This window comes from Phascolarctos cinereus, unplaced genomic scaffold (assembly GCF_003287225.1).
Source record: "Phascolarctos cinereus isolate Bilbo 61053 unplaced genomic scaffold, phaCin_HiC Scaffold_4;HRSCAF=312, whole genome shotgun sequence".
NCBI lineage: Eukaryota > Metazoa > Chordata > Mammalia > Diprotodontia > Phascolarctidae > Phascolarctos > Phascolarctos cinereus.
This window is the reverse complement of record NW_027555847.1, coordinates 456,770,072-456,914,250: the sequence shown is the minus strand read 5'-3', so window position 1 is coordinate 456,914,250 and position 144,179 is coordinate 456,770,072.

Below are 144,179 nucleotides of genomic sequence, written 5' to 3'. Positions count from 1 at the left end.
GAAGACTTCTCTTTTTGAGTTCAAACCTGGCTTCAAGACACTTACTTTGTGACCCCTGTGTTAAGTCACTTAACTGTTTGCCTTACTTTCCTCATCTGTAAAATGAATGGGAGAAGGAAAAGGCAAAGCAATCCAGTATCTTTGCAAGAAAACAACAAATGAGGTCATAAAGAATCAGATAAGACTGAACAACAATAACAAAAAAGTCTGTTGCTGCATTGTAATGGTAAAAATGATAAAAAGAGAATTGTTACTCTCCTCAGAAAGTGAATGTCCTGGAGGCATTATCCTCTGTGATCTCTGCAGATGGCAACCAAAGATGGTCCTGAAGAGCAGGATGCTGCTGGTAGGAAGGTAGGGAGAGAACTACAGGGTCCACCTTCAGGGAGCTGTACAGAGCTACAGGAAGAGTGACATGAAGAACTTCAGGAGAAAACACTAAGATCTCAACCTGGTGACTGAGAGTTTGGAAAAGAAAAAGTTTACTCACTAAAGAATATCTTGATTTCTTACAAGCTATGTTGTGAATCCTATATTTTTTAACCTTTCCATAAAATATTCCTTTGTTAATTTTGTGAAGTACATGCTTATAGGGGGAATTGGAATCAGTTCATGGGTGGTGTCTGGTGGTGATTTTTCCAGGTTTTCTGGGTGGGCACTATGAGTCAGAGAGATGAACCATTCCCTAAAATGAGCCTGGGACCTCTGTGTTGAGTCTCTGACATAAGAGTTATGAAATGACTGCATACTGCTTTACAATAAGAGGAAGTGCATCTGGTTATGCAAGGCAGATACAGAGGCATAATATTCTAGATCACAGATTTATGATTTTTTGTAAGGGGAATAAGGAACATGCTATGGAGCCACTGTCAGACATAGTATGTTGGTCTTGGAAAAATATTGGTCTGAGCTCTGAGGAAGAGACTATTGCATCAGGCCATTAGTCTAGGGGGATTCTGATGTCCTAATCTAAAGGCTTATAAATACTATAATTATTATAATTAATCAAATAATTTTATATACTTAAAAACTATGAAAGAACTGTGATTCTATTTGTATGGATGTTCATTCTACGAGTGTATACCTTAACCCTTCTTTCAATTAGTCAACAAGCATTTATTAAGCACTGACTATATGCTAGGCACTGTACTAAGAGCTGAGGATAGAAAGGCAAAAAACAGTCTTTGCTCTCAAGGAGCTCAGAGTCTAATGCAGAGACAACATGAAAACAATTATATAATCTCTCTTCTCCCCTCCCCTGTCTCCCCTCCTCTCCCCTCCCCTGTCTCCCCTCCTTTCTCCTCTCTTGCCCTTCCCTCTCTTGTTCTCTCCTCTCCTTTCTCTTTTTCTCTCCATATATGCACACATATATGTATATATATGTATATATATATATATATATATACATACATGTGTATATATAGATACACAAAATACATATACATATCTGATAAATTGGAGATAATTAACAAGGGAAAGGCAACCAGCACACAGGAGAATCAAAAAATGTTCTTGTAGAAGGTGGGGTTGTAGCTGGGACTTGAAGGAAGCCAGGAGAAGTTAGGAAATAGAGGGGAGGAGGAAAGAGAATATGAAAACGGTATGAAAGTTAGCCAGTGAAATTTCAAGGAATTGGAAGATCGCATAAAAGGAATAGCAAGGAATGGCAAAGAGGACAGAGCGACAGGATTACCAACCATGAGGGGTAAGCAGAGTGTAAGAAGATTTGACAGATGGAAGGAGTCCAGGAAATGAATGAATTTGAATGACAGAGGGTTTTGTAATTGATTCTGGGGGTGACAGATGGTCTTATGAATGGCTGTGGCCAAAAGATTCCATATTTGATGGCCTATCTGATTGGTCTTCCAATGACAGACATGGTATCCATCACTAGGCCTGTATTTGAAGCTTTTCAAACTTTGTAGAATCAGACAGACTTTCTGTTCCACTGATATAAAATTTGAGAACCCAGGGTCACCTATGAGGATGTATGAGAAAGGAACTCTTCTGGAGGGTGTATTAGGTATGTCAGCTCAAACTAGAAAGATATTTTGTCATTTCTCCTAGACAACATATAGTCTACATGAGAATTCTGTCTTCTAATATGGAAGTTTGTAGATATACAATTCAGTTACAGTCATTAAGGCAATGAGTTGTACTGGTCAGAGTTCTAGATTTGGCCTCAAAGGACCTGATTTTCAATCTTGGCTGTGCTGCTTATGACATGTATGACCCTGACTAAGTCGCTTAACATCTCTGGGCTTCATCTTTTTCATCTGTAAAATGAGGGGGCTGGATTAGATGCACTCCAATCAACTAACCAATCAAACAAGAAGTATTTATTAAATACTTATGTGCCAAGCATGGTTGTTAGGTGCTGAGTTATGACAAAAACAATAGTGAGAGTCTACTCTCAAGGAGCTTACATTCTAATTCCAAAGGTCATTCTGTATCCAAATTATGTTCTAGCAAGGGGACTGACTGATGAGGTCTAGTTCTCTGGCCATGTGTAGGTGGCTCTTCCCACTGTCACCCAACATGGAGGTTTTGTGAGCCTGTTTCTGGATGTATGTGATGGTGTGTAAAAGAAAGTCTTTGATCTCAATGCAGAGCATGCCCAGGTATTCTGTGACTGTTTCCTGACTGATTACCAGGTGGAGAAGGGTGACCTAGTAAGCTGTTAAAAGGTCATCAGACCCACCAGAGGATCAGGAGCCCAGTTTAGGAATGAGATACCCCTGAGCAATGACTTGCTTGACTCAGTCAAGTAGTGGATGAACCTGATAACAAAGATATTGCATCCTGTAAGCAATGGAAAGACTCTTTTATAGCCTATACTTAACTCAGAAATGAACTTGCTGGGGGTTATACATGTCATATGTAGCACAGCCAAGATTCCTAGATGGTAGAAAAGGATTAGTAGAACCAGCAGTATCTTCCCTGACTCCCAGTGAGAGTGGGGGAAATGTTTTTTTGACCATCACTTTTCATTTGAGCCCAATCTCCTTAAGGGCTGGGTGGTATAGGGGAGAGTGTGCCAAGTTCAATGGAGATGTGTTTATACTTTTATTCTTGCTTTCTCTTCTCAGAAAATATCCCTTAGCAAAAGCTGATTGGAGGTAGTTGGTTATATGATATCAAAGAGATAACCAGTTAAATAATACAGGGGAGATACTAAGTGATAGTAGCAAATTATTTTATGGAACTAATTACTGGGGGAATATAAAGGATGAAGTCTTGAGTTGATAGCATTAGAACCCCAACCCTTCAGTGGTATGATTCTCTGGAGCTATAGCTGTGTTCTGAAAAACTACCCTGATAGTGTGTTTGTTGGTTGGGAGAGTAAGTCTAGAGTCTTCCTACACTATAATTTATCATTTTAACATATAAAGATTTGGGGCTTAATTTTTTTAAATTATCATGAATAAAGCAGTTTCATAGGATCTAGATATAGAACTAGAAAGGAGCTCAGAGGCCATCTAGTCTAAGCTCTCATTTTTTTTCATCAGTAAACATTTATTAAGTGCCTACTGTGTACCAGGCATTATGCTAAGTACTGGGGAGAGAAAGGCAAAAAACAATCCCTCTCTTTCTCTCTCTCTCAAGAAGAACCATTACTTTTTTTTCAGTTGGCAAATAATTCAATAGTTTTTTATTTTTTCCCCCAGTGACATGTCAAGAAGATTTTTAGCATTCATTTTTACAAGATTTTGAGTTCCAAATTTTTCTCCCTCCTGCTCTCCCCTCCCCTCTTCTGAAAATGGTAGGCAGGTTGATATAGTCTATACATGTGCTATCATGCAAAAATATTACCATATTAGTCACAGCTATGAAAGAAGAAACAAATCAAAAGAAAAAAAACCAAGAAAGAATAAAGTAAGTGAAAACAATATGCTTTGATTTGTACTCAGAGTCCATTAGTTCTTTATATGAATGTGGATAGCATTTTCCTTCATGACTCATTTGTACTTGTCTTAGACCATTGTGTTATTGAGAAGAGCTGAGTCATTTATAGTTGATCATCACATAATGTTACTGATACTATGTACAATGTTTTCCTGGTTCTGCCTCACTTCACTTTGCATCAGTTCATGTAAGTCTTTCCAGGTTTTTCTGAAGTCCACCTGCTCATCATTTCTTATAGCACAATAGTATTCCATTACATTCATATACCACAGCTTGTTCAGCCATTCCCCAATTGATGGGCATCCCCTCAATTTCCAATATTTTTCTGCCACAAAAAGGGGTGTTATAAATATTTTTGCACATGTAAGTCCTTTCCCTTTTTTATGATCTCTCTGCAATACAGACCTAGCAGTGGTATTGGTGAATCAAAGAATATGCATGGTTTGGTTGCCCTTTGGGCATAGTTCGAAATTGCTCTCCAAAATGGTTGGACCAGTTTACAGCTCCACCAACAGTGCATCAGTGTCCCAATTTTCCCACATCTTCACTAGCATTTATCTTTTTCTGTCATATTAGCCAATCTGATAGATGTGAGGTGGTACTTCAGAGTTGTTTTAATTTGTGTTTCTTTAATTAAAAGTGAGTTAGAGCACTTCTTCATAGGCCTAGAGATAGATTTGATTTCTTCATTTGAAAACTGCATGTTCATATCCTTCGACCATTTATCAATTGGGGAATGGCTTATATTCTTGTAAATTTGATTCAGTTCTCCATATATTTGAGAAATGAGGCCTTTATCAGAGACATTTTCTGTGAAGATTATTTCCCATCTTTCTGCTTTCCTTCTAATTGTGGTTGCTTTGGTTTTGTTTGTTCAAAAGCTTTTTAATTTAATATAATCAAATTATCTATTTTATATTTTGTAATGCTCTCTATCTCTTATTTGGTCATGAATTCTTCCTCTCCCCATAGATTTGTTAGGTAGAGTATTCCTTGCTCTCCTAATTTGCTTATGGTGTCACCCTTTATATCCAAAAATCATGCCAAAGGTCTGTCATATCTAACTTTTATAAAGTTCTATTTATTTCCCTAGTTTCTTTCTTGTTTGTTTTTTTGGATGGATTCATCAAGTTCTGAGAGGGAACAGTTGAGGTCCACCATTAGTGTAGTTTTGTTGTCTATTTCTTCTTGTAACTCATTTAACTTCTCCTTTAAGAATTTGGATGCTATACAACTTGGTGCATATATGTTTAGTATTGATATTGCTTCATTGTCTATGGTCCCTTTTAGCAAGATGCAGTATCCTTCCTTATCTCTTTCAATTAGGACTATTTTGTTTTTACTTTGAGATCAGGATTGCTACCCCTGCTTTATTTTTTTAACTTTAGCTGAAGCATAATAGATTATGCTCCAGTTCCTTACCTTTACTCTATGTGTCTCTCTCTTATGCCTCTCATTTTAAAGGAAGGAAACTGGAAACCAGAGACGTCATGTCTTACCCAAAACAGGTAGTAAGTCAGGATATGAACTGAACTCTGCTGCCTCCAAACCCAACAATCTTTCCATTGTACCCCACTTCACTGTTTTCATGGCCAGCAAAACAGAGAAGAGACACTTATTTAAAATATAGCACAGTACTCACTATGCTTTTCTCTTTGCTTGGCTTACCATCAAGATATGGATTAACTTAAAAGTCCACGTTGGAGGAAAATATTATCTATGCCAACAACAACTATAAACAGAACAGTTACAATCTATAAATCATTCCCTTCATTGGTTCTTCATTTACCTTTTTACTTAATTTTACTTAAAGAAAGACTATCTGGACTAGAACATATCTCTGGACAATGTGGGGCTGTGGAAAGTGTAGTTGTTAGTTTTACTACCCCAGCCTTGTGACTTTAGAGGTAGCTGCTTATAGAATATAAAGATTCCCTTTCTATCCTAGTTTTCCTTGAAGGCTTTTGTTATTGTCCTGGTCTTTGGATAACCCCCGGGTGACTTATTCCAATGATCTAAATCCATCTTCTGTGCTATTTCCTGACTGGCTGTAAAACAGTAAAGGTGGTTGTGTTAAGATTTTAATTCCTAAACTGAGTTGGAAATAATACATTGAACTCTCCTCCTCTCTCAGTCAAAGTTCAAATAAAACACTTCAAATAAAACATTGCCAAATCTCCCTTAACAAAAATTAAGCTTTCAACTTATTAATTTTATTTCATCTAGTGAAACTCTCATTTCTTCTTAACTACCCCCTCCCCCAAAGAAACCCACTCATTCATCTAGCTTGCCCAAGCAGAAATGCCTTCTTCCCCTATTATTGCCTCTTAACGTGATTCTTGGCTATTTCAAGTTGAAATCCTAGTTTGCCCATGGAGAATGGGAGTAACAAATGAGTGTTGTTTTCCAAAATTCTGCTTTTCTGACATGAGAAAAGAGAAATAGTACATGAATTTTCTACTCCTTGGCTAGGTATAGGGAGACACCTCATCCCCTGACAGCTTTTTCTTTGTGGGTAAGATGAATTGTCGAGATTGCAGAATCCTAGCCCTAGGACTGGGGAGGAGCTCACAGGGCATCTAGGGCCTCTGCAGGAAACAAGCCAAGAGAAGGTGAAGTGGCTTATCAGAGACCCCAGCAAAATAGCAAGTGGTCAAGCTGGTTCAACTCTCTTTTCTTTGTCAGATTGCCTCTCATACAGGGAGGTAATTGTTTACCAAACTGGCCATTACATATTTTAGAGGTGAGTTATATCAATGGAACCTATGGATGCTGGTCCAGCAGTTTAGTGAGGCATGGAATAAGCCTAAAATAAATTGGGGTTGAGGACTTTGGGGAACTAATCAGAAGAAATTATGCTTATTATATTTATAACACATTGGACATTTGATACATATATTATTTCATATTTTATATTTCTATATGAATTCTACCCTTACAATATATTTCGTCTCCCATGGCTACCATCCTAATTTTAGGACAGCTTTAGTATAAAAAGTTTCTGCAAATGTAGCAAGAAAGCCTTCTTGAAAGGTGTCAGCCCTGTTGTTTGAATACAGACTGAACCGTGCTATTTTCACTTTCTTTCATTCTTTTTTATTTGAGTATTTTTGTACATAATGACTAATATGGAAAAAGTTACACGATTACACTGTACAATCTAAAAAAGTATATATGTGTACATGTGTACACTTGTACACATGCATGTATGTACTTCCTCTTATTTGCTAAATTAAAAAACATTGAGCTATTTTTAGTGTCAGTTATTCTTTTTTTGATAAACTATTCTGTTTATGCTCCATGATGAAGGATATGTTACTTGCTTGTATAACATCAATAGATACTAAAATTTTTTAATCTATTACACCAAGTTCAGGACGTACAGGACACTTATTAATTGTTTTACTATCTTATTTTGCAAGTATAGAAAAGTGGTACTAAAATAGGAGGAAAAACCTTACTGTAATAGCCCCCTAATTGTCATTCCTATCTCTCTTTTCTCCCTTCATCAGACAGTTTTCCTTACAGCTTAACTGATATTCCTAAAGCATGGTTTTGACAATGTCTCTATGCTGTTCAGAAAGCTTCAGAGGTTCTTAATCATTTTAAGCATAAAACACAAACTCTTCTTCATGACATTTGGAATCTTTCATAATCTGTCTTCAACCTATCTTTCCAGTCATATTTCTCAATACTTCCCTTAATAGTCTGTATTCTAGCCAAAGCAGCCTACTTGCCATTCCCTATACACAGCACTCCATGTCATAATTTTATGCTTGTACACAGGCTGTCCCCTCATGGTTGGAAGGCTTGCTATGCTCACTTTTACCCCTTGAGATTCCTAATTCCATTCAAAGCTTAGCTCAAGTGGCAACCCGTAAATGAGGCATTTTCCTGATCCTTCCAATCATGGCATTGGGGTATTTTGTTTCGTATTTTTTATTTTCTTCTTTGTGCACATGCTGTTTCCCTCCAGTAGAATAGAAGCTCCTTGAGGGCAGAGCTTCATCACTGCTCCTTTGGAATCATAGAGGGCTATTGCATTGATCAGAGTTCTTAGAGTTCTTGAAGTTTGTTTTTATGCTGTTGTTATTGTATAAATTGTACTTCTGGTTCTGTTCACCACTCTGTATCAGTTTGTACAAATCTTTCCACGTCTCTTTGAAATAATTTGTTTACTCATTTTCTTATAATATTCCATTACATACATATATTACAATGTGTTCAGCTATTCCTGAATTAATAGGCATTACTTTAGTTTCCTGTGTTTTTGCCACCATAAAAAGAGATGCTTAGATATATGACTATTAATCAGCTCAACATAACTTTAATACACTTCCGCAAGTTATTGCAGCAGTCTGCTTGTCCTCTACATATTCTGTGTGTAAGAGCATTAGTCCTCAGTCTTTCTATCTGGGAGCTTTATGCTTAACGCTTGTAAAGTTCTGTGCTGTTTACTGCTCAGGGCTCAATTTCTGGGCATTTTTGAGTAAGCTCTTTTTTTGTTGTTGCTTCATAGTGACACCATCATTTATTCTTTTTATTTCACCCCTTTCCCCTGTCCAGGACTCATTCTTTTCTCCCAGCCCCCACTTTAATAGTATTTTATTATTTCCAATTACATGTAAAGATAGTTTTGAACATTTACTTTTAGAAGATTTTGAATTCCAAATTTTTTCTCCCTCCCTCCTTCCTTCCCTCCTCCCCAAGATGGCAAACAATCTGCTATAGGCTATATATGTGCAATCATGTTAAATATATTTCCACATAGTCATGTTGTGAAAGAATAATCAGAACAAAAGGGAAAAACCATGAGAAAGAAAAAACAAATAAAATAACAACAAAAAAGATAAAATAGCATATGGCTATCTGCATTCAGACTCCATAGTTCTTTCTTTGGATGTGGATAGCATTTTCCATCATGTGTCTTTTGGAAGTATCTTAGATCATTGTTTTGCTGAGAAGAGCTAAATCTATCAAAGTTGGTCATTGCATAATGTTGCTGTTAATGTGTACAATATTCGCCTGGTTTTGCTCACTTCTTGAGTAAGTATTTATTTTATGGTGGGCCCTTTTCCTCTCCAAATAATACTAGATAGCTCATCTGTAATTGATTTCTAGTTAGCATATAACTTATAGAAAAAAAAGACTCCCTTAGCTGTGTTCTGTGAGAGGGTCTAAGACAGAAATTTAATTATCAAACATTTCACACTTCTTCCTACCTTTCCTATTCTCTTTCCCATGATTAGATACCATTTAACTCCTCCCATATTTCCCAGTATCTGTCACACAATCTTATGTCCCTTTTAAAATCTAATTAAACTAAATGAGCATGAACTAGTTCATAAGTTGTTTCATCATTCAACCAACCATTTGTTTAACCTAAGAAAGGTCACTTAACCTTTCTGTGTCTCAACTTCTTTATCTGTAAAAGGGGAGTTTGGACTTGATGGACTTCTAAGATACTTTTTAGTACTAAATCATTTAGCCTATCATTCTATTAAGCATTTAATACGCATCCAGTACTATTCAGGTTAATATCCATCCAGTTTGCTCTGGAGGTGCAAAGACAAAATGAAACTGTTTCTACTTTCAAGGAGCTGACATTCTAAGAGGAGAGACAGCAGGACATAACATTATACAGTATTTATAATATGATATGATATGATGACACATCATGACAGGACATAACACAACACAACACAACATAACATAACATAACATAACATAACATAACATAACATAACATAACATAACATAACATAACATAACAACATAACATGATGTAGTTGGGGAAATCAGGAAAGGCTTCTTGAAAGAAGACATGGAGGACTCCAAGAAGCAAAGGTAAGGAGGGAGTCAATATCTGGTGTGGAAAATAGTACAAGTGACATGGGTCAGAAACTGAGTATCTTTTATGCAGTGGCCCAGTATGAGCGGACAGCACACTGTGTGGAAGGGAGTAATTCCCACATGTGAAAATCAGATGATGATCTTGAGGTGCAGAGTGGCTTTTATTCTGCAATCTGCCTGCCTAGGCCTCTCTTGGCATCATGACCCACGGATGGAATGGCAGTTGGAAAAGACATCCCTCTAGCCAGGGACTTTCATTTGCTGTGGTTGGACTTCCTTTGGTAGTTCTGAGTCAGGCACCAAAGCCTTTGATGTGGTGAGGATTTTGGAGGCTTGAGCTTTTGCAAGCCGAAAGTGATTCCAGGTGGCCACTTGGAGAGGTGAGAGACTCCAGGTGCAGGCAATCCTGTCTCTGATTGGCCCTGCCCAGTACCATGCCTATATAAGGAGTTGGCCTGGATGTCTCCTTTCATTTTGCATTTGCAGCGTGGCCATGGAGAACTTTCAGCTTCCTCAGCCCAGGTAGCCTTTCTCTGTTGTCCATCACGCCAAGGCCCTGTGGCAGCTCATCCTCTGGAGAGCTCTGACCGGCCTCTTGAGGATGGTGTTGAGAGTGTGTCTTGAACTCCTGACCGAGATCCTGTGTTGCCTAGAGGAGGGTTGCTTCATGTATGGCCTGGAGTGTCTACATGAAGGTGCTGGCTTCTTGCCCAGCTGCATTCATCCCAAGGTTGTGAAAAGATGTTAATATCAGATGACTTTATATTTGATTCCCAGAGAAACAGGGAGCCATGGAGTTTATTAAGTAGATGAGTGATGTGATTAGAGTCCACTTTAGGAGAACAGTTTGGAGTGGTGGGAGGTTTCAGGAAGGCAGAATAAATAGGAGGCTATTGCAGTAAACAGGTTGGGAGGTGAGGAGGGCCTGATTAGACTTGTGACTGTAGGAGTGGGTGAGAGAAAATGGATGGGAGAGAGATTCTAGAAACAATATTTGTCATTGGAATGGATATGTGATAAATGTATATACACTGTGATTAAATTGACCATTTGCTAGGAAAGTACCAACTGGCCGTTGGAATGAATTCACCTTTTACATATGGTATTTCCTTTAAAAAAACTGAAACTGGTTAAGTAAGTCAAGATAGCCACTCTATTCTTTGTGTGTAGATATGTTCTTAACATCCCTTGGACTAACAAACAGCACAACACTTTGATGAAACATTTCAAATACAATAGGTTCAAATCACTTTCATAGAAGTTTACAATGATTTTGTTTATTACTATAGATGCTAAGAAAGGATGTGGACATTGGCTGAGTTTTATTCAAGTAGGACCATAAAGGCAAATGGTTGTCATTTGCCTACTGGCTCCAACTTTGCCTCAAGCTATACTAGGTTCTGACAGTTTAGTGGGGCTACCTACCAGAATTTCTCAGCTTGGCCAATAGCTACTTCTTTCTCCCTTCAAGTCTCAGCACAAAGGATTATGAGAAGTTTTAATAGAAAAAAATAAATGAAAAGTAACAATAACAGAAATATTACATCATCATCTTCCCTTTGCTTCCCAGAGCCAGTGCCTCCCAAAGAAAGATACCATCTTTAAGTTAGAGTTTCTTTTTTAATCTGTCATCATGAAGATGATATCACAGCAAAATATAGTCATAAAACTTTAAGAAAAAAAAACTAAGACAGGAAGCACCTACTATGTGCCAAGCTCTCTGCTAGCACTGGCGATACATAGAAAGGCACAAAAAGTCACTTCTCTCAAGGAGCTCATAGTTTCATGGGAAAGAAGATTCACAAAGAACTAAGTACAAACAAGATACATACAGTATAAATTTGAGATCATCTCCTATATGAAGACATTAGCATTGAGAGGGCTGGTTTCTTGCAGAAGATGGGACTTCAGAGAAGACTTGCTGGGAGGAAGCCAGAAAAAGCAGGAGGTAGAGATGAGGAGGGAGGGACAGGATACTGTGAAGCAATGTGACTTTAGTTATCTTAGAAGTAGGAAATTCAAAAGGCAGTAGGTCTCCTTCCCCAGTGTCTGTCTGACTGTCTGTTTTGAGTTTTGGCTGACATTCTGTGTCTCTGCTTTATCCTGTGGGTATTTTTAGCTATTGGCCCCTCTCTTTGACCCAGTTGGTGTCCTGATCCCCTCTATGAATTCACATTATTTAGCACTGACTATATGTCTTTCACATATATAGAAAGTCTTTGTTCAACTAAGGGTTATAACAAATATTCATGAGGATGTAGAGGTAGAAAAATAGAGAGACATCTGACAGCTGGATATAAAAAGACGTTATGATGCAGATCATTATGAAATTGTTAATTTACTTTTGCAAATCAGCTTTTTGCCAAGCATATCATAAAAGCTTATCAGGGATAACTCCACTCTCCAATCCCATGAATTTCTCTTTTCTGACTTGTGATTTTTGTTTTAGGAGCGGCAACCTATCTTTGTGCTCCCTCTACTGGTGGATGCCTTTTGTGCACCTTCCTTTTCAAACAACCGTCTTCAGAGAAGACGGTAAGAGGTCTCAGTTTAATGTAGTGTAAAAAGAAGTATTTAAAAAGGGTTCTTTTCAGCTCCCACACCTTCTACCATAAGCCATATTTATATAATTCTTGGTTTTCTAGGCCAATCTTCCCAATAACAGCATCTCTTATCATCTCACACCTCACACAGCATTCTGTGAAGAGGTATATATTACAACAACTGTAAAAGCTTTAAAGTTTATAGAGCAGTTTTTCTCATAACAATTCTGTGATGCAGGTTCTGAAAGCTCTATTATCCCTATTTTACAGTGGGGAAATTGTTGCTCACTGAGGTTGAGAAAATTGTCCAGGAAATGTTTTACACGATTGCACATATATAAACTATATAAAATTGCTTACCATTTTAGGGAAGGGGGAGGGAGAAAATTTGGAACTCAAAAAAATGAATGTTAAAAATTGTATTTACAAAAATTGTCTTTACATGTAATTGGAAAAAACCAAATACTATTTTTAAAAAGAAAAGAAAATTGTCTGCAGTTGTGCAGTTAACAAGTGTCAGAGTTAGTATGTGAACCCAGATCACCTGACTCTTAACACCAGAGTTCTCCATTTAGGTTGGCTCCACATGGCTTCAATAGAATGGGGGTGGTTGGAATATAGCTTTTAGCTGGTACGGTTTGTCTAGAAATGTAAGAGGTACTAGCATTTCTGGGTTCCTGTTAAATGACATGACTGAGAGATAAGTTGTATGTGGCCGATGTGTTGGAATACTATTTTACAATGTGATATGGCCACACATCAAGAGATGTGTATAATTTGAAATTATCACAGATATATTTCTACTTGTGGAAAGTATTTTAATAGCATTGTATAGCTTGGCAATTTTTTTAAACCAATAAATTGAAATTAAGAGACAGAAGTCACTAAATAGAAAAAAAAGAAAAACAAAACCTTCATGTATTTCAAATTGTATGCTAACTTCTTGAGGAGATTAATACTTATGTAGTCTAAAGAGTTATTACTGTAGTTGCTGATTTTAGAACTAGATCTGTCTTTTCATTGGCATAGGGAAGCTTGTTAAGAAAATTGCCTTTACTGATACAGAACTGTACCTATTCTGCAACACAGAACCTTAGAATTGAATGAGTCATTGAGGCTGTGACATGCTCAGCATCATACATCCAGTTCTTGTCAGGGGCAGGATTTGAACTCAGTTCTTCCTGACTCCAAGAACAGCTCTTTATGCACTACAAGATGTTGCCTAAAAGCAGATAAGTAAAAATAATGCAGCATAAAAATGACAGGAATATTGTAAAAATTCTTAGAAGTCCAAAGAAAATCATTCAAATTTCTGTGAAAATTCAACTTTTGGTTTTGTGAAAGTAAAGTCTTATAGACTAAAAGAATAATAAAATCTCAGAACTTGGTCCTTTCACGAGGAACCTCATATAATGCATAAGCCTCCTCTCCAGTATCTCTGACAATTGGTCATCTAGACTCTGTCTAAGGATTTTCGATGATTAGGGACACACTTACTACCCCCATGAGAAACCTTATTCTATTTTTTCAATCATTTAAATTAACTACAAGATTTCCTTGTATTGAAGTGGACTCTGCTGCCCCTAAATTCCACCCACTGACCACTGTTTTCTTCTGCAGAATCAAGAATAAGTCTATTCTCTTTTCCGTATAACAATCTTTCCCATATGTGAAGACAGCTGGTATGTTTCCTCTGTCTTCTCTTCTTCATGCTAAATACTTTCTGTTCTTCCAATAAATCTTTGTATGACCTTGTTTTGCCTCTTTTGATCTTCCTGGCTACTCTCCTCTAGTCATGATCCAGTTTGTTAGTGTCTCTTTTAGCTTGTATTCAGAGCTGAATTATTGTCATTTTCATTATTTTTGTTACCATTCAGAACTTTGATTACTTTATTCTCAGCCTCTTCTGAGTATGATTGCATTTCTATAAATCAGCCTTACATTAGCCTTTTTTTGGGTGGACAGTCACGTTATGCTGTTGACTCATTTTGAACCTGTGGCCCACTAAAACTTTCAGGTCTTAGGGAACAATCCCCTCATTCTATACTCATGCAGTGCAATTTTTACATGCCAAGTTTAGCACTTTATGTTTATTCTTAATAAACTTAATCATGCTCTATTTGGCTTCTACAGATTCTATATCATTAATGAGTACTATAGAGAGTTCCAAGTTCAATCTTTGCTCTTTAATTTCATTGAAAATTGTAAGTTTTAACAAGTTAAGGCTTTTTATGTTGACATTTTAAGTAACCAATCATGCAATTTGATGTGAAAGAAAGACATTTCCTTGGAACTTCCAGTTTACAAACTATCCCTTTGTTGTTTTTCTGGCCTTTTGACATTCAACTTTCTGGGTGTCAGTCATATAGTAATATTTCATCTCTAATACCTTTGGCAAAATCAGTGGTGTGCTGCAGAGAATTGACGACAGCAGAAGCCTGCTCAGGAAGCCAAAGGCAACATATCTTGACTGTATTCAGAGCAGGTTGTATTCTGAAACACAAACCAGGGAAGATGAGGTGGTTTCTATGTAAGAAAATGACACTAAGAGCAAGGCTCAATTCATATTTTGTGTCTGTATCTGTGTGTGTGTGTGTGTGTGTGTGTTGTGTGTGTGTGTTTGTTGGAAAGTGGAACTTGAATTTCAACCAGATATTGTTTCTTATATGTATTATAAAATGACAACAGTATTATCCTCTTAGAAGTATAAGTATTATTTTGTTAGAAGTATTATCCTGCAAGAAGTGTATATGTATATGCATACATACATACATACATACATGTATACATATACATATACATAAATATATATAAAGTTTTTTTTTTCCTAGATAATTTCTGGGTCCACTGGGAGAGGTGGATAACCTGGCCTTTCTTCTCTGAATATAAAATGTTATTCACTAAATCAGTTCAGAGTACAAAATAATATAAATTTCTTATTCTCTCTGTCTACTAATAGCCCTGGCAAACTAGATAGAAATGGGGTCATTTTCACTGTTAATGTTTCTAGGCACATAGTGTCACTACTTAAATGTCAAGATCTTTGTTATGTTCTTCAAGGAGATGCTTACAATTGATATTTATTGATTGACTGGAAGTATGAAAACTTTTGACCAAACACTTGTGGAAACATGATGCCAAGAGCCTACTTTCAGGCCATGGGGTGAAAAGATTGCTCTCCAAAGTAAGAGACTCCCTGGTCTCAAGCTCATTCCTCACCCTACCCTCTCAATGGGCCCTTAGACTTTAAAAGAGGCTCCCACCTAGAAAGAACTTTTTAAAACCATTTCTTTGGGGCATTTAGGTAATTCCAATCCTCAACTGGGATCTAACATAAAACCTGAAGGCTGAAAACAAGGCCCTGTTTTGTATAGATTCATAGGGTTTGAGAGTTAGAAGCAAGTTTGGAGATGAACCAACTAGGGGTGGGGAGCTTGTGGCCTCGAGGCCACATGTGGCCCTCTAGGTCCTCAAGTGCAGCCTTTAGATTGAATCCAAACTTCATAGAACAAATACCCTTATTAAAAGGATGTATTTCTTTAAACTTGGACTCAGTCAAAATGCTGTACCCAAGGACCTAGAAGGTGTCATGTGGCCTTGAGGCTGCAGGCTCTCCACCCCTGAATCTGATGCCCTTCATTTTATAGATGAGAGAACTAAGGCCCAGGAGGTTAAATGAGAAAGGGCAGAATTAGGATCAGTGGATGGAAGTTATGAAGAGACAAACTGAGGTTTGATATAAAGACAAAATTCAAAGATAGAAGTAGAAGAGATTGCTTCAAGAGGTAGTGGGATCTTAGATAGAGTCTGTTTGACCACTTTCTAGGTAGACTGTAGAAGGGATTGTTGTTTGGGTATTAACTGGATGACTCCTGAGGTCCCATCAGACATCTAGAGGGTATAGTGGATAGAGTGCTGTGCATAGAGTCAGGAAGACTCATCTTTAAAAATTTTATTTTAGACTTTAATACTAAAACTTCAATATATAATAAGAAAAGAAAAAGAAACATATTACAAACTTAAATATTAAAACTTAAATATAAAATAAGAAAAGAAAAAAAGTCATGTGCACAGCAGAATGTAAAAGAGGATTCAAAATATATAGCAATAAATTTCCATTTCAAGAAAGCCGATATATTAAATACTGTGCATTTTGTTAAAAGTTGTCCATCTTTTCTTTGCTTCCTTGTAGGTTTTCTTTTGTTCTCTGCTTTTTACTTTGTTCTTTTTTCCCCCTTCTCTCCCTTCCCTGAAGGCTGCAATTAAGCATGGACATATTTATATATAGATGTTGCTATATACATACACATATATGTACATATACATACATGCATACATATATACATATATAAATATATACTTTTTCTAAGAGGTTCTACTCCTAATCTTTTTCATGTTTGTGCATATCTCTTATTTCCTATCCCTCCTGACTCTTCTACTTCTACCCACTTAACCTAACCCTCCCCACCAGGCCCCAATGATCTCTCCCTTATCCTCCCATTCCCATTAATCTAAACACCCTTCTATATCTCCCTATAACCTATTCTGTCACCCTCCCCTCTAAAGATTTCTCCCTTTTCCTCTCTCCCTTCCCTATCCCTTTAGTGTTATTTCTTTCTAAATTCAGAAGACTTTTATACTTTAGGTATATTATGTATTGTTCCCTCTTGAACCCATTTCTAATGAGGGTAGGTTTCCAGAACTACCAGCTCTCTTCCTCCATCTAATTCCTCTGCATTGGTTCTTCCTCTCACACCTCATTTGTATAAAATAATCACTTTATTTTTAGCTGTTCCTAAATTATTTTACTTTTTGAAGTCATATCATGCTCAGGTCTACCCAAATCTTCCTACCCACTTACTAATAACAATCTTAGATGTATGTTTTCCACTTTGCATACATAAAAAGTAAATTGTCGTTATTGGGTCCCTTGTAATTAGTCTTTGGTATGTACCTTATATTTCTCTTGGCTCTTGTATGTCAAATCTTCTATTAAGTTCAAGGCTGTTGTTGGTTTACAAAGTCCTGAAAGTTTGACAATTCATTGTGTCTTTTTTTTTTCCATTCAGAATTACGCTTAACTTTGCTGGGTATGAGATTTTTGGTTGAAACTCCGGTTCTTTTGTTCTTTGATATATAGTGTTCCAAGACCTGCAGTCTTTTAGTTTTGCTGTTGTTAGGTCTTGTGTGATTCTAATTTGGCACCACCATACGTAAATTGTTTTTTTTCTTGTTGCTTATAATATTTTATCCTTGAGCTGGGGCTTTCAGAATTTGACTATAATCTTTTCCTTATAGAATCACTTTCAGGTGGTGGTCAGTGGATTTTTTCTATTTCTACCTTCCCTTCTTGTTCTAATGTTTCAGGACTATTTTCTTTAATCATTTCTTGTATTATTGTATCAAGATTCTTTCTTTGATCATAGCTTTCAGATAGTCTGATTATTCTTATGTCTTTTCTTCTTGATCTGTTCTTCAGATCAGTTGTTTTTCTTATAAGGTGCTTCACATTCCCTTCTATTTTTTCATTCTTTATATTTTGTTTTATTATTTCTTGATCTCTTGCAACTTCACTGCCTTTCCCTTGCCCATTGCTGATTTTTAAGGAGTCATTTTCTTCCTTAAGATTCTGGATCTATTTTTTTAGTTGGTTGACTTTCTTTTCATAATCTTCTTGTTTTTCTTGGATTCTTCTTCTTCTTCTTCTTTCTCAATCTCTCTCATTTGATTTTTAAAGAAGTCTTTTTAAAGTTCTTTTATTAATTCTTTTTGGACAGGTGACCATTTGACATTACTCTTTGGGATAGAAGAGGGTTTCTTTACTTCACTATCCTACTGTGAAGATGAAGCCCAGTCTTCTCTATTCCCATAGTAACTCTCCATAATTGGATTCTTTCTCCTTTGTTTGTCCCTTTTCTTTTCTTTTCTTTTTTTTTTTTTTTGATAATAGCTTAATTTTTGCAATTGCCTCTAGTCCTGAGGTATGTGGAATGATGCCTCTGGCCTCAGATACTCCTTTAGTTCTTTCTGACCTCAAACCGAAACCAAGACCTCTAGCCTCCTTTAAGTGCCCACAAATGGTGGGGTCCCCACCTCATTGCTTCGGCACTCACTGAGCATGTGCCGGTTTGTTCTCTCCCTCCCCCCCATGCTCCTCCCATAGGATCTCAACAGCACATCTGGGTCTGATGTTCCACGTCAGCAGATATACCTTCGATCTTCCCCAGCTCAGAGTCCAATTCCCCTCACTCTCTCAGGGGTAACAGTTCCTATGGCTGAGGCTGAGGCAGCCTCCCTACGCAGCTAAGCCCAAGGCTTACTGCTTGTTGTTTAAGCAACACAGGGATCAGAGCTCATCCTGAGATTTTTCTTCAGATCTCCAATTGTCCCAGGAAGATCCCTCTTCTGCCCCTTCTCTTATTTATTTTTAAGAGCTCTGTTTGCCCTGAGGTGCTGTTTTATCTCTTTTGTGGAAGAAAATCTTGAGAACTTAGAATTTTCTGACCTACTCTGCCATCTTCCCAGAATCCTCACAGGAAGACTCATTTTCCTGTATTCAAATCTGGCCTCAGACATTTACTAACTGTGTGACTCTGGGCAAGCCACTTAACCTTGTTTGCCTCAGTTTTTTCATTTGTAAAATGGCAAATCACTCCAGTATCTTTGCCAAGAAAATCCCAAATAGGATCATGAAGGGTCAGACAGACTGAAACAATACAACAACAATTTAATTATTAGATTAATATAATTCTTAATGGAATTTTATCTGCTTATAGCAGGTTCCCCACTCCTAGTATAGAGAATATCACCATTTGGGTAATTTTGATGGTAATTTTTTTCCCTTTTTGATAAGTAAACCTGTAGTCAAATAGAAATTTTGGGAGAAAATTCATATAATCCACTTGGTGCACACGCATTATGAAAATGCTTAATTCAAAAGGTAGAAGCAGGGATATGCTGGTAAATATTTGACAACCTGCTCTCTGAAAAAAGATGTACCTCAGTATATACTTTTAATTTTAATCTGCATTAATATTTTTTTCTACCACCTTACATCAAACAACAAAATAATAAATTTTGTGATTTTCAAGGTATAAGTGCTAACTCCAAAAAAATTTAACAATTGATTCTCATGAACACTTGCAAGTTGGTTCCAGCGTGCCCTTGCTTAGATAAATTTATAATCACATTTTTGTGGGTACTCCTTATATGGCATAGATCTACTCTCTCATTCCACATGATTTTTGTATGTGTCTCTCTATAAATTCTTCATAGACAATTTACCTAACACATTAGAGCTCTTTATTATCACTCAGGCTGCCCATGTATTGTCTCTCATCCTTAATACATGATACAGCAACCTACTTTTTCAGTCATAAGTATCATTTTTGCTCTACTTTTCAAGTGAAAATTGGATAATATGTTTCAGTCTGCTTATCCACTATTCATCTGTTCACACCACCCTTTGGGTCATTTACAATTTAGATTCTTTGAGAAATCACTGGTGTGATATTTGCATGGATGTATATTACAGACCATCTAGACAGAGAAAATTGATAATGGATTTGAGGAACAACTTACAACCCTAGCACAACTCTGGAGTCAGAGGACTTGAGTTCAAATTCCACTTCTGACTGTGTGACATTTGTGTGATCTTGGGCAAATAGGAATCTATGAATTTCAGTTTTCTCATCTATAAAATGAGGAGATTATACTAATTAGCCTCTGATAAAATTTAGGTTTAATGCTTTGGGCATAGAAGACAAACAAATTTTCGGCAATTTATTTGGTAAGTGAATAATATTTGGTTCTGTGGTGAGTGACAGAACTAGAGAACTTTGTTGGTGAAGAAAGTTCAGAAAAATGAGGTAATGAAAACTGATGCTTTACAAAACTTTTTCAAGGAGTGGTGTCTGGAAAAAACCGCAGAGTAAGCTAGCGGCTCCAATAAATTCTAAGGACACCAAAACTGCTCTGCTCAAAGTATTAGCAAAAGATTTAAAAGGTATTGAACTGATGATTGCTGGATAGGACCATAGCAATAGAGTTGGTTAGGAAGAACTACTCAACTCCTATTTTACTTCTGATTTCTTTCAGACTGGAACAAAAAGAAAAAATTAAACAGGAAACAAAAACCCAATATAAAGAGATGGTAGAAGAGTTCTTTGCTGCATTCAATTAGTTTAGAACTTTGTCCTAATGAATTTGAAAAAACCTGGATGCGATTGCTGATCCACAATTTTTGATCTTTAAAAGAATAAATGATTTTAGGCTAATAAGAGATATACAATGGAAATGGAAATGTAGAAATGCTGTCTCTCTTTTTCTGAAAGGAGAAGTTTATGGATACATTAAACTATATATTGGTGAGCTTGTCCCTGATTCTTTATTTATTGTCCCTGATTTTTTATAAATTTTTAGAATAAAATGATAAAAGGATAATTTATGAGCATTTAGTAAGGGAAAAGGTGATCATTAATAGCTACTACTGATTCATTAAGAGCAAGTCATGCCAGGCTGATGTACTTCCCTACTTTCACCAGGTTATATGACTGATAGATCAGGGGAAGAGGAATACTTTTTATATAGTATACCAGGATTTTATTAAATCCCACAAAGCATCATGATATCATTTTGGATAATGTAGAGAGATGTGAATTGGATAGTTAAATTAATTCATAATTGATATAGATCCAAAATGTGTTGGTTAATGAATCTATATAAATCTGGATAGAGATCTCTAGTGAAATGTTATAAGGTTGTGTCTGGGAAGTAGTATATTCAACATTTTTATCAATTGAGTAATGAAAATGCTTGTACTTATACAATTTTCAGGTGGCATGAATATTAGGTGGCAGGGAGCGTGAGATAACATATTGGATGGCAGATTCATGATCCAAAAATTTTCAAAAGACTAGGATGATGAGCTGAGCCTAACAAGATGAAATTTAACGGTAATATTTAGCTTAAAAATCACCTGTACAATGACAGGATAGGGAAGACAAGATAGAAGACAGACAGCTCATATGAAAAAGACTTAAAGGTTTTAGTGGATTATAAACTTAATATGACTCAGTAGTATTATAGGGAAGTCCCGCAAAGCTAATGCAACCTTAGATTTTATTAGGAGAAGTAAGGGTCCAGAGCAGGGAGGATTATAGTGGTGTATTGTTATATGACATTTGGACTAGTTTGTCTAGTGTAGGGACTACATTTTAGGATGTACAAGTTGAGGTGAATCCAGAGGAGGATGAGAAGATTCATGAAAGAAATATTAAATTATACCAGATAAAGACTAGTTGAAGGAATTAGGGTTGTATAGCTTGGAGAGAAAATGTACATTTTTTATTCCTTGGGTGGATGAGGTTTGGGGGATATAAAAGCTATCTTCTAATAATTGAAAAGTTGCTATGTGGAAGGATTGACAATTATTCTGCTTGAACCTGGAAGCCTAAACTAGGGCTAATAGTTAGAGTTACAATGGGGCAGATTTTGACCCTATACAGAATGTCTTGAAAGTCTTAGTGTAGTTTTAAGCTTTAATAACTTCAAGAGAATAAATGTTACAAACTTACAAAAAAGCATTTGAAAATTTAATTATTTAAATTTCTTTCATATTTATTTATTTTTGTGGACTTTGAATGGTAAATTTTTAATTTTAATTTTAAATAGATAGGGTATTTTTTTAATTATGCATATCATGTGCTATAGTTTCTGGATATTTCAGTTTCAGACCTGTGAATGAATACGGAAGATATTCTTCCTTAGCCCCCTCTGTCACCTGATCTATCTCCATTAGACTTTTTCTTGCTGGGTCACATGAAAACGTGTATGCCTCCCCATCTCATTCTTAGGATGATTTTAAGGCTAAGATTACAAATGTAGTTAAGACATTCAGTAGCATCTAATGAAAGTTTTTATAAAGTTTGAAAATTGACTAGAAGATAAATATCACAAGATGGTAATGTTGAATTTTAATAAGAACCATCAATATTTTTAAATTTTTAAAAATAATTATTAACCTTTCAGATTTCTGGAAGTTTATAGCATTTATACTTCTGAAATTATTAAAAACTGAATTTGCAATGAGACTTTTGGGATACCCTGTATAAATGATTATGCCATGTTATCCAAACCCAACAGGAACTCTACCACTTCTCTAACCTCCCAGTCTTCCTAACTTTGCTACTTTATAATACTGATTAATTATATCTTTTTTCAGCCTGATATAAAACACGGACACAAGCAGAACCACTGATGTCTTTAACAAACTTATTAGACTTTCTTGGTGAGGATGAATAGAGGGTACTTTCTTTTATGAACAGTCACTACCAGATTTATTTGGCAGCCTGTAGAAGTAACAGTAAAAACAAAGATGAAAATAGAGCAATACCATTCAAAGAAGAACACTGGCCTCGAATATCTATAACTATGTCCAAAGTTTAGGCAACATGCAAGAGGAATTAGAGTTTCCAATATGAGGAGGCAAATTTTAATCAACTAACATTTATTAAGCACTTATTATGTGTCAGGCACTGTGCTAAGTGCTGGTAATACAATTACAAGTAGGAAGAAAGATAGTATCTGCTATTAAGAAGCATGTATTCTAATAAAGGGGAAGACAACATTAAAAAAATGAAAAGAAAGGGGGTGAACAAAGGTACCCTTGAGAAAGCTATAATAGAGGAAATCCAGAATGCAACCATGAGAGGAATGAGCCTTGGCTGGTCTGTGTGCCCTCCTTAAATGGAGGTTCTGAGAAAAGCCATCCAATCAGAGGAAGAGGCAACAGGGGCAGAGGGTACTTTAGATGAGTGAATTCTAGGGCTGGAGTGAGGCTTGAGAATGAAGAATTAAGTCTGGTGAGGCTTCAGGATGGTAGAAGTCCTAAGAGCAGCCTGGAGAGAGAAATGAGACGTGAATGACCTAAGTACTCACCTTTTATGAAGGTTCTTGTTGAGAACATTTGAATGGACATTGAAAGGAGAAACAGAATTGATTTTTGTCATTGAAGCATGCTGAAACGTCTCTTCTAAAGGGAGAAAGAATGGTCTGGACCTGCATAGACTTCTGTTTTTTTTCCCCCTCTTTTTGAAGGCAATGAAATATCACATAGTGTGGGATGTTGGCAAGTCCCATGAAAAAGGAGAGAGAGAAGAGAATACATCAAAAAGGACAGAGGTGACAGTACTTCCTCCAGTCATGTGGAACAGCAGCATTTGTGTTATCATTGCCAGTTCTCCCTCCTCAACCCCCTATCTTCATGGAGAAAAAAAAGAGCTAAAAGCTTGCAAGCAGCAAGGTATAACACTTTTTCCTTTTAAAATCTTGAGCATTGTTTCAGATTTGTTGTGGCGAATTTGGAGAAAGTGGCTTGCAGTCAGTTTTCATCCCCTTCTCCTGCCTTACTTCAGCTAGGCATGATGGGTACCTGTTTCTAAACATGTACTTTTATTCTGTTAATGATTGTCTTTAACTGATCTGATCTTATAAACACTTGTGGTTGATACTGTCCTTGGCATTTTTTTGAATCCTTTTTTTTTTTAAAGCACAAAGGTATAGGTAGCTCTGGGAGCCATACAAGATGTTGTTACCTTTCTTAGTGCAAGGCCAGGATCCCAACACTCTTTCCCCTACTCCCTAGACTATCTATCATTAGAATTTCTTCTCTCTAACTGGAGACATAAGCACATGACATCCATATATTTCATAACTATACTTCTAGGGGAAGAATTACTATGAACTTGATATTTTCAATCTTTCCAGTGATACCACGAGCCTAACCTGTTCTGAACACCTAGTATTATGATACTACTGAACACATGGACAGATAGAGGAAATAGATAAGAAGTCTGGGAAAAAGAGCACGTCTTCCACAAAGGCAAAATATGGCAATGATGGTGTTTTTCAGTTATAAAGTTCTTTGTTAGAGATCTATTAGTGCAAAAATGTTTATAGCAAGTCTTTTTTTGATGGCTAAGAATTGGAAATTGAAGGGATGCCCATCAATTGAGGATTGCTAAATGATTTATGGTGTATGATTGTGATGGAATATTATTACTCTGTAAGAAATGACAAGCAGGATAATTTCATAAAAACTTGGAAAGGCTTATATGAACTGGTGCAAAGTGAAGTGAACGGAACCAGGAGAATGTTGTGTGCAGTATCAGCATATACTATACAATGAAGAACTGTGAATGACTTAGCTATTCTCAGTAATACAATGATCCAAGACAATCCCAAAGGACTAATGATGAAGCCCACCTCCAGAGAAAGAACTGGTAACTGTTTGAATACAGACTGAAGCATGCTATTTTCATTTTCTTTCTTTCATTCTTTTCCTTTTATTTGAGTCTTCTTATACATAATGACTAATATGGAAACGTTTTACATGATTGCACATGTGTAATCTACATTTGATTGCTTATGTCACAGGGAAGGAGGAGGGCAGGGAAAGAGGGAAGGATAGAATTTGGAACTCAAAATTTTAAAAAAATGTTGAAAATTGTTTTACCATGTAATTATTTGGAAAATAAAATATGTTAAAGATAAAAAGAAGAAAAAAAAGATTAGCTAATAACTGTGATTTGTCAGTGACAATTTCGTCCATAAAAAGGTGAAAGAAGTATTGGTAAATTGTCTTGGAAAATTGATTATCATTAGCAGGGAGAACCTGGTTTCTGAAATGGAAATGATAGGAACTCTGGAGGCAAGTTTTTATTTTCTCCTAGAGTTTTTGATAAAGAAGAAGAGATTTAGGCGTAGCATGACATATAATCTGGTTTTTGGAAAAACAGATTTTAAAGGGTTCAGAGTAAAGATAGTATCCCATGGAATAAAATTCTATAGGATACATACAGTAGTCCTGTAGGGACTACTGGTAGAGATGCTAAAGATTGAAATTATTAAGCCAGCAAAAGAAAAATTCACTAAAGATGAAAAATGAACTTTGTTTGAAGAGAGGGATATGGTTGCACTGGGAACTTGGTACCCACTCAGATATAAAAAAAAAATTACAGATGAGAACAAGGTCAGGATGAATATAAGAGAATGGGACTGTTCTAGAAAGTTATTCTGAAGAGTACTAAAACTCATCATGAACTGAAGCTTGCTAGAAAAGCAAAGGACAAACAGGATTTTTAAAAATCCATATTGGGAGAAAAGGAGAGATCAGAGAAGGGACAGTACCTTGTAGGTGGACGAGATGTCAATGACTAACAATAGAGAAAAGGCAGAGTTTTTCAATTTCTTTTTTTTGCTTCTATTTTATTTGCTAAGAAGGATGAAAATTAAACTGGTAAGGGCAAAGTGTCTGAGAGGGAGTTACCCACGGTGAATAAGGAGATAGTAAGAGATCATCTGATTGCTATTGATGAATTCAAGGCATCTGGACCAGATTAACTGATACTGAAAGAGCATGCAGATGTGACTGCTAAGTTGCTGTCAGGAAGAGTTAAAAGACAATGGAAAACAAGGGAGGCAAGACAGAGTTAAAGAAGAGCAAATGTCCCAATTTACAAAAAAACAAAGGAAACAGAATCTAGGGGTTGTAGGCCAATGAGCTTGACTTTAGTTTCTGGGAAAAATTCCAGAGTGGATCATTAAAGATTGGTTTATATTTAGAAAGGGTTGGTGTATATTTAGATAGGGAAGCAGTGATTGTAAAGATCAGTATGACTTCATCAAGAACAAGTCATGCTTGACTAGGTCTCAATGCCTTTTTTTTTTAAAAACAAGGTTACTTTCCTGATAGAGGAGGGGAATCCTATAGGTACAATTTGCACACCTTTTAACAAAGCTTTTGATAAAATACCTTGTACTGTTTATGTGGAGGTTTAGACAATAATACAATTAGATTCAGAACCATTAAGACTGGCCTCAAAGAGGAGTTTGCCTATGGTTCATGGCAGGTGGTCTGTAGTGGAGTACTCCAGGGCTCTTTGCTTGTCCTGGCCTGTTTAACATTTTTATCAATAAGATAGCTTATGTAGTGGATGACAGGATGTAAAAAAGAACTCAACAGGCTGGAACATCGGAATAATCTAATAGGTTCTTCATTCGAGATAAATGGAAAGTCATGTTTGAATACAGAAAAGCTGCTTCACAAATAATGATGGAGGATGCATAGCAGTTGTTCTGAAAAAGATATGAAAATGTTAGTGGTCTTCTGGTTCAATATGAATCATCAGTGTGGTATGGCAATGAAAAATGCTGAGATGACCTTGGCCTTCATTAAAAGAGGCATAGCTTCTAGGATGCTCTGGCCTCAGCAGACCTCTTCTAGAATATTCGGTTCAACTGTGAGAATCACAATTTTAAAAAGAAATTTTTAAGTGCTAGAAAGGTGAAGAACCTTGAACCCATGTCATTTAAAGTACGGTTGAAGGAATTGGGTATGTTTATTCTGGAGAAGAAAAAACTCAAGCAGGACATGACAGCTGTATTCACTGTTTGAAGGGGCTGTCATGAGGAAGAGAGATTAGGTTTATTCCATTGGGCTTCAGAGAGAAGAACAGGAGCAATGGGTGAAGTTGGAAAGATGCAAATTTAGGCTTGATATTAAGAAAAAAGCCCCAAACTTCCTATAATTTGAGCTGTCCACAGTAGAATGGATTGTCTCAGCAGAAGGTAGATTTCCAGTCCTCAGAGTTCTTCAGAGTCTGGATGGCCAGTTCTCAGTTGTTACAGTGGGGTTTGCTTTTATATGGGTTGGAATCAATGGTCCACTGAGATACCTTCCAACTTTCAAGTTCTGTGATCATGTTATTCTTTTAACTCTTTGTTCATGCCATCCTCCATTCTTACCTTGCTCCTACCCCATTAACTCTTGCCTGTTGAAATTTTCTTATTTTCAAGCCTCTTCTCAGGTGCTGCCACTATGACCTGATAGCCTTACGTCTTCTTCCAGCTGGTAGTGATCTTAGTCTCCAAGGATCTCTCCTAATACATTCTTTGAACCTCTTTTATACTGTAATCACATCCTAATTTATATTATACTTAGTTATGGCCCTAGTTTATCTCTATATAGAAGGCCAGAGACTGCCATTTCATCTTTGTCACCTGTGGCACTTAATACCTAGACTAGTAGATACTAAATACATGTTTATTGACTTTGGATGAAATAAATATGGAGGCTTTAAAGAATCAGTTAAACAGTTTCTGGTCCTAGTGTAAGGATGATTCCAAGGATAGGAAGATTAATTAATGAACATTTTCACTCTCTCTCTTCCTATCAAGGCTAACTGTGTGCAGGGTCATGGTGTAAGAGAATTACAGATTAATATTTAATCACCAGGTGGTGCTGATATTCAATCACTGGGCAGTTCCATAGTCTACCTGCCAGGTGGTAATGACTGTGTCTCAAGCTCAGCAACAGCTGCTTTCTTATGAAAATCTCCTGAGCCATTAGTTCTCTTGGGAGTATGTGTATCAGGAAGAGGGAGGATTGTACCAGAGCCAGTTTGAACTGGCTCAAAGAGGTGGTTGTTAAATTTTCAGTGTGAACACTATCCCTCAGAAATCGACGCTACAAATCAGGGCTTGATTTATTGTTTTGTTGGTTGTCTAGACTGAAAATGATAGAGAAAGTGTTGATAGTGTAGATTAAACTTAAAAGTGTGTCATGCATACACTTTTTCCCACTGGAGGGCCAATTGTTAAACACTTCTCAGCACACTTCTGTTTAGTGGGATCCTGGCAGTCAGTGGTCAAGAAACCTACGACAGGCAGATAGCACTCCACAACTTAATTCCCTCAGATCTGGTATTTTGGCCTACTCAGCAGCTTTCTTTAAGAACTTTCAAGTTTAGAGTAAATAAATATTGTTCAGCTAAGAAGCAGATGGTGTAGTACAAATGTATCTGTGCCAAGTGTAGTACACCATCATGTACCATTTCTTGAGCCTCTATAATAAAATAGATTTACTCTGTACCAGCTGCAATTTCTGGGAGGTCTTTCTTCAAAAGTTAAAGTAGAATAGCACTTGTACAGGTTCCATCATTTCATAGCTGGATGACTTGAAGCTCATTAACAAAAGATTGGCCAAGAGGAAATACCTTTTTTTTTTTTTAAAGAAATGGCAACTCTTGAAGAACATCTTCTTTATGAGATATGTTGAAGGGTTATTATCCACATCAGCAAAGTGAATATTCCTATAAATGAAAGCATATGGAAGGAGAAATGACCCAGAACAAAACTTCTTGAGTCTTACTTTTCTCATATGCCAAATGCAGATAAATAACACTTCTTGTGCCTTTATCACAGGGTGGTGGAAGTGCTCAAATGAGACAAAGGCCAGGAAAATATTTTGATTGCTTTAAAGTTCAATGCAAATTCAAAGGATTTCCGCACATATAAAACACTTGAACAAATAAATCAGATCTCCCAAAGGTGTGAGTGAGGGCAACAGTTTCCAGACCTGGAAAAACAAAAGGAAAAATACAAAAGGTTTCAGTCTCTGTGCCAGGCACAAATATCTTAGCTGTCAGTTTAGAGGCAGCTAAGGGGCACGGTGAAGAGAGCATTGGACCTGAAGTCAGGAAGATCTGAGTTCAAATGCAGGCTCAGATACTTACTAACTGTATAACTTTGGCCATGTCACTTACCTTCTACTTACCTCAGTTTCTTCAGCTGTAAAATAGAGATAATAATAGCACTTATCTCTTAGTGTTGTGAGGATTACATGATATAATACTTGTGAAGTGCTTTACAAACCTTAAAGTATAATATAAATGTGAGCTATTATTGGTTATCTGAGAATCCTTTGGAAGCCAAGGTTCCAGGAAACAAACAAACTTCAAGATGAGGCACATTTGGATAGCAATATGGTGGTGTTAGGAGGAGAGTAGAGAGTAGAAAACTTTTCTGGTGAATTAGAATCATGGACTGTATCTCCATTCAATAGAGAAAACTGTAGCAGACAACCCATTTGCTCAATTTTCGAAACTTTCCTAGTAGAGAATTCCCAGGAAGTTGAATCAGCTTCTTTTGTTTAGGGAAATGGTCCCTGAGCCTCATATGCTTTTATTTCTATAAAACTAGGAGCCAATTTTTCCTCCCAGGATACCTTTTCAGGCAAACCAAAAGCAAAGAATGTTTTTCAGTTTGCAGGTGGAAAAGATGAATTATTCAGAATTCCAGAATTAAACAATAAGTTAGTGGGAGGGGAAGGAATAGACTTCATTTCCTGAGCCTTGGTCCAATACCTCATGTGCCAAAATGGAGCTGATCTCCTGTGCTGTGGAAAGTGTCTCAACTCTCTAGTCCTTACTTTTTTTTTTCTTAGTAAGCATATTTAACACAAACCCTATGACCATAAGAGAAATTTATGATTTAAAATCTAATTACTAACTAAAATTTATGTCCCTGTGTAGCCTTACATTCACTAAAAACAAACTCTCAGAAAACTAAAGATTTGTTTTTTGTGGGAGGATATGTTATTTATTCTTATTATATAAACAGAGTGTTCATCTACAGACTATTTGAGGTGGGAAGAACTAGGATATTTATCATAGAGAATACAAGACTGAAGTGGGGTGGGAATGAGAACTATTTTCAAATATTTGTTTGGTTGTTATAATTAGGGATTAGGAAAACAGATTCAGAGCTAGAGGGGAATTTAGAGGCCATCTAGTTTATCTCTTTCATTTTGCAGATGAGGAAACTTGATGCCCAAAGAAGTTAAGTGACTTGCTCAAGGTCACGTGGTGAATAGTAGATAGGAGACTCCAGTTGGGTCCAGAAGGACACATAAGTGTGGAAGAAAGGCATAGTTCAGATCAACACAAGAAAAAAGCTTCCTGTGAATTAAAGCTATCTTTAAAAGGCTGCTTTTTAGCGTAGTGAGCTCCATGTCACTGAAGCTTAGGGTAGATGTCCTCTTGACAAGAATTATACAGAAGGGTTCATGATTCAGGTAAGGGCTAGGTGACCTATGAGGACCCTTACAAACTCTGTAATTCCATGCTTCTGGGACTTCTGAAATTCACTGGCCATTGCCTAAACTTCCTACACAGTTTCTGTGGCTTAACTCCTGCCTTTTAGGGATTAGGCCAGGGCTGGGTGACAAAGCAAGATGTGAGGGATTAGATTTTGGTTTGTTTTGGATGGTACAGAAGGGCTGATAGCATCAAAGCAAAGAGCCATCTGGATGTTAGTATAATCTTATCCCAGACTGAAAACCTTTGGGATATTTTCCTACTCCTGACATTGCACAGACCCTGACTTTTGAGCTAATAAAGTCTGATGTAAGTACAGCATATGGTGCAATAGTTGGCCTAGACTGTTAGGCTTTAGTTTAATAGAATCATAGTGTTAGAACTGGAAGGGCTCTTTGAGGTAAAGCAATCTCATCTCCTAATTTTTACATATGAGGAAACTGAGACCAAGAGAGGTTAAATGACTCACTGAAGATCATCCAGAAAGTTTGTAATAGATCTGGTATGAGAATACAAGTCTTGGACCAATATTCAGGCCAATGTGCCTTATAACACACCATGCTCCTCCTCTGGAATTTAATGCATATCTTGCACTGACATTTTTAAGAGAATCCTTTTATGTGAAGATAAAAAGTAGATATTGAATGTTAATGCTATTTTATAGCTTAGGTTGGAGACACTTATTCCTTTGATATACTGAAGCATCTATGATTTCATCAGTAATACACCCATGGAAGTCACACCACTTTGTAGGTGCTCATGGCTAAAAAAATATTTATTGCCTGTTGGTGGGATGCACATAACAACAACGATTGGCATTTATACATTTTATGTGACTCTTTATATCTCTCTACCCCAGTAATAAAAGTATTATTATCACCCCCATTTTACAGAAGAGGAAAGTGAGTCCCAGAGAGGTGCTTACTTGAATGTGGTCTCATGGCTTGTAAGCATCAAAGAAAACATTTGAACACAGAACTTCCTTATTTCAAGTTCAGTTCTGTGTTTACTATACTGATGCTGCTTCTACAGATTTGTAGAAAGTATTTGAAATCTACACTCATTGATAACCTATAACAAATTTGAACAGTGAGGTCTTCCGATACCAAGAGGCACAATCTCTATTTTATAACCATATGTATTAGGGGATAGAGGAGAGGTAGCTGGAAAACCAGTGCTTTCATGCAATACAAATTAGAAATTCAATTTTAATTTTAGCTGGAATACAACTTTTATTTAATTATCAAAACACACAAACTTAGAGATAGAATAATTTTAGGTTTTCTTTAAGAACTGTCAAATGCATTTTTAAAAAAAATCTTGTTAAGACACACACAGAAACACACACACAAGTATTTCCTTCATGACTGTGACTTGATATTAGATGCCAAATTATTTTTGGTGCCAGATTTTAACCCAAGGAAATTTTCTCCTGAGTCAAATTCCAAGGCAAGCAGTGAAACCACTGGTAGAGCACAAGTAGCATTTGGGAGTCCTGTTTTTATTAAAATGATAAATATCTTTAGTTTGAGTGCAAATGCAAAAAGTACACATATACACATAACCACAAATCCCCTATCTGTCCTTGCAATGCTTTAGTCTTGTTTGGGCTCACACTTTTGGACCTCCTAGTCCTTATACTATGAATATTTATTTGCATCAAAGTTATACCTTTGCTATTTTTTTTAAGACAGTAAAATGCTAGAAGAAGGAATTCACATTTGCACTCATTCAATCAGAATATTATCATGGTCGTGAAGGGAGAGGGGTGATTTATTGCTTCAATCAGCGATTTAAATTTTCTAATAGACTTTATGTACTTTTATGGCAGATCTTTATTGAACAAAATTTTGCTTTTCCTTCCTTTATTAGTAATTAACCCCTGGTATTCTAAATGATGAGGGCAACTAGGTGGCATGTGGACAAATCATTGGGCCAGAAGTCAGGAAGGCCTGACTTCAAATCCAGCCTCAGACACTAGGTGTTACTCTGGGCAAGTTACTTAACCCTGTTTTCTCAGTTTCCTCAACTGTAAAATAAGCTGGAGAAAGAAAGGCTTGCCACTCCAGTATCTTTGCCAAGAAAACCTCAAATGGGGTCACAAAGAGTTGGACATAACTGAATAACAACAATTCTAAATGATACTGAATGCTATATGTACTGGGCTTGCACCCTGGATAGGTGGAAGGCAGGGAGCTAGGAGATGAAAGTTCTTGCATAAGGAAGTCAGCAGACTCAAGCTGCTTTGGTCAGTGTTTTTCTCCTGGGGCTTCAGAAGAGGGAGTCATAGGGACAATGAGAGGTGGGAGTTCTTGAAGAAAAAAAGAACCTTGCTAACCCCCAACTCCTTAATGAAAGAGGGTACTGTGCCTGGTTTCTAAATTGTGATAAATTCAGCAGGAAAATAAGAACTATCCAGAAACCATCTTTCCAAACAATGAACATAAGGAATAAATATCAATGAGACCAAAGCTAAAATGGGAAGGAAAGCAGATTAATGTGATGAAATGCTCAAAAGAGACATTAAGAAAACAGTTTTTGTTTACAGAAAGATCCTGACAATAACAAAACAGAATGAGAAGTTGGAAATATAACCATACACCGTAGGCAAAAGGGCAGTGATTTGGTGAGAAATTTTCCATAGCCCAGAGAACTGGTTGGGCTCAGCAGTAAAACTGATCCCCTTGGCTTTGCTAATTAAATAATCCAGGAAGAGGGAGTGCTTTAATCACTCCATCTGCCCAGGCTCATTCATTTAGATGGACCCCAACAAAGAAATTTTAAAGCTGTCAGCTGAAGGGAAATTGGTTTGTGACAGAATGTTTCCTCAAGCCAATTCATTGGACTCTTTTATATCTGTCACAAGCATTCATAATTTGGTCATGTGCCTGGGTGCCCATGGCACTGGCCCATTTAGAGGGATGTTTATGGAAGATATTTGAATGACATTAGCAAATGGAAGCCTAAAAGCATTTTCCTCTGTTTAACAAGCAACATCAGGCCACTGTTAAAATAACGAACACCAATAATAAAGTTTAATTCCTTTAAATTTCTCCTTTCCTTCCCCCAAAGTGTAGACATGCACAAGATGTGTGTACATGGCAGAAAATGAACTTTTTAGATAGATTAATGAACAATTAATTGGATTTCTATGTAGTTATCTTGATTTAATTCTTTATAGAATAAAAAGATTGTGCATTCAGACATAGAGCAGACCACAAGGTCATCTTGTCTAACCCCATCATTTGACGGATGAGGAAAATGAGGCTCTGAGGGGTTAAATGACTTGGCTGACATCACATGTGTCAGAGCCAGGATTCAAACTCATTTCCTCTGACTTCAAATCCAATGATTTTTTTTTCACAGCAAAACTTCGTATGATCACAAGTTCAAAGAATCTCATATTAAATCAACTCTAAAATTAGATTTAATTATCTTTGCCATCTTTTTTTCATCATTCATTCATTCAATCCAATTTAAATTTATCATTTGTTCATTCATGCATTCAATCAATCAGTATTTATGCAGTGCCTGCTTTGTTCCAGGAACTGTGTTATCAATTGTTGTAATAGCCAAAATGCGTGAATTGATTGAACCATAACTAATTTACAGAAATACCTATGTCAAACCCAAATGAAATTCTACATATCTTAGGAGAGTATGAATCTTCAATAAATATTAGATAATACAAATGATAAGAAGTATGGCTTATTGGATTGAATAATAATTATAATTACATAATAAAATTATAAATTCTTATAATTTTTAGATTATAAACCCCTTGAAGTCATGGTCTGTGCTTTATCTATATTTGCATCATAGCACCTAATATAATACCTTGCAAACAGAAGTCTCATAGATTTAGAGCTGGGAGGGACCTCAGAGATCTAGTCCAATCTCATCATTTGACAGGTCAAGAAACTAAGGCATAGAAAGATTAAATGATTTACCCAAGATTATACAGCTAATAAGTGGCAGTGGTAGTCTTCTAACCCACATTATCTTACTCCAAATCTAGCACTCCTTCTATTGTTCCACAAGATTGGGACTACTACTAATAACAGTAATAACAATAATATGTTAGTCAAAATGAAATATTGAAAAGCTTAAGTTTCTCCAGGTCAGTATTCCAGTACTGGTGCTGCTCATTATTTGTTGAGCAGAATGTGGCATCACTGTACTTCGCACAGTGCTATGCACAGAGTAGGCATTAAGTACAGGCTAAGGAATTAGAAATTTAAATTTAATTTTGGGGGAGTCACAATTCCATGATTACAAAATCAAATTACAGTTGAGGGTAAAACATTTTTTCTCCTTTATCAAAATATGGGATGTAAGATCAATTCATAGGAAACCTTTGGGTGACTTTGGAGTAAATCCTAATACTTCTGGGTCTCCACAGCTATCTTCATGCTTTCCCAGACACGCTTCCATTGTTTCTGTATATATATGTGTGTGTGTGTGTGTGTGTGTGTGTGTGTGTGTGTGTGTGTGCGTGTGCGCGCGCGCACAGAACTTAGTAGGCATGATAGCCTGAAACACCCTAGAGGAGGAGCATTCCTGTTGGGTCTTACTTTTTCCCTTAGGAAAAAGGCAATAGGAATGTTCCATCAGGGTGTTCTAGTATACCAACCTATGCTCTATGCATGCTTATGAATATCTATATCTATATCTACATCTACATCTACATCTACATCTACATCATCTATATCTATATCTATATCTATATCTATATCTATATCTATATCTATATCTATATCTATATCTATATCTATATCTATATCTATATCTATATCTATATCTATATCTATCTATATCTATCTATCTATCTATCTATCTATCTATCTATCTATCTATCTATCTGTCTATCTATCTATCTATACACACACAGGAAAAAGCACATGTTTGGGTATTTAAAATGCTTTCTGTGGAACAGATGGTGTTTTGGGTGCTTTAACAGATCTTGGAAGTAGCTGAAAAGAAGCCAAAAGCTCTTGAGGAGTGTTGGAAATGATCCGTCTGCACCTGGATTGTAACAAACTGATCAACAAATGCTAAAATCCAGTAAAAATCCCCCACCATTCCTTACTCCAACCTGGGGGGGGACAATATTGTAGAATGAAGCAAGATGCACAAAACATTTAACATTTTATTCCTCTTGGAAACATAATATTAAAGAGAGATCTCATTTTAAACCAATAAGAAAATAAAAACCAAGGATTTGTTTTTATTCCATAAAAGCAATAGTTTAAAAAATTGATACACATGTGGTGCCATCCACAAAAACAGAGACATCTTACCTTTGGGAAGACCTTTCTCTCCCCCCCCCCCACCCCTTTATCTTATCTTACCTGGAAGTTCAGAGGCCACTGGAAGGCTTGATCCCACTGCTGATGGGCATGGAAGCTTTCTATTCCATTTCCAACCTGAGTGGGTTTGCCCTTCCTTAACCAGACTAATGGCCTTCTATTCTTGGAGAATCACCATATTGCCTGACTTAGTGTAGACACACTCAGTTGGGAGCTCAGAATTATCAAGCTCTAGTGACGTATTGGCCCCAGACTCCCCAGTAGCAGGGGAATCACAGGAGTATGCTACCATGCCTGGCCTGGGAAGAACTTATAAGCAGTCATGATCTCCAAACTTAGAAACAAAGGGGAAAAAAAAAACTTGATTTCCACTCTGGGCCCATTTTTTCCATTAGAAGCTATCTAAAGTTGTATGGATGTTGCTGTAATCATCAGGTGCTCCTGAAAATGTCTTTAAATCCATTTTCAGGATCTCTTAAGAATGGTGATAAAAGGAACTTGTTTAATGGAAAACAAAGATCATAATTTCCCATGTAAGGGAAGCATAGAAACAAAGAATTTCATAGTTAGAAGAGACCTCAGTAACCATGTAACCCAACCCATACCTGAAAAGTAATTTATATGTGCCCTTACCCTAACTGTACACATACAGATTATTCAGAAATGACTTAATAAGTAACTAGTTGATTCCATGACTTTAAGTTATTCTTTTTTTGTATATGGTTTTGACTCTTTCTTTAAAAAAATATTGGTGATAGATATGCTTTTGAATGGTCCATAAACCTTTTCTTCTCCTAATTTATTGTCCTAAATGATGTTTCCAACCTATTTTTTATCATTTTTCCCTATACTATTTTTTTTGCATTAAAATTATAAATAAACAAAAGATACGTGATTTCATTTTGGTGGTGAACTTCTAGGAAAATATTTCTTTTCATTGGCACAGATAACAGTGCAGTGTAAGCCTGTTTTAAGAAATCATTGAAGATTATTTGAAAAGTAAACCAAAAGAAATAACCCTATTCTAGAACCTTCTGATCAGAAACCTTAGGCAAGTTTAAAATAGGGAAATATTTGCTTGCTAAAGGCATTAAATACTATAATGGAGGTCAAGGGCAGAGTCCAATTTGAAGAGGGTTACCTGTGGATGGTGAGGTCTTCCAAATGCTCTGGTTTACAGATGATATAGCTATCCTTAGATAGCTTTCCTATACCCAGGAAAGACCAAATGGATAAAGAGTGTTTATTTCTCACATTTTAATATACATTTATGTGGACGACCTATAAAGCTTTTCTGTTAATTTGTGTATCTGGGTCAGATAGATGAACAAGTTGGGCCCAGAGTTGAATATGTGGAAGAAAGCAGTCAGAATTACCTTTGGAAAATTTTAAACTTCTTTAATGAACTCAGGTCTCATTAAAGTAAAAGTCTTTTTATACCAAAATTTTACTGGTATTTTTATTTGGCAGTAATGTGATAATTAAAAAGTTTGAGAGACATAGTTTCTGGGTAATTTAATCAGTTTACTGGTAAGGTCAGCAGGTTATTAACAAAAGGATGGTCATTTGGCTGCCTTTCTTAGACCAAAGACCTCTAATGGTAGTGGGATCACAGTTTATATGCCCTTTGAAGAGGAGGTATTCCTGAGGGATGTCTAATCATCACTGATTTGTTAATCAAATGGGAGGTGGGCTGTCTTGGGGTATATGACTTAGGTCACTCAAATCTTGGTCAGAAAGACATCACTTTCCATATCACCTCTCTTGATAATAGGGAGACAACATTTTCCTAGGACCAGTCTGAGCAAACACAAAGAACAGGAATTAGCCTAAACTTAGAATTTCTTTTACCGTCTGATTAGATCTTGGCCTGGGTAAATCTCTAAGAGAGATTTCCCACCCTGGTTGGTTTTTGGATAAGGAAGTAGAAAAGGGGAAAAACCTTAGTCCTAATATTTAATAATTAGTTATTAAATACTAATTTTAATTTAAATTTAATACTTAAATATTAGTTATTAAATATGAGAGAAATATTCATTTCTCACAGTAAGACAATATTCTCCCAAGAATTAAAAATCAATATTACAGAGAGGGTAATGAAGAGGAGAATATTAGGTGTGACTAGGTGGCAATATATAAACAACAAGGAAGTCTGAAGAAGAATTCAAGTAAAATATGTCAGCAGGAAATTGTATGATACTGAGAAATAAGTGCTGGTCTTATGATCAGTCAGTTAATAAAAATTTATTAAGAGTGGTAGGCACCATGCTAAGTGCTGGGATACAAACAAAAGGTAAAGATAGAAACTGCCCTCAAGAAGTTCACAATCTAATAAGGGAATATGATACATTAAAAGAAACTGAAAAGGAAGGAGAGAGGAAAGAGAGATAGGACACTCAACATGAAGGCATGATGTAACCCTGCAGCTGGGTGAGAAATTATGAGGTGGCTACCCTAGACTCCCTCCTTAAAAGGAGGACATGGGAAGAACTTTCCAATATTCACTTTCCATCCTCTCCAATCAGAAGGAGGGAAGGACCCCAGGGCATGGAGTGCTGAGGAGGTGTGAGTTTTAGTATTGTGATTTTGTAGGGAGATGAGTTTCTAGAGACAGTGTTGAAGACCAGGACAACAGCAAGGTAAGAAATGATGAGAATGAGAGATGGTGAGAATGAAGGGATAAGAAGTGGCCAGTGATAGCATCCACTGATATCCTCCTGATGTTAGGAGAAATTGAAGAAGACTTCTAGTATGTTTGGTGTACTCCCTGTGGTTAATTTATTGGAGGATACAGATAAGAGTTTCACTGGATAGACAGAAACAGATGACTTGGCATTTGCAGCACTGGAAGAATATCCAAATTGTTGAGATAATAGATACATTTGAATATTGTAGGGAGGTAGAGAGCATCCATACTGGGGCATCTAATGTAGTAATAGTAATGTAGTAATGTAGTAGTTTATTAACTGAGTGACCTTATGACTAACTGGAGAGCATGACATCTAAGAATCTGATAATGGGAACAGTTAGCATGGAGAAGATTAAATTCTAGGGCTACATCAAATAATCTTCAAGCATTTTGAAGAGTTGTCATATATATGAAAGCAGAGCATATATATATATATATGTGTGTGTGTATGTGTGGTGTGTGTGTGTGCGTGTATATGTTCTGAAGCAGAACATATGTGTGTGTGTATATATATATATATATATATATATATATATATATATATATATATAATATATATAATATTCTGCTTGGTTCTAGAGAGCAGAACTAGGAGAAATGGACTTGGAGCAATGGGTAGAAGTTGCAAAGAAGCTAATTTAGATTTGCTGTGAGGAAAATTTTCCTGCCTATTAGAGATGTCCCAAGGTCAACTTGGCTCCTTTGGGAGGTAGCGGACTTTCTGTCACTGGATGTCTTCAGGCAAAGACTGAATAACTACTTGACGGATATGTTGTAGTGGGGATTCTTTGTTCAGCCATGGGTTGGATGTGATTTTCTGTAAGTACGTAGGGTTGCTAAGATTCTATAGTGATCCGTTAGTCAGCTCCTGGTCATCTTCTCCAAAGACCTGAAGACCTGGGTGCAAGAACATCATCTGGTGGGTAAGCTTTGACTTTGTGGGAGCATTTGGATTCAGCCCATGCCAAGGAACTTGTGAAGGAGATTTTACCCTGGAGGATAATGCAGGAATTACAATGAGTTTTGTTACAGTTGATTTGGAGTCAAATGACAATTTCTGGAGCCTGTCAATTAGGATAAAATGATAATGAATCTATTGGGAAGAAATATTGTAAAAACCTTCTTTTAAAATTGTGTTTTGATTAAAAGGTAGGTAAGACATAGCTTAGGCACCCTACTAAACCTTAGCTCCACTTTGGGGCGGTAATGATCCTAACTCATGTACTGACAAGTATATTTGCATTGTAGTTAATGTACTGTGGACTAATGCTGTCCACTCATAAAGTAGCATACATATATTCAGTATATATGCTACTGAAGAAATTCATATGCTCAGCTGAGTCTGAAATATTTGAATAAGAGGAAACATTAAACCAAAAGCTATTGTTGACTAAATGTAATAGATACTAAGCACAGTGACATTAGGTTGCTTCAAATTAAGATGTTTCTTTTGGATATGGATTTTTTTAGGTGCTGGAATGGTGAAGGGATAAAGATTAATTAAAAAAAAGAAAGCTCGATCTTATTTAGACTAAGGCTACCCAGAGAGTAGATGAACACATCAGGCCTGAGAATGGCAGGTTTCTGTCCAAGGAACTAATGTTTTGGGTCTGTAGTAGCACTTATTGTGTCATTACTGGAAAAGGGGCGTGGAACTTCCCAATAAGCTCATGTCACTTCATACTCCACAAACACCTTACAATCCCTCAAATCCCTGGCTAACTTATATCAATAGACTCTATCACATCTCCAGCTAAAGTCCTCTAAATTAGTTACAGAAACAATGGCTGGCTTGATTTTCCCACAAAACCAAGTGGGTTGCTCTCTGACCTTTTGCAGTCTTAAAAGGGACACACTCTGTTCCAGGGGAAAGAATTCACAGGGGATTGAATTACATGGAACATTGAGACTTTGGAAATCTAGAAAGAACATTTGCGTCGCCCCATCTGAAAAAAAAAATAATGTTGGATATCCCAAGGGCATGATGGAGATATTTATTGAAAGATAGCTGAAAGTTGACAACCAAGATTTGATTCTAGTAGTCAAAATAAGAGTGTAAGGCCAGATAAGAAAACTTGTGGTTTTGTTGGGACTGATGACAACTGATGCACTAGTTGTTTAGACTACACCCTTCGGAAGAATGTTCTAAAAGAAAGGCATCAACCCATGTCCCTGGCCTGTGGCAAGGGGGAAAGGAGTATGTATGTGTGTGTGTGAGTTTTCAGGATCATAATTAAGTAACAAGACCTCTCCCTCTCCCTCTGCCTCTCCTTCTCCTTTTCCATGGATGAGCATGTGTGTATTGCTTTAGGAGGTGTAAGTATTAAGACTGGGAGTCGTCAGTGGGAAGAACGCTGTCTTATGGAGAAAATAGGTCATTTTTGGCCTCCTTGGATTTATTTTCAGAGTAACTCATACCTTTAGTTTCTACTTCAGGGGGGTGGACTTTCTCATAAGAGGCTACCAGCTGCAAAAATTTAGGCTTTATTCTGTCCTTTGCCTTCCTAACTGCAGGTGTATTTTGCACAGAGCATTTAAGAATTAGTTTTGTTCATGGAGCTCATACTTCGTAATTTCCAGAGCAAACACTGAAGCGCAAAATTCTTTTCAGAGAATAATAACATGGACAATAACAACCATCACTCTTGTATTTATTGTTACCTGGTCTGGACTTGTGATGAAATTGGTAAAGGGAACTCCTCATGAGGAAACTCTTGATACCAATGCAGACAGGCAGCTAGACTGCAATTTATAGACTTGGAGAATTGCCTGAGGTCTTGAGAAACTGATTTGGGTCACATAGCCAGTACTCATCAGAGGCAGGGACCTAGGTCTTCCTGACCCAAGGCATGAGGCTAGCTCTCTATTCACCAGCCAGATTCTGTCTCCATCATTCTTGTAGATTTATTTAAAACAATAACAAACTAGCTAGTCAACAATGCACAGAGAACAAAAGAATCTATTTTCAAGGGTAAGGAACAGAACAGATCAAAAGGTTCAACTATAGTCTCTTGATTTTTATGTTTAATTGATGTTTATTTTTTAACATTGCTGTCATTTATTTTTTTAAATTTTTATTAATTTCTTTTGACTTATCAACAATCACTTCCATATGCTTTTGAGTTTAAAATTTTTCTCCCCCTTCCTCCTCATCACCCTCCCCAAGACGGTGTACAATCTGATATAGGATATATATATATATATATATATATATATGTATATATATATATACATATATATATATATATAATATATATATATATAATATATATATATAATATATATATATATATATATATATATGTATACACATACATACATATAATATATATATGTATACACATACATACATATATATATATATGTATACACATACATACATATATATATACACATACATACATATACATATATAATACAACTTCTTATTAAACATATTTTCAGATTAGTGATGTTGCAAATAAAAATTAGAACCAATAGGAGGAACCACCAAAAAGAGGAAACAAAACTCAACAGAAGAGAAAAAAACACCAAATAGTATGCTCACATCTGCATTCAAATTCCATAGTTCTTTCTTTGAATGTGGATGGCATTTACCATCATGAGGCCTTTAGAGATGTCTTAGATCCTTATATTGCTGGAAAGAGTTAAATTTATCAATATTATTCATTGAGCAATGTGGCTATTATTGTGTACAACGTTCTCCTGGTTCTGCTCACTTCACTCAGCATACAAGTCTTTCCAGGTCTTTCTGAAGTCAGCCTGTTCATCATTTCTTATAGCACAATAGTATTCCATTACATTCATATACCACAACTTTCTCAGCCATTCCCCAATTGATGGGCATCCTCTCAATTTCCAATTCTTTGCCACCACAAAAAGAGCTGCTATGAATATTTTTGTACTTGTGGGTCCTTTTCCCATTTGTATGATCTCTTTGGGATATAGCCCTAGAAGTGCTATTGCTTGGTCAAAGGGTATGTGCATTTTTATAGTCCTTTGGGCATAGTTCCAAATTGCTCTCCAAAATGGTTGGATCATTTCACAACTCCACCAACAATGCATTAGTGTTCCAATTTTCCCACATCTTCTCCAACATTTATCATTTTCCTGTTTTGTCATGTCGGCCAATCGGATAGGTGTGTTGTGGTACCTCAACATTGCTGTCATTTCCCATGCTGTCATTATCCGTTTCCCCACCAACAGAACCCTTCCCCATTGCAAAGAAGTGTAGTGAAGCAATTTAAACTGATACATTGGTCATGTATAAAAATGTGTATGCCTCGGTCTATACCTGTTGTCCACTGAGAACACTGAGAACTCTCCAGTGAGAACAAGGAAATAGATTTTACTATACGGCATCTTAAGTCAAGATGGGTTATTGCCATGATCAGAGTTTTGTTGTCTTTCGGGAAGGAATGAAAAAAGGAAGGAAAGAATGAGGAAGAGGGAAGAAAGGAAACATTTATTAAACACTTACTGTGTACCTGACACTGTACTAAGCCCTAGGGATTAAAACACAAGCAAAAGAAATAAACAACCTTGTCCTGAAGGAGCTTACATTCTAATAAGTGAAGAAAACACATAATGGAGAGCGAAAATTAGCAAGGGGCAGAGATGAAGGTCTCTTGTCGTCTGGGTGGTGGATGGCAAAGAGGCTCCAGGCACTGAGAGAAGTTTCAGAATGAGACAACAGTAACAAAGGCATTGTTTTGAAGTTTAGAAGCCCTTAGGGCTGGGAGGGGAGTGTTGCTTTCCTTCGATTTTAGCCTTCTAAATAATTTGCTAAAGGAAACAACTATGAGAGGTTTTTTTTCCAGTTATTTTATGGAAGCATTCTCCATGTACAAAATTGAGGTCTTGGGCTGAGATGCTACTTAGAATTCACTTTGAGTGCAACTGACTAAATAAAAAGTCAGACAAGAGGAATAAAGCTACATATATACCCATATGTCCCTACTTTTGTCAACCATGTTTCCCAGGCAGTATGTATAATCTTATTTAGTAAATAAGATGATCTTGTTTCTATAATGGCATATACCTTAAAATTTTAAAGATTATGTTAAATGTTTTTTGTCGTTCAGTAGTTTCAGTCATGTCTGATCCTTTGTGACTCCATTTAGGTTTTTCTTGGCAAAAATACTGTAGTGGTTTGCTGTTTCTTTTTCCAGCTCATTTTACAAATGAGGAACTGAGGCAAATAGGGTTAAATGACTTGCCCAGGGTCACACAGCTAGTAAATGTTAATTGTTAAATGATGATAATTTGAGTTAACAGTTTCCTGATTAAGAAGTAACTTTAGCTCTGGAACCATTGTTTGATCATTCTAAATTTTGCCAGTCTAGTGGCAATATTTCTTAGCACGGCATTTAATTATGTCTAGCTGTGTCACTAGTTGTGTGACCTTAGGCAAGTCACTTAACCTTTATGTCTCAGTTTCCTCATCTATAAAATGAAGGGTTTGGATTTGCTGAACTTGGAGGTTCCTTCCTGCTCTGAATCTGTCATTATCTTCTGGGCTAGGGTAAAATTCAGAGATGATGTAAAGTATCTATCTATCATCCACCTATGTATCTCTATCTATCTATCTATCTATCTATCTATCTATCTATCTATCTATCTATCTATCTATCTATCTATCTATCTATCTATCTATCTGGCTATCTATCTATATGGCTATCTATCTGTTTACCTATCTATCCATCCATCTTCTTTCTTTCTTTCTTTCTTTCTTTCTTCTTTCTTTCTTTCTTTCTTTCTTTCTTTCTTTCTTTCTTTCTTTCTTTCTCTCTCTCTCTCTTTCTCTCTCTCTCTCTCTCTCTCTCTCTCTCTTCTTTCTTTCTCTCTCTCTCTCTCTCTTTCTCTCTCTCTCTCTCTTCTTCTTTCTTTCTTTCTTTCTTTCTTTCTCTTTCTTTCTTTCTTTCTTCTCTCTTTCTTTCTTCTTCTCTCTCTCTTCTCTCTTCTCCTCTCTCTCTCTCTCTCTCTCTCTCTCTCTCTCTCTCTCTCTCTCACTTCAAAGGCAGTGCAATATAGTAGAAAGTGTCCTGGACTTTGGAGGCAGCTAGGTGGCACAGTGGATAGGGTGTTGGGCCAGGAGTCAGGAAGACCTGAGTTAAAATTTTACCTCAGATACTTATTAGCTATGTGACCCTGAGCAAGTCACTTCACCTTGTTTGCATCAGTTTCCTCATCTGTAAAATGAGCTGGAAAAGGAAATGACAAACTACTCCAGTATCTTTGCCAACCCCCCAAAACTCCACCCCCCAAAAACAAGCCAACAAACAAACAAACAAAAAAAAACCAAATGGGGGTCATGAGGAGTTGGACACACAACTGAAATGACTAAACAACAACAAAAAGCTGGAATGTCAGCCAGGAGAGGTTGTGATTCTGAAATTCACTATTTGTGTGAGTAAGAATGTCTTTTAATCTCTCTGAGCCTCAGTTTCCTCATTCCGTAAAATTGGGATAATAATACCTGTAGTACTTCCTCAATAAGGATGTTGTGAAGATCAAATGAAATTAGATAATATAAAGTGCTATTTAAATGTCAAGTCAGCTATTTTAATACACAGTTCTTAGGGAGGGGGAAGGGAGGGCATGTGGCTTCTCAATCCAAAACTGGCTGTAGGGAGATTTGTTTAACCTTATTCTCTGTTCCACCACTTAAGGGTGACTGCTAAAGCCTTTGAGAATACAAACGAAGACATTCTCCTTAAATGTGTGTGAAAATCTTATACAACTTGTTTTGTAGAAAATAATATTTATGTAAGTAGTATGTCTGATGTCAGAAGGTACCAAGTTGTGGATTTCTATCACTGGGGGAAAACATACTATACAAATTTCTTTCATATAAGTTATGCTTGTCTTGGCAAAATGAAATGGAGGCTAAATACATTTCTAGTTTATTTGGGTAGTGGAAAGAGATGATTTGGACTCCAAAGTGCACTTTTTTGGCCTGAGTTATTCAATTTGCTTGACTACATTGACCAATGTCACCAGCTAATTTCAAGCTCTCCCTTTTGCCCTATGTTGTGCAAACAGAATCAGTTTTCTCTGTTTTCAAAACTATCTTATTAATGGAAGAGATTTTTGACTCAGGTGAAACAATTATTATTTTTTAAATTTATCTTAGAAACTCAATGGGTTATTTTGACTGATGGAAGCCCAAAGTTAAGATAATTAGGAGACAAAGAGCAGTGGATAAAACCTTGAAATCCTGCTATGGAAAAATTTAGAAACTTGTTTAAAACTTGTAATGTCAGTTTTAGTTTTAGTTTTCAACTCTTTTCCAAGATGAGTTTTGAAGGAAGCCAAAGGAAGCCCCTGTTACCTAGACATTACTTTTTCCTTGGATGTTGCATTTGACTTTAGTCAGAATTATGTATATATACATATATATCTATATATATCTATATATCTATATCTATATCTATATCTATATCTATATCTATATCTATATCTATATCTATATCTATATCTATATCTATATCTATATCTATATCTATATCTATATCTATATCTATATCTATATATATCTTAGGACTCCTGTTCTTTCCAAGGCTGGGATTAAGGCTATGAGATGTGACTCTTTATCTCCACCACTGGAGAGTTAGACCCAGTATGATCATGTGTATTCTTTGCCCTGACAAATAAAATACATTCTCAAGTTCCATTTTATTTGCACCTTTCAGCTAGGAGACCAAATTGCTTGTTTAACTTTGGCTTTTGGAGTTCTCTACATTTTGGTTTTGCCAAATGTCAAAATAGAGCCATGTCTCTGTTTCATGGATAAACTTGACTAAACCATATTAGATACAATTGGCAAACAATTCAGGTTTCAGAAACAAGACACACTTTTGGCCCCCGTTGAAAAAAGTATATGGAGTGACCTTGCATCATTGTACTGGCAAATGCTGCCAAGCCAACAGGCAGGGTGAGGGTGGGCCCGGCTTTTTAGCAAACCTGCATTAGCATTAGGCCTTCTCTTCTGTACTATTTCCGAAAGGCTGCCCTGGTCTGGAAAACATTATAGGAAAGACAATTCTAAGAAAAAGAGCAAAAGCAGAATAATTTCAAGTCAGCACTGTGTCTGAGACCTGATCTTTGTAAGTTCATTATAAAACTTCAAAGCCAAAACTGAATAAATGGAAAAATGTGGTTCTTATTGTTTGTAAAACAAAAACAAAATTTTATTAGCATAGAAACTCTTTATCTACATATACATAATCATATGGAAGAATGATTACCTTCTTAGCATTATTGACAAAAAGTCGAAAGAGCAGGAGAGTTGGGCAGTGCATTGTAACTAGGGAACTAAGCTCCAGATGAGTTATGGCAACAGATGATTTCCAGCAGGCTTCAATTAATGGGCTGAAATCATTTGCACTGAGATGAAAAACTGCTTGATTTGTCCTGAGCAAACTTGTCTTTTTTGGTTTGTCAGCTAGTCTTTCTCCGTAGAGTATGCTCTAAGAGAGTAGAAACCAGTTCTTGACATTCCAAAGTTGAAAATGCATGTTGGGTGGTCGGACAATAATTGTCTCCATTTTCTTTACATTCTGGGAACATACTACTTACTTGTCATCCCAGAAGGAGAAAAGCAAGCCACTAAATTTGAGATCTGGAATAGCCCTTAGAAGTCAAGTCCAATCTCCTCAGTGCTAGATTCCTTTATATAAACCCATAGTAGAGGGTAATACAACTTCTGCTTATCTGCTTCCAGTGAGGGAGGGGTCATGACCTCATAACACAGCTCATTCCATTGCTGGTTACAGATTTTTTCCAAGTTCTTTCCCTTACCAAGCAATATTCCATCTCAGCACTGGAATGATACCATCCCATCCAACCAATGCTTGTTGGTCCCAGCAATATTAAACTATTTGCTCATTTTGAATTTGTTCACCACTAAAAAATTTCAAATCATAACCCAGGTCCTCAAAATGACTAATTTTAATAAAATTCATTATGTTCTCTCATCTGGAAGAGGAATTAGAGATCATTTTGTCTGCATGTATCTCAATGGAATATTCTAGAAAGTAAGGGGAAGAAAAGTCTAATGATTTACCCAAGATCGCACAACTAATTAAAGGAATCTCCAGTCTGCTGGTCTCATATTCTTTTCTCTGCATCCCATTACTGCCAAACAGGGTTTACCTTGCCATATTCATGGTATCAGATTTTTGCCCCTAAGTGAGAAACCTTGTAAAATTCAGCCCTTTTAAATTTCATCTTTTTAAAATTATAGATTGATATTATACCTTAAGATTATTTTAACTGTTAACTTTTTCATTAAGAGGACATATTTAAAATCCTTCTACCTTTATGAAATCCCAAAGTTCAAGAAATACAAATTCTCCATCTCAATCAAGTTACTAAAAAACATTCTATTTATTTATTTTTAATTTTGAACATTCACTTCTGCAAGATTTTTGAGTTTCAGATTTTCTCCCCATCTCCTCCCTTCCTCCCCCCCAAGATGGCATGCATTCTGAATACCCCTTCCCCTAATCTTCCCCCCCCCCCCCCGCTTATTCCCTACCTTTTCTATTTTCCTGTAGGGCAGGACTGATAAACATTCTAAAGAGGAAAAGAACAAAACTCATGTGTGGCCCTCTACTAGTGACACTGCTTTAAGATGACACTGAGTAGGCTGTTAGTCTTCTGATACTCTTCCATACACCATGATTTTTCACATATTGTCAGCAGTGACTCTGAGATTACAACTGTATTTTTTTCAGTATCCTTGGATACTACTCCTCTGGGCCTGGAGAAATAAACTCATCTAAAGTGTGTAGGTGGTTTCTATCTCTTTGTCTATCTTTCAATATTATTCCAGTGTGAAGACTGTATACATCTTGTTAAAGCAAGCTGAAGCAATGATGATAAATAATAAGCAATTGTGCACAAATATCTAGTACTTGGTGATTTACAAAGTGCTTTTCAGAAGACTTCCCCCAGCTCAATGTGTGGATGAGAACAATTTGTTCCAATGGCCATGAAGGTGGCTGAAGCAGGTATTGTAGAGTGCTTAGAGACTAGTGAGACATCAAACATAACAAAGTCACCAACTGCATCCCTAGCTACCACCAGACATCTTGGTTTTTGTCTTGCCACTGGATTTCAATGACTCTGGAAGTGAGAGAGTAAGTCTTATGACTTTGTGCAACTCTGCCTTGCTTAAATTCAATTAACACAGGAGTCAAGGTATCACTCGTGATGTCATTGGTCCTCTTTCAAATGAAGAACAAAACAATTATCTGTCCCATATATGTAAGGTCCTTTGAATAGGTTTGCTTTTATTCATTGTATTTGCATCCCCTATACCTAACAAAGTGCCTGGCAAATACTGGATACTTAATTAAATGATTAATTGATTACGTCAAGGAGTACAGCAAAATCGCTTTATGAAAATGAGAGCACAGAAGCCAGCTCCAATCATTCTATGTAGTTTCCACAAGGCAGATAGCTTACATTGTGAACACATAGTTGTTTTCAGAGTTAGGAAGAATTAGATATGAGTCTCTGGTTCAGCCTCTGACACATATAGCTGTATGACCCCAAGCAAGTCATTTGGCTTGGCCATGTACTCAAAGATTTTAAAAAGCTAAATAGTTGTAGTTTTTAAAGCTAGAGAGAGTTTCCTGGCTAGAAATTTTCCAGGCTATTGAAATCGCAGGTCTAGTTAAATAGACGCAGAAAAACACACACACACACACACACACACACACACACACACACACACACACATGAAATGTGTAAACAATGAAATCAATTTTCCCATTATCTAGAGCTAGCATCCTATTTTTTCCCTTATATTAATTGAGGGCTAAAAATGAACAAAGGGACATCATAAAGGGGTGAAGGGATCTAAGGGGCTAATGATTTAAGGAGGAAAAAAAATTAGGAGAAAAGGAGAAGAGATTGAATTAGTTCATGGACTAAAATCCATTTTTTTTGAATGGGAGGAGAAGAAAAAATCCATTCCCAAAGGCCAATTGCTTTGTTGGGGAGAAGGGATGCAGGTGATAAGAAGTTGGAGAATCATTTCCACCAAGTCTGACTTGGAGAGGGGAGGAGAGGTGAAAGAAATCTCTTTGATCCCATGACCTACCTGGGGCTAGAGGGAGTGTGGCTGGTCAGATGTAGGGAATAGGGTAAGAATTAGAAGGAAGGGATCTGAAGGTGAAGTAGGAGATGGGTCTCGTCTAAGTCATTGGAAAAATAGGGACTATATAAAAGATTGTCATATGCTTAGAAGGATTGGTGACTCAGCAGAACCTTCCTTTGAGTAACAGCTGTTTTTCTCAGGAATGCTTCATACGCTAGGAAAAGAGTGTGTAGGTCTACAGGGTCACTCAACATCCTAGGAGAAGGGAAGAACTAGGTATAACATACAAAAGTAACATATACTATCCTTAGCAAAGACAAGCAAAGGGAAGAAGAGCATAGAGAACTCTACTATGTCTTATAATTTGGGAGATAGTGTATCTCCCCATATATAGATTTAGAAAAATGTCCTTAAAAAAATAAACCAAAATATCCAAACAAGGTAGAAAAGAGAAAAATAAACTTTATTTGAGATTAAACTAACATATAAATATGACAGAGCAAAGAACAAAGCTTTCGTCTCCAAGAATCTCTAACATACATGAGTTACACAGAAATTGTGATGAAAGAATTTATATGCATATATTCCATCAACGGAACACTATTTCAGTTAGACTAGCATGGAAAAGAAATAAGGAAGCTAGGGACTATAGCTATCACTTCATTTGAGAAGGGAATTCCCGGGGAAGAAACTATACCAGTACACATCAACACATTGTCTGCAACTTATTCTTAGAGAGTTCCTTAGAATACTGAGAGGGTAAGTAACTAGCTTAAGGTCACATAACTAAAGTGTGTCAGTGGAAGTATTTGAACTGAGGCTGTTTAGGTTAGGAGGCCAGATTTTTGTTCACTATACCACACTGCCTTTCTTGGAAAAAAAGGTGCCATGAATCAATGTTACTTAAATAAAGACAACATGCATATCCATAAAAAAGAGGATTCTGAACTATATTGTAATCTGGGAATGGAGAGTATAGAATAAAATGATGTAAATAAACAAATTAATAAGTCTGAGCAAATGATCATTTATATAAACTCAAGAAATTTAGTATAGGATAATAAAATAAGAAGGAACACAAGATGTGCAGGATTAGACTAATGTAAACAAAACAAATAGTAAGGACTAGTACCGACTTAAAAGAGAAAGGAAAATGAATACAAAATAAGTAAGTGGAGGAAAACACAAATCTAATATCTATAACATTAAATATTAATGGATTAAACTTTCCAATCAAATGAAAGAAATAGCAGCCTGGATTAAAAAAAAAAACAAACACAACAATTTGCTTCTTGTGAGAAAAACATTTAAAAATACATATGGAATGAAAATTAAGATTTGGATCAATATTTTCTAGGTGTCACAGGCAATACTCAAGAAGAGGAGTCACAATTATGATTTAAGATAAGACAGTAAAGTAAATATTCACAGTATAAAGAAGAAAAAAATCACAAATTCATCAGCACTGTATATTCATACTTGTGTCATTCTTTCTGTCTTTTCTTTTCAGTATTGTTCATGATTAGTCGGAATTTTATTTTTTAGAATCTTCTATTGCATGTGAGTTACATTCTTTTTTAAATTATCAGATTATAGATTCATACCTATTTTTTCTTCTGAACCTTTGGAAATCTTAACTAAATTTGAGGTCAGGTACCTGAGTGTATTCAATTTTCTTTTTTTCCTATTCTAATGAATCCCAAGACAACTCAGTTACTTTTTCACAAAGTTCATTTTACTTTTGTCTTTCCTGACAAAATGCTATCTCAAATTACTCCTACTTCCCACCTCCTTTGCTAGTCACATGCTACTGAATAGAACTACAGAAAACCATATAATTGAGCTGACTAGGCATACTAAAAATTTGTTATCTAAACTCACTTTGGCTCTCACTTCAACAGATCATCCTTTTATATTTTCCTGATAGCTTCTCTATGCCACTCGACATAGCTTTTCTATATAATACAATAATATGATGACATTTATTAAGTGAATAATATGTGCCAGGCACTGGGCTAAGTGCTTGGGTTACAAATAAGAATAAGAGCTTGCACCCATCCTCAAGGAGCTTGCAATCAAATGGGAGAAGATGTCACATAAAAGAATGTTGGCAAGTGGGGTGGGGGTGAAACATAGGGTAGCTGCTACAGGGGTATCTTGGTTCATGGAGTTTAAACCTGACAGATCTGCAGATGCAAAGTGGAGTGAGTTCAAAGTCCAATTTCTGGCCTCTACAAAGGAAAGCTTTGGGAGGAATTTGGTACACTGACCTCCAATCAGAGTGACAGTTGGCCGAGGTAGGCTGAACCTGCACGTCTAAAGTCTTCCAAACTTCCCTTTCCTTACCCTCCTAGCTGAGATCATTCTCTATGAGTTCCCTCTTTTCCCTTTTCATCTCATATCTCTCTGACATAATACCTATTTTCTCATTTAATTCAGTCTCTGATAAAAAGGTAACTACTTTCCTTGCTAAGGCCAATCCCTTTATGTGCACCCTTGATCCTCTCCCATCTCATCTTCTCCAACAGATTGGCCTCATGATTACCCCAACTTTCTAATCTTCATTATGTCCCTATCTTCTGTTTCTATTACTACTTCCTACAAACAGGCCATGTCTCCCCATTCTAATAAAAACCTTTCACTATCTCCGCTCATTAGCTCCTAGCTATTGTCCTATGGCTTTAGTTCTCTTCACAGCTAAACTCCTTGAAAAAAGCTGTCTCTATACACAATGCTTCTACCTTCTGTCCTCCCACGCTTTGAAATCCTGCTTCCAACTTGTTTATCCCTGATCTCTTAAATGCCAAATCTGATGACATCTTCTTAAGTACTGTCTCTTATTTCTTCTCTTCTTAGTTTTCTTTGCTGAATCTTTATACATGTTATGCCCACTAACTGTAGGTATCTCTCAAAGTTCTGTCCTGAACCTTCTTCGCTTTTCTCTCTACACTCATTCAACTGGGGGACTCATCAGTTCCTGTGTTTTCACTTATCCCTTCCATGCTAATGATTATCAGATCTATCTATGAGCCAAAGTCTCTCCCTTGAGTTCTGTCTACTTGACATTTTGAGTTTAATATTCCATAGTCATCTCAAACTTAACATGTATAAAACAGAGCTTATCTTTTACACAAATCTACCTCTTTGTGAAATTATTACTTTTGAGGGAACCAGTATAAAACAAATCACTTAGATTTGCAGCCCTGGTGTCTTCTTTGATTCCTCACTCTCTCATCCCAATCAGTTGCCAATTATTTTAGGTTTTACCTCCACAATAACTCCTACATATGTTACTCATGTGTGTTTCTTAGCTTTCACAGGACCACCCTAGTTTTGGTTCTCTTCACCTTCCATTTGGACTATTGTAATAACCTCTTAATTGTTATCTCTCTCTTAATGCTCTCCCCATTCCAACACACCTTCCAGACTATTGCCAAAGTAATTTTCCTAACCTTCAGATCTGACCATGACACCCCATCTCCAGTCAATATGCTCCACTGGCACTTATTATCCCCATTTGGCATTTAAAGCTCCTTGTACCTTGGCCCCTCTCTATTTCCAGATTTCTTCCATATTGTTTACCTCCATGTACTTTATGTTCCAATCATATTGTTCTGTGTGCCATTCCTTATACATTATGCTTCATTGCCCATCCATGTCTTTTCACTGGCTATCATCTGTGCCTGGAATGTTCTTTTTATTTATCTCCTCCCCTAATATTCTTGGTTTCTTTCAAGAGTCATTTCAGACACAACCTTCTGCAGGAGGCCTTTCTCAGTCTCTCTAGTTGCTAGTGTCTTCCCATCTACTGTCTACTCTGTGTGTATCTTCTACCTGAGAATCTATAATTTGTAATTTATTTCTCCTGATTCACTTTCTTTTCTTCCCATTTGAATTATTGCTTTTTTTTAATGTTTTAACTATTGTTTTTTGTTGTATCTGAACTTACATTTTTTTTTCTGACCTTTTTTTTGTCCTCAAATGTTAATTTAAAACCCTCTCTATTAGGTCAGTGAGTCTTCTGCCAAATGCGTTCTTCCCAGACTTTGTGAGATGTACTCCATTCTTCATCAGGGATCAGTTGTTCTAGTATCTCAGGCTACTATCCAGGAAATCACAGTCTTTGCTTTGACTATCTATTTAGCCAGATGTTCACTTCTCAAGTCCTCCTCCTTTTTCCAATGTCCTAATCTTTAACTGGAAGAAGAAATGAAAACACCATCTGTGTCCCTATATTGTTCAAATTTCTATCCAGAAAATCAGCATCTTTAGAGATGAATTCCAGACTCCTACTTGGCTATCAGTCATTTCAATATTAATTAGTAGGAATGGATAGTAGTCAATGTATCTGATAATTATTTACTTATTCTCTGTCACATCTTGAGATAATGTATGATTATTGCTTTGTAAAAATTAAAGTACTATACCAGTATTCCTTATTGTGCTGATTGGTGGTTGCCTTAGTTGGCTCTTACATTTAGGCTCAGGATGCAGCCTTCACTCTTCTTTTCTCCAACTGACATGCCATCCAGTCCAAAAACTAAGCTATGGAAAAATTATTCAATTCATGTCTAAAACTGCTACCTTGGAATTCATTAAATAGGTTGGTGGTTGCCTCAGTTAACAACTACATCTGGTCCTGCTTCACTTTACTCCTCAGAATTCTCACCAATAATCATGCCAGACCACATCTAGTTTTCCCTTTATGGACCAAAATCACATCAACTGTGATGTTGTTCCTGGAAAGAGTATATCAATACCTTGTGGTCCCATCTACTATCCCTGTAATTTCCTAAACCAAATATCCTACCCTAACTTCACTGTTCATATTTATATATGTATGTGTATGTGTATATAGTTGTTATAGTTATATTTATATATGTATATATATGTATGTGTGTATATATACACATATATGCATACTACCAATCTACTTATATATGCATATACACATACATACATACATATGTATGCATGTGTGTGTGTATGTATGTGTGGGTAGTGTCCCTCTATCAGAATATCAGTCCTTTTGAGAGCAGGAACTGGTTTTGCTTTTCTTTTTGTAACCCCAGCACTTAGTATGGTATGTTATAAATGCTTAACAAATGCTTTTTCATTCGTTCATTTTCTGATGCAACTCAGAAATATTCCTGGGACAAGTTACTATCTTGCTGTTATTTTTTTTACATTTAATGTTCTACAGACACAGATGGATAAAATGATTGCTTTTTGTAACTGAATTGAAATCTATTATAAACACTTTAGTAGCAGATAGTTTTATAGGAATGGTGCTAGTAGGTAGGTAGTACAGTCTATAGAGTGCTAGATTTGAGCCTGGAATACCTGATTTCCAATCCTACTTTAGAAACTTAGTAACTACTAGAAAGGATATGTCAACCTACTGCTCTGCAGCTCCACTCAAAAAATCTTAGTAACTCTCCACACCAAAATACCACTCCTTGACTAGCATTTCCCTTTACATACTATCTTGTCCTATAAGAATAAAAGCACAGACTATCTTACCTTTTGCATGTGTATTTCTGGTATTTAACAAAATAAAATGTAACACATGGTAAGTACATAATAGATGCTTTTTCATTTCTTCATTAATAAGTACAGAAAATATCGGCTTACAAACTCTTGTCCTCTTTAAAGTGGAGAGATTTGGCAAATAAGTGAAATGTCATTTTAAAATATGGACTTGTTTAGAAAATCAATTTAAAAAATCTTTATGTACTTTTTCTTTTAAATTTTTATTAACTAGAAAGTTGTCAACAAATATGAGCCATTCCACACACAAAGGCCACAAAGGTGGGGGTTGTACAAGAAATCACAAATTCACCAGGTGCTACTTATTCCTTTTATTAAACATTAAGTTTTACTATGCTTTTAAAAATTATTTTCCTGCTTATCTCAGTTGCCCTCTGAAGTTCTCTCTCAGCTTCACTGGATATTTTAAAGTGTTTTATTGATGTTATGTTCTTTTTTCGTTCCTCCTTTCTTTTCCATCATCTTTCTTTACCTCATACTTTGTCTCCCAGAATTCCACCCCTAATAAAAAGGCTGCCCTCACCTTGTAACAAAAAGTAGAGTTAAGCAAAAAAAAAAAGTTGTACTGTAATGGTCTTGTCTGAAAATGAATGTTGGAGTCTGTATCTACAGTATGTTATCTGTACAACCAGAAGTGGAAGGCAGCCTTCATCATTAATCTTCTGACATTGTGCTTGGTGATTTCCTTGATCCAAGATTTTAAGTCTCTCAAATTTGTTTGCTTTTACAATGTCGTGGCAATTATATAAATAGACCTCCTGGTTATGTTTATTTCACTTGGCATCAGTTCATGCAAGTTTTCCCACATTTCTCTCTATCTGACCCATTTGCTATTTTTTTTTCAGTACAATAATATTCCATCATATCCATATATCATAATTTGTTCAGCCATTCCTCAGTTGATGGCTATATTCTTTGTTTCCCCTTCTTTGATACCATAAAAAGTACTACTATAAATAATTTTTACGCTAAGATACTTTCCCTCTTTAATCTATCTGTAGTATTTTTGAGTTAAATGGTACACACAGTTCAGTGACTTTTAATTAGAATTCCAAATTCCTTCCTGCCTTCCTTCCTTCCCCTCATTTTATTTTCAGTTCTAAGTTCTCTCCCTCCTTCCACCTTCTCCCCTTCCCATGAAGAAGGCAAGAAATACAATATACATTATATGTGTGAAGTCATGTAAAACATACTTCTTCATTTACCATGTTAAAAAAAAAGCAAAAAAAAAAAGAGAAAGGAAATAAAAATCCACTTCAATCTGTACCTGAGACCATCGGTTCACTATCAGGATGTGGATAACATTTGACATAATAAGCCCTTGGGAGTTATGTTGGATCTCTGTATTGATCAAAGTTATTGTCTTTCACAGTTGATTGTTGTTACAAAATTGATGTTACCATGTAGGTTGTTATCCCAGTTCTGATCACTTCATTTTGTGTTAGTTGATGTCAATCTTTACAGGTTTTTCTGAAGCCATCTTTTTCATTGTTATTTATAGTAAAATAATATTCCATCACATTCAAAAGCCATAACTTATTCAGCTATTTCCCAATAGATGGGAATCCCCTTGGGTTTAGACTCTTTGCCACCACATAAAAGGCTGCTATAAATATATATATATATATATATATTTTACATAGGAGTCCTTTTTATTTTTCTTCTATCTGCTTGGGGTGTAGACCTAAATATAGATATTGCTGAGTCAAATGATATAAACAGTTTTATAGTGCTTTGGGCATAGTTCCAAATTGTTCTACAGAAGGATTGGACCAATTCACAGCTCTACCAATAGTGAATTGGTGTACTTCTTCACACATGCCTTTCAGCATTTGCTATTTTCCTATTCTTTCATCTTAGCCAATCTGATGATTTTTAATTTACATTTCTGTCATTACTAATGATTTAGAGCATTTTATCATATGACTATTTATAACTTCGATTTCTTTCTCTGAAAACTGCCTGTTCATATACTTTGACTAATACAATTGGGGTAATGGATCCTTATTATCATTTTTTTTAGTGAGGCAATTGGGGTTAAGTGACTTGCCCAGAGTCACACAGCTAGGAAGTATTATGTGTCTGAGGTCAGATCTGAACTCAGGTCCTCCTAACTTCAGGGCTGGTGCTCTATCCATAGTGCCACCTAACTGCCCTGATCCTTATTTTTTTTAAAAACTTGAGTCACTTCTCTACATATTTGAGAAATGATACTATTATCAGGGAAAATTGCTGCAAAATCTCCCCCTCCCCCAGTTTTCTGATTTTCTTCTAATTTTGGCTGAATTAGTTTTATTTTTGCAAAACCTTTAAAATTTTATGTAATCAAAAATGTCCATTTTACCTCCTGTGAATCTCTCTATTTCTTGCTTGGTCATGAACTCTTTCCTTATATATAGATCTGACAGGTAGTTTCTTCCATGATATCCTAAATCATGTACCCAGTTTGAGTTCATCTTATAAATGGTACGACATATTGGTCTGTGCCTAGGTTCTGCCAGACTGCTTTCTAGTTTTCATAGTAGTTTATGTCAAAGAGGGAGTACTTGCCCCAAAATCTTGGATCTTTGCATTTATTAAATGCTAGGCCATGGTGCTCCTTTGCTTCTATATGTTGTATACTTAATCTGTCCTGTTGATCAATCACTCTCTAATCTAAACCAAATTGTGCTGATTATACCTGCTTTGTAAAACAGTTTGAGATGTGGTATGCTAGGCCACATTCCTTCACTGTTTTTTTTTAAATTTTCTTGATAGTTTTGACCTTTTGTTCCTCTAGATGTTATTTACATTTGTTATTATTTTTTCTCATTCTATAAAGTAATTTTTAGTAGATTGGTATGGAACTGAATAAGTAAATTAATTTATATAGTATTTCTATTTTTACAGTTTTGGCTCAGCCTATCCATGAGCAATTAATATTTAAATTATTTAAATCTGTCTTTATCTGTGTGTAGAGTGTTTTATAATTGTGTTCATGTAATTCTTGTCTTGGCAAATAAACTGCCAAGGAATTTATATGGTTGGCAGTTATTTATGGCTTGTTCAATTTCTTTTTCTAAGATAGGGTTAGCTAATATGCTAATCTTGGAAATCTACATTTTTGTAAATATTCTTCCATTTCATTTAGATTTGAATTTTGTTGGCATATAGTTGGGCAAAATTGTTCTGAATAAATACTTTAACTTCATTTTCATTGGTTGTACATTCATCCTTTTCATTTTTGATACTGGTAATTTTTCCCTTCTTTTTGAAAAAAATCCAACTATACAATCATATATCTATTTTAGTTTTTCATAAAACCACCTCCTAGTTTTATTTATTAGTTCAGTAGTTTTTTTTAACTTTCAATTTTTTATTCTCTCTTTTGATATTCAGGATTTCTAATTTGGTATTTAACTGAGGATTTTAAATTTGTTCTTTCTCTACTTTTTTTTAGTTACATGCTCAATATATTGATCTGCTTTTTCTCTCTTTTACTGACACGAGCATTTAAATAAAGACTCATTATTCAACCAAAACTGTGGGAAAAAAAGGAAAGAAGACTAGAAGCTTATATCAACATCTCTCAACATATACCGCAGTAAGCTCCAAGTGGATATATGGCCTATATATAAAAAGGTTATATCATGAACAAATTAGAAGAGAAGTAAAAGAGAAAGAAAAGAGTTTATGAAATCAAAATTACTCATCTTAACTGCTATGATGCTCTCTGTTCATTGTTTAGTCAAGAAGTTTTCTCACACCTATAGTTTTGAAACTCTCTCTCTCTTTGGTTGAATGGTGAGTGAGTCTTTATCCCTGTAGTTCTGCCCTTGAGTTTACTATACTTTTGAAATTTATTCAGTTGTTTCTGGATCTTATATATCTAACCTGTTCCATTCATCAATTTTTCTGGTTTTTTTGATGATTAGTTTTGTATTATAGTTTGAGATCTGTTATTGCTACCTTTGATTTTTTGAATTTTCCTAAAGCATAATAAATTTTATTCCAGCTCATCATTTAAGATCTGTATGAATTTTTATATTTCAAGGGTTCTTCTTGTAATCCATATGTGCTTGCATTATGCTTTCTAAGCCTTCTGACCTGCATTTTATGGGTGAGTTTATCCCATTCTTATTTATAATTATAATGTTTTTATTATACATCTCTTATACTTTTTTCTCTTTCTCCTTCCAAACTCCTTCTTAACAAAAGGGAAGGTAATGGAGAAAGACATGTAATCTAATAATCAATAATCTGTAATTTTAGTGATCTGTTCCACACATCTCTCCCCCTTCTCTTCACTAACACTCCAATATCTCTTTATTATCCTTTCTTCTCCACTCTTTAATTTTCTCATCAAAATTAACCTGTTGGAGCTGAAGTTGGTTTTGCTCATAACTATTCTCTGCTTGAATCTACTCTCTTTTTTTGTCTGCCCTCCCCTTTTCCTTCCTACTACTCCCTTCTCTCTTTCTCTCCTAGGTTCAGGTAAGGGTGAAATTATGATGTGCCTATTCCCTTGACCCCTTCCTTCACAACTGTGTACTTATATAACTCATTTATAGTAAATAGCAAGTTATTACCAATTCTTCCTCATTTTTCTCTAGTGTAGTATATTTTTCATTCATTTTTGTTTCATTCATTTTTGTTTTCTTTCTTAAAACCAATACAGAAAACCACATCCATATCCTATTTTTGTCTTTTTTTTTTAATTCCCTCAGTCTCATAGGATCATAGAACTGAAACTAGAAGGGACTTTAGAGGCCATCTAATCTGACAGGCTTATTTTGAAAATGAGAGAAATAAGACTCAGAAATGACAAGTCATGTAAATGACTTGTCTGAGGTCATATAGGTAGTAAGTAGCAGAAGTGGCATTTGAACTCAGGTTCTCCAAACTCCACAGCCAGGGTTCATTATGCAGTATCATGGTACCTTTATGACCTTTGAAGGTTTTAGGATTCTTAAGGGACATTTGTCTCTTCTATTCGAATGTATAGTATTTAAATAATTATTTGTTGTTGTTCAGTTGTTGTCATGTCCAGTTCTTTGTGACCCCATGGACCATAGCACCATAGGTCTTTCTACATTCTACTATTTCTCAAAGTCTGTCCAAGTTCAAGTTTGTTGTTTCCGTGGCACTATCTATCGCATCCTCTGCTATTTTTCTTTTGCCTTCAATCTTTTCCAACATCATGGTCTTTTCTAATGAGTCTTGTCTTCTCCTTATGTGGCCAAATTATTTAAGCTTCAGCTTTAGTATTTGACATTCTACTGAACAGCATGAATTAATTTCTTTAAGTGTTGACTGATTTGATCCTCTTGCTGCCCAAAAGACTCTCAAAAGTCTTCTCCAGCACCACAATTCAAAAGCATCGATTTTGCTCAATTGCTTGTTACTTTTCTAAATTTTCTTCTTTTGGCATTTCAAATTTCCTTTTCAACTCTTTTTTTTCATCCCAAGTGCTTAAAATTACCTTTTAAAGGTCCAATTTTTCCATCTGTAAGAATTTATACAGTTTTTCAGAAAATGTGTTTTTCGTTTGTTTGTTTTTTTGTTCCTGAACTCTTTCTGGTTCCTTGTAGCATTTTTCTTTGACCTAGAAGTTCTGAATTTTGTTTGTGAGTCTCCTGGCAGTTTTCATTTTGGGTTTTCTTTTCATAAAAGTAGATACAGGGTAACCTTAGATGGGAAGGCCCTATCAGTGAGAGGGGACAGGGAAATATCTTTTAAAAGATGACATTTGAGAAGAGTCTTGAAAGAAACCAGGAATTCTGAGAAGGGGTAGTGGGAAGGGAAAACCTTCCAGGTGTAAGAAATTGTAATGTTCTCCTAGGCTTTGTTTGGAGCCTGCTTCTCTTTCCCTTCTCCTCACTTTCACTTGGCAATCTTATCAATTCACATGGATTTAATTATTATCTCTATGTAGATAACTCCTAGTTCTACAGAGTCTTTCTCCTTGGATCATTAAATGTTACTGGACATTTCTAATTCAATGTTCTGTTGACCTCTCAAACTGACCATGTTCAAAACCAAACTCATCAGTCCCCCCTACCCCCACCCCTCAAAACCCATTCCTCTTCCAAACTTCCCTATTTCTGTCACAGATACTACTGTCTTTCTAATACTCTACTAGGTTCACAAACTTGGTGTTATTTTCAACTCCTCACTTTTATTCATTCCACATATCTAAATTTGTTTCAAATCTTGTTATTTCTGTGTCCACAGAAACTTTCATATATGTCTTATTTTCTCCACTTATATGGCCAATACCCTAGTTCTGGTCCTAATTATCACTTGCTTGTATTATTATAATAGCCTCCTAATTTATCTACTTACCTTAAGTCTCTATCACTCTCATCTATCCTTCACACAGCTGCCAGAATGATCTTCCTAAAGCATATGTCTGAACCATGCCACTTGCTCTTCTACTCAATAAATTCAATTGATTGGCCATTACCTATAGGATGTCTTCTATCTGGCATAGCTCTTTACAATCTAGGCCCTTTCTATCTTTTCCATTTTTTTCTTAGACATTACTCTCCTCATGCTCTGTGGTTCATCTATATTCTTCTACTTGGTGTTGCTCAAATATGATTCTCCATCTCCCATCTCTATGTCTTTTCATTGGTTGTCATCCATGGCTGAGATGCTTTCCTTTCTCTCTCACCTCTACTTTTTAGAATCTTTGGCTTCCTTTTAGTCGAAATTCAAGTACCCCAGCTACTAGTGCCTTCCCTTCCAATGTTATTTCGTATCTACTTTCTATGTGTCCTTTCTTTCTTTTTCTTTTTTGGGTGAGGCAACAGGGTGAAGTGACTTGCCCGGGGTCACACAGCTAGTAAGGGTCAAGTGTTTGAGGTCATATTGGAACACAGGTTTTCCTGAATCCAGGGCCGGTGCTCTATCCACTGTGCCTTCTAGCTGCCCCTTTCTATGTATCCTAATGTAAACTCCTTGAGGGCAGGTATTGTTATTCCTATTTCTTTGTATCACCAGTTCTCATCCCAGCTTTTGACACTTGCTGTTGTTGCTGTTTAATTGTTCAGTCATGTTCAACTCTTTGTAACCTAATGGACCATAGTATACCAGGTGCTTCCATCCTTTACTATCTCTCAAAGTCTGTACAAGTTCACGTTCATTGTTTCCATGACACTATCTATGCATCTTTTCCTCTACCATCCCCTTTTTCTTTAGCCTTCAATCTTTCTCAACATCAGGATCTTTTCCACTGAGTCCCACCTTCTCATTATGTGGCCAAAGTATTTAAGTATTTTACCTTCCAGTGAATAGGCTGAATTAATTTCTTTTAGTATTGATTAATTTGACCTCCTTGCTCTCCAAGAGACTCCCAAAAGTCTTCTCTAGAACCTCAATTTGAAAGCATCGATTCTATGGTGCTCAAATTTCCTTATAGTTCAACTCTTACAGCCTTACATTTCTACTGGAAAAAAAATAACTTTGACCATTTGGACCTTTATTGGAAAGATGATGTCTCTGCTTTTTAGTATGCTGTCTAAATTTACCATAGCTTTCCTTCTAAGGAACAAGCATCTTTTAACTTCATGGCTGCAGTTGCTATCTGCAGTAATCTTTGAGCCCAAGAATATAAAATTTGATACCATTTCCATTTCCTCTCACTGTATGCCGGGAAATGATACGACCACTTGCCAAGATCTTAGCTGTTTGATGTTAATCTTCAAGCCAGCCTTTACAACTCTCCTCTTTCACTTTCTTCAATAGGCTTCTTAATTTCTCTTCACTTTTTGCTGTCAAAGTGGGATTATCTGTATATTTGAGATAGCTGATATTTCTCCCAGCAACCTTAATTCCAGCTTTTGATTCATCCAGCCTGGCATTTTGTATTATGTACTCTGCATATAATTTAAATAAATAAGGTGACAATATACCGCCTTGTTATACTCCTTTCCCAATTGTAAACCGACTAGTTGTTCCACGTTCAGTTCTAACTGTTGCCTCTTGGCCTGCATACAGGTTGCTCAGGAGGCAAATAAGATGACCTGGTACTCTCATCTCTTTGAGGACTTGCTGCATTTTTCTGTGACTCACACAGTCAAAGGCTTTAGTGTAGCCAATGAAGTAGAAGTAGATGTTTTTCTTTAATACCTTTGCTTTCTCCATAATCCAGTGAATGTTGACAATATAATATCTAGTTCCTCTGCTTCTTGGAAAACCAGCCTATTTTTCTGGTAATTCTTGGTTCATACATTGCTGAAGCCTAGCTTGCAGAATCCTAAACATCACCTTGCTGGCATGTGAAATGAGCACAATTGTTCTGTAATTAGAACATTCCTTGGTATTGCCCTTCTTTAGGATTGGGATGTAAACTTATTTTTTTTTCCAACCCAATGGACACTTCTGTGTTTTCCAAATTTGCAGGCATATTGAGTGTAGCACTTTAACAGCATCATCTTTTAGGGTTTTAAATGACTCAACTAGAATTCTATCATCTCCACTAGGCTTAACATCAGTAATGGTTCCTAAGGCCCACCTGACCTTATTTTCTAGGATGTCTGGCTCTAGATTGGTAACCACAATATAGTGATTATCAATGACGTTAAAATCTCTCTTGTATATTTTGTGTGTATATTCTTGCCACCTCTCCTTAATCTCTTCTGCTTCTGATAAATCCCTATCTTTTCTGTCTTTTGTCATGCTTGTTTTTACATGAAATGTTTTTGATATCTCTAATTTTCGTGAAAAGATATCTTTTCTATTCTCTCGTTTTCTTCTATTTCTTTGCATTGCTCATTTAAGAAAACCTTATCTGTTCTTGCTATTTTCAGGAATTCCACATTCAGTTGGATATATCTTTCTCTTTCTCCTTTCCCTTTTACTTTCCTTCTTTCCTTAGGTATTTGTTAAGCCTCATCAGACAGCTATTTTGCTTTCTTACTCTTCTTTTTCTTTGGAATTTTTTTTTTTAGTTGTTGCTGCCTCCTGTACAGTTCTGCGAACTTCTGTGTATAATTCTTCAGGCACTCTATATAGCAGGCCTAATCTCTTAACTCTATTCATCACCTCCACTTTATATTCACAAGAGATGTTACTTAGGTCATACCTATATGGTTTGGTGGTTTTCCCTACTTTCTTCAATTTAAGTCTGAATTTTGCAATAAGAAGTTCATGATCTGAGCCCCAGGCAGCCCCAGGCCTTGTTTTAACTGACTTTATGGACTCTATAGAGCATCTCCACCCTCCACCCTATCCCATCCCCCATGTATTCCATTCTCTCCTTTTACCCTGTCCCTCCTTAAAAGTGTTTGCCTCTGATTACCCCTCTACCAATCTGCCTTTCCTTCTATCACCCCTTTTGTCTTACCCCTACTTGTCTGTAAGGTAAGATAGGTTTCCATACCCAATTGAGTGTGTATGATATTCCCTTTTTAAGCTGATTCTGATGAAAGTACAGTTCACTCATTCCCTTTCCCCTCTTCCCCTTCACTGTAAAAGCTTTTTCTTGCCTCTTTTACGTCAGGTAATTTACCCCATTCTGCCTTGACCTTTCTCTTTCTCCAAGTACATTCCTCTCTCACCCTATAATTTTATTTTTTAGATATCACTCCTTCATATTGAACTCACACCTGTGCCCTCTCTCCCTCTCTTTCTCTCTCTCTCTCCATACATATATATATACATATATATGTATATATATGTATATATATACATACATATATATGTATATATACATACATATATACATATATATGTTTATATATGTGTGTGTGTATATATATATATGTATATATATATATATGTATATATATACATACATACATACATATATTCCCTCCAACCACCCTAATAATGAGAAAGGTCTCATGACTTACAAATAGAATCTTTCCATGTTGGAATGTAAACAGTTCAACTTTAATAAGCTGCCTATGATTTCTCTTTCCTGTTTAGCTTTCCATGCTTCTCTTGAGTCTTATATTTGAAAATCAAATTTTCTATTTAGCTCTGGCTTCTCAAGAACGCATAAAATTCTTCTACAGCATTGAAAATCAATTTTCCCCCCCTCATTGATTGCACTCAGTTTTGCTAGGTAGGTGATTCTTGGTTTTAGTCCTAGCTCCTTTGGCCTTCAGAATATCATATTCCAAGTCCTCTGATCCCTTAATGTAGAAGCTGCTAAATCTTGTATTATCCTGATTGTGTTTCCACAGTACTTGAATTGTTTCTTTCTGGCTGCTTGCAATGTTTTCTCCTTGACCTGGGAACTCTGGAATTTGGCTATAATGTTCCTGGGAGTTTTCCTTTTGGGATCTCTTTCTGGAGGTGATCAGTAGATTTTTCCAATTTCTATTTTGCCCTCTGGTTCTAGAACATCAGGGCAGTTTTCCTTGCTAACTTCTTGAAAGATGAGGTCTAGGCCCCTTTTCTGATCGTGGCTTTCAGATAGTCCAATAATTTTAAAATTATCTCTCCTGGATCTATTTTCCAGGTCAGTTGTATTTCCAATGAGATTTTTCACATTATCTTCTATTTTTTCCATTCTTTTGATTTTGTTTTATAATTTCTTGATTTCTCATAGAGTCATTAGCTTCCATTTGCTTCATTCTAATTTTAAGGAATTATTTTCTTCAGTGAGCATTTGGCCCCATTTTCCATTTGGCCAATTCTGCTTTTTAAGGCATTCTCTTCCTCATTGGCTTTTTGGACCTTTTTTTGCCATTTGTTCTAGTATATTTTTTAAGCTGTCATTTTCTTCAGTATTTTTTTGGGTCTCCTTTACCAAGCTGTTGTTCCATGATTTTCTTGTATCACTCTCATTTCTCTTCCCAATTTTTCCTCTGCCTCTCTTACTTGATTTTCAAAATCCTTTTTCAGCTCTTCCATAGCCTCAGACCAATTCAAATTTTTCTTGGAGGATTTGCATGTAGGAGCTTTGACTTTGTTGTTTCCTTCTGATTGTATGTTTTGATCTTCCTTGTCACCAAAGTAAATTTCTATAGTCATAGTTTTTTTCCATTGTTTGCTCATTTTCCCTAGCCTATTACTTGACTTTTTAACTTTTTATTAAGGTAGGGCTCTGCTTCCAGTGTGGAGGATGACCTGTTTCAATCTTCAGGGTTTTTGTGCAGCTGTTTACAGAGATACTTCTAGGGACCTGTAAGTTTTCAGTTCTTCCAAGGTGGTATGATCTAAGGAGAGGTGTTTACTCCTCTCCTGGCCTGTGCTCTGGTCTGTAAGTGACTACAAGCACTCTTTTCTGCCCTGGAACTGTGAGGAGGGTTCCCTCTCTACTGCTTCCAAAATCTCTGCTATGTTAGTGCTCCTTACTCCAGGACTTTGACCTAGATCCAAGTATGGGCAAAGCAACAGAGTCCTACCTCAGTGATAGCAAAGAGATCCCTGCAATCTCCTTCTGACCAGTTGTTCAATACCCTTACCATCTGTGGACTGAGAGCTCCAGAAGCTGCCACTGCCACTGCTGTCACTGATTGTGTCAATCCACAGACCTGCTCCTTGTTTGCTGGAGCTGGGCCTATGCTAGTGTGGCCTGTGCTGGACTGCGCTCCTCTCTCAGACTGGTGCAATAGACCTTTCCTGTCAATGTTTCAGATTGTTTTGGGCTGTAAGTTTGTTTCACTCTGTCTTTTTTCTGGGTTCTGCTGCTCTAGAATTTGTTTAGAGTCATTTTAAAAGGTATTTGGAGAGGTCTGGCTAGAGCTTAAATGAGTTCCTGCCTTTACTCTGCCTTCTTGACTCTGTCCTAGCATTTGGTGATTTTTGAGGTTATGCCCCAGTACTATTTTCCCCATTCTTTTATTGACTATTAGGGCTGCTCCATTTCTTTTAAGGGATTCTTGCCCACAGTAGTATATTTAGTGACCATCTGAATTTAACATACCCATTCCCATTCATTTAAGTTCACTGACACCCAAGATGTCCATGTTTAATCTTTCTGTCTCCTATTGGACCATATTCAGTTTACCTTGGTTCATAGACCCTACATTCCAGGTTCCTATACAGTATTGATTTTTGCAGCACTGGACTTTCTTTTCATCACCAGATGTATCCACAGCTGAGCTTCCTTTTGATTTTTTCCCCACTGCTTCATTAATATTGGAGCTACTCATAGTTGTCCTCCACTCTTCCCCAGTAGTGTGTTGGACACCTTCTAAGCTGAGGGGCTCATCTTCCAGTGTCATATCTTTTTATCATTTTAGTACTGTCCATGGGGTTTTCTTTGCAATGATACCGGAATGATTGGCCATTTCCTTCTCCAATGACTTTTTATCAGAATTTTATACTATGATCTGTCTGTGTAGGGGAATCCTGCATGGTGTAATTCATAGTTTCATTGAGCTGTGCAAGCCCCTTCACCACAATAAGGCAGTGATTGGGAGCAAATATGATGGAATGACACATAATAAATGCTTTGTAAACGGTGGGTAATTAGTTGAATCAGGGTAATCTTTATGATCAAAGTTTAGCTACCCAGGGACATGTTGGGAATTGAAATGAAATTATTATGGATGAGGTTTGGAGCTATTTAGGAGGGAAAAAATGATAGATTTAACATATGGGATTCCCTCTCTGTTGAGTTGTGACTTCCTACATCTATCATCTGCTAAGTTGCTTTCTCTGTTGGACTGCCATCTACTGGTTCTCTGTTCACTTGCTTTGCTTATGTACTGGTTCCTGGCTGAACTGCAGTTGTGAGGGGGCCTTTTCTCCACAGGGAGGTGGTGACAGCTGTCCCGGGAAAAGACCACATAGCAATAGGACTATTTTACCTCATTTGTGGGCCAGACTTTCAACTCTAATCATGCCCCTGGTAAGTTAGCTGAAGCAGTAGTATCTGACAATTACATGTAAGTTATAAAATATGCAAAGTATATGTTTTATCTCCTTTGAGTTTACTCCATCCCTACAAAGTGAGTACAATCAATATACTCGTCTCCATTTTATATATGAGAAAATGGAGGTTCACAGAGGTGAGGAGCTGATTTATTCCCACTCACAGAGCTAGTAAGTGTTAAAAGTGGAATTTGAACCCAAATTCTACTAACTCAACATCCAGCATGCCCTTGAACCAGAGTGGGTTCATCCAGATTAAATTGAAACTTCACTTATTAAGACTTCAGGGATCATGTTGGAACTGGCTTTGGCTACATTTGTTCACTTTTTCCTTTAAGATGTTCCCGAATCACTCCTCTCTTCCTCCCTGCCTGATCTCATTCACTCTCCACCTCTTTTTTTTGTCTCTGTTTATGTCTGTGTCTCCTTTCTCTCCCCTTTCCCCCGTCCTCTTCTCTATGTCTCCTTTCTCTCTGTCTTTCTTCTTCTCATCTCTTCTCTCTCTGGCTTTGTGTCTGTCTTTATTTTTCTCTCTCTGTCTCTTTCTGACATTCTTTTCTCCTAGTATGGATGAACCAGATCCATGTCAGTAAAACCTGCTGTACCAAGATTTCTCACTTCCATGTATACTTCTTTTATGTTTCCTCCCCTGTATCTCTCATTATAAAAGTGCTAATCAAGGTGACCTTAAAAGAAAAAAAATCTTCAGTTTTTAAAAAATTGCCCATAGCTGGAAAGACAGTGCTAAATACACAGCACATGTTCAAAACATTTTGACTCATTGACTGAAAACAAATGAAGGGCAAAAGGAGAGAGCATTGAGAATGCGTTTTTCTTCCCACATGTCCTCTATTTTTAAATTTGAGGACCTAGGTACCAAGATAATAGACTGTATGGGAAGAAATATCTTTTCATTGGTTTCACAAAAAGTCAGAGACATTATCATTCCACTGCATGAGTCTGTAAGATTCTGTTTGTTAGAAAAGAATATTTTTGCTCTACATATTTTTTTTTTTTTGTTACTGAGGAACACAATTTGCCTTGGTTTTCACATGGACTTGATGTGACATAGTTATATCACTAGATTGGGATTTCTAGATTGTGTTTCTGGCTCTGCGTATAAGTAAATCATGTAGACTCTGTAGACTTTTGTTTATATACACATACACACACAATGTGCTTATTCCTTATAATTTATCACTAGATTTTTGTGGTAATACAGTGCTGACTATGCTTAACCTAGTTTTACTACCCACCTGTGGGTAGATTGGAATGTTGTAAACCTGCTGTGTAGAAAAAAGCCCTTTACAATTTTAGGCAATGTGGAATAGCTTTTTCTTCAGTCATGTGTGATTATGTGACCCCGTGGAATTTGTCTGTGGTGTTTTCTTGGCAAAGATATTAGAGTGGTTTGCTATTTTCTTCTCCAGTGGATTAAGGCAAGCAGAGGTTAAGTGACTTGCTCAGAGTCACATAGATAGTAAGTGTCTGAGGCTGGATTTGAACTCAGATCTTCTTGACTCCAGTACCAGTACTCTATCTACTGTGCCAGCTAGTTGCCCCATGGAATAGGGAGCAGTTGACTATACAGCTTCCTTAGGGCTCGGGGCAAATCAATTTCCCAAAAACCATGGCCAGGGTTTCAATGCTGGATGTGAAAGGTTGGGGGAAGCAGAATATGTGGCCTCCCACCACCCACATTGCACCCAGTGCTCTGCCTACCCCAATTCCATGTTTTCAGGGCTATTTTCTTAGTTCAAGTAAAAGTAAAGCTAGGAAAAAAGCTGCTCTGTTAAGAGTCCCAAAGAATACTGATTCCTGTCACCAACTATGCCTTAGTCTGCTTTCAGGAGAAAATCCAGACTGCAGGCAAAGAGAATGTGTTATCTTTATTTTTGTACTTAGGAGAACCCATTGCTTGAGTTGATCGTTCAAAGGGGCAAGTTGTATTTAATTGGAAATTTTACATATACGTCCCCAAAAGGTTCCATGCACCAGGCTGCCTAGTGTGTGTGGCTTCAATTGACAAGGACCCTGTATTGTTGGATTTAATTGTGCCCAAATGCAGAGCCAGAGAAGAGACTTCCTGTAGCCTTGCTGCTAGCTGGTACTAGGCTGTCCTTGTATTAATGATCCAGTTAGTTAGTTAAAAAAGTCTCCTTTCTACTTGTACTTGAGATGGAAAAAAAAAAGCAATAAGCTTATGCCACAAAGCCCTATTTAAGCATATGGTTCCAATGCTGAGATCTGGTTATTTTTGCAAGTGCATTAAGATGCCTGAAAATATTATAAAGCTCTTCATAATTCTATAAGGTAGTTTATAAACTGATATAGCAAAATGCCAAACAAACAATGCAGATGCTTTTCATCTATAATAATCAGAGGAACAGTATGTTTATTCTCCTGTGTCCACTGTATGATTCATTCTAGTTAATAAATTTTAAAGTAGAGCACTTGTCAGCCCTCTTTATGAAAATAAACTACAGTATGTAGTAAGTGAAGAAGAAAGGTCCACACTTGAGGAGTGACAGAAAAGGAGTTTTCGGAGAGACACTACAGAGACAGAGTAATATATTTAATTCATTACAAATACTCTCTTCAATTTCTTCTTTTGATTGCTAGACATCCTCATTTTCTTGTGTGCTGGGCCTGGAATTAGAAAGACTCATTTTCTGGAGTTTAAATATGGCCTTAAATATTTACTAGCTCTGTGACCCTGGGCAAGTCACTTAACCCTGTTTGCCTCAGTTTCCTTATCTGTAAAATGAGTTGGAGAAGGAAATGGCAAAGCACTTCAGTATCTTTGCCAAGAAAACCCCAAATGGGGCTACAAAGAGTCAGACATGACTGAAGTGATTAAACAACAACTACTCTGTGAATTAGGTGCTAGAGGTATTCTTCTTCCCATTTTTTTTAGGGGCAGTTAGGTGGCATGACAGAGCACTGGGCCTAGAATTAGGAAGACCTGGGTTTAAATCTAGTCTCAGGCAGTTACTAGTTGTGTGACCCTGGGCAAATCAATTAAACCTCTAATTTAATACTTTATCTCAGTTTCCTCATTTGTAAAATGGGGATGTAATAATAGTACCTACCTCTCAGGGTTGTTGTGGGGGATTAAATGAGATATTAATTGTAAAACTCTTAGCACAGTGCCTGGCACATAGTAAATGCTATATAGATGTTAGCTATTGTTATCATTACTTTATAGATAATATAACTGAGCCCATCAGAGGCATTTGCCCAGATAGTGATGATCAGAGGCAGGGTTCAAACACAGGTCCTCTTGACTTTAAGTCTTGCAGTCTACCTGCCAATAAATATCGACTATGCTATTGTTAAAATGACCGATGTCTGATATGAATTGAAAAAAAGTCCACTGACATTCACAAAGTCATATAAGCTTGCAATTCAATAAATACTCAATAAATACTGCTACTTTCAAGACATGGTACATTCAAAGCCAAAAGCCAAACACAACTTCTGCCACCTTTAAGGAACTCGCATTGTATTGAGGAATAAAAGATCTAAAATAAGATATTAAAGGTAAGATAACTTGAGGATAGAAAGAGCACTTACAGCTAAGGGGATCAAAAATACTTTCCTTTAGAGAGGGCATTGAGGTCAGATGAAGCTGAAAGAAAGCTAAGGACTTTGGAAAGTGGAAATGAGAAGGGAGTTTGCATATAGTTATTTGCATTTCATTTCCCCTAGTGACATTAAAATTTGAGCTCCCAGAGTGAAGGGACTGTGTTCTTGCCTTTCTTTATATTCTTCTCTCTAAGCAGAGTACTGCACATAGTAAGTGTTAGATGCTTCTTGACTTGGCTTCTTGACTTTCTAGGCATGAAGATGAAGGGGTAGCCTGTTCAAGGACATAGAAGTGGGAGATAGAAAGTAGTTTGGAGAATAACAAATAGGTAAACACTGATTACATTATTTTCCTTTGAATTATTGATTTTCTAAATCCTGTGCAGTTATGGAGATCTTGGCACATGGATATATATCTCTTTCATTGTGTCTGTTTGGGATTTTAGGGGTTCCTAAAGTGTGGGAAGCATGCAGCCTGTTTTCATTACTATTGTGTAATACATGCCACCCTAAACTATAGAATTGCTTTCTTCTGATGAAGATTTCAACTCCTTCCACATCTTAGCAGATAAAGTAGTAGGTCTTCATAAATATTTGTGATACAATGAAGAATCCTCATCAGATGGCTAAACTTTTGGTGATGAGCTTCAGTCAATTTAACTAGACTGGATGGTAGGCATCTAATCTGTCATGAGTTTATACTTGAAGATTTTCACCCTTAATAGTGTCTGATGGAATCTGCACATTACTGGTACATAGCCTTTGAAAATTCCATGTTATAGTTATGCAGGAGTGTGCTGGTAAGTGTTAAACAATTTACTCCTTGAAAAAAAATGTCTGCATGACTAATATTAACTGCATTATTAATATTTTTCCACTCCTGTCTTAAGTCTAAACAATTGAAAAAACAAAATAAATTAAGCCCTTATTTGTAGAGTTCCAAGGTTTAAATGCTGAGATTGAAAATTTAACAAGCAGTTGGCTTTTGGGAGCTGGTTTGAGCTGGTTCCAGACCATCCCTGCACACATATATGTATATGTATATGTATATATGAAATGATGAGGTTCTGGAGCAGGTTTTTCAGAGAGAGCTGGAATAATCCAGTAGAGTGAATATACTGTCTTTGGAGTTAGAAGATGTTGCCTTTGATGCTCATTACATGTGTGACCTTGGACAACACTTTGGGCCTCAGTTTCAACTATAAAATGAGAGGATTGGAAGAGATGGCCTCTGAGGTTTCTTCCAGTCCCAGAGCTTTGATCCCATGACTTTACATCTACTTCTCCTTCCTCTTCTTTCTCTCATGGATCTTAAGGCTCTGAGAATCATAAAACCTCCCAGTTGAAGGCACCTCAGAAATCATCTAGCCTAACTCATACCAATACCTGAATAGAAATCTCCTTTATACCATTCCAATCAAATAGTTATCCATTTTCTACCTAAAGACTTCCAGAAGTGGTCATTGCCTTCAAGATCTCTATGCCACTCTACTTTTTGAATTTTTAGGAATTTTTATCTTTTACATTAAGCCTAAAATTTACCTTTTTGTAACTTTCACCTATCACTCCTAATTCTGCCCTCTGGGGTTGAGTAGAACACATCTAATCAATTTCCCACATGATGTCCTTCCAATTCTTCAAGACAACAATTATGTTTCTCTGAATGCTTTTCTTTGGTTTCCTAAGTACTCTTTGCCCTTATCACATTAACTTACTTACCTTCAACACATTACTTTTTTTTTTCTACCACCAAGTACCGTATACCATGCAGTCAAATTGTGGACAAAATGAGCCTTCACTTGAGCTCAATATAAAATCTCAGAATCTGGGTATTCCTTTCTACCTCAGGGCTTTTGACCTTCCAGCAGTGAATCTCTAGATTCAGAATAAGATCCTACTTATTACTACTGCAAGCTGTTCATAACTTTAAAGTAGTATATAAATGATATTATTGTTACTCCTCCTCCTTCTTGTATTCTTCTCTTCTTCTTCTTCTTCCTCCTCCTCCTCTTCTTCTTCCTCATCTTTCTCCTTTTCTTCCTCCTCCTCCTCCTGCTCCTCCACCAACACCACCACCACTTCCACCACTACCACCACCACCACTACTACTACCACTGCTGTTACCCCTACTGATACCTTTACAGCCCTTGGCTTCCCAAAAGGAACTCAATGCCGTAGCCAATTTTGACAAGGCATTTCTCTACATATTTCTTTGATTTGGGAGGAATGGAGAAGTGTGGGGATATGGTTTATGTTTGGTACCCTGTCTCCTGCTACAGGAAACATAGTAAAAATGTGACCCAGTGAATGAGCCTTATGTATCCAATGTAGCTTTAGGATAATCCTGAACATGACATATGGCATTTAGCTCCCATTGGTTGACTGTGGAGAACTATTGATTTCCTTTTTCAAAAGAAGTTGAGTTGAAGCTGCAGGTTGTTTCCCATATAACCTTAGCAAAGGCAGTGTATCAACCTGGGACTCTGACCAAACTAACAGGCTCTGTCCCAATCCAGTGTATTAATCAGGGAGTACATCCAGAACTTCAAGTTGCTTTCCAAGTAGAAAATCACCAATCATGCAATAACAACTGAAACTACAGTTTTCCCTGTGGGAGGATCATGGGCATTCCATCTTGGTATTGTGTGGCTGTCCAGACACCTGTTTTGTATATGAGTACTTTCAAGTCACCTTGGCCTTTTTGAGCCCTGTCTTGCTATACTCTTGTTACTTTACAGGAGCAGGCTAAAAGGTAATCTTGGGGGATATGAAATAGATTTATCCTACATGAGGTAAACCCATTCAATATACCAACACCTAGACCTGCAAAAAATCCTAACCCTTAGTGCTTGACCCTCCTAGAAATGAAGAATTAATAGAAGAAAAATGAATGCATGAATGAATTAAAATCTATGAGACATTTACTTGTTGCCAAGCATTGGGGATACAAATACAGAAGTGAGGCAGTACCTTCCTACAAGGAGCATATATTTTAATGGGAGTGATAACACATATGAGGTAGTGATGTCCAAGGAAGGGAGCTATGGTATGGGAAATCACAAAGATAGTGAGAATTATAATGGGACAGTCCATTAATATATTCTTTCCAGAGGTAATGGTAATTTTGATCTTAATATAATCCTCAGAGAAAGAGGTTGAAAGTATTGAGTATGAGAAGGGTGCACAAGCAGAGCCAGGGAGGAAATGGCTGAAGGGAAACTAAGGATCCATGGTCTGAGGAAGTGCAGAGTCCAGTAGCTTAGCTTTCCTCTGATGATCTGGTTTGGATGGTGGAGCAGCAGAAGCAAAAGGAGTAGGAAGGAGAAGACAAACTGAAATCTAAATGTCTTCCATCAGAATGGACAGAAATCCCAATGACAGTAGCGTTTTGATAACTCAAGGCAAAGCTGATTCCTCTTTGGAACTGTGTACAAAGCTTTTGTGGTGCTGAAGTTGTTAGTTGAAGTTGTCATTGTGAATATTTAATATTCAAAGCTTGCCAGCAATGTATAGGACAAGAACTATCCAATCTATTTCCATGGAAAAATGTCATCAGTTTCATTATAACAATCCCTTCCTACCAAAGGGCTATATTGGTTCTGTGGTTTCCCTATTTTTCTCTGTAGAAATTAAATTCTCATCCATCTCTGGGAAGATGGGCAGAGGACACAAATCAGCTATTCACTTATTTATCAGTTGCCTACTATGTTTCAGATACTGTGTTGAGTACTGTGTGAGTATGATGCAAGTTGCACAAGACACATTCTCCAGTCTCAAGGAGCTTATAGTCTATTAGTAGAGCTGGCATGAGTGCAAATAGGCAAAAATATAGTATTTTATGGGTGTCCCTTGAATTGTACAAACTATGTGGAAAATGGCAGGGGTAAAGATGAGGATACATGGTCCCAAGGAGTATAGAGCCAAATACTTCTTCTCCTTTTTAGGGAAGTAAAGAAGAGAGGGGGACAACTGACATCTGGGGTGGTCAGGGAAAGAGCTGGTCATGGAAGAGATGACATTTGAACTGGACCTTGAAGGATTTTGTTAAGTAAAGATATGGAGGTAAGTGCAATGCATATTCAGGGTCTGGGGGATGTTCCATAGTTGTGAGACCATAGAGCTCATTTTGAAAAGTATTAGGAGATAAGGGTGGAGAGTTAGTTTTGGGCTAGATTATAAAAAAGGCTGGTTTGACTACTACCTCCAGGGTCAAATATAAAAATTTTCTGTTTGGCATTTAAAGATCTATTAGGTGTCAACAAAATAGATAAGGGATAAGCAATCTTTAATCAACCAATAAACATTTCTTAAGCACCTACTATGTGTCAGGTACTGTAGTAAGCACTGTGTATACAAAAAGAAGCAAAAGACAATCTTAGACTAAAGAAGCTCATAATCTAATGAATGCAGCATGATTTTCCTTTACCCAGGAACATGCAAAGGACCAGTGACTTCCTTGGGTGACAGAGATCTCTGAATGAGAACTTCCTTGACATTTATGATTTAGTAAGGTTAACTCACTATTATAGTAACACATCTGATATGTGTCAAAGGAAGAATTTGAACCCAGGTTTTACTGATTATGGAATTGTAGACTTGAAGAAATATTAAATGTCAACTAGTCCATCACAGCCTCATCCCTTCCTTCCTTTCCAGTCTTCTTATATTTTATTCTCCTCTATGCACTCTATGATCTAGCAACAGTTTTTTTTTTTTTTGCTGTTCTTTGAACAGGACACTCATTCTCCCAACTGTGTGACTTCTTGCTGGCCATAAGCTGTGCCTGGAATACCTTTCCTTCTCACATGAACTTGCTGACTTACTTGGTTTCCTTCAAGACTCAGCTCAAATCTTACCTCCTGCAGGTGGTCTTTCTCAGCCTTCCAAGTCCCCACCCCATGCCAATGCCTTCCTTTTGAGTCTACCTGCCATGTACTCTGAATATATCTTACATGTGCCTATGTCCATATCTATTTTTTGCATGTTGTGTCTCATGAGAAAATGAGCTCTTTAAGAGCAGGGAATACATTAGTATCCTTTAAAAATATCTCTAGTGTTTAGCACAGTACCTGGAACACAGCAGAGGCTTAATAAATATTTGTTGACTGACTGGCTTACTGCCAGTCTAAGAAGTTTGAGCTTTATTTTATGGGGTGGATAGTGGGGTAGGACATAATTAAAGCTTTAGGAAGATTAACCTGGGAATGGTGCATAGTATGGATCAGAGGGGTGAGATTCTGGAGGCAAGGAGACCAATTAGGAAGTTATTTTAAGAGTCTAGTCTTAGAAGTGATAATAACCTGTACTAAGGAATAGCATTGAAAATGGAGAAGGCATTGATATTGTATATGTATATACATACATAAACATTAATATATATGTGTATATATATACATACACACATACACACATACATATACACACATATTCATTTATACATCTACACACACACACACATATATATACATAAATTTTTCTCGACATGTTGTGTGCTGTCCTCTGCATGCCCTTAACAATAAATTTTGATCCAAAGTTTCAGACCAAAAACTTTTTCATTTCTAAGAATAACACATACTGAAAACATACTTTCACAAGGCTGAAGATAAGCACTCAGTGAATTGATAAGTGGAAACCAGATTATGCAAATGCAGTTATCCATAAACTCTACTCCTAATGGATTGTAGGCAGTTGCAACATAGGCATCAATTTTTTTTTAATGCTTCTAGAACTCTAATGATACACAAGTAAGTTTCTAGTGAAATAGAGTATTTGTCTTCACTGTGAGGAGGAAAATATAAATGTTCCTAGGGGGATACCAGTGGTGGTAAAACTAGTTGACAGAATGGTTATATCTGGCTCCCCAAGGCTGATTCCTCAAAGGCTACTACTGATGGATCAGGCTCACTGGTTCTACTTCCTATTGGGCCAGCATTGGACATCATCACCTTTGGCAGTGAGATATGCAGCTGGAATATGGAAGCATGGGCCAATGGGGCAGATCAGCAAAGGCTTAATGTGGCTTATCTCATCAGAGTAACTGAGGAGAGTTAATTACCTCATCCTTAGCTTGGAAGTTTGACAGTACTTTAGTAGATAAACATTGATTCTGGATTTCACTTTGTAGAAAGCCCATGTCAACAAAAGAAGCTCTAGGACCACCTGGGTATTTTGGCTGTTATAGTATATATACAGCAAGTGTAGAAAGAGGCCTGGAATGCATGTGCAGAAGGAAATATTGGGACAAATGAGGAAGACTAGGCTGGTCTTAGCATCAGAAGATTTGTCACATATCCAAAGGCATTATTTAACATTACTGATGTAGTTTGGCCCATTAACTCAGAACTAAACATAACCCTCATATGGCTCTGACTTTCTAGCCTTGGCAACATAAGTCTAACTGAACTCATACTCTCCAGAAGTTTAAAAATAAAGTTAGTGTGCATAGTCAGAGTTACTCCAATACAATTCTACTCAATTGCCATTAGAGGATTAAGTAAGGCTATAATAATTTACTATTATGGTGAATTTATGACCTCATCAAAGTAGGTATTCCCTCCAAGGGTGAAGATTACAACCTACCATACTTTCTCATCCCTCTAAAAGAAATAAACACGTACTCACTTCTCAGTAACTTTAGTGCAAAGGTGCACATAGGAGAATTGAAAGAAAAATAGTTTGGAAAATATGCTATGGGAGTAAGAATTGAGGAAGCTTAAGGTTTATATACTCCATAGAAGCTCAATTTCTTTGTGTTAGGTATACTTTCTTGAAGAAGACAATCAATAGACATGATGAGAACTGAATAACATTATAAATTATTAACTTGCTTAATTTTTTTAAAAAACATTTATTTGCAGCAAAATCAAACATACCATTGAGATTACAAAGATACAGTTTTCAACCAAATTTTTCATTAAAATGAACTGCTAAATTAAGCATTTTTGAACTAAATGATCAGTTGTATATTATTAATCATGTCATTTCCATACCTGATTACCATTAAAAAATCAGTAAAGAAATAGTTCTTTAAGTGTGCAAATATCATCTTAGCACTGTATTGTGTTACCATGTAAATGGCCACTAAAGATATGCCTATTACATAAAGCTTTTTAAAGTACAAAAAAAATTACAAATTCTAGCCATTAAAAAAGCCATTGAGATATGGCTACTAAACACCCTCATTATACAAATTCCAAAATACTATATGACAACCAAAATTATAAAGACTTCTTTTTATGAAACATATGCTACTCTAGAATTAGTGATACATGTGAACATAAAATAGAAAAGAAGAAGACTCATATACACCTTCAAACATTAAAAACTCAAGTAAATGTCTTGAGATATGATGTGTTTCTCATTGCCTTTGGATGCTGATAAGTGAATGATTTATCCTTCCATGGAAAACTTGTCAGCCATTTCTCCATTTAGCTGTGATTTGCTTTTATCTTTTGGTTTTATTCATAATGAAGATTTCAAAATTGATAAACTAGAATATGTCAATACTGATACAATTCAGTTTTTCCTGTTGGCAGGACCTGGACAAGAATCTTATTTTCAGAGTAGCTACATTTAAACAATTTAAAAGTGTTTGTTTCGTAGTATTCTTTGTCCTACCTTCTGGCCCTCTACCACTAATATTACTACAGAAACAACAACCCAACAACAAACAACAACAACAACAACAACAAACCAGCAGTACTACTACAGAAGAGGTAGGGGACCACATAGTAGAATAAAGGTATAGCTGATAATTTTTTTTGGTAGGTCATACAATGACCAAAAAATTCATCATCTAATAGTGAGCTTACTGGTAATGAGCCACTCTAAGAGAAAATATTGCAAGCAACAAGAAAAAAACACAATTTAAATACTATGGAAACACAATCAAGACTTCACAAGACTTAGCAGGTTATACACTAAAAAAACCCATACATCTTGGAACACTGTATTTTGAAGAACAAAGGAACTAGGGTTGCAGCCAAGAATAACTTATCCAGCAAGTTGAGTGTAGTCCTGAATGAAAAAAATGGATATTTGATGAACTAAAAGACTTTCAGGTATTTGTAACAAAAAGACCAGAACTCAATGGAGAATTTGATATAAAATATCCAGAAGAAATAGAGGGAAATCATTAAAAACTAATTATAAGGCACTGATCAAGGTCCAACTGTTTATTTATGATGTATGAAAATGTTATTAATATTAGTAATAGTATTCTTTTTTTATGAGGCAATTGGGGTTAAGTGACTTGCCTAGGGTCACACACCTAGTGAGTATTATCTGTCCAAGGCTGGATTTGAACTTACATCCTCCTGACTCCATGGCCAGTGCTCTATCCACTCTGCCACCTAGCTGCCCCTAGTAATAGTATTCTTAAAAGTGTTATCATTACTAAGGTAGCTTGAAAGAAAGGCTATGGCTGAGTTGTATATGATGGGGTGATTCTAAAAAACAAAAGTGGTTAAGAAAAAGTGAAAAAGAGCAATCATCTTATACAAATGGGGCATGCAAGGAAGAACTAATACAGAAGAAACAAATGGGGGTGGAGAGCTGGTAATGTTGGAGCCTTACTCTCATCTGGGTTATAGAGGAAACAAGGTGTACATCTCAAAAGGTTTAGAAGTCTTCTAAACTTCTAGAGAGATGAGAAAAATGGGGGATGAGGTGGAGGAGGGACTTTTAAAAGGATGTATAGAATAAAATTAGTAAGGTGGGGGGAGTAGATAAGGGAGAGAATTTTAGAGGGATGGGTAAAATAAGGAATAAGGAGGTAAGGAGAAAAGATAAGATAACTGGGATAGTGTAAAAAGAAAGACTGAGAAGGAAAATAATGACTAAAAATAAGATGGAGGGAGATTCACAAATAGTAATTATAACTTTGAATGTAAATGGGATGGACTCACCCATAAAACAAAAATGGATAGCAGAATGGATTAAAAATAAGAAACCAACAATACGTTGTTTACAAGAAACACATTTAAGAATGAGAGATACACACAGAGTTAAAATAGAGGGTTGGAGTAGAATTTTTTATGCATCAGCTGATGCAAAAAAGGCAGGGGCAGCAAATATGATCTCAGACAAAGTTATGGCTAAAATAGATTTAATTAAAAGGGGTAAGCACAGTAACTACATTTTGATAAAGGTACCATAGACGATGAAGCAATATCAATACTGAATCTGTATACATCAAATACTTTAGCATCTAAATTTTTACAAGTTAAATGAATTATAGGTAGAGACATATAGTAGTACTATAATAGTAAGAAACTTTAATCTTCCCTTCTCCAAACTAGATAAATCAAACCCAAAAAATAAATAAGAAAGAAGTTAATAAAGAACATGTGAAGAAAGAATCTATCTGTATTCAGAGAAAGAACTGATAAATAGAAGTATATGTAGAATAATTTTACATATACACACCCACACCTATTTGTGTCTAATGGTAGCCATCTCTATGGTGGGGAGAGGGGAGAAAAAAATTAATTTACATGATAATTTCATTGCATATTTGAAAAGAATAGCAAGTTATGCATAGTAGATTTACAATTTCACATGCAATCATCTTTTTATTGTACTATGTTATGGCAATGCTTGTTTTTTCCCATAAATTAAAAATAAAATTTAAAAAAATGGATATCAGGTGTTGCCAGAACTGCCCTTGAAACTTCTAGTTTTCTTAGAAGATAGAGCCTGCCACAGTCTCTAGGACTCTAGGGTCACCTCCATACCACATTGAGGCCCCAAAGTAAACTTTATGAAAGATGCAAAGTTACAAAAGATATTACAACTGCCCACAGTTATTTCTAGATATGTCAGAAGAAAAGTATATTACAACAAACACTCCAAACTGGCCTTCACCTTTGGATCTGTGAAATCTCTGACTTGTCACAGGTAGGGAGATTGCCTCACTTTCATATGAAGTAATGAAAACAATAAGAATAAGCACTTTTATCTTACATTGGATAGGAATTTATCATTTCAAATGTGTTTTCAGAGGTGTCATCTTATCTGATCCCAAGAATTACTCTGGCAAAGATATTTTTCATTTCCATTTTCATTTTGCAGATGAAACAAACAAACAAACAAACAAACAAAAAAACAAACTTCAGAAGTGATGTTGTATCTTGCCTAAGGTCACATAGCTATTAAATGACTGAACTAGTTCTAGAACTCGTATCTTTTGATTGAAAGTCAAGTTCTCTTTCCACTACACCAATAACAATTTTACTAGTTCCTCCTTCTCCCTTATATATTTCAAATTGTCTTAAAATTTCATACCATGATCATCTGATTCCATCTCTATTATCTATAATACTTTATATTATTTTGCCTCTTCTGTTATTGTTGTTTTAAAACAGAAAATATTATGTGAGAGACAGAATCAGACCTGAGTTGAAATCATGGCCCTTATGTTAGTTATTTATGCTCATTGGCATAAAATCATAGAATTTCAAAGTTGGAAGGGACTTCAGTGGTCTAATCCATATCTAAAAAAAGAATTCCTTCTACAACATGTCTGATAAGTGGTCATTTGGCCTTGGCTAGAAGACTTCCAGTGAGGGAGAACCTACTCAAAGCAAATTTTGCTCTTTCTAATTGTTAGAGAGTCCTTTTTTAGCTCAAGTATGATTGAGCCAGCTTGACCTCACCTGAAAGAGCTGATTGTTATATTTTTAGTGTCGGCACTTATACCTTGTAAACTGGCAAATGTATATCAGAGCTTGATTTGTTGTTTTTATTGATTGTTTGGACTTGATGTATAATATGCTAATGCATATTAAATTCATAAGTGTGGTGTGCATACATACACAAACACACACACATATGTGCATACACACATTTACATAATATATTCTATATTTCAATATATATCCTCTAGTATATATCTATATCTTCTAGAATTTTAGTCTGTGGTATCCTATCTACCTTTTATTAAAACCTTTGAAAGAATTACTGTTTTCAAATCTAGGGTACTCATCAGACTAAATTGGCTTTCCTCTTCTGTACTACAAACTTCAATAGATAGTAATCACTTCCCTCCTCCCCCTACCCTTCATTCCCCCCACCCAGGCAGGTATACATCATCTCCATTCATGTTCCTGTCATTAAACATCTACCAGTATATTGCTATATGAAACCCAATTTTATTTCTTTATAACTTCTACTTCTGCTGCTGCTGCTTCTGCCTTCTGAGCCCAAATAGAACAATTATAATCTCTTTGGTAGATTAGCACCCTTCAAATACCTGAAAATTGCTGATCCCTTCTTCTGGTTAAAAATACTCAGTTCCTTCAAGCAATCCATATAGAACATGAGTTCCAGACCCTTCACTCTCTTGGTTGCCTTTCTGTAGATGCTTTGAAGCTTATCAATTTCCTTCCCAAATTATGGTGCTCGGAATGAACACAATACTCTAGATATGCTTAGCAAGAAATACTGGGAATGGTGAGGCCATATCCTCTTTTTTGTATACTGTACTTCTCTTAATAAAGCCCTAAATCATATTAACTTTATTGTTCAATAAATTGCACAGTTAACTCATTTGAGCTTTTAGTTCACTCAGACCCTCAGATCATTTTCAGACAAATTATTCTTTAATTATTCCTTTACAATCTTGTACTTATGAAATAAAATGAAAAAAAACTAGTTGGGAAACTTTTATCTCTATAAAATTCCACCTTGTTTGATTCAGCCCAATGTTTTGGCTCAGTGGTTCTTAAACTTTTTGGCCATCGGGTTCCTTTCCACTCTTAAAAGTTATTGAGATCCTTAAAGATTTTTTGGGTGTTATATCTTATGATATTTACCATACTAAAATTAAAGTGGATGATTAAAATATTAAATCATATAAAATAACAGCAATAAATACATTATATGTTAATATGTAAAATAATATTATTTAAATAACATTTTTATTTAAAATAAATTTTATATTTTCCAAAACAAAAAAAAATTACAGTGAGAAGAATGGAAATTTTACATATTTTTGCAAAGCTCTTTATTGCCTGGCTCAATAGAAGAAAGCTGGATTCTCATATCTGCTTCTGCTTTCAATCTGTTGTGATATGTTGCTTTGGTTGAAATATATACCTCATACAAATATGTAGTTGGAACAGAGAAGAATATTTTAATAGGAAAATAAAGTTAATATTATTATAAAAATAGTTCTGAACTCTGGACCCCCAGAAAGGATCTTGGGGATCCCTAGGGAACCACTATTTTAAGTTGTCAAGATTTTTGGATCCTGGCTTTATAGTCCACTGTGTTAGCCACCTCTCTAAGCTTTATATCATTAAAAAATTTGAGAAAATTGTCATCTTTGCATTCATCCTTGTCACTGATAAAATAATAAATAGCCTAGGGCTAAGCACATATCTCTATGTCTTTCAACTGGAGGCAGCCTTCCAAATGGATAGTGAACCTTTAACTCTTTGAATTCAGTTATTCTAGTAGCTCTAAATTCATCTAATTATATTAAAATCTCTCCTCTCTCTCCTCTTTTCACTCAAAAAAATCACAAATAGACAGATACAAACAGCTATGTGCCGTCTCTGTTTTCACTTAACATCTTTATAGCCACCTCCAGCAATCCTGCTATCCCTGTTTTGGTCTTCCTTTCCTTCCCACTCAAAAGCAAAAACAAACAAACCAAAGCCCACCCTTCTTTGCTGTTTTTAGCTTTTCTCATCAATCTTAGCTGGGTGAGTTTTAGCATTCATGGTACTAGGGCATATGGTTTTGTGTTCATCCTCCTGTTGGCTGCCCTTGTATCCATGTTCTGTATGTCTTTTGCATATCTATGTTGGTTGTTAAGTTTCTTGTGCATGTCTATTTTTGTGCATATCTATAAATTCCCCTTTCCCCCTCATCGGAATTGTTTCTCTTTGTTTCCTAAGAATTTTATTTTTTGAAAGTTACTAATGTTTCCTGGATTAACATCCCCTCTAGAAATTTAGTCTGTGGTATTCTATCTATCCTTTTACCAAACCCTTTGAAAGATAGGTTTGTGGCCTGTTGGTTATGCTCAACCTAGTTTAGCCTGTCTGCCAAGAAGGTTTTACCAGGGTACCCTTTTTACAGATGCATAGGAGGCAGAAAGGCTTTTCTATTTCATATAGAGCTCAAGGGGGCAGAGGCAGGAAGCAACATGGCATAGTGCCTTAGTCAGCTTTCTTGGGCTGAAATACCATCTGTAAGGTTCGGCATTCCCCTGTCTGAGGAACTCTGTACCTTCCCAAGAGCCAATATCCCTGTGCACTGGGATATTTTTGACTTCCTCAATCAGGCTTGTTTTGATTCCAAAAAAAAAAAAAGGCCAAGGGATCCAGTTTGATTATAATAAGTATTGGTTTAATCAATAGAATCATTTACATATAAGGGCTTATTTGGAGTGATGGGGATTTGTTTTGTGAAGTTTGGATTTAGTTAAAGAGCTGCACTTGAAGGCCACACATGGTCTCATGGCTGCAGGTTCCCCACCGCCAGACTCTTGGCCTAAGAGAGTAATGGAGAAAAGGTTAATAATGCAGACTAAACTTAACTTTGTGTTGCATGTACATTTCCCCCCTAAAGAGCTGGTTGTGAAACCTTTATGAAATCACCCTTGGTTACCTATATTTGTGCATGTTGTCTACTCCATTCAAACACCATGTCTTTTAGGGCAGAGGCTTTTTCCACTGATCTCTTTGTGTTTCCAATGCTTAGGGCATTGCTTTGCACATGAATGCTTGTTGATTGATTTGTGGTGATTAAAATAATTTTGATAGAAAGTTTTAGGGTAAATCATATTCAGTTTTATCAATCACAGCCAGCATATGATTGACACAAAAGGCTGCTTATCTTCTTGTTCTGTCAAAGAGATTGCATGGCTACTTATTTAGGTTTATATGCCTTTGGACTGGAGGTGTTCCATCAAACAGCAATCAACTGTAATTGGTTAACAGTTTAATTAGAAGTACAAAGAGAAGTGAGTTTACTTGAATGACAGGCTGAGAGTGATATCACTTCACTTTGGGATAGAGACATTATCCTGGACAATCTAGATGAAAGGATCTGTCTCTACCCATGCATGATTGAATGGAATTCACCTAAGGTTGGGTGGGGTCAGATAGAGAAGTTTAGCTGCACCTTCAGAGACTGAGGTCTTGAAAATAGAAAAAAAAAAAGGGGGAACTTTGAGTCTCCCCAAATCATTAGTTGTTAATAATCTTTTCTCTCAAATTGATTGTCTGATTGTAGTGGAAAGAGCACTGAACTTTTGGTGACAATGTCACCAAATATGACATTGAGTAAACCAATCTCTCTTGGTTTTCTGTCAAATGGGACTAAAATGTTTTATGCTATGCATTTCATATGGCTTTGTGAGGATCAAATGAAATCATGTACATTGGCGGTGTCAGGCTTATGGGCTGCATATGGCCTACAAGTGAAGTCAGAACCAAATTGGTAAATATTTAGAAAAATAAATGAAAATACAAAAAAGAATAAATAATATTAATATGTGGTTTTCTAAGTCAATATGCAGCCTGCAAGAATCCTTATTGATGGTTTAGTGGTGAATTTGACACCACTCATGTATATAAAGTTAGCTTATAAAGTCTACATGTATGTGAGCTATCATTTTTGTCAATCTAGACTCATTTAAGGCAGTTTTTCTACCTATGTAAGTTGAAAGACAGCTTTTTGAGCAATGATAGTCATAAATACATTATTGCATTTAAGCAATGATGACTTGCTCACTAGAAGCAAAATAAAAGATACCATCAAAGAAGTTAATGATCAAGAAAGGAGATGGGCTGATCATCTGTCAGAAGTGAGGATAAAGTTAGTTGTTAGCATCAGAGCAGATGAATGTTGCTGGAGCCACTTACTGGAGATAAGCTTCTAAGTTTTTACTTGCTCCTGGCTGGGAAGAGAAAATAGTTAAGCAAGAGTAGCCTGTGATCAGTACTGGTCTGTAATTGTACATTGCCTAATTCTTTGAAAGTTGAGGTTAAGTATCAGGGAGAATTTATCAATCAACAGCTAAGTAAATGTATAGAGGCCTTATATTGGCTCAGCTGAAATCTGTTTCCTCTGTGTTTACTGGTAACCCTCTGGGGAGTGTAAACAGAAGCCTATGCAGAATGTCTGGATTTCCTTTAGTGTTTATATGTGGTTCCCTGATCGGCTCCTTTGCTGCTCCAGGGCCTAGAAACAGAGGATATCAAAGAGGGAATCTGAATGGTCATAATATGAGTTCTCTAAATTTGCTAAAAGCTATCTTTTTGAAGCTCTGTGACTGGGTTTAACTTCCCATTCCTAGGAGGGAGTATTACCTTATTTCACTAAGGTTGTCTATATATTTACTAAGGTTAAGGGAACAATTTAATACTAAAATGATGGTGATATTAATGACACCATTACATAATAGATGTAGAGCTATCCATGAAGCCAGGAAAACCAGGGTTCAAGTATAACATCTGATGTGTGCATCTTAAATTTCAACTTGCTGTCTGCAGTCCAATGCTCTAGCTTGGAAAATCTTTTGGGATCCTAACACCACAATCCAGTGTGTGAGGCATCTATAACTCACTCCTTAAGTGAGTTATTTGGACACTTATTTAAAACAACAACATGAAGAATAATAAATTCATAAAATTTCAAAATTGGAATGGATCTCACATATCATCTAGTGCAATCTTCACACAACTTAGGAAGTTAGTTCACTCCTAAAATCACTGATAAGCATGATCTAGTCTCCATGAGGATGCACCCTTGAGACTTGGGCCTCTATGTACTCAGTCACCTTCCTGGGGCACCAAGTTCTCTATTTGTACAATGTACAAAGGAGCTTTGCCCTTGGCCTTAGTACTATCACATTTCACTATTTTCTAAGTTTCCTTGATCATTGATGCCAATTCAAGGTACCAAGCCTCTTGATCCTCTGGGTCTCTGAATTAGCTGTGCTTCTTGCATTCAAAGTTCTACAATTTTCCGTCTTGAATTACTAGCTGTCCCCCAATCCCTTCTGCCATTTGCCCCATTATCTTAGTGTCCATTTTTAGTGTCTATTTCCTTCTTTCTCTCCTCTATACTGCACATTTCAGATCAATCAATCAATCAATAAGCATTTTTAAGCACTATGTGCCAAGTACTGGAGATACAAAAATGAAACTATCCCTGTACTTAAGGAGCTTCTATTAATTAGAAAACAACATATGCACATAAAAATAAATACAAAACAACTATATGCAAGGAAAATGTAATAAATATAAGGTAATTTTGGGGGTGAGAACTATTAATAATGGTGATCAAGATTGGCCTTATGTAGGAGGCTGGGTTGAACTGAACTTGGAAGGAAACTGCAAGAGTGTTTTTATCAGGGTTTAAGGAAAAAAACCAGAATATCCAAATTAGGAAATGCAACAGCTAAGGTTTTTAGAAGTAAGAAGCGCTGGTATGACAGGTCTCTTTAGTCTTGGGAACAATGAGGATCGTTTTCTTGTGCTTCTTCCTAGGGCTCTAGCCCAAAGGGAGATGCACAAAGTCACACAAAAGGCTAGTTGAGGGAATTCCCAGGTATTTTATCAGGGGATTTCCTTGATCTCTCTGCTTGTCTCCTCCACTAAATGCTGTTCATTGTACTTCCCTCAACTTCATGTATTTCCTTAAGGTCATGTATGTTTTTGACATAAAGGACTAGTACACTGATCCTACTATCAGAGCCCTTTCTCTTGAAGTCAGTATATATTTCTGCAGTCATAGTACTGCCATTAGTCCCACTGTGCCAATCTTGATAACCTAGGAGACATATTTAGCTCTTGGTGCTGAAATCTCAGTTAATTTTATTACCGAAACTCTGTGTGTCAGCATACAGACACTTAAGGTCATAAATGTTGTTTCCTGATCCCTGTTCCCAGTAGTTTTCCATTGTGTATAATTTCATACTTCCTTCATTTCTGTCTTTCTACATCATTTTTGCTTCTCTCCATTGTATTTGATTCTATATCAAACTGTTTTTTTCTCCTCTCCCTTTCAGTTGGCATTTTTCTGAAGCAGATCAGAAAAATGCCTTGGCAAATACTCTCTGCACCCTTTATAAGATGCACACCATCTTTTAGCAAGAGCCCACCATTAAGATAATATAGATACTAGTCAAAGATGAACCTTATTCTTTGACACCCTCTGAATGAATATTTATTTCCCTTTGTTTTTCTTCAAATTCTTGATCCTCAATGGGAAGATATGAAAGCATTGCCAGAGTTCTATGGTCCTAAAGTTTTCTATCTTGGATGTCATTGCTTCTAGAGGTGACTAGGTGGTGCAGTGGATAGAGTGCTGGGCCTGGAATGAGGAAGACATTAGTAAGAAACCAGCCTTAGACCCTTACAAGATATGAATCACTTTACCTCTGTCTGCCTCAACTATAAAATGGGTATAATAACTGCAACTACCTGTGTGGGTTGTTGCTGAACATCAAATGAGATATTTGTAAAAAGCATCCAGCAGAGTGTCTGGTACATAATTAGAGCTGTATAAATGCTTGTTCCCTCCCTTACCCTCAAGAGTACGTTTTTGTGATGTCTGCTTGGCTGTGTTATATCTATAAGAGCTGCTTATGTTCATTTCAAAACTCCACCAATTCCCCTCCACCAAAACCTATCTCCTGTTCCTGGGTCCAGTAACAGTAACTGTTTTTTTTTTTTAAAACCTACAAATAGTTATGGGTTTTCATCATTGGATGCTGCTAATTTTTTAAAAAGTTCAGATCTACCTTCATTAGAAAAGTCTTTTATTTGCTTTATAGTTCTAATGGTTCAGAGTATAAATAACCATAGAAAGGGCAAATGATGAGTTTGCAAATGAGAGCAAAAACAAACCCCACTTTTGCAATATTCTGTTTCCATCTAATGATATAAAAGGCAATCATAGTTTCTATTAGAATTACAAATCAAATGTCACATGAGGTTTGCAGTGACCTGGCTTAAGAAATCTGCTTTAATCATATCACTTTACTTCCTGAAAATTCACCTTTGATCAAGCAGCAGAAATGTTTAAATTGGAATTCTACTTCAAGTTTAATCACTTCCTGTCTTGACTACTGCAATTTCCTTTCTAGGTCCCAAGAGAACTCAGATTCCAAAACCAGAATGCATATTTTCAAAGAAGTAGAATCACATTGCCCAAAATCTATGTTCCCTGCTTTATTTTCCAATATTATTCTGTTCTTCAGGTACTTAAAATTCTCCATGGATTTGCTCCACCTTCTGCTTATGACCTCATACCCACCATCCCCCTGCAATTACTTACTAGAATTCTATACTTGCTGTTCTTCTAATCTCATCCTTTCTGTTTGTTTCCCACGACTCTCTACTATTGGGGTCACTTTGTCATACTCATTGCACCATCTGACTTGGAACTTGGTTTATTCAGTCTGAGTCACTGAGTTATTCCTTTTTCCACATGACACATTGAAAAGAGCTTCTCTGGCAAGATTAGTTGAAAGTAAAAGTGTGTTACTGTCTGAGCTGAAAAGGCCACTTACTCCCTTGGGGTTTAATGCTCTCCAAATTCTGTGCATTGGTTGTGTTAGGTTTTGGAAATAGGAATGGGAATTGGTAAAACTCAGAATTTTAATGTTTTTTAAAAAAATAATTTATTATCTCAGCTTTCTCTATTAAATATTGTCCATTTTAAATTTCTGATAATTTGTGAGTATTTGTGGTGTTCTTTCCTGAACTAATGAATTTTTCAAAAATAACCTTTCATTTTGATGCACTTGTAATACACAATTCAACTATCAAATCCTTTTCTTTGTTGATTTAGGACAGAACTTTTTTTTTTTTGGTAGGCAATGGGATTAAGTGATTTGCCCAGGTGTCACACATCTAATAAGTGTTATGTGTCTGAGGCTGGATTTGAACTCAGCTCCTCTGGACTCCAGGGCTGATGCTCTATCCACTTCACTACCTAGCTGTCACTTAGAAGAAATCTTGAATATGAAGCAAAGATCCATAATTACTAGACATAAATTTTCACTTTCAAAATATGTCATCATACCTATGTTCCATATATTACCTTCAAAGTTATTATTTGATAAATTATTATTATTTGTAAGAATTTAGGAAGTTGAGTCCTTGTGAAGAATAGAACAATTATCAGATATTTGTGGTATAAAATGTCACTGTCAATGACCTCTTGTAACACTGTTTCTCATTTGGCAAGTATGTGGTTGTTCAATGATACTCAAGTAATAAGAAGAAAACCAAATAATTGTAACATTTAAAAATATTTTGTATAAATTATCTTTCATTATGCTTTAGAGGAAATATGCAACTATGAATATATCTGTAACAATTTTAATTAAGTTCCTTCTAATGAAATTGAAGTTGTCTTCTAGAGTGGCTTTTAGAGTTTGACAGCTTTTGACTAAATGTGCCATGTTCTTTTCCTTCTTTTTAGTGTCTTAGCATTGCTTTTATTTATTTATTTTTTACATTTAATTAATATATGTTTTTAAGGATATAATTTTCAACCTGAAGAAATTTTGGTATGTTGTTATATTATCAAAATTTTCTTTTACATAGTTTTCATTTCTATGATTTGTTCTTTGATCCACTCACTATTCAGATTTCATTGTTAAATCTCCATTTTGGTCTTTATCTTTTGTTTGTGGTTCCTGAAACAATTTCTATTTTTTTTATGTTATGATTTGTAAATGCTGCCTTTACTATTTCTGCTGGTTTATATTTGTTTGCAATATTTCTGTGGCCTAGCACATGGCCATTTTTTTTTGGCAAAAATTCCATATGGTGCTGAGGAATATGCATTTTCTTTAGCTGTCCCATTTGGAGAATCCATGTCTTTTAACTCTAGTTTCTCCAGAAGTTTGTTCAGTTCCGTATTTCCCCTTTTATCTTTCTGTTACACTTATTCAAAACTGAGAAGTGACATCAAAGTCTTCTGCCACTGTAGTGTTACTTACTGTCTATATCTTCTTATAGGTCAGATAATGTTTCCTTTGTGAAATTTGGATGCAAAGGCATTTTGAGCATACAAATTTGTTACTTATATTGATTTGTTGTCTTTACAGATCTTTTCCATCTTTCACATTATTTGACTTCCAATTTTATCCTCAAATGCCCTCAGCATATCTTTTCTTGATTGGGTCTCTCACTAAGCTTTCTTTAAATTTGTATTTCCCTGTATTGCATATTACTATTTTATAAAGTGATTATTCTCATAAAAATCTTCTACCATCCTTCATAAGACGTACAAATGAATTTAAATTCTAAATCACTATGCCCATTTGTTTCTGCTCAGCCAGTGTTTGATGACTAAGGCAGTTTGAGAGCTCTTTTTATCTTCCTTCTACATTTGCCTTTATGTCAAAAAAGATTTTGTACAAAATTTTGCTACATTCCTTTTTTATTCATCCATTTAATGTTTGGCATCAATAACTTCTTTAAATGGGTCAGGTTGGAACTATATTAATTAATACTTCTTTTTCTCATTGTTATTCTTTCTCTTACCTTTGTATTGCTATTAGTCTTTGCTTTAGTTTGCTAGTGGTCTGATTCTATGCAAATAATTGATTCAGAGATGACTCCTATATTGTCAATTAGTCATTTTCTATGTTTTAAAATACAATCAATTTTATTTTCTGTGATATTATTTGTTGCTTACAATATATTGGGCCTCTTGGTTTTTAATCATTCCTTCTATTTAGTTGCATGTTTCTTTTGTATTTAGGTTTTGTTTATAGTGAGGATGTCTAGATTGATAGAATTCACTTGTCCTAGTACTATACCTATTTGTTGGTCATTAGACAACGTCATATTTAGTGCTCTAATAGCTAAGTTAGTGGTCTAAAAACTGCGTGATTCTTAGCATTCTCCTATCTTGGCTTGATCACTATAGCAGAATGAGAGGGACACATACAGAACTATTTTATGTTTTTCTTTGTTTCAGCAGTTGCCATGGCTGAATAATTCATTACCTATTGGCTAGCCTCTGGGTGATCAGCTTCTCAATAATTAAACATATTCTGGTACTAGGAACACTGGCACATTTTCAACTTGGAAGAATTTGCTAGATCAGATAATCCACTGGCATAGAAGTTGAATTCCACCTCTGCACCATGACAAGATGTCAGGACAGAATTTTGTGGAGGAAAAAAGCAATAAAGATAGTAAAATTCTTATGAAGTAAAGAAATTCTATAAAGTCAAAGTTACCTAAGCTGTATGATATAGTATGAAATAGATTCAACTTGTAGTTGGGAAATCAGGGTTCAAATCCAAGCTCTGATACTTATTAGCTGTGTGACTACAGGTAAGACAATTAATCTTCCTGAACCTCAGTTTTCTTCTCTCTAAATGGGTATAATAATATTTTACCTCTTTATCTCACAGATCATCATGAGGACATAAACCTTAATGTTCCATAGAAAAGATAATGATTGTTAACTTTGTTGGTTTACCATTTAATACCCTCTAGTTGTATTCAGAAAAAAGGTAACATTGCTGTGAACTTTAATCTCAGATACCTGACATGTAATTATCCTGATCTAAGTTTATAACGACTATAATGTCAATCTGTCAGTCACTTAGCATTTATTAACACCTACTTTGTGCCAGGATCTGTAATAAGCACCAGGGATGCAAAGAATATTCAGACATTCTTTGCTAATAAGGAGCTCTCAGTGTAATGAGAAAGCCCAGCTCAGATTATCTCCTCATTTCTCATCGGACATACTACTTTGAAGCTTCTTTGACTGAAGCCTAACCATGGCCTTTAATCACCCCCTTTTTACCTTCCTTTTGTGTTTTGTGTTCCCCCATTAGACTGTAAGCTCCTGGAGAGCAGAGGCTATCTTTCTCTTTTTGTGTTTGTTTACTCAGTGCTTAGCACAGGGCCTGGCACATGGTAGGCACTTAATAAATGTCTATTGACTATTGACTGATGGGGAAGACCATGAGCAAACAAATATGTACAAATATACTATGTGCAAGACAAATTAGGGATTACCAACAGAGGAGAGGCACTAGCATTAAGGGGAATCAAAAAAAGTTTTCTTAGAGAAGGTAGAATTTCAACTTGGCCTTGAAGGAAGCCTAGGAATCTCAAAGGCAGAGTTAAGAGAGAGTTCAAGGCATGGAAAACTGACAGTGAAAACACTGAGTCAGGAGATACAATGTTATATGAGGGGAAAAAAGCAAAGAAGCCAGGGCCTCTGGATCACATAGCACATGGTGGGGTGCAAGGTGTAAGAAGATTGGAAAGGTAGAAAGGGGTCAGGTTATAGAGAGCTTTGAATTCCAGAGGATTTTATATTTAAACCTGGAGGCAATGGGGAGCCCCTGGAGTTGACTAAATTTTAGGAAGATCAATTTAAGTAGAGGATGGACTAGAGTGAGCAGAAACATGTGGCGTGGAGATTAATTAGCAGAGTACTGCAATGGTCCAGATGTGAGGGGCTGAAGGATGGTACTAGTGGGTAGCAGTGTCAGAGGAAAGAAGGGGGTCGATATGAGAAATACTATAAAGGTAGAAAAAACAAGACTTGACATATAATAAAATACCTCTCCTCACAAAGAAAAGTACTACAGCTACAGAAATTGCAAACATGTAATTAGCTCTGGAGTTGATATGTAGTAGTAATTTGATGCTAGTACTTTGCTTGTTTCAAGACAATCCTTAAAACACCTTAACTGTATTGCCATAGTCTTTTAATGTCTCATCTTCCCTTAGTCCCAATATAAACACACAAGTCCCACTCATTTCCCCCCATTTCCTTTTTCAGTAATCTCCAATATAAAAAAATCCTCATAATCTCTAAGGCCTCTTCAACTCTTATGGTATATTTTAGGGATCAACTCCTATAGAAAACTATTCCTTTTCATATATTAACATTTTTTCCATCTTAAAGTTACTTTGGATATATTTTGCACTTATTTATTTTTGTATATGAAAGTTGAATCCTACCACCCACTCCCAATAGAACATAAACTCCTTGAAGGCAGAGTCTTTTTCCATTTTTGCCTGTGCGTTCTCATTGCTTAGTATAGTGCCTTCCATATTTTAGGTGCTCATTAAATGGTTGTTGAATTGAATTCAATCAAAGCCAAGGTTGACTATCTGTTCATCATTAGTCTCATGAATTCACTGAAAAGTATCTCTTTCCTTTTTTATGCTGCACAGAATCACAGATTATCAGAGTCTGAAATATCTGTCTTGGACATTTTCCCATCTAACCTCCTAGACTTACAAATGAGGACTGGAGGTCACAATAGGAGGTGAAATAACTTGCCTACTGTCATGAAGCACTAGGTTGAGGACAAATGGAAAAAATGATTAGAAACAACCATAGCATCAGATTCCAAAGGGCATGGAACTCTATTGAGTAGAAAGCTCCAGAGAAAAGCAAGATGATTGTATCCATTCAATCTAACATCAAGTCACTGTTCACCATGGGCCACGGCCTAGGCCTGACTGTGAATCTAGCTTGGCATGTTCCAGGCTTCCTGGAACATGTCTTCAAGATGGAGATTCAGCTCTCTAGCCAAGGGCCACAGCTGCCAGCCTAGGGGATGGTTATGAGATGATACCAAATACCACTGGATTCTGTTCTCCATGCCCTCTACCCCTTCATGTGATTTGGGCTTAGAAACCACCTGAAAGATTGTCAGTGAGAAAAGGCTGAGCTGGGAGCTGAGTAGCTAGGAATGCTACACTAGGCATCAGAGTTTGGAACTCAGTCATTTGTACCACTACTTCCAGTAGCTAATCCTTATCAATTGAGGGGCTTATCTCCTCCCTCACATTTCCAGGGAGTGTATGATTCACAGGTACCTAAGAGGACCCAAACTACTCACATACTAGTGAGTTCTGATTCTTTCCTATTCCTTCTTGTCTCTTCATTACCATGCAAACATCTTAAGAGCAATGACAATGTTATCATGCCTATTTTTATACTCATTAACAGAGTTTTGTGCCTAGGGCAGTCATAGGACCATTAAATTTATAACTGGAAGGAAGCTTAGAAAGTGTCTCATCTTAACCATCTAGTCCATTACCTCCATTTTATAGATGAGGAAATAGGTCCAAATATCTGAAGTGACATTTTCAGAGTCATGTGGTAAGTAGCAGACTGGGAAATTCCATGTTTTTTTTTCCTACTACATAAAGTGTTCTTAATCTGGGAATCATGGGCCTCCAAGGGGTTTGTGGGTAGGTTTCAGAGTGTCTGTGATTTTGAATGGGGAAAAAAAATTACATCATTATTTTCACTAGACACTAACTGAAATTTCACATTTTCCTTAATTATTTAAAAGCATTAATTCTGAGATGAGGTCTGTAGGCTCCACTAAATTTCCAGGGGGTTTTCAAATAGGTAATGGTTAAGAACTCTTGTATTACACAGAACATCTTAATACATGATTGCTCAATTGAAACATAGTTGTCTTTTTTCTTTTTGAAAAGGTGCTTTTAAAAGTATTTGGTTTAGATTAAATGTATATTTCTCCCCAAACTAGACTTTTATCAGGAATACGTTTTCCATGGAAGCCCAGGAATATCACAGAAAATGCTGTCCTTCCCCTATCAAAGGGCAACAACTTATAATCCCAGGAGAAGAGCTCCATCCTGCCACTCCTTCTTGTCCTACCTTCTCTCCTTTCATCTCTAGTGAATGTGCTATTTGATTCTGAAGCACATTCTTCTAGATTTTCCTCTCCCCATGAACATTTCAATAACATTTTTTTCACCTCTCCTTTGTAAATACCAACAAAAGGGGAGACTTCAAACTGTGGGAAGCAGCAACAGCTGGGAACCTAAGGCAGGAGTTGCTATCCAGCCCTCCTCCCTCCACCTTTTTATCTTGAATGACAGCCTCTTTGAGGGTGTGCCAGTTGACAGTTGCCTGGTAAACCTAGATTCCAGAGAGCATCTGGTTTGTTTTTATTTCTTACTGCTCCAGTACATGTGGAAGGTCAGACTGAAATGAGGACTACCACATGTGACTATGGCCATGATAAGGAGACCAATGGGACAGAGGGCTGGATGTTCCCTCTAGGATCCAGAAAAGGTATTTTACACTGTCTTTATGGGAAGAGGAGTTGGGATCAAGTAGAAGAGAAATCAGCTTTTCAGATTGTTTTTCCTGACCAGTTGACCTGGGAAACTACTGCTAGAGAAGGATATCAGCACCGAGGTCAGTGCTCTTTGCTTAAAACTGTGGTTTTCTTCTAAGTCTGGGCAGACGTCTGGACTTCCCCATGTAAGTAACAGAACTAGGATTTGAACCCAGGCCTTCTAATACTGTATGGATATTGAGTCTTTCTGCTGCTTCTTTTCTTTTAGATATTTAAAAAAACCTTTCCTTTATTTGATTTAATTTGAAATATTGAATGGCTACTGTGCAGGTATCTCCCTTTTGTTTCATATAATATACAATGTTTTTAGCAGTGTGGTCTCAAGTCTCACCAGAGTGTAATACTACATTACACTTGTATCATTATATAACTTGTAGTGTTTGAATTTGTAGACTGCTAATGGGCTAGACCTAGAGGACCTTTCAAAGGGTGGTGGCACCAATTTTGGTCCTTTTTATAGAAAGGATAGACTGTCTTTTAGTTTCATAGTTTGTGAAACAGTAATGCTAAAATTTGAAAGGATGCTATAGATAAATAAATCTTATTGTACTTGGACATTTAAAAAGGTTAAAAGAGGTTAATAAAATGAATATGCTTAGATAATGTGATACTTTAGAGCTTAGGTACTGAAGGAAAAAATCTAATAACCAGGAGCAGAAAGAAAAATAGGCTGGGAAAACATTTTAATATGGGAGGTAGCAAACATATGGAACAAATTATTTAACAGAAAAAAAGAGAGGATATACTCCCAAACTGTAATGAGCTGGTTTGGAAGCACTAATGAATTTAGGTTTGGCGAGAGGAAGATTCACTTCTAAAGACAGGTCTTTTGATTAGTTTTTAATGAACCATTTGTTCATTTAGAAAATAAAATTTACCAGATAAACACATACCATAAAAATGATTAGGAAGTCTAAATACCTACTAGACTACCGGAATGCCTTTTTAATGATTTGCGCAAAAAAGGACTTTTGAAAAGGCCAAATACATACACCAAACACCTTTCATAAATCATTTAAATCAGTGCATATAACTTCTAAAAGCATGAGTGGCAAGTGATTCCACAGAAGGTTCACACTAGGATTGGTGCCAATGATGTGAGGCCTCCATTGACAAAGCAATCTCTTGAGCTTTGATAGTAACTTGGAGCTGCTTGATGCATTCTCACTACTGGCCAAACCAGTATTTTTTCTTGATAAAAATTTGTTTCCCTCTAAGTTCCCTTGGTTTTCCATTCTGAGAAAAGCAGTCATTAAGTAGGACCATGACCTTCCCATTTCAGGCAATGTCACCAGTCTCATTTTCTTCTGTCACAGTAGGATATGCTTAGTAGATGAGGGGAAGTAAAATGTAACATAACTCAAATTAAATAGAGATTTTGGCACTGTGGTTATTACTCGGCAATGAGAGAGGATAACCATGGAATAGAATAGATTAAAGAAAAAAAGAAAAAGGAGAAAAGGAGAGAGAGAGAGAGAGAGAGAGAGAGAGAGAGAGAGAGAGAGAATGAATAAGGGGACTGTATATTTCAAATGAAAAAATCTAAATATTTGAAAATTGACTATCTATGCAGTATATTTTCTTCCCTAATAGTAGGCAGTTATAATGGATAGAGAGCTGATCTTGAAGTTATGAAGAGCTGGGCTTAAGTCTTGCCTCTGACTCATACTGGCTGTGTGACCCTAGACAAGCCACCTAAATTCTCAGCGGTATAGGTAACTTTCTAAGACTACAAGTTGCAGAGAAGATGTTAATTTGCATTGGTAGGGAAATTTCCTCAGCTGGAAGTTTCCTGTGCCAGTGAAATCATAGATTCAGTTCTCATCCCTGTTTTATTCATTACTCTTTTTCTACTAAGGTTCTGCTGGGATGCCTCTTTATGGTGTGAGTATGGAAGTGACTTTGGGTTCTCAAAGGCCGTCTGGCCAGACCGCAAGCTGTGACAACTCCTACTCATTCACACAGGCTTCAAGTTTAAGCATGGAAGTAGATTTTAAGTCTGTTATCTAGGGAACAGATTAGTTAAGTTTAGAAAAGATTGTCACCATATTGGCTATAGGGAGATTTGTATTTTAGCCACAATGATTTTCAAAGACCAATCAAGACACAGTTCCAGTTACTACAATATGGCATTGCCAGAAGTCAGTGGTAGCATAGAGTAGTAGAAAGAACTTTAGACCCATGAATGTCAAAGGCTCAGGACTCTAAGCTGATTCTAGCTATATATGTGACCTTAATCAATTCATCTGATCTCTCTAGGTGTTAGTTTCTTTAACTTTAAAACAATACAATTAGACTAGATGATCCTGAAGATACCCCCTCCTGTTCCATCATTTATAATTCATAAGTACTAATTCCTGAAAAATATGAAAGACCCGTTGTTACACAAGATAACATATACCTTTCAACTGCTGAGATAACTTAGTTTAATTTGATCCTCCTTAGTTTTCTTAATTGCTTTAGCTTCTTTGATAAATCTCCATAACATTACTTTACAAGTGAAATATTTTTTACTCTACAATGCAGAAGCAACAATGTTAATTCATTTTTCTATTCAATAGTTTTAAAAAATTTAATCTTCAGAACTTGCTGGGCAATTATCATGTCTGTGTTAATACACCTTTGATACTGTGAAAATTGGAAATAACTGTGATTTTATCTGTGTGGGTACTCCTTTCACTGACACAGATCACTACACTTCTCAGTCTTAGAAAGGCAGTGTGTAAAACAATAGAAAGTATACTATCATTGCAGTCAGGAGAGAGCTGGGTTAGAATTAGATTTCTGAGACTTATCGGTTGTATGAGCATGAGCAAAACACTTCGCTTGAGCTTCATTTGTGAAAGAGTGATAACAATATCTGTAGCACATCCTTCACAGTGTTATTGTGAGGACCCAATGAGGTAGTGTACGTAAAACTTTAAGATGACAGATAAATGTCAGCTATTATTCTTGCTATTAGATGGTTTCCATGAGTTTCAGGGACCATAAAATGTAATGGTTTGGTGGACAAGCTTCTAATGATAAAACTCTACAAAGTCATTAACACAGTCTTTCCTACTTTGTGGGACCCAACAGAGCTTGTCCTCATTGACCAAAGCCTTTGAGAATCCAAGGTTACCTCCATGGCATAAGAAGTATCATAGAATTACAGATTCAGACTGGGAGGGATATCAAAGTTGATCTTATAGTTAAGGAAACAGTGGACTAGAGTAGTCAAGTGACTTGCTCAAGATGACATGGACACTAAGGGAGCCAGGACTTTAACCCAGATTCTCTGATTCGAAAGGATAATAGGCAGCTAATGAAGCTTTTTAGGCAGAGGAGTGATAGGTTTAGATCTGTACTTTGAAATATAAAAATGGAAGCGTTTTTGAGAGTGAAATCAGAAAAATAGAGCCTGGATGTAGGGAGATGAGTGAGGAGGTTTTACAATTATCCAGGTGAGAGGTGATGAGGAATTAAGGTGGTTGTGATGGTAATAAAGAGAAGAGAAATCTTGAGAGAGATACTGTGGAAGTAGAAATAACAAAACTTGGCACATGATTGGACATAGGTGCATTCATTAATTTTTCACTAAGAAGCCTTATAACAAGTTCTAGAATATTCCAGGAATTGAGATCATATTTATTGTTTTACAATTTGAACTCTCTTCATGATTCTTCTTTTTGAAAACTGAGACAGCATTTGCTCTTTTCCAATTCTTCAGTTCTTCTTCCATTTTTCATGATCTTTCAGTGGTCATTTACCACATCTCAGCCATTGGATCCACCAGTCTTTTTGATCCCTGGAATAGAGTAATAGAGTAATAGAGTTCATCTGGATCTGATGACTTGAACTTAACAAACAAGAGCAGACAGATGCATGCTCTCTCCCTCTCCCTCTCCCTCTCCCTCTCCCTCTCCCTCTCCCTCTCCCTCTCCCTCTCCCTGTTCCTCTCCCTCTCCCTCTCCCTCTCCCTCTCCCTGTTCCTCTCCCTCTCCCTTTCCCTCTCCTTCTCCCTCTCCCTTTCCCTCTTCCTTTCCTCCTTTCTCTTTCTCTCCCTTTCCCTCTTCCTCTCCCTCTCCCTCTCTCTTTTGTTCTCCATCTTTCTCTTCCTCTCCCTCTCTCTCTCCCCCCTTACCCTGGGTAATAGATTAGGATCAGCCATTTTTATGTCCTTTCTAATCCAAAGTTCACTCTCTTCAGTATTGAAACCATAAGGGAAACGTATTAATACCCTAAAATTTTTTTTTCTATCTTAAAATAATAAGACCTCATATTTACACAGTGCTTTAAGATTTACAAACTACTTTCCTCACAACAATCCCATTGAAGTTTTAAGTGTTATATCCATTTTACAGTTGAAGAAGCTGAGACTTAGAGTTGATATGACTAACCTATAGTAATATGACTAGTAAAATGCAGAGCCTGAATTCTAACTCAGACCTTTTGAAATCCAATCTAATGCCTGTCCTACCATGCTTCCTTCATCTTATGAGGGTTTTTAGAAAAAGAAGGCCAAGGTGTATCAAATATTAAGGGGAATTATTCTGTAGTCAGTCTAATACAGCCAATGAATGGAACTGTTTTGATTTTCTGTGCAGAATCAGACCTAAAACATCTGGAAAGAGTCTTTCCATATAATCATAGGTGTACAGTTAGAAAAGAACTCAAGAGTCCATTGAGACCAATACTTCTTTTTTGCGGATGAGGCAAAGGGCGATTGTGACTCACCCACAGTGACAGGTAGTAAATGTGAGAGGTAGGATTTGAATCTACAACTTTTGATACCAGAAGTAGTATTCTTTCCACACTGATTTCTTGTAGTAAGAATTCATTTGTCATCTAGACCTTACAAGGTTGTTATGGGGATCAAGTGAGATAATATAAATGAAAATGCTTTGAAAAGTATGAGTATAAACTATTAATAGGTGCCACAGTGAACCATTACTTCTCTATTCTACAGTTCTATAGGCCTGGTAACACGTAGTTCCCATTGCCAGTAGGCTGGGGAGTAAGGGAATAAACTATTGCTCATTGTTTTTTTTTCCAAAACATCATTGTCAATTGCCTGTAAAGTGTTCCTATTCCCTGATGACTTACTGGGGTAAAATTTCCTAGCATGAATTATTCCTTCTCCATGCAGAATAAGTTTACAAAGTAGTCTTCAGTCTACTTAGCAGAAGCAAAGTATACTATCCCTCAGATTCTTGCTCTTCATGCCTAAGGACTATTTTCCTCAAGAAAAATTTGGTTTCCTTAAAGGAAGGCATTCTTTGAATAGCTAATATTCCTGACTGTGAAATAAGTCTGAAAAAACCAGTGGCTTTTGCCTTCCAGACCTATAAAATCTCTCTGGAATCAGCATCACTACTTGGAAGTCTGGGCATTCATGAACACATCTGCACATTTTCAGTAAAGAGGAAGAGAAGCAAGTACCTTCAAAAAGGATGAACCTTCCTCTGGATTTAATTTCAAGAGTACACTTTGAAAAAAGGCCTATAAACTTTTCAAAACACTTTCACAAATTCAGATTCATTTGATTATTCTAACAACCTTACAAGGCAACTGTAAGCAGATATAATTCTTCCATTTTATAGATGAGAGACTGAGTTTGATAGAAGTGAGGATTTACCCTGCTTCACATAGATTGTAACTTTGCTGAAAACTAGGATTATCTGATTAGACATCAAAACTAAGTCCCACTGCCCAACCTATGATGAAATAGTATTTAAGGAAGATAGCAAGTGCTAATGCATGATTTTTCATTTGTTCCTTCAAGATATAATGCTATGGCAACTCAAGTAACATTTACCAAATGCCTAATGTATGTAGAACACTATGCCACAACATTTAGATAAGACACAACAAGTCTTAGAGATACCATGCAGAATGATCCATGACAGGCATGTTACTGACAGCCACAAATCCTTTGCCTGGTTTCGAAACAACAAATCCTCTGGGAAAGGTGTGATGTTTGGCTAACAAAACTACAGTATGGCGGTTAATTTGGATTCATCACAACAGAAGATAAACTACTACTGATTCTTGGAAAACTAAACAAGCACACAAGAATTTATTTAGGCAGTCAATAAATGTTTTAAAAATTATAGGAAAGATAAATCAGTTGTGTCCTATTACAATCAGATGATTTTATTTCTCTTTTAAAATATTTTTAGACTTCTTGGTTGCTGGTAAGGAATTGAATGATAATATTTCAGTATTCTAGAACAGCATAAGACCAAGTTATCAAAAGATATTGATCTAACCACAAGGCTTATAACATGACAGTAAAAAGGTGGTAACTATCTTTATTTTATCTTTGTAGATGTTCATTTATTCGTGATGATAGTGTTATGGTGGGGTGAGGAGATGGGATAATAAAAGGAAAAATAAAATGTTAAGATACTTTGAGGATTAGTTTTAATCATTTAACTTATGTAAGAGTGATAACGCTGGATCAAATTGCCTGAAGTCCAGATGTCTTATATTTGATCTCTCCCCAGTGGTTCTCCAGTACCATATGGAGGTTTGAAGTATCTAGACCAGGATTTGTTCTGTGAAGTTTGGATTCAAAGGGCTGCACTTGAGGATGAAGAGGGTCACATATGGCCTCCAGGCTGCAGATTCCTGGCTAGACTTTCTGCAGTTGATTCCAACCCGCATTGATGAAGTTCCTTCAATTATAGGAAGTTCCTTGCAACCCATTTCATTTATCTCCTAACCATAGTATTAGCTTTGAAAAATAAATATTTACTTAAAATATGTAATGACAAGTATACAAAATGTGAGGCATAGTCCCTATTCTCCATCCCCTGAACCACATCATTTGCTTGAGACAGAAGGGGGGTGTTAAATTCATAGCTTAGCTCTTTTCCTATATGCATAGTCCCAAATTCCAAGTCCAAAGCCCACCTTGGATTCAAGTCCCAGGCACACTGGCTTCTCTGGGCTTTGCTATTGGCTGACTGGCTCTAGCATCCTTCCTAGCATCCTGCCCCAAGCTCAATTCTGGGTCTCAGGGATTATGCTTGCCCCTAGGAACTGAGAAAGACAAAAGAGATAACAAACAGAAACACCCCAAGCCCATTTCTTGGGGTTTAGGGGCCCCAAAATGGGAGGATTGGGAAGGAAGCCCTTTTCCTTCTCGTAGTTAGTGGTACTTGCCTGTGCTGTGTGGGTAAACTTCGCCTTCACTTTCTCTGAACATTGTTGGAAAAAGTGCACAAAAAAGAGAGTGATATGCTCCTAGTCTGGTCATTTTAAATACCTGTTCTGGTTATGTGGCCAAATGAAAAAGGTTCCTCCATCCATAGGATAAGGGAATGCAGGATGTCTTCTCCAAAAAGCAAGGTGTCTCAGTGTTGGGTGATCTCGGCGTGTACAATGCCATCTCTGGTTATATTTATATATAGAACTGGTTTAATCAAATAATATATAATAGTTCCACTTATTATTTCAAAAGCAGGAAGGCTTTGTTGCACGTTCTCTAGGTCCATCATTGTCCTTTTGTCTTTCTATAAGCCGCTATGAAGGTGAAGTGACATGTTTTCCCTGGCCACCCCGGGGAGGTGAAGTAAAATTGCCTGGTCACACAAGGAACAAATAAGAAAACTGGTATTTGAACTCTGATGTTTGGTATAGTGGAAACAATGCTAACTTTCAAATCAGGAAGACTTGGCCTGAAATCCAAACTCTGATGTTAATTAGATATAACTTATGAATCAAATAACAAAATCTCAGCTTAAGTTTAATCATCTGCCAAGTAGGACAAATAATGCTGCTCATACCCTCTAGAGGCAGGACAACGAAGCCATGAGAAAGAGCTGACAGTGAAGCCAGGAAGACCTTGTTTCAAGCCCTACCTCTGACACATACTGGTTGTGTGACCCTGGGACAGTTATTTTGCTTCTTAATACTCTAGATGATACTTCAAGAGCACAGATAAGTTCTGATTAGTAAGAATAATTAATTTCATGAAGTGGTCATGGATTCAAATACTTATGATTTGAAATTACAGTTATGTAAAATATGGCAACTGGTTCTAGCCCAATGTAAATATGCAGTGTGAATTCAAGTAACAAGACCACTTTATAGGATCTATCATTGGAACTTATTGGGATCTAGCTTAAAAGTTGCAAAGGAAGTAATGGTTTCCACTGGTACAGAGAGTTTCCTTATCTAAGAGTTTCTTAAACCAGAAAAATCGTAGGTCTAGACCTTATTCCTAATATCTCTAGTATTTACCTTACAATGTTGTTGTGAGGTTCTAATGAGATACAATATATAAAGTTCTATAAAATATCAACTATTAATCTGAAGTAACTTACCAACTGTTCCTTCCAAACTCCAGCAATGTTTTAATTCAATAAAATCCCTGAATTAATTGTAAATTTCTTGCATACAGAAACCATGACCTATTAATTTTTGTCTAGGGTCTTTGGTACATTCAACTGAGTACACTGAGTCTGAGGAGTTTCTCTGTGTTGTTCTGTTGCCAAAAAGCCCACACCATACTATGAATGTCTCCCCTGTGGCCTGTGGACTCTTTCTCCTTTAATACTGTTTCACTTAGTTATCTCATCAGCTCCCAGGGATTGAATTATCTTCTTTGTATATATATATTTCAAATATCTACATTCAGTCCTAACCTCTCTCCTGAGCTTTAGTCTCACATCACCAACTTCCATAGTGAGTAGGTATCTCAACCTTGACATGCACAAAGTAATACTCATTATTTTTCTCCCAAACACTTCCCCTCTTCCAAAATTCCCTATTACTGTCAAGAGCATCACCTTACTCTGAGTCACCCAGGCTCACAACTCCAGTGTCATCCTCAAGCCCTCACTCTGATTTATCCAGATATCCAAGCTGTTGTCAAATCTTATTATTTCTACCTTCACAGCATCTTTTATATGCATCCCCTTCTCTCCACTCACATAGATACCACCCAGGTTCAGGGTTCCAGAAATTCCTTTGCAGATTATTGAAATGGCCAATAGTCCTCACTCCAATTTATTCTCCACTCAGATGCCAAAGTGATCATCCTTGATCATGTCACACCCTCAGTAATCTCCACTGGCTCCCTGATACTTCTACAATGACATATAAAACCATCTGTTTGGCTTTTAAATCCCTTCACACCCTATCCCCTTCCTCTTTTTTTTATTCTTCATACTTTATTTACCTCCAAGTACTGTACAATACAGTGACATTGGTCTTCTTGCTGTATTTGCAAATGAGACTCCATCTTCCAACTTCTTACCTTTTCACTGCTTTCCCCCAGGCCTGGAATGTTTTTCCTCCTTACCTCTACCTCCTGACTTCCCTTGCTTCCTTCAAGTCAAGATTCAAATCTCACCTTCTTCAAAAGACCTTTCTCATTTTTCAACACCCTCCATTTCAATTTACACTGTACATATATGTATATCTATATGTGTTTGTATGTATTCATATATGAGTGTCTATGTAAACGTATATATAGTATATATAAATAATATACATGTTGTATGTATACACACATTATAGCTATATAGGGCTTTAAAGCTTGTGAAGTACTTCATATGTTATTTCATTTGATCCTCGCACCAGCCCTATGAAGTTGGTGCTGTGATTATCCACGTTTTACTGATGAGGAAACTGAGACCAAGAGAAGTGAAATTATTTGCCCAGCCATCTGAGGCAAGATTTGAATTCTGATCTTTCTACCTCCAAGTCCAGTACTCCATGCACTTTACTACCTATATTTTGCTTATTTTCTTCTCCAGTATAACTTGAGCTCCTTGAAAGCAGTGACAATGTTTTTTCCTTTCTTTGTATCCCCAGTGCATAGTAGAGTGCCTGGCATATAGTAAACACTTAATGAAGTCATGTTGACAGACTTGCTTGTTTTTACCTGACATGTCCCAGAGTACTCAGAGACCAGCAGAGGAGACGCTAGGCTTTAGCAATAAAAAGTTGTATCAATCAATCAAAAAGCATTTTATTAAGCACCAACTATGTGTCAGACACTGGGCTAAGTAGTGGGGATTCAAATATAAAAGTGAACAGTCTCTACCATTAAGGATCATTGAAAAGTGGATGCTAGAGAAGGGAGCTTTAGGCTAAGTGATCACAGGAATTGTGAGGTGGGCCATAGTGCAATAGATTTTCAAGTCCTTTTCAGTAGCAATAGATGTGTGAGCTAGGGCAGTATCTAGTAGAAAGGCCATCATGGAAGGCTGCAAGTTCCTTCACTAATCACACATGGAGAGTGGACATTCTCAGTATGTCATCTTGGCCTTTTAATTTCTACTCATCCTTTAAAGCCCAGCTCAAATGCTACTTCTACCTTAGCTCTCACGTAGTACTTTGTTTTTCACCTATGGAACATTTATCATTCAATCCAATAGCAGTAACGAAGTACTTACCACGTGCAACAAACTTCCATGCATTGGAGACAGATAAAAAATATCTAACACTCTTTATGCTCAAGGAGCTAGATAGAGCATGCATTATTTTATGTCACAGTTCTCTTTGCATGTCTTACTAAACTATAAGTAAGCTCCATGGGGTCAGAGACTTTGTCTAACCTTTGCATCTTTCCTACTACCTACTACAGTGTTACGTACACAGTCAGGGCTAATTAAATGTTTGTCGAACTGAATTGGCAGTTTTGTATAATGGGAAGAGGACTGACTTGGGTGTTAGAGTACCTGTGTTCAATTCCTACCTTGGGGTGATGTTGAGCAAGTCACATGTTTGCCTTCTGAACCTCTGTTTCCTCATCTGTAGAAGCAGAAAGTTGTACTACATGATCTTTGAGTTGTCTTTCAGCTTTAAATTATAATCCTATGAATTGTAAATTCCCTTGTGCTAGAGTACCAGAAGTTGTAGCAACCTAAAGGAGCTGAAAGAAGGAGCTCATAGATTTAAAGAAGTGGGTAAGACTTGGCCTCAGTTTCTTCATGTGTAAAATGAGGGAATTATATGTCTCCCAGAGAAGCCCTCTGAACCCATGGTTTCTTTACAGTCTCCGTTGTTTCTTATTTGGGGACAGATTGTGTTGAGAATTGACAAGATGGCTCAGTAAGTTATGTCCACCTAGAAATGTTTCATCTTTGCATGATGATAAAAAGAGGAAACAAGTAATAGGTAGAGAATTGGCATCAGAGTCAAGAAGGACATCAGTTCCATTCCCATTGTGTGACCCTCAGCAGGTAATATAGCCTTTCAGTGTTCTAGGTGACTCTCTAAGTTTAGAAGTTAGTCCTGATTTGCCCTGATAGAGAGTCATTGCTTTTGGAGTTCTTTGGAGTTCTCTACTCCAAAGAAATCACAGACCTGGTCCAAAACTGATGATAAAATGTCCTTTGTTTCAGTTATTTTCCCTTATGAATGGAATTAAAAAGAAGCAGGAAAATTTTTTTTTATGTCGATTCAGTTCCTGTGAGATCCCTGTGAGAGCATTGGAGATAACCCAGATGGAATACACAGGTGGAGACTCAAGATCTTAGGGAGAGCCAAAAGAGACTCATAGTTGGGGCTGGAGGTTAGAACATGCCCTGAGAATGCAGCTGTGAGCTGTGGGAAGACAAAACTTGTAAAAGTCAAGCAGCTGTTCAGATGAGTCAGGAAAATCTTTAAAGGAGAGTAGGAAGGAGGGAAGAAAGAAGCTTGTTCTTGTTGATGAAGAGGCTAAGGACAGGGTTGAATGTGAAGAAAGTACTGAAGAAAATTCCTCTCTCTTGTGAAGATTGATCGTAGCAGAATATGAATCCACCAACTGCTCTGCTAAAGCTTGTAGTCTCATAGACCTATAGCTGTAAAGGACTTCAATTTTCTTTTTTCTTTCTTTTTTTTTTTTTTGGCTAGGCAATGAGGTTAAGTGACTTGCCCAGGGTCCCACAGCTAATAAGTGTTATGTGTCTGAGGCTGGATTTGAACTTAGGTCCTCCTGAATCCAGGGCCGGTGCTCTATCCACCATGCTACCTAGCTGCCCCTGTGTAAAGGACTTCAGAGGCCAACTGGTCCAGCCCTTTTATTTTATAGTTGAAGACACTGGGGCCTTGGGAGGTTACATGATTTATCCAACATCACAGAGGTAGTAAGAGTCAGATCAGGGGACTCTCTGCTTTTTAGAGCACAAACACTCATGGGTAGATACATTCACTTTCCCTCTTTAGAAAAACTGGTAATCATTTGCAAAAGACTCAGTAACATAGATACTAATAACTGTTTTATATTTAATATCCAAGAGTTATTAGTATAAAAAGTCATATAACAGTTATAAAATTAGGATGAGCTTTTGTAGTAGTTACTGATAATCCAGATATTGATATTCCAATTATTGATACTTCAATCAAATGGACAACAAGTATTTCTTAAAAAAACTACTATATACATGCATCATATTGTGCTGATTTTTGGAGATACAAAAATGATATAGATCCCGCCCTCAAGGAGTTTACTATTGTGGAATTATCACTCATTCACATATGAGCAAATTTGGGAAATATACCAAATAAATTCAAAGTGACTTTTGGAGGGGTGCAGAGGGATAGAAGATGGCAATTTGCAACCAAAGAAATTAAGAAAGGAGTCCAAAAGGATTTGTCACTTGAACTGGGTCTTGAAATGAATAGAGTTCTCAGAGGTAGAAGTGAGGAGGAAAAGCATTCTAAAAATAGAAGACAGACTGTGCAAAGATATGGAGGTGGAAGATGGAATGTCATGTGTGTTGTTCTTCATTCATGTCTGACTCTTCATGACTCCATTTGGGGTTTTCTTGGCAAAGATACTGGAGTGGTTTGCAATTTTCTTCTCCAGCTCATTTTACAGATAGGGAAACTGAGGCAAACAAGGTTAAGTGAACTTGCCCGGGGTCACACAGATAGTAAGTGTCTGAGGTCAGATTTGGACTCATAAAGATGAGTCTTCCTGGCTCCAGGCCTGGCACTCTATCCACTGTGCCACCTAACTGCCTTAATGTCATGTATGGGCAACAGTGAGTTGGCCAGTCTGGCTGAAATGCAGCATATGTACAGTAATGTATGTTCAGTCTGGAAAGATAAGCTGGAGCCAAAAGGTGGAGACCTTCAAATTGCAAATAGTTGAGTTTTTATTTTCTCTGAGAAGCAATACACAGTCACTGAAGCTCCTTGAGCAGGGGATTAGCATGGTCAGACTTGTTCTCTGGGATTATCAAAGAGGCAGCTGTGAAGGAGATGAATTGGAGAAGGGAGAGACTTGAAGCAGGCAGAGTTACTGAAATAGTCCAGAAGAGAGATGATAGGAGCCTAAGAGATACAAAATCTGCACCAGAAAAGAAGAGGTAGAAGTCACTTTATTTTAGAGTGGTGCCACTGCTAACCTTTCTTCTACTTTTATGAAGTACTAAAACTTATTTTCATGGAAAAGGAAGAAGAAAATAGGCTCAGTACCACTTATACTTGTTGAACTTATTGGATCAACCAATCAATTAACCAACCAAGAAGCATTTATTAAGGTACTCATCAGTTCCTGGCATTATGCCAGGTTCTGGGGCAACTAAGACAAAACAATGAATCATTCCTTGCCCTAAAGGAGAAAAAAAAAAGCAAGTACTGATGCAGGGACAGGGATTAGGGAGAATGTTGAGTAATAGAAGGCTGAAGGTTAGTAAGGTTGCATTTTGTTTTACGTTTTTATTTTTTGCTGTTGACATACATTATTATTTTAGTTTTGGAATTTCCTTTGTGACCCCACTTCCCTTTTTTGTCCATAGCTGTGATTTCATCTTTGTAGACATCTTCAGGTGGGGAACTGACACATACTGGTTATGTATAACTAGGTAAGTCTCTTAACCTCTCAATTCTTCAGCCAATTCTTTCAAACTATAAATTGTAGGCGCAGCTACTGATATCCATTGGTAGAATCAGTTTCTTCCCTGGGAAATCTCTATGTCACTGAAGTTACAGGGTTAGACAAAAAAGGGGGAACGTTGTTACCTTCTAGAGAGTAAGCAATAAAAATTGAGGGATTCTCTGGATCTCTGCATTTCTTGCCCAATATGTATAGGATTATTGATGAAGTGGTTTTGGTGGTTAGCCAAGGTACCAAACCTACCTCCCAGACTTCATATACGTGCCGTAAACATTTGTTGAAGGAAGGAGGGGCCCAGTTTTGAACATAGCATCTTACCTTCTCTTTGTTCCAGGTGGTTTGCTTTCTGTTAATATTGAAAATTCCAACTTTAAAGCCATAATCATTTGCATTTCTTTTGGACTATATGTAACAACTTCTGAAATGTTAAAGCCATACAATTTTCTTGTCATTCTATTTTTAGCAAATACACTGAGAGAACAATTAATCATAGCTTGTAAATAGTGCTTATATAGTTTGTGAAAATCTGTGACTAATTGGAGTTTGATTTTAATAATCAAGCCATGATGGCTATTTTATTTGATCATTGTTGTATTAGCCTTTCTTTCTACAGAACACTGGAAACATGTTGAAATTTCGTCTGCTTCCAAGAAAAACATGTTTGGAATGATGACACTATTTTCCTAAGGACCTGTAACACAACTGCCTAATTTCTTGCTTTTTTGGCATTGTCAGGCACCTTTGGTACTTAACCATGATTGTTAAAAGAACACAGTGAAATGACCAGTATGAAACTTCCAGACAAGGTTTCTAAGGATATAAAACATATGTCTGATATTTAAGGACAAATATACCCATATCCAGGTCTGAAATTCTTAAGGAACTGATGAACCAGTGTGTACATCATATAGACTTTTGCTTAGGATAATGAAATATAATAATAAATGACAACTAATATTTATATAATACTTGAAAGGTAAATAGCAGAGCCAAGGTTCAAACCTAAGTCATCTGACTCTAAGTCCAGTGTTCTTTTCACCTCACCACATGGTGCTCTCCTTTATAACCATGTTTTTTCTTGGCCATTCACTGCTCATAAATACTTCTACCCATGGCTAGAGACCTAATTAAGGTTGGATGTAATAAAGCAAGTGATGCCTTATGTTTGTATGGTGATCTGTAGTTACTGTTGCTTGCCTGTGTACTACTCCCCTTGAAGCTCAAAATAGCACTGTGAGGTAGACAAGATATGATTACGTCCATTTTTTCAAATAATTCAAAGTCGCAAAGACCAATCAACTTTTCAAAGTTCACACCACCAACCAATGACAGAGCTGGAACTAAAATCCCAGGGTCCATTTTCCTTACTCAGCACCCTTTGTAGCCCATGGTGGTACCTCTCTTTCTAGAGTCCATGTCACATAATAATTCATATGCCTTTTAATCAATGATGTCTAAATTATTTTCACCTGTAGGGAAGCCTAGTACAGAGGCTGTGCTGTCTTTCCCAAAGGCACACATGTTTGAACTGATCCTTTGATCTTACTCAAGGTTTGGAATAGAGGTGAATATGAATAGTAGCCCTATTGTTTTTCTTTTTAGCAGGGACTGAGCCATTAAAAAAAGTTCTCTCTTACTTATATGTAAGTATTAACTATTTGAGGCAGCTAGGTGGTTCAGTAGATAGAGAAATGGGCCTGGAGTCAGGACAAGGCGTCAGACTCTTACTAACTCTGTGATCCTGGGCAAGTCCTTTAATCTCTGTTTGTTTTAATCCTCTGGAAAAGGAAATGGCAAACATCTCTGGCATCTTTGCCAAGAAAACCACAAGGACAGTATTGGCATGTTATGGTCCATGGGGTCATGAAGAGTTGGATATTATTGAATGACTGAACAACAATAATTAACTATTTTCCTAGTTCTTAATTATCTTATGAATTATCACCTATCCATATTCTTCTTCCATTTCCTCTACCTGAAAATAGTAACACTATGAAACTGGAATATTTCATAATCTCAGCTAGTTAGCTTAATTGGTAAGAGAACTGGACTAATGAAGCCAAGGGTGTGGGGTGGATCTCCCTATGGGACCAGTTAATCACACTCAGGGCTGAATTCCTCTAGCCTTCACTCTTGTCTTCCTCCATTCCCTCAGAGAGTTCTCCTAACTTCAACTATTATCTTCTCTGTTGATTACTTTCAAATCAACATTTCCAATCTTAGTTTTCCCTCTCAGTTCCAGTCCTGGTCCCACTTATCTTTCAATATACCTACAGGCCACTTTTACGTATTTGAAGAGCAGTAGAGAGAATGTTAAAGCTGAAGTCAGAAAAAATTAAGTTTTTGCCTCAGATACTTACCAACCATGTGACTGCTGTCAAATTAACTTTGAAGAGCCTCTGTTTCTCTGCACAATAGCTATACTAGTACTGGTATGATGGTGGGTAATTACCTACTTCACAGGATGACCATGAAGAAAGCCCTTTACAAACCTTAAAGGTAGAGATTTATAAATATAAATTATTAGTGTAAACCCAAATTACACAGCCCCCTCTCATTGAGACTTTGGATATTGTTTCTGTACATTTAAGAGATAGGAAATAAAATGCTGAGTATGATAGTTAGATTTTATCTGCAGAGGAGTTGGTGAAAGACGTGGGGACAGGAGGGAGAGAAAACTTTTCCTGGGGAGACTTGGAGAGTTATGTATACTCAAGAAATAGTCTGTGAGAGATTTAAGAGTTAACTGTTATCTTTGAGAAACCATTTAAGAAAACTGATTTTAACTTTTATCCAATGCAAAAGGCATTCTCTAGAAAATTCCCTAGAGATTTTAATAGACATTGAAGAGAACTTAATAGTTGGATTGTGTGTCCCATGTTTGTTAAGATGTAAGCTCCTTTTGATAGCTAATGTTTATATAGCACATGAAAATTTTTAGAGTACTTTACAAATATTATTATATTTTATCCTCACAGTAACCCTGAGAGTTAGGTGCCATTATTGTTCCTATTTTACAGATGATGAAACTTAATTGGCACACTTGTCCAGAATCACACAGCTAGTAAATGTTTGAGGCTGGATTTGAACTCAGTTCTTATCCTCTCTAGGACTAGCACTCTATCCACTGTACCATCTAGCTGACTCTTGAGAGAACAGGGTTGTTTTATTCTTTGCATCTGTATACTCAAAATTTAGCACTGTCCTGTCACATGAGAGGTACTTGATAAATCTTTGTCAATTTATTGATTTAAAAAGATTGGAACTGATCCAACCATTCTAGAGAGCATTTTGTAACTATGCACAAAGGGCTATAAATCTGTGCATACCCTTTGACCCAGCAATGTAACTTCTAGGCCTGTATCCCAAAGAGATCATAAAAATGGGAAAAGGACCCACATGTACAAAAAAAATTTATAGCGGCTCTTTCTGTGTTGGCAAAGAATTAGAAATTGAGGGGATGCCCATCAATTGGGGAATGTCTGCACGATTTGTGGTATATGAATGTAATGGAATACCATTGTTCCACAAGAAATGATGAGCAAGCAGACTTCAGAGAAACTTGTAAAGACTTATATGAACTGATACTGAGTAAAGTGAGCAGAACCAGGAGAACATTGTACTTAGTAGCAGTAGCCAACTTTGATAGACTTATCTCTTCTTAGCAATGCAAGGATCTAAGACAGTTCCAAAAGGCTCATCATGGAAAATGCTGTCCACTTCCAGAAAAAGAACTATGGGGTCTGAATGCAGATTGAAGCATATTATTTACTCTCTCTCTCTTTTTTTGTTTCTTCTTTCTCATGGTTTTTGCAATTGGTTCTAATTCTTCTTTACAATGTTTAATTTACAATGACTAATGTGGAAATAGGTTTAATATGAATGTATATGTTAAGCTTATATCAATTTACACTGTCTCTTGGGGTGGGGAGAGTGGAGACATGGGGAGAAAATTTGGAACTTATCTCCTGGAAGTGAATGTGGCAAACTAAAAATAAATAAATTTATAAAGAACAAAAATAAAGAGCAGCAGACATTTTGGTTTCAGACTTGTCTAAAGAGTAGCAAATGAACAAACAAATAAAAGAGATTGGAAGAGACAGTTGTAGCTGTTGGTTAGAGATGACTCTGACCTCTCACATAACTGATACCTTGCTGAACTGTTTATGTATTTTTTTGCATTATTTCTTATTGTTAATAAATTATATAGACAGAAGCACTAAAATCTGTCTAAAGCATAGACCAGGGCTTGAGGTAGAGAGAAGAGAGAGCTAAAAGAAATTTCTTCATTTTTTGTAAAATTTGGGGTTCAAAAGTAATGGATTAATTAATTAAATATTTGTTTTCAATTTCTTTATGAATGAGATTATATCATAACATATCTTGACTGTGTGAGAAGATTAATGAGTTAGTGAGTCAAGCAGCTTGATAAGTAGTCTAGACAGATTTGGGTGGGGACTTGGTGTGTTTGGCCCTGAGAGCCCCTGAGGGGAATTGTTCTCACCTTACAGCATCCCCTCACATACTCACATAGGGTTGCTACAAATTAGTTCCACAAGTACTCCAAACACAACTAATACTACATGTAGATGCTTCTGTCAACTAGACTCAGCAAGTGTAAGATAAAAATCATAATATTTCTTTACCGTGAGACTTTTTTTATAAGAAGCTCCCATGTATATCTATTGAAAGCATCAACATCCTATTTTCCTGCACTCTCCCCTATGCCTAAGACATTTGCATCCTGTATGACTCTTCCTTCTTCATCTCTCACACTTATTCAGTCATCAGGTTCTGTTCATTCATGTCTTCCTCTCCATTTCTTCTGGCACTGTTCTAGAAATTAAACAATTCATGCCTAAGTAATTACGTATACATTAACTTAGTCTCCTGGTCTTCAGTCTACTCCAATCCATTCTATACCATGTGTACAAAATTAATCCTATACAATGATTTCTTAATATTACTCCCCTGGGAAGAAGCTAACACTCCCATCTGGCCATTTGTACAAGTCTGGCATTCCAAGCCCTCTGTTAGTTTACCTAACCAACTCTCTTTCTCACTACTCTCCCATTTGAATCATGAATTCTATCCTAGGGATGGTCTCCTAAAATGTTCTGCTGCATGTATCCCACTCGGTGCCTTTGCTCATTTTATGGATGAGAAATTGAGGCCCAATGCAGTTATGACTTGCCCAGAGTCACCCATGAAGTGATGAGATAGATTATGAACCCTCTGACTCAAAATCTTTCAGGTTTTTTTTCTTTTTTTTTGCTGCACCATCTGCCTCTCGTCTTTTAAACTTACCATGTGCACTTTTTCTTTGGTGATATGATGCTCTCTACTCATGCTTACCATGTCATGTTCTGTGAAAACTTGACTATACTTTATTATATTGGTATTTTATTTTTAAGGCAGCTAAGTGGTGCAGTTGTTAGAGTGCTATGCCTGGAGTCAGGAAGATTCATGTTCCTGAGTTCAAATCAGGCCTCAGAAACAAGTGTGTGACCTCAAGCTAGTCACTTAACCCTATTTGCCACTGTTTCCTCATCTGTGAAATGAGCTGGAGAAGGAAATGGCAAACCACTCTAGGATCTTTGCCAAGAAAATCCCAAATGGGGTCATGAAGAATCAGACTTAATACAGTTTCAGCAACAACAAAAGCAACATTTGATTTATATACCCTATCTATATATAAATTGAGATGGCATTATATTTTAACTCAGCATGCCCAAATCAAGACAGGAACACAAACGTGATACAAAAGAACTAGCTAGTCTACTAGTGAGTACTGGAGTATGAATTCTGAGTCTGACACTTGGAATCTCTATGAGTATAGATAAGTCTATTAATGTGAGGCTAAGTTTTTTCATCTGTAAAACAGGGTTAACACCAATTCTACTACATACCCCACTGGGTGGTTAGGAGACTATTTTGTAAACCAGAAAGCAGTCCATAAAATGTTATTTTATATTAATATTACTTGATTATACTAGTTGTAATTTATTTCCTATGAAAGGTGGGCTTGAACTGTGTTAGAAAAAATGGAAATTCTTAAAAAAATGGTTCACATCTGGTTGAGGTTGGTGAGTTTGTTGGAAGAGGAAGAGATGTTTTGAAAGAGGAGCCAGTCATGCTTTATTTCATGCCTTTCTCTTTGGGATCTTGTATTGCTTCAATAACTAAGATGAGATAAGAAACTAGAAAATGGCCTAATATTGATGTATAATGCGTGATGACTTACTGTAAAATGTGCTTGTTGGCTTCTACAGGGATGACACTTCTCATATAAAGAAATGTTTCTTTTTTTTGTATCTCTATTACTTAGCATGGTGTCTGGCACACAGTATGTGTTTAAGTGCTTGTTGACTGACTGACAAACAAGACCGGAACTTAGGAATCCAGGGAGTGGGGAAAAAAAAAACAATGGTAGGAATTCTATTTGCATCTGCATTAGAGATAGCATGAAGGACTGGAAAGAAAAGTGGATTTGGACTAAGCGTCTTTCGATTCAAATTTCAGTTTTGCTACTTACAACTTAGGGGCAGCTGGTTGCTCAATGGTTAGAGCACTGGGGCTGGAGTCAGGAAGATCTGAATTCAAATCCAGCCTCAGACAGTTCTTAGCTGTGTGACTCTGGGCAATTAACCCAGTGTGCATCAGTTTCCTCATCTATAAAATAAGCTGAAGAAGGAAATGGCAAGCCAATCCAGTATCTTTGCCAAGTATTATTTCCCAAATGAGGTCACAACTGAGACAACAACAAACTTATAACCTCTGAGACTTTTACTTCTGTGGTCTTCAGTTTCACTTGTAAAAGGAGGACATTGGAGTCCTAAGAATCAGTATGATACAGTGGATAGAGTAGTGAATGTGGAGTTAGGAAGACTTGGGTTTAGAATTCTGCCTCAGACACTTAATAGCAGTCTGAATCTGGGCACGTCACTTAACTGCCCTTTGACTTAGTTTCTGCATCTGTAAAATAGGGAAATACAAGCAGCTAGCTACCTCACAGGTCTGTCATGAGGATCAAATGACATACTAAATGTAAAATGCTTTCGAATCCTTTAAATGAGCTATGCTATTATTATTCCTTCTAACTCTAAAATCTATGTGTTGGGTCTTAGTCTGACCTGTCTAAATGATAATGTTGTGCTTAATTTGCTACATGTGCAATGAGATAGGTATAGTGCCTGGAATGAAGATTCCTCTGTGTTGCAATGCATCTGCAGATGGCAGGTCAGTGAGAGAGCTTCAGTGCCTTTGGTTCAGGCCACTTGTTTCTCCTGTCTTTGTGATGTTGTTGTTACCCAGCTTTTCATCCATTGTTGAGAAAGTGAGTAAACCACAGGAGATGAGCCAGGCATTGTAGGCAAAGGTTAAGCTCTTCATTATGCTTGGCACGTGGGGTACAGCAACTTTCCAAAGAACTATTTGTGGTACTTCCCAAATAAGCCAATATGTACGTGACTGATTTTGTGTGTGTGTGTGTGTGTGTGTTGCAGGTGGGGGGAAGCTAATCTATATTTTAGCTTTGACAAAGATAGAAATTCGGGATGTTATAGTATGCCCTGATTTTCCATGTGTCGTGGGAGCTGTTAGCTACAAACCGGCTGTAGAGTGGCTGGGGCACTACCCAATGACACAACTGTTCAGCACAAATTGAAAGCATACCATTCTTCTCAACATTGTGGGTTCCATGGCCAAATTCCTGGGAACTTGTCTCGTTGCTTGAGATTCCAGGAAGGGTTGATTTCAGTTTAGAGCACATTCTTGATTAGTTTCCTGGGCAAACCAGAGTTGGCAGTGATATCTTAGCCTTCAACACCTTGGATGTCTGAGTGTAGAACCCAAACCTACATTTGAAATGAAGCCTTTTCTGCTACTCATATTCTTACTCCGTTAAAAGGACACTTGGCTCCTGGCTCTGTTTTGAGGATCCAGCTACTACTGACTATTCTCTATCAGCTCCTGAGGAGATATAAGGAATTCCTGGGCATTTTTGCATCTTGGTCATATGGCAAGAAAACACTATTGACCCTTTTGTGGAAAATGTGTGCATTAGCATAATATTAGGTTATTATGCTATATTAGCATAGTATTGTTATACTATATAATATTAGCATAATATTAGAATAGTATTAGGATCTGATACTGCAGGGCCTCCTTTTAAATTGACATGAGCATACTATTTTCCTTTCAGTACTTCATCTGCGCAGCATCATGTTAAATTTATATTTAGTTTGCTTCACCAATTTGCTTTTGAAGTGTGATAGCATTCACAATAATTGTAGTGATATACACCTTTATTTTCATATAATACTTCCATACACATTATTTTATTTGGCCCCTACCAAAAGAACAAAAAAAACACCAATGAAACAAACAAATGGACAAATACTATCAGGTCATGAAGTGCAAGTATTATTTTCCTGGTTTTAGATCATCTGTAAAACTGAGCCTCAAAGAGGTCAAGGGACTTGCCAAGAAACATGCTGGGAAGAGATAGTTAATGCTTGAACCCACAGGTCTTGACTCAAAGTATGTTACTTTTTTATATTTTAAATCCTTTCCTCTTTTTAGATCCGAGGAGTGATTTCATTGGTATGGAAGATCTGAACCAGAACAAAATTAATATTCTGCAAATAAAAATTAACAGACAGAAAGGTGATGCAGTTAAATAAACTGATGATTCATGGCTTTCATATAAGAGTTAAAAAAAATTAATAGGGTAAATTTTGTTATATGTCCTGAGACAACAAAAAATAATTTACAGAATCTCAGAGTTGCAAGGGTCAACATAGGTCATCTGGAGTCTAGACCAATCTGTACCTTCCTAAAAATCCCCTCTAGAATGTCTCTCCTTCCCTGCCCATAAGTTATTTAGATTTTGCTTGAAGACCTCTAGTACAGAGCAACCCAGGAAGCCCATTCCACTTTTGAAAAGGTCTAATTGATCAGAAGTTTCTCTTGACATCTAGCCTAAATCTGTTTAGATGTTTCTGTTTCTGCCTTCTGGATCAAAGTAGATTAAGCTTTAACCCTTTTGGATATAGCCACTTTTCAAATACTTAAAAGCTAGTTATAGCACTTTCTATCCCTACTCCCCACATCTTTTATTCTCCAGATTAAACATTATCAGTTTTAGATGGAGGGAATACAAACAAGAAAACTGGCCAACACCCTCTGGATGATCACTATTATATCAATGTTTTTGTTAAAATGTGGTAGGTATACAAAACTGAATACATGTGCTCTAACAAGAGCAAAGTGAAACACATCTATCACTTTCTAATCAGGCACTTATTCTGAGGAAGGGGGTCCTATATTTGTTATTTCACCAATATAGTTCCTGGTCAGTAAGCTCCTTTTTGGCATCCTAATGAATGATTGCTTTGAAACGTCTCCTCTTAAAGAACTGCGTAGGAGGACAGTTAGATTAAATGATTTTCCCAGGGTTGTGCAGACTGGAAGTCAAAGTTATGGGATTTTAAACCCAAGTCTTTTTCATTTTAAGGCCAACTCTCTGCTCATTATACTTTGCAACCTTTCCTTGACTGTTATACCACTTATAATACAGTCTATGACCACATTATCCACTATTCAATGATATGTGTACTTAAACAATTGCATAAGGTACCGAAAGGTTGAATGACGTAAATAACATGCAAAGAGTAATACCGTCAGGATGTGTCAGAGGCAAAATCTGAACCCAGGGCTTCTTAATTATGAGATTGGCTCTCTAGGTAAAATGCTATTTTCTAATTTCTTAATTATATGATCTTTATGAGAATAGTCTATGAATAAATAGAGAGGTATCTGGTGAAAATATGAGTCAAGTACAAGAACAACACTTTGGGAAGCTTAAATGATAGTGCTTATAAAGTGGTTTGTGTGTGGCTTTCATAGATAATTTTCTAGAACAGATTATATCTTCACAGTCATATAGTTGACTCAGAATCATACAGAACACAAGCTCTGAAAATATTTATTGCTTTTTGATTCCAAGAAAGGATTTCACTTAATAGAGGAAAATGCAGACCCTCAACCTTAACCCTAAACCTAACCCAACAATTTATGCCCATACATATTTTGAGATCATACAAAATCCATGACAGATACAACTCGAGTGAAAACTTTTTTCAGTCCTCTGAAAATCAATATAAAACAAGGCACAAAACAGAGAGATGTCTATTGTCTACAGGTATTTACCAGTATCATAAATAACATCCTCTACAAGGTCCTTCCAGAAAGGAGATTCATGAGAGTTGACCAGATCTGCCTAATCATCCTCTTTATGTATGATATTGTATTGAATAGGTCCCCAATTACATCTACAACTCAAAATAAACAGGCTTATAACTACACACAGGTAGTACTAGGTAGACTAAGAATGCCTAGATTGTAAGTTTTATGGACAATTCATTGAGTTAGTTGATAAGGGCATGGACATTGGCCAGATACTGAAGATGGATATAAAGTTGATCCAAAACTGAAAAAAAAAGGATAATAGGTTTCAGGAGAGTAGATTTCAGGAATTATTTAGCATTTTCAGTGATCCTTCAATGTTTCCTGACCCCAAGTCATATCATTTTGCTACCTACATCTTCCAGAAAATTCTACATGGGTATGGCACATTTAATGAAAACATCACTTTAGAATAAAAACCATATGGCCTCAAGGGGAAGGAAACTCTAAGACCTTCTCTCTTACTGAAGGGTTAACCAGCCATTAGTGGAAGCATGATCTATCTCCCTTAGATGTTAATATAGCAAAAGATACAGACAGTAGCAAGTTTGGCTGTTTTGAAGATAAGAGTTCTGACTATATAGCCAATGGACAAAGGTTCCTCGAAATATATGACATGTCAATACAGAATGTTCTTTTGTTTGTTACTTCTCAGCTAAATCAATCAATAGAAACCATTAATTAAGGGCCTACTTTATGTCAGTCACTGTGTTAGGCAATGGGGATACAAATGCAGATATTAGACAATCTACCTCAAGGAACTTAGATTCTACCAGGGTGATAAAACACATGTTGGGGATTTGTGGTCAGGGAAGCAAGCACTAGTCTAAGTAGTCAAGAAATTTTGAATGAAGTCACAGGGCCATAGACTATTAAGACCTTTGTAGCATCATTGCTAATGTTGATTTTGTTATGGTTCTGTAATAAAAGGGAACAGTAGACAGGGTATGTCTGGGGGATGGATAGTGCATCTCAAAGCAGCACGGCAAGATGCCATAGGGAAAGCCTGATGTCTTGGTTGATTCCATTTTGAGCACTCTTTACTATATATGCATATACATTAAAAAAAACCTTCCAATTTATTTTTGCCTCTTTCTTTCAAGTTTCTCCCAGGTACATCAGGAAAATCTTCACTGTCCCTTTCTTTTTTTCCTTCCCTGTAATAGTTTTTGTGAGCAAAATTTTTAAAACATAAAGTCCAAGTTATGACTCCCTAAGGAACTATAATTTCTATGACAGCAAAAACTACATGGCATCATTGTGTTCTCCCTCCCACCTTTAGTACCATATACAATAAATGCATGTTATATGTATTATTACTTAACCTAAAAAATATTGTGATATGTTGCAAGGTATGGTAGATAGAGACCTAGTATCAGGGTCAGGAAGACCTGCCTACAATGGCCTCTGACCCACACTGGCTGTGTAGCTCTGGGCATGTTGCTTAACCTCTCTCCATGCCCCAGTTGACTTTCTAAGACTTGACATTTCAGAGCCAATGATGATTTGTATTGGTAGAGGGAATTTCCTCACTGGGAGTTCCCTATACTAGTGAAATCACAAGTTGAGTCCTCCAAACTTCATATCTTTGAGAAAAGTACTACAGGTTTTATTAATCACATTTTAAGATGTAGATGAAAGAAACTGAGGCCAAGAGAGGTTCATTGATTTACCTACTGTCAGATAATGGGCAAATCACTTGACAAAAATGTGGATTCAGATATGATTAAAAATAAACATCTTTAGTGAATTGCTAGAGATTTTTCTCCTCTCACTATTTCTCCTTGCAATCCAAATCTGTTATCAGATAATCAGTAAACTAAATTGATTTAGTATCAGGCACCATGTTTATTAATTAATAAGCACTATAGCAAGGATTCACACTCATGTCTTTCTTGACTCCAAATACTCCACTAGGGTTTTCATGATACCTTGATGCTTCAGTTCAGCACTTAATTCCTTCAAATGTTTCATACATACACATATATCTATATAGATGGAGATAGAGAGATAGAAAGACAGACAGAGACAGAAAGACACACACAAATACATACACAGAGGGAGACAGTGGCAGAGAATACGGTGAGAATACACATGGGAATACATATGAGAAATATTATGGTGCAGAATATAGACACATTATATATATACACATTAATATGCACACAGATTGACACATATACATACATCTATACACACAGCACATACTGACACATATACATACATCTATACACACAGCACATACATGTATGTATAAATATATACTCATGGATGGACATATATGTGTGTATGTACACACACGTTTACATACAAATGCATGTGTAGGCTTTATCTCCTAATCTACCTCATATTTTCTTTAAGAGACTGTCTTTTACTTTGTTTCCCATCCTACATGAAACGCTTAGTAGAACAGATGCTCAGTAAATGATTAATTGGAGAGCTGATGGAGACAGAGGGGCAATTAGCTGTCCATGGTGCTGAGACAAAAGTGATAGGTTTGTGTTTGATTATATTGATGTTTGCAAAGATCTAGATTTATTTAAAATAGGGATATTTTCTACAGTTTGCTAATTTTGACTCTGAGGGAATCAAGTAGCCCTTATAGGTCTCACTTTTGTATGTACGTAATGAGGTTCTTGTACTACATGCTTTCTAAGCTTATTTATAGATTGAAAATTCTAAAATTATAAGGTTCTGCCCCATAATGCTTTCAGTCACCTAGGTTTGCAACTTGATTCATCCTCAACTCCTTACTCTTCATTACTGCACATATCAAATCAGTTGCCAAGTCTTGTCCATTCTATCCCACAATATTTCTCAAATACAGTATTTCTACACCTATAATATTTCATGCTTTTTTTAAATTGATTTAGCCAACCCTAATTCAAGACCTTATCACCTAGTAAGAGATCCTTAACTAGTTTTCCTTAACAATAATTAGAAGAATGCAACTTAAAATAACTTTTAGTTTCTACTTCATACTTATCAAACTGTCAAGGATGACAAAAGAAGAAAATGACAAATGTTGAAGGGGTTGTGGGAAAACAAGTACAAGTGCATTGTTGTTGAAGTTGTGAATTAGCCACCCTAACCATTTGGGAAAGCAATTTAGAATCATGCCTAGAAAGTTGCTGAACTGTGCTTACCCTCTAACCCAGCTATGCCACCATGAGGTTTATAGTTCCAAAGAAATAAGAGAAAGAGTAAAAGGATCTACACATAAACAATATTTATAGTAGCTCTTTTGTGGTAGCCATAAATTGGAAACTGTGGGGATATCTTCCTACTGGGGAATGGCTAAGTAAATTGTGGTAAATAAAAGCAATGGAACATTATTGTGCCATAAGAAATGATGAAAAGAACAGTTTCAGAGGAAGCTAGGAAGACATTGGGGAACTGATATAGAATGAAGTGAGCAGAAATAGAACAATTTAGAAAATTATAACATTATAGAGAACAAGCTTGAAAGACTTTAGAATTTTCATCACCCAAATGAAAACTCAAGTCTTGAAGAATGTGAAACATTCCACTCTCTCCTGACAGGGAGGTGATGAACTTAAAATTCAGAAAGAGATATAACATTTTCACATATGGCTCATGTAGGAATTTGCTTTGGTAGACCATATAAATATGTGTTGAGGGATTTATTTTTTTAATTTGATCAATGAGGGAGGATAATGGGACAGATACAGTAATAAAATAAACTTGCCCCTTAATTTTTTTATAAGATAGTCCAATTTCCCATATGACCCTTCTGGATCTCCTCAGCTGCTAAGGCCTTCCCCTTTCAGATTGCCTTCTGTCTACTCTGTATGTATTTTTTGTGTATCTAGTTATTTAAATATTATTTTTCCTATTAGAATGTAAACTCTTGGAGGGACAGACTATTTTTTCACCTATCTTTGTGTCCTTAGTGGTAAAAGAATAGTGTTTGTCACATAAAAATCAATTAATAAATATTTGTGGACTGAATGAATGACTGATCTTTGCTTTCTAGTTACTATATCCCTCTGCTCCCATTTTTTTTTTTTTTGCTCGTGGATAATATGTTGTGGCTTATTTACCTTTTTTATGATAGAGGAAAGCTGTTACATGTGCCTGGTTTGGGCATGAGGTGGAAAATGGTGAAAAGGTTTTCCTTATTTTTGGGCAAGATTAAAGTAGAGTAGGTTCAACCTCACAGCTTTTAATTTTGGTTCTGTGAATCTGTTGTCAGGCCTTCATACTGCCAACCCAACTTTGAGACATAAAATTGACTTGCACGAGAAAGGGCTCTTAGGTACGCAGTGATTAATTCATAGAGCCCATGCCATTGCTCTAACACCAGATAAGAAAAAAATTTTGTGGCTGAGGGCATAGGGGAAAGAATTAGCATTTTATCAGCCATTTCCAAGGGAGCTTTTGAGGACAGATGGTAGCATTCAGATAGCATAAGGGATCATGAATTTACAGTCACAGGTAGCTAAATATTTTGGGGCTGGGCAAGATGGCTACTAGTCTTATTGATGTTTTAATTAATTGCAAAGTTTACTAATGTGATGTTGCTTTAAAGAGGTAGAAAACTTTTAAAACTGAATAATTTATTTCTTTTCAGGATAATTTTTTCATATGGGTACTGTGAATTCAATTGGTCAATCCAACTAGCATTTATGAGATAACTACTTGCAAGGCACTGATAGATGAAACAAAAAGTCCTTGCTCTCAAATAGCTTATTCTACTGGGGAGATGTGACACTTAAACAGAGAAATAAGTGGAATATTATTTGAGGAGTTCACTAACAATAAGGGATTAATAAGGGTTTCTTGTAGAAAGTGTCATCTTAGTTGAGCCTGTGATGTAAAAAAAGTGAAGGTGAGAGATCTAAGTAGGGTTCTCCTCCCCCATATTCAGAGACAAAATAATTAGGCTTGCCTAAGAACAATATCCTAGGGCCATTGTTGAATAAGACATGACTGAAGATAGGTAGCACCTGTAGCACACAGCTAGAGACTTTCCTACAGGTAAATATAGATCCATTAATAATCAGCACTCATTTAGGTTTGTTTTCTTACTTAACCATTTATGAATCTACTTAACTCTGCACAATTATCCAGCCCAGACTTCCTTATTTTGTCTGTAGTGATAATATGGGAGCCTTTGTCAAATACTTTACTGAATTCTAGACACATGGTATCTGTAGCATCCCCCTACTTGATAATCTTATCACAAAGGAAATCAAGTTGATATGGTATGGGTTATTCTTAGTGTATACTTGCTGATTTGTACTAATAAAGTGATACTTTTCCTGTGCTAATGGAGGAATTATCAGCTGCTAAAAGCTAACATGCCATCCATTTATAGTTTGTTCTAGAATTTTGCCAATGATCTATGTCAACTTTGCTGGTCTATACTTTTCAAAAATCTATTTTCCACACCATTCCCACCTCTTTGCTGCTTTTTGAAAAATTTTGGAAATTAAAAAAAAAATTGGAACAACGTGTGTTGATCTCCAGCCTTCCAGTACCAATCCCCTTTTCCATAATTCCTCAAAAGATCACTGGCAGTGGTTCAGCAATCTCAGCTAGAAATTCTTTTCATATCTTTGGATGCATTTTATTTTGGCTAGGAGGCTTAAATTAAGTTAAGGCAGCTAGATTTCCCCCCTAGTATCTGGCCTATCTGGGCTTCATTTCCCCCTTATACATATTTCTTTTATCCCTTCCAGTTTGATGATTATTCGCTTTAGTAGAGAAGACATCAAACTAGGAGTTAAATATTTTTTCAGTTTTGTATTAACATTATACTATCTGTTCCAAGCAGAAAATCTATTACTTCTTTTTCTTGCTTTAAAAATATCTAAAACTGGCTTTTTTGGTACATTGAAACTTTCACTCTTCCATGATTCATTGCACCAATGTTCCAGTTCTGTTCTTTACTATCATGCTGCTGAGACAACGGCTAAGCCTCTGTGGCTGGACTAGAGCCAGTCTAGGCCCAAAGCCTCATGCATCTCTTTGCATACTTCACTCTCACCTCTAGGATTCAGTCCAGGACCTGATCCTCAGAAATTAGAATCTTCACATCTAGGATCAGAATTTCGCACTACAAGGACCTCATGTCAAGTTTCTAGCTTAGAATTAAAAAAGTCAGATATCAGACCTCTTATTGTTAAGACCTCAGGAAGGATTCTAACGAAGGATCATTGATACCAAGCCCAATATTCCTTCTTCCCTAGTGCTAAGAAAGGGATCTAAGATACTGTCTCACATTCTGATGGTGGGAGTCTCAGTCAAAAGGTATACTAGTACTATGGCTTCTCCCAAACTCACAGATGAAGAATTTCTGGATGCCCAAGGGAAAACTACTTTCTCCTGCTAACACTTCCTGTTCTCTAAACCTCATCCATCTTAACCCTATCCCTCCCAAGTCCCAGTCTAGCTCTGCTTGTCACTTCCCTCTGGAATGCTCACTCCATTACTAATAGATTTCCTCTTATTTTTGGCTCTTTTCCTCTCATCTCTTTTCTCTCCTTTGAGACCTGACCTCTCCTAAAAGATACTACATCCCTAACCATATCCTCTCATATAGCATCCTGAAGCCCAAAGATGAATGTGTTACTCTACTCAGTAAACTTTAATAGCGGGCAGTTAAATGTGTCAGTGGATAGAGTGCTGGCCTAAAGTTAGGAAGACTCATCTTCTTGAGTTCAAATCTGGCTTCCAACACTTACTAGTTGTATCACTCTGGGCAAGTCATTTAACCATATTTCCCTTGGTCTCCTAATATGTAAAATGAGCTGGAGAAAGAAAGGCTCCACTATCTTTGCCAAGAAAACTCCAAAAGGGGTCATGGAGAGTTGGACATGATTGAAATGACTTAAAAACAGCAACAACATATCTAGGATTAAACATAAGCTCTTGTTTGGATTTAAATCTCTTCCCAACCTGTCTGGCTTGAATTGTCCTTCCTAGCCTAATTACATATTAGTCCTATTCCCATACTCTACAATCTAGCCAAACTTGGCTTCTTTTTGTTCTTGATACATGGAGCTACTTTTTCTATCTCCATAGCTTTAAACCAGCTGTCTCCTATGCCTAGAATGTACTTATTTTGACCTCTGTCCCTTAAAATTCATAGACTCTTTGGAAGAGAAAGGAAGGGAACATGGAATTATCATGCACCTACTATGTTCCAGGCACTGCTCCAGGTGCTTCACAAATCAAAAAGTTTCTTCTTTCCTGATCCTCTCAAATGCTGGGACCTCCCCTTTCAAGTTTCCTTGCATCTATTTTGTGTCTATTGCTTATGTACCTAATTTTGTACATGTCACCACTACCAAAGGAACGCAAACTCCTTGTGGGTATAGCTTATTCAATTTATTCTTTGTAAACCCAGGGCCTTATACAATATCTGGCACATAGTCGGCGATAAATAAACACTAATTGATGATTGATGTTCTTTTCATGTCTCCAACATACTAGATAAGGAGAAGGAAAAAGCATCCTTATTGATACTCCTTCAGCAACCTTTCCTCCTTTGGGCTGCATTCTATCCAGATGTATTGTCCATCCAAGTTCTGGTGACAGTTATCCATCACCCACCAGGTCATTCTCCTTCCTATTTTAAAGAGTATATAATCTCCCTCACAGTCATTCTCTCCATAATAAGTCCTTCCCTTATGCCACATGTGTATTCACGTTCCCTAAAAACATCTTGGCTTCTTTTGTTAGAAGCTTCAGGATCTCTTGTAACCTGTGTCTTCATTCTACCTCAGCCACACACAGGCATGCACAATCTCACCACCATCCACAGGTGTCACACTTCTGTGATTACAAATTCTGAAATTCCACCATAAGACCATCACCTACCTGCCTGAGACTCAATCTTCATAAACCTATGCTTTGCCCTCTGAGTGACCTCTGGAGTCCCTTTACACATCAGTGCTTTTCCAAGTTACCACCTCTACTGTGGCTTTACTCTGCTCCTTTCTCAGTCTTAAGTCCATAGTTAAAAAAGTTCAGCTTGCACTGTCCTTTAATAAAAGTATTAGCAATAATAGCTAACATTTAAATAGTACTTTAATGTTTGCCAAGTATTTTACATATATTTTCTCATTTGATATAATAACTCACAAAAACTCTGAGTACAGTAGATACTATCCCATTTTACAGGTGATAAAAGAGAGACAGAGAGGTTAAATGAATCCCCAGCCACTTTATCCTTTTACCATTCATTCCTTGCCACACCCTTTTTCTGGATTACTTTCCTCAATCTATCACTTCTACTCCTACTCATATACTGCTGAATGATTCTGAATGAATGTACACGGTCATGCCAACTAGGTGCACTACAAACTGGGTCTTCTATCTATTTTTATAAGGACCTTGACTGCTACTAGACAATCATTTTATTCTTCCATAATTGACTATTTAATTTCCCACAGTAGCTTGCCCAGACCTTATCTCCTTTTTTTTTTTCAGTTTTCCCACACTATCCTTTCTTTTTCCCTCTAAGCGGGGGACACATGTGTTAGTGATATGGTAGAAGTTATTCACTGTGACCTCTTCCCATATTCTCATAACCCTTTGATAACACCCTCCAATCCCTTTATCTACTAAATTATCTGGGAGTGATCAGACAGAGCATGGAGTAGTAGACAGAGTGCTGCTTTTGAATTCAGATTCCACTCTAAGTACTTGATAACTATGTGATCCTGGGCAAGTAACTTAACTTCTCTAGGGCTCAGTTCCTCATTTGTAAAATGGAGGTGGGGTGGACTTAATGGTCTTTAAGGTCATTTTTTAGCTCTAAATCTATGAGCCTTTAATTCTATGATCCTTCTCTCCAAGGACATCCTCTCTACTACTCTTGATTTATTCATTCCTTCCCATCTCTTCTAGCCTACTGTCTCTAAAATGATACCTTCTCTCTCTATCTATGCTGCCCATAAATCTGAGTCTAATCTATCCTTTACAAAGCCCTGATCGTTCTCTTCCCCCATCATTTCCTGAAGCTATCATATGTTATCTCTTGTTACTTTATAGTTGGACTCCTAGACAAAGTTGTTTCATTCATTGTCTCCACTTCCTTTTTTTCACTCAATTCTTATTCCCTTGGCATCCTGACTTCCAACCTCATCACAGAACTGAAACTCTTACCAACATCAATTAATTCTTAGTATTTGAAATGAGGTCTTTTTAGCCCTTATTCTTCTTTACTTTTCTTTAGCATTTGATGCTGTTGAATATTGTCACATCTAAATATTCTTTCCCTTCTAGATCCTCCTCCTCTCTGGGACATTTATTGTCAGTCTCCTTTGGTGGATCCTCATCGGTGCCCAACCTATTGACTGTGGATGTCCACCAAGCCTGCATTCTGAGTCCTTTTCATTTTTGTCTTACACCATCTTTGGGCAACTTGTTCAGATTCAATGGGTTCAGTTATGTTTATTCTGACAACTCTTAGATCTATACATCCAGTTTTATTCTCTCTCCTGAGTTCCAGTCCTTAATCACCAACATCCTATTTAATATTTATAGGACAAACCAGTAGAAATTTCAAATTCAGCATTTCCAAAAAAGGATTCCTTATCTTATCTTCACCCTGCCCAAACCCATTTGTCTTTCTAACTTAGCTGTTTCAGAAAAAGATATGCCTTCTTTCTACATATTCAGATTCCCACCATTAGAATTGTCCTTGACTCTGTTTTCTCCTTCATTAAAAATAATAAATCAGTTGCTATGTCTGGTTGAATCTATCTGCATACATTCTCTAGTATCCATTCTCTTGACTCCAGTCAAACGGCTACCATTCTGTCTCACACTCTCATCACCTCTTGTCTACACTCTTGCAATACTTTTTAAATTGGCCTTCAATTTCAAGTCTCCTATCTCCAATTCATCTTTCCATACATTTGTCAAAATTAAATTCTTAAATCTGGCTGTGTCACTGCTTTGCTCAATAACCATCAGTGACTCACTATTACCTCTAGAACAAAATTCATACTCTTCAGTTTGCTATTTAAAGTACATCATGATCTGGGTCCAGATTCTAATAAGTTTCTTGGCTTATTACATATTACTTTGTCTTGTATATATATTCCAGCCAACCTAGCCTACTTACTGGTCCTAACATATGAAATTCCATCTCCCATTTCTGTTCCTTTACACAGGCTGTTCCTTGTACCTAGCATGTGTTTCCTCCTCACCTCTACCTTTTTCATCTTTCAAAGCTCAGCTCAAGAGCCACTTCTTACATGCAACCTTTCCACCAGTTACTAGCTCCTTTCCTCACCTAAAATGGCCTTGCATTAAAAAAATTTTGTATGTATACTATGTTCATTCCTTAACAGTGGACTACCCACAACCATGGATTCCATGTCACTGAAAGAGGATGGCAATACTCTTTACTGCCTATAATAGAGGGGTTTTATAAAGTGAAAGCAAAGTTTGTTTTCTCTGGACTTCTTTAATTGAGACATCAGAGTAGAATGGATATGCATCAGAATCAAAGTTCACTAAAATTAGAAGGCAAAAAAGCGGATAATACTTGAGGATATCTATAGCCCAGGACATTGCACATTTCATAAAAGAAGGAGAAAGGAAAGGCAGAGATTAACCTTTGAAATTTAAAAGAAGGTATTCCACCCTCCCACCAGGCACACACTTGCACGTGCACGTGCGCTCGCACACACACACACACACACACACATACACACACAAACAAACACACATATATCACTTTTCTCTTCTCCCAAGAGAGATTTTTGATGGATAATGGAAAGGGAAAGGAAGATTGTTTTACGCTCTGTCAACCCTGCCTCAGTGTTCCCTGAATTCCAGGGTCATCAGAATGACTAGTCAAAAAGAGAAAAATAAAACTGGAAAGAACACATGCATGTTCCTAATATACTTTAGATATGACTCATGACTCACCTAGCAGGTCATAAGACTGGAGACACCTGATGAAAGGAGAAAAGCCTTATAAAGATATTTAAGCAGTATTGGATCAGTTGCCTAATATAACAACTGAGAGTGACAACTTTTCCATCTTTGGGAAAATGCCAATGGCCATGCTTCATACTGAACACCCTAACAACTTTACTTTGTGTAGTTTAATGATACTTGTAGGAAAGATGATTACCTCCCCCATAGGATTTTGTGTTTTAATTCCTAAATTCTGCTATGTTCTATCCATTCCACCACCCTTATTATAAAATTAGAAGCAATTGATAAATAAGAGTTAAATGTACATGAAGCCAAGCTTGCTCTATTATCTCTGCCTTCCTCCTTACCTTTAAGTTTCTCTGGAATTATCAGTGTTTCCATGAGTTATAAAAGGGAAAAGGAAAACCCTTTGAAAACTGGGGTAGTTTGAGGACAGGGCACTGATCCCATAAATACACAATACACAGATTCACATGCCTAATAAAGGAAGTAGTAACAGTGTTCTGAAAATAGACCTAAGAACCCTCTGGTGGCCTGTGCACAATTTAGCCATAAGCCTATAGCCACAATTCCTCTGTCAAAAAGGAGAAAATTAAATCTGTATCTGCCTTTTGTTTCCTGTCAACAACCCCTTTGAGACTATGACAAGTCATAGTAGCAACGGTTTTTGGTAGAAGAATAGAAAGGAAAATGTTTGAGCTGTCAGTTCTACTTTGTTTTCCCTTAAGATTTTATTTTGGAATTGCTAGCTATATGTGTGTCAGCTTGTGTCTGTGCATAGGTATGTGTGTGTGTGTGTGTGTGTGTGTGTGTGTGTGTGTGTGTGTGCGCGCTCATGTGTCTGTGTTTAAACTTATATCCAAGGGCAGAATATAGTCTGTTCTTTCAATAACAAACATTGAATAAGACTCCCATTCTATGTGCAGAGTATCATACTAGTTGGAAAACTTTTTAATTTAATTTAAAAAAACCCCTAAGCTTCATGGGTACAAAAACAAACATATATATCAGAATGAAAAAGAGCATTATATGTGAAAGTATGGACTATGGATTTCTATTATGTGTAGTTTGCTTTTAAAAGTATGTAATAAATTCAACATGTTACATTAAAACCTATCCTTGTTTGTCTGTGTTTCCCTGGTGCAGGCCTTCATCACTTTATAACTAGACTATTTTAACAGCCTTCTGGTTAGTCTCCCTCCCTCAAGTCTCTTCCCACTGCAGTCCACTTAACTGTCAAATTAACCTTTCCAAAGTACAAATCAGACCATGTCATACCCTAATAAAAAAACCAAACAAACTCTAGTGGCTTTCTATCAATCACCTTCAGGATCAAATATAAACTCATCCATTTAGTTTTCAAAGCCCTTCACAACCTGGCTCCCTCTTGCCTTTCAAATCTTCTTACATCTTACTTCCCCCCACCCCTCATGTAATCTTTAATCCAGTAATATTGGCCTTTTTGCTGTTCCTTAAACAAGACAATTTATTTTCAACTCTGGATGTTTTCATTAGTGTCTTTCCTCTGTTGATTATCTCCAACTTTTCCTGAATATATCTTTTTTATTCATAGTTGTTTGCATGTTGCCTCCCATATCATATTGTGAACTCCTTGAGAGCCCATACTCTCTTTTTACCATGATGGAAGTTGAAGAAATGGCTGATATCTGAACTTCCTTCTATTTTTTAACACATTTTTACATTTTTTCAATAGCTCACTTTTCTTCTTTTTTGTGTAACATTATTTCTAGTTCACTCCCCCATCAACTGACTCCCTCCAATGGGAAAAATACAATAATTTTAAACAAATAACCAAATCTATCTAAACATATCATCATATTTGCTGAGTCCATAATTGTATATCTTATTTTCCACCTCTGGTCTGTCATCCTTCTCTCATGAAGTGGTGTGCCTGCTTCACCCATCACTCTTTAGGATCAGATTTAAGTGTTTCAAATTACAATCCTGTAATTATTTTATAAATTATTCTTCTCACTTCATCAAGTCATAGAAGCCTCGCCAAGTTCCTCTGAAAGCAAGATAACACATTGTGTTGATATGTCACAACCTTTAAAGCCATTTGCGGCTCAATGCCCCCCCCTCCAGTTTAGTAGAAAGAAATCTCAAGACATTTCTTCTTTTTCTTTCATCCATCATTGCTAAAATTCTTTTTTATTGTTATAAAAATACTTACATTTTGTTTATCTTGACTTAATTGCATCTCATGATCTTTTCTTTTCCAATTAGACGTAACAATTGTGGTAGCAGTTACCTAGTCAATTCAATGAAAGGCATGTCATTGAAAGAAACATTGAGTAACTGGATGACTATAGACTTGGACATAAATTGCAGTGAAGATATTCTTCTGACAATTTGCTTCCTTATTTGCTTTAACCATTCCCTGATCTCCATCTGATGTACTGTGAAATATCTTGTTTGCCTGCGTATAATCCTCTAATTTTTGTATTAGATGTATGTATGTATGTATGTACATGTATGTGTGTTTCACACATCTTTATGTCTATTATTTGAATTTGCTGCTAATGATGGTGCTGTGATGGATAAAGAGTGGGTCTTGTCCTTGGTTCATAGTTTGATTTTGAGTCTTAAGATATAATCTCCATAATAAGCTAATCCATCTCAGAACGTTGTACAAACTGACTAATTAAGTGGATGCTGGCTTTGTGGGATTCTAAAGCATAGTCATGGCTTAAAGTATTACTTCAGTGGACTCTTTGTGTAAGTCAGTTTCTGGCCATATTTTTGGCAATGCTTTACCATATTTCACCATGAAGTCACTCTTAGGGCCTGGAGCTGAAATGCAGTAGAAGTACCTGCTTGATGGATAAAATCCATCTTTAATACTCTTGCCAATTAATCTCTTGGCCTTTTATTGTGCATCTTCAGTGAAAGGGAACCCATTGCCACCTAGTGTAGCAGTCCCTCTCTATTTTACCTGAAATTATGAATTTTAGGAAGTTCATTGTTAGTCGAAACTATTTTATTGATTCCTATCACAGGTCTACACCAAAAGAAAAAAATTTGTGCCATCAATCTCATAGGATATTGCTTCTGTTTATACAATATGTGTTGGTGCAAAATTTTCAATTTTTTTTCTTCTTTAGTTCTCAGCTATAAAACAATTTTCCAGTGCAATCTCTATTTTGTCTCTAGGCCAGGCAAATTGATTCAAGTAATCATCAAGTAATCTTTTAAAATTATGATGTCATTATATTTTTGGTTGCTTGTTGAAGGGGCCATTGCATATACCTGTGTTGAAGTATCATTGTGGAGTTGTGAATAGCTCTCATATTGATTCTGATATTGGAGAACTGGTATTGGTGGGACTGGATTGTCCTTAAGCATAGTTTATATGGGAGATTCATATTTAATGTAATATAAAGCCCATTTGGTTTAAGTACACCTGTTTTAGATTTGTTCTTTCCTGTTGCCTAATTATCTTCCACCTCTCACCATTTTCCCACAAACTGTAAGCTCTCTTGTCCACAAAGAGGTCTAGCTGTTAAAACTGGATGAATCTAAGTGACCCTTAGGGCACCATTAAGTTTATATCCTTCCTTCCTCTGTGTTTTATGACAAGATATTTAAATACAAACATTATGGAAAAATTTGGATCTAGCAGATAGATATCCTGACTTTTGCCAGATGTAAGTTTTTTTCCCTTTGTTCACTGATGTGTACATAGAACACTTCCATCTTTTAAAATTTGAGAAGTACTTGTTAACTTGCTCACTCTACCTTGATCAGCTAGATACTTAATAAAAACATTTGAGTAAATCTTGTCTAAACATAAGTGGCTTTATTTTGTGGCAGTGAGAATGAAATTATATCAGGTTTTTTTTTTTTTCCATTTCAGAGGTCCTTTGGGGAGATGTCAAATGCTGGCAAATCACACAGGAAGATGAGATGGTTGGAGTACTTTGTGAATTGCCTGACATGGTAGACATTCACAGATCCCCAAAGAGATATTTTAGGTTTGGTTTTGCATAGAAGATGTAATGTGCTTATGTCATGGTCCTCTAATATTTGCAGATGCTAGACAGCCAATTTTGTGGTACTGAAAGGGCATTCTACAGCTATGTGACATACCCTAGTGCAGTGCTTCTGAAACTGTGGGTCATGTCCCCATGTCGGGAAGTGAAAAATTTGGCAACAGTAACAGGTTTCTGAACATGCAATGTCCAAAAATTAATTAAAAATCAAATGTGTGATGAATCCGAGGTGTTTTTGGCAGCACTTGCCCATGTTGAATTACACAGCCTCAATACAGCCTTGGTTCTGAATACAAAGCATGCACACTTTGCACTGTGCATGCCAACAAACTCTGCCAAAACTTAAAAGGAGTCATGAGTGGAAAAAGTTTAAGAAGCCCTGCCCCATTGTACTCTAACTGGAAGGGAGAAAGACTTGTGAATTTGCATTGTGAATGAAGGATCTGATTCAAAGAGTAACATTCAAAGGGGGTGATGGTACCCCTGGAGAGCATGAGCCATTCTAGACTGACAAATATGTCTGGTACAGTATGAGACAGGATGTTGCATACCAAGGACAGTCATTGAGTAATATAGGGCTTTTGTGGTTGGGAAAGGAAACAGATATTCCAGTGATGGCCAGTTACTAGGCAGAAGTGCTTAGAGTCAGTTGATTCCACAACCCTTCCTCTGGTATACCCACAGAGATCAAATAAAAGGTCAATTCACATAAATTAGATACAACCAAAGAAGATTGTGTAAACACTGATGGAAAGTAGAAATTGTATCAATCAGTAGAGCTGCTCTTTAACAAAAGGCAGTACAATAGATTCTAGTCCCCTCCAGTAATTTGTTGCTCAGTAACATCAAAAACAGAGAAATCAAAGAAGCTAAGTTAGGTTTTCTACAGCTGAGGACAAGATTGGTGTACGTATTCTCAGAGTACGTACAAAGATAATTTAACTTCGGCTTTTCAGAAGCTGAAGTCTAATAGACTGCACAAAAAATGAGGGCTTTAGGATGGCTCCATTCCAGTCTCCAAACTGCTTACTCTGTCCCCTATAAAACTTCTTTTGTTCCTTCATGTGTGCACTCCTGTAATCTCTTATGACAGTGACAATGAGGACTAAAGACACAAAGTGTTCTGTGCTGGATAGCAGCTCCTCCAAAACAATCATATTCTAGGCATTTTGGGAAGGACACTGTCTAAAGTATATACTTGAATAGACCATTAAGGTGCTAGACCTCTGCAAACTGAGTAAAAACAGCCTAACAAAAAACCTAATGTGTGTTTGGACTATGTCATAGTGGATTTCGAATTCTTTAGGAATGCTATGTATATCAGAAAAAAGGAGGACCAATACCTCTGAAGTTTAAATATTGATTGGTGCCAGCTTCACTCTGTTCAAAGTACTGGCAGAATATTGCAAGCAATGAGCTTGGCCTTATTCCTTAAATGATACATGTTTCTCATTATGAAGCTTACAGGAAGATAAAGGGCAGTGCTGGCATCTTTGCCTCCTAGAGCATCAAAGAAGCAATGAGCCCTCCAGCTCAAGGGTGGATTCAGGAAAGTTTGACTTGGGATATTCTCTAGTGTCTAAGGAATGGAAGGATCATCTGAGAAAGAAGCTTATTACCAGAACTTTCATGTTCTCACTCCATGAATAGGATGTGGGAGATGTTAACAGAACAATCTCAATGACTCTCAGACATTTTGATGACAGTCTTTAAAAATTACATTTTTGAAATGGAGAATTTTAGGAACCATCTGAGGGAGCTGCTAATCAATGGCATCATTCAGGAATCCCTGTAGTCTGTATGCCTCACCATAGTGGTGATATGAAAGAAATCTGGGAAGACATTGTGTGTGGATTGTTAGAATTTAAATGAGAGAATTAAAGTAGATCCATATACCATGCTAAGAACATGATGTAGCCTACGCTGGCTACTCATCAGCCCACAGTTTTCACAGAAGGAAATAATCAGAAGATAACTTTCTTCTATTCAGTTGGATTCTACTAATTTGAGCACATGCTCCAAGGGATTTCTTAGGCCCTTGCCACTTTTCTATGTTTCATGGAATAAATTGTCAGTGACATGCACTAATTGGAGGCACTATTGTATCTCATGTTGTTATTTCAGAAAGATGTTGGAAGAGCCTAGGACATACTGATAAAGGTATCTGATAACCTAGAAGCTCTGATTACCTAGAGAGCACAGCAACAGCAAGTCTGGTGTGCATAGACTTTTTGTACCTAGAAGGACCTAAGAAGAATGCAAGCGACATGCTAGCGGTGAAAGATAATTTCATCTAGTAGTCTCAGGGCTACCTAACCAGACACTATATGGCTTATATTGTACAGTTGTCAAGATTTTATGTGTACTGATGTCATGCCAGCAATATTATTCTGATCAAGGTTGAGACTTTGAGAACAAACTACTCAACCAGATGTTAACCCTGACAGGAATGAAGTCTGGAACATGCCTTGCTTTTCTTAAGGACTCATAGTCAAGCTATTTTAACTGCACTTTGATAAACATATAGGAAACCTGAGGCAGAAGACTCAGTGAAGTGAGTATGAGGACTTTCCAGTTTATGCATATACTTCCACAAAGAAAAAAAATCATAACTAAGATTAGGCATTATCAATTTTCTATAGACATGTTCCTTGGTTGTAGACTTGATCATGGGATTTCAGAATTAGAATGAACATGAGCCCATCCAGTTTAACTCATGTATAAATAAGAATTCCTTATAATACATCTTAGTATTTATTTGATCATCCAGCTTCTTCACGAAGACTTCCAGAGAGGGACAATTTAATACTTCTCCAGTATAGTTAGTGCCCTTCTACTTCCCAAATGAAGCACACTTCAGTATATGAAGTACTAAAAAAGTACCGTAAATAAATATTTGTATTTTTCTTTTTTTCTAAGCTACACATATGACAATATAAGCCTTACATCTATTTATATAATCTATATATGCACAATATATTTCTGTGTATATATGTATATATGTGTATATGCATATACATACATATCTATATATCTATATATCTATATATATCATACCTTAGGGTTAGGAAACAGACTCAGGAGATAGTCATGTACTTAGACCATATGCTTCTTTAAATGTGGCATCAGAATTGAACATGATTTATAATGTGATCTGACCAAGACAGAATACATTTGGAATATCATACATCCTTTCTCTTCCCCTACCCTCACCACACCTTGTCTTGGGCACCACGCCTCTATTAATTCAGCATAAGATTGTATTAACCATTGCATTAGCCAAGACTATCTATCATCTTATACCATTGGCACATGTTAAGTTTTCAATCCACATAAGCTCCTAGATCTTTCCCACTTAAAATTTATTTAGCCATGCTTTTTTAATATTCATTAAGTTATTTAAAACTATATGTAGGACTTTATATTAATCTCAATTACATTTCACAGATATATTGGTACTCTGTCTTGTAGACTCTTAGAAAAAAGTTTTTTTAAAAAATTCATTGCTTAAATATTAGCTACCAGTTAGTGGTCATCTTACTAGAAATTTTGAGAAACTCTTTGAACTCTCTAATATACACAATATGTAAGGGGCCTCTGATATGTGTATCACACCCGCAAGCCATGTAGTTACAGTTGTAGTGAAGGCAAACCACTTAAGGATTGGAGAAATTCAAACACAGAATGGATTGTTTCAACAGTTAGTAGATTCTTATCTTACTTATCATTGGACATATTGTAAAGGACATTCTTTGTCCTTTATCAAGTATGGGTTGCACTAGTTGTACTCTGTAGTCCTTTCCAGCTCCAAAATTCTAGGATTCTTTGATCATCATGATTATTTTTCATGTACAGTTTTTTTTTTTAAATTTTTAGGCAATTGGGATTAAGTGACTTGCCCAGGGTCACACAGCTAGTACGTGTCAAGTATTTGGTCTGAGGCCAGCTTTGAACTCAGGTCCTCCTGACTTCCAGGCTCTATACACTGTGCCACCTAGCTGCTCCTTCCATGTGCAGTTTTGTAAAATCATCTTTTGCATGTATGTGTGTTTCAAAATGTTTTTTCATTTCTTCCCTGTTATTGTTGTTCTTCAAGTTGATCATGCCATTTCACTCATCTTACCTAAGTTCCTTGGGACAAATTCATGTTAAATCATAAGTTTCTAGAATTACTCCATGCTTAGTAGGCATTGTTCTTGGTAGTTCATTAACTACTGGAAAAGTACAGGGAAGAAGATGACTGTATTTATACTGTTTTCCTTAATAATATATAAGCATTTAACCTCACCAGTAAATGTGAGTTACTGAAGAGATTTCAGGTATATTTCATTATACAGAGAGATCACAGAGATCCCAGGGTTGACTCAATGATTGAATGGCCAGTCATGTCAGATATAAGCAGCTAAATGACTCGAGTTTGTATCTTGCCTCAGAAACCTTTCTGGTTATATGACCCTGGCAAGTCACGTAACTCCTCTCAGATGCAGTTTTCTGTTGTGAGGGGGAAACATGAAATAGTATTTGTAAAGTGCTTTGAAAACCTTAAAGCACTATATAAATACTAGCTATTACGATGATGATCATAATGGTGATGTAGTGATGATGGTGATAATGTCTTGACTGATTTATTCTTCATTAAAGATGAAACATCCATTTTTAAAAAAAAATCTTTTTTTGGTCTTAAACTGTGCACTTCTATTAAAATTCCAAGGATGATCCCTTGATAAAAATTGAATATGTAAAATATAGAGGTAATAACATGCCAATTATGTTAGAATTGTCCCTGTGTTTGATTGAATATGAGTAATGTCTCAACATTAGAGGCACATGTCAGATTTGATATATGATTTATGGCTAAAATATTAGGAATTTAGCATTCTATGTCAACATAACCTCTTGTCAGGAGAAGATATTGCCCACATAAGAATTTCCATCAATGGTTATTTATAAGTAAAACTTTAGATCTCATTCCCTTGGATGATATTTTTGCTGGTAATATAAAACTGATATAGTGTATGCTGTTGCCACTTTTAAAACAAATAGTGGAATGTTTTTGGTTTGCCAGCTGCTGAAAAATAAAATAATGACACATTAAGTCATGGAAATTTGGGAATTAAAACTTTTCACAGAAGGGGAAAACAAACCCATCATTTTCTTTCCTTATCTCTGTCTCTGTCAGTATCTGTTAATTTTCCATGTCTTATCCTTTGAGATGTCCTCATGTGCCTTTCACTTAGTGTCTTTAGCTCTCTACAAGAGTGAGACACCATTTTGGAATTTAGTAAGACTCTTCCAGGACTCAGTAATTGGAAATACAAGGAATGAATTATATAATTTCTTTCAGAAATTCTCTTGGTGCTTTGAACATTCTGGGATGCTTAAAAGGATGTCCCTGTTGTCTCTTATCTTTTTGAAAGTTTGCCTGACTCAAATACAGCCAGAAAACTACAGAATCTCAATTTTCTTTCCTTCTTTCTGTATGGGGATTCAGTGGTTAATTTTACTCTGCAAATCCTCATCCTTGAATACTTTTACATTTTTTTCTTAATGATCCAGAAGCCTGAGTTAATTTGTGTAGGAAAGAGAAATAGGAAGGAATAAAAGTAAAATTAAGACGTCATTAAATAATTCCAAAAGAAGGATAAAGGTTTAGAATGATCTTTCAGACATTTATTCCTTTGCCAGTGTATTTTATATTATTTAGTGCTAGATACTCCAAATACGTCTCCCTCTTTTACATCACTTGGCATATTCTATTCAGCACTTATTTCTCCTGGGGCATATAACTTCTTTCCTGAGAGCTATTTCTAAATTAGGTTAATGAATTTACAAAAAGAAACAGTGGTTCCTTATTGCTTACCACATCAGGTTTAAATTCTTCTCACTATCTTGTATAGTTCTCTCAATTGGGCCCCATATGTCTATGCAATATTGTGTAGCAAGGTTTATGGGGTCTGTCAACCTCACTTGCAGCTTACTTTTTAGTCTGCTACTTGACTTCTACCCATATTAATCTTATTCTTAGCTCCAGGGTAATTCAGGGGATAGGTTTGTATTTTTTCTCATTATTAGCATTTCAACATATCTTTCTATTATTAAGTATATCAAAACTCTAATATTTTTATCAAATATTACTTATTTAATAGACTGGAAAAAAATCACCTTTCCAAATAAGTACTTGTTCATTTCTATCTCTGTCTCTTTCTCCCTCCTCCCTCTCTCCTTCTCCTTCATTATCTTTCTGTCCATCTCTCTCTCTCTCTCTCTCTCTCTCTCTCTCTCTCTCTCTCTCTCTCTCTCTCTGATTTCCTAGGATTAAGTAAAAATAAATACAGACATTATTGAACATACAATAAAAATTCAATAATAAAATACACATATGAACACTTATAATAGTTTATTTGTGAGAACAATCATAGTCTGAATAACTTCAATTCTCACTGTAATGGTAAATGAATTTCTTCACTTCTCAGACCTGTCCCACAACATTTAGTTTATTCAGGGCAACATAGTTTCTTCATAAGAATCCTCCCCATCATCTTCTCAAGATATCTCCATCATCTTTTTCTCTGTGTTCTCCAGCTTCTTGACAGCCACAACAGATAAAGAAGCTCATCAGCTCCTTTCAGTCCCTTATGTTAACCATCTCTAAGCTGACAATTAAAACTGCCATTCTCACAACATTATGTGACTTGTAAAACCACAATAACTATAGCTACTGTTGGAGAGACTTTTGAAACAGATATTACTATTGTATTCCCACTACTACCCAACATAAATTTTCTACTCTGTTCAGACTAGTTTCCTTACTCTTCCACAAATGTTCTACACTCATTCCTCTCTCTGTGCCCTTTCTCTTGTTCTTCCTTCCTCTTGAAATGCCCTATGCTCTCTCCTGTGTGTATGCACATATAATTTATTTTTCAACATCAAGACTTTCTTTTTCCTTTCCTAACCTCTCATGTATCTATGTCACATTTTGCACTTTGTACTGTGGCACTTGGTTAGACCAGTGGTTTCACTGGTATGGGTACTTTCTTTCACTAATGTAAATGGCAAACTTCCCACAAAGCCTTAGGAATTGGTCTAATGAATTGTGACCCAAAATGTTCATTACCTGCTAGCCAACTTCTGGAGGTGAGACTCTCTGATCTTAACTTGATTGGTTCTCTGATAAAAAAAAATATGCAATCTGACACCTGGTCTACCTGGTCTGTATTTTCAACTTTCCTAACTTGGTAGGACCTAAGAGAGATCAGAACTCACTGTCATAGCCTTTGAAATCTTGTAATTACCTCCTTATCATGTTAAGATAATTTCTCTTCCATGAGCAGATTTTCAAACACTTGAAGACAGCTCTTCTACCTCTCCCTGCTTCTCTGCTTTGTTTTCTCTTGTCTAAGCCTAGCATCTCCAGTTCCTTAGTTGATCATAAGGGCCCATGACATGGGTGGGGAATCCTTTCATGTTTCACATTAATATTTAGCTGTAATTACATAAGACCACATTCAAGAAACTTCAATTAGATATACCTAAAAAGATACATTATTTTGTAAAAATCTAACTGTATTTAATAATTTCAAAAAATGAAAACTATCTGTTAATTTCAAAGTTAACTAACCTTTTAATGACTTTGTTGTGCCTGATTTTTGTTGGAAAGCATTTGAATATTTGGCTGCAGCATGGAGGTCCCCAGTTTCAGTTGATTCTCTAGATGGATATCAGTCACTTGTGACCTTAAGGGCGTCTTGATTTGGGGTAAGTAGGAGAATGTAGATTCACAGCAATAAGTGGTTGAAAAGCAAGAAAACATTTTTCAGGCATGTTGCTGGAGGCATGGGTGATCTATGGCATTTTTTCATATTTTAATTGGATCTTTCTTAGCATCAAAGAACAATTTTAAAATGTCATCTACTGAGAGCACAATCAATTCCATCTGTAGGTCTTTAGGTGCCTTGGTGATATCAGCTAGGTGAGGCTAAAATACTAATTTGAATGTGATGTCATGATTCTCAGTCAGTGAACCTTTCACTGTATTCTATAATTAATAGGGCTATAACAGCTGTGTATTCTTCAAATGTTTGACATCTATCATCCTGCTCATCACTGACCTTTGCTAACTGGGAAAAAAGTTTATCAGACATTTTCTTTTGAAGAAGAAGAGTTTTGAGAAAAGATAGTTTTTTTTAGAAATGCTTGGGTTTTTTACTTTGGATTTTTTTCACATATAGAATGTTTTATCTTGCAAAGAAATATTCCAGTCATTTTGATTTGTCATGATATCACACAGAAATGCAGCATTCTTATAGAAATCTTCTTTCAATAGTTCACATTGTTCATTCTGTTTTCATAAAATTTAACTATCTGTTTTCACAGAGATAAAATTTTGGCTAACATCTGTCCCTGCAATATCCAACACACTTTAGAATGATATGGCAAATCCATACTGAATAACTCATCATTCAACTTTAGTGTGTTATGAAACTGATGATGCCATGTTGTATTTACATGAATATAATTAACAATACTTATAACATGTTGCAAAGTATCACTTAAAATAGTAGCTTTAGCACAGAGATTTTGCTGATGTAAGATACGATGAAAAGAAATGAGAGTATCTGAATTTGTTAATACTTTTTTTTAAATCTGTGCAATAAACCCTTAATATTTTCCTGTCATGGAAGGTGCACGTGTATACATGTACTCACTAAATTTACCAAATTCACTCC